Source organism: Folsomia candida, unplaced genomic scaffold, assembly GCF_002217175.1.
Source record: "Folsomia candida strain VU population unplaced genomic scaffold, ASM221717v1 Fcan01_Sc005, whole genome shotgun sequence".
NCBI classification, from domain to species: Eukaryota; Metazoa; Arthropoda; class Collembola; order Entomobryomorpha; family Isotomidae; genus Folsomia; species Folsomia candida.
The window spans coordinates 796,326-935,307 of NW_019091197.1; the positions used below are offsets into that span (position 1 = coordinate 796,326).

General features: G+C 36.8%; 21 protein-coding genes and 2 long non-coding RNA genes across 27 annotated transcripts; 11 read left to right on the top strand and 12 right to left on the bottom strand.

Moving 5' to 3' along the window:
* Positions 1-561: 561 nt before the first annotated feature.
* Positions 562-10,678, top strand: LOC118435815. Its single transcript, XM_035852252.1, has 9 exons — positions 562-757; positions 847-981; positions 5,238-5,323; positions 6,346-6,528; positions 6,589-6,886; positions 6,952-7,109; positions 8,285-8,435; positions 8,510-9,136; positions 9,209-10,678. Exons 1-9 carry the CDS (start codon positions 661-663, stop codon positions 9,577-9,579), a joined length of 2,106 nt encoding a protein of 701 aa, XP_035708145.1. The 5' UTR covers positions 562-660; the 3' UTR covers positions 9,580-10,678.
* Positions 10,679-11,788: 1,110 nt separating this feature from the next.
* On the bottom strand, positions 11,789-13,327 carry LOC110850003. The gene is made up of 2 exons (XM_022097491.2): positions 12,841-13,327; positions 11,789-12,569 (listed from the first exon to the last, which is right to left on the bottom strand). Exons 1-2 carry the CDS (start codon positions 12,926-12,928, stop codon positions 11,899-11,901), a joined length of 759 nt encoding a protein of 252 aa, XP_021953183.1. The 5' UTR covers positions 12,929-13,327; the 3' UTR covers positions 11,789-11,898.
* A 6,613-nt stretch (positions 13,328-19,940) lies between these two features.
* LOC118435517 lies at positions 19,941-22,544 on the top strand. Its single transcript, XM_035851686.1, has 2 exons — positions 19,941-20,107; positions 20,662-22,544. Exons 1-2 carry the CDS (start codon positions 20,091-20,093, stop codon positions 22,019-22,021), a joined length of 1,377 nt encoding a protein of 458 aa, XP_035707579.1. The 5' UTR covers positions 19,941-20,090; the 3' UTR covers positions 22,022-22,544.
* A 135-nt stretch (positions 22,545-22,679) lies between these two features.
* Positions 22,680-23,891, bottom strand: LOC118435824. The gene is made up of 2 exons (XM_035852269.1): positions 23,799-23,891; positions 22,680-23,168 (listed from the first exon to the last, which is right to left on the bottom strand). Exons 1-2 carry the CDS (start codon positions 23,838-23,840, stop codon positions 22,725-22,727), a joined length of 486 nt encoding a protein of 161 aa, XP_035708162.1. The 5' UTR covers positions 23,841-23,891; the 3' UTR covers positions 22,680-22,724.
* A 9,927-nt stretch (positions 23,892-33,818) lies between these two features.
* On the top strand, positions 33,819-38,481 carry LOC118435884. The gene is made up of 7 exons (XM_035852388.1): positions 33,819-34,300; positions 34,508-34,652; positions 34,719-34,889; positions 34,973-35,188; positions 35,257-35,416; positions 37,535-37,803; positions 37,898-38,481. The coding sequence occupies exons 1-7, from the start codon at positions 34,260-34,262 to the stop codon at positions 38,078-38,080; spliced, it is 1,185 nt and encodes a 394-aa protein (XP_035708281.1). The 5' UTR covers positions 33,819-34,259; the 3' UTR covers positions 38,081-38,481.
* A 2,680-nt stretch (positions 38,482-41,161) lies between these two features.
* Positions 41,162-47,413, bottom strand: LOC118435662. The gene is made up of 6 exons (XM_035852031.1): positions 47,374-47,413; positions 47,189-47,279; positions 44,882-45,370; positions 42,565-43,069; positions 42,258-42,352; positions 41,162-42,161 (listed from the first exon to the last, which is right to left on the bottom strand). The coding sequence occupies exons 2-6, from the start codon at positions 47,261-47,263 to the stop codon at positions 41,829-41,831; spliced, it is 1,497 nt and encodes a 498-aa protein (XP_035707924.1). The 5' UTR covers positions 47,264-47,279; positions 47,374-47,413; the 3' UTR covers positions 41,162-41,828.
* Positions 47,414-51,953: 4,540 nt separating this feature from the next.
* On the bottom strand, positions 51,954-53,275 carry LOC118435814. Its single transcript, XM_035852251.1, has 2 exons — positions 53,100-53,275; positions 51,954-52,457 (listed from the first exon to the last, which is right to left on the bottom strand). The coding sequence occupies exons 1-2, from the start codon at positions 53,139-53,141 to the stop codon at positions 52,014-52,016; spliced, it is 486 nt and encodes a 161-aa protein (XP_035708144.1). The 5' UTR covers positions 53,142-53,275; the 3' UTR covers positions 51,954-52,013.
* A 13,885-nt stretch (positions 53,276-67,160) lies between these two features.
* On the top strand, positions 67,161-68,234 carry LOC118435886. The gene is made up of 2 exons (XM_035852392.1): positions 67,161-67,369; positions 67,425-68,234. Exon 2 carries the CDS (start codon positions 67,504-67,506, stop codon positions 68,065-68,067), a length of 564 nt encoding a protein of 187 aa, XP_035708285.1. The 5' UTR covers positions 67,161-67,369; positions 67,425-67,503; the 3' UTR covers positions 68,068-68,234.
* Positions 68,235-68,505: 271 nt separating this feature from the next.
* On the bottom strand, positions 68,506-69,966 carry LOC118435887. The gene is made up of 3 exons (XR_004835051.1): positions 69,487-69,966; positions 69,066-69,199; positions 68,506-68,972 (listed from the first exon to the last, which is right to left on the bottom strand). It is a non-coding gene; the product is annotated as an uncharacterized LOC118435887 (long non-coding RNA).
* A 2,552-nt stretch (positions 69,967-72,518) lies between these two features.
* On the top strand, positions 72,519-74,857 carry LOC118435785. 2 transcript variants are annotated; one of them, XM_035852202.1, is made up of 5 exons: positions 72,519-72,667; positions 72,804-72,884; positions 72,985-74,230; positions 74,396-74,524; positions 74,620-74,857. In XM_035852202.1, exons 3-5 carry the CDS (start codon positions 73,255-73,257, stop codon positions 74,637-74,639), a joined length of 1,125 nt encoding a protein of 374 aa, XP_035708095.1. In that variant the 5' UTR covers positions 72,519-72,667; positions 72,804-72,884; positions 72,985-73,254; the 3' UTR covers positions 74,640-74,857. The 2 variants fall into 2 exon arrangements, with proteins under 2 accessions (XP_035708095.1, XP_035708096.1); XM_035852203.1 differs by having other exon boundaries at positions 72,519-72,884.
* A 9,604-nt stretch (positions 74,858-84,461) lies between these two features.
* LOC110850061 lies at positions 84,462-86,013 on the bottom strand. Its single transcript, XM_022097544.2, has 3 exons — positions 85,878-86,013; positions 85,261-85,551; positions 84,462-84,770 (listed from the first exon to the last, which is right to left on the bottom strand). Exons 1-3 carry the CDS (start codon positions 85,927-85,929, stop codon positions 84,607-84,609), a joined length of 507 nt encoding a protein of 168 aa, XP_021953236.1. The 5' UTR covers positions 85,930-86,013; the 3' UTR covers positions 84,462-84,606.
* A 3,996-nt stretch (positions 86,014-90,009) lies between these two features.
* On the bottom strand, positions 90,010-92,042 carry LOC110849889. 2 transcript variants are annotated; one of them, XM_022097360.2, is made up of 4 exons: positions 91,814-92,042; positions 91,407-91,737; positions 90,476-90,677; positions 90,010-90,405 (listed from the first exon to the last, which is right to left on the bottom strand). In XM_022097360.2, the coding sequence occupies exons 2-4, from the start codon at positions 91,719-91,721 to the stop codon at positions 90,122-90,124; spliced, it is 801 nt and encodes a 266-aa protein (XP_021953052.1). In that variant the 5' UTR covers positions 91,722-91,737; positions 91,814-92,042; the 3' UTR covers positions 90,010-90,121. The 2 variants fall into 2 exon arrangements, with proteins under 2 accessions (XP_021953052.1, XP_021953051.1); XM_022097359.2 differs by having other exon boundaries at positions 91,821-92,037.
* Positions 92,043-94,014: 1,972 nt separating this feature from the next.
* Positions 94,015-99,031, top strand: LOC118435775. 2 transcript variants are annotated; one of them, XM_035852192.1, is made up of 8 exons: positions 94,015-94,257; positions 94,340-94,471; positions 94,556-94,753; positions 94,836-94,931; positions 95,042-96,733; positions 96,811-97,020; positions 97,095-97,606; positions 97,678-99,031. In XM_035852192.1, exons 5-8 carry the CDS (start codon positions 96,553-96,555, stop codon positions 98,359-98,361), a joined length of 1,587 nt encoding a protein of 528 aa, XP_035708085.1. In that variant the 5' UTR covers positions 94,015-94,257; positions 94,340-94,471; positions 94,556-94,753; positions 94,836-94,931; positions 95,042-96,552; the 3' UTR covers positions 98,362-99,031. The 2 variants fall into 2 exon arrangements, with proteins under 2 accessions (XP_035708085.1, XP_035708086.1); XM_035852193.1 differs by having other exon boundaries at positions 95,042-99,031.
* A 91-nt stretch (positions 99,032-99,122) lies between these two features.
* On the bottom strand, positions 99,123-100,094 carry LOC118435776. Its single transcript, XR_004835006.1, has 2 exons — positions 99,822-100,094; positions 99,123-99,291 (listed from the first exon to the last, which is right to left on the bottom strand). It is a non-coding gene; the product is annotated as an uncharacterized LOC118435776 (long non-coding RNA).
* A 1,126-nt stretch (positions 100,095-101,220) lies between these two features.
* LOC118435690 lies at positions 101,221-102,905 on the top strand. The gene is made up of 4 exons (XM_035852079.1): positions 101,221-101,577; positions 101,663-101,794; positions 101,884-102,197; positions 102,265-102,905. The coding sequence occupies exons 1-3, from the start codon at positions 101,416-101,418 to the stop codon at positions 102,043-102,045; spliced, it is 456 nt and encodes a 151-aa protein (XP_035707972.1). The 5' UTR covers positions 101,221-101,415; the 3' UTR covers positions 102,046-102,197; positions 102,265-102,905.
* A 103-nt stretch (positions 102,906-103,008) lies between these two features.
* Positions 103,009-104,941, bottom strand: LOC110849676 (techylectin-5A). The gene is made up of 4 exons (XM_022097109.2): positions 104,349-104,941; positions 103,751-103,915; positions 103,536-103,681; positions 103,009-103,204 (listed from the first exon to the last, which is right to left on the bottom strand). The coding sequence occupies exons 1-4, from the start codon at positions 104,887-104,889 to the stop codon at positions 103,085-103,087; spliced, it is 972 nt and encodes a 323-aa protein (XP_021952801.1). The 5' UTR covers positions 104,890-104,941; the 3' UTR covers positions 103,009-103,084.
* Positions 104,942-106,025: 1,084 nt separating this feature from the next.
* On the top strand, positions 106,026-110,157 carry LOC110849893 (solute carrier family 2, facilitated glucose transporter member 1). Its single transcript, XM_022097365.2, has 12 exons — positions 106,026-106,250; positions 106,344-106,442; positions 106,526-106,686; positions 106,789-106,914; positions 107,216-107,297; positions 107,436-107,552; positions 108,274-108,352; positions 108,619-108,835; positions 108,931-109,114; positions 109,509-109,709; positions 109,781-109,939; positions 110,011-110,157. Exons 1-11 carry the CDS (start codon positions 106,245-106,247, stop codon positions 109,925-109,927), a joined length of 1,419 nt encoding a protein of 472 aa, XP_021953057.1. The 5' UTR covers positions 106,026-106,244; the 3' UTR covers positions 109,928-109,939; positions 110,011-110,157.
* Positions 110,158-111,197: 1,040 nt separating this feature from the next.
* LOC118435804 lies at positions 111,198-112,712 on the top strand. The gene is made up of 4 exons (XM_035852232.1): positions 111,198-111,735; positions 111,797-112,232; positions 112,312-112,436; positions 112,512-112,712. Exons 1-4 carry the CDS (start codon positions 111,217-111,219, stop codon positions 112,584-112,586), a joined length of 1,155 nt encoding a protein of 384 aa, XP_035708125.1. The 5' UTR covers positions 111,198-111,216; the 3' UTR covers positions 112,587-112,712.
* A 290-nt stretch (positions 112,713-113,002) lies between these two features.
* Positions 113,003-115,376, top strand: LOC110850282. Of its 2 annotated transcripts, XM_035852350.1 has the most exons (6): positions 113,003-113,114; positions 113,257-113,340; positions 113,409-114,311; positions 114,376-114,826; positions 114,913-115,037; positions 115,103-115,376. In XM_035852350.1, exons 2-6 carry the CDS (start codon positions 113,278-113,280, stop codon positions 115,184-115,186), a joined length of 1,626 nt encoding a protein of 541 aa, XP_035708243.1. In that variant the 5' UTR covers positions 113,003-113,114; positions 113,257-113,277; the 3' UTR covers positions 115,187-115,376. The 2 variants fall into 2 exon arrangements, with proteins under 2 accessions (XP_035708243.1, XP_035708244.1); XM_035852351.1 differs by lacking the exon at positions 113,003-113,114 and having other exon boundaries at positions 113,140-113,340.
* LOC110850101 lies at positions 115,253-116,189 on the bottom strand. The gene is made up of 4 exons (XM_022097584.2): positions 116,028-116,189; positions 115,865-115,952; positions 115,698-115,786; positions 115,253-115,618 (listed from the first exon to the last, which is right to left on the bottom strand). Exons 1-4 carry the CDS (start codon positions 116,091-116,093, stop codon positions 115,394-115,396), a joined length of 468 nt encoding a protein of 155 aa, XP_021953276.1. The 5' UTR covers positions 116,094-116,189; the 3' UTR covers positions 115,253-115,393.
* A 7,379-nt stretch (positions 116,190-123,568) lies between these two features.
* On the bottom strand, positions 123,569-124,786 carry LOC110849880 (calmodulin). The gene is made up of 2 exons (XM_022097346.2): positions 124,326-124,786; positions 123,569-124,246 (listed from the first exon to the last, which is right to left on the bottom strand). Exon 2 carries the CDS (start codon positions 124,244-124,246, stop codon positions 123,782-123,784), a length of 465 nt encoding a protein of 154 aa, XP_021953038.1. The 5' UTR covers positions 124,326-124,786; the 3' UTR covers positions 123,569-123,781.
* A 444-nt stretch (positions 124,787-125,230) lies between these two features.
* Positions 125,231-126,557, bottom strand: LOC110849895 (abscisic acid and environmental stress-inducible protein). The gene is made up of 3 exons (XM_022097367.2): positions 126,067-126,557; positions 125,567-125,805; positions 125,231-125,482 (listed from the first exon to the last, which is right to left on the bottom strand). Exons 1-3 carry the CDS (start codon positions 126,278-126,280, stop codon positions 125,231-125,233), a joined length of 705 nt encoding a protein of 234 aa, XP_021953059.1. The 5' UTR covers positions 126,281-126,557.
* A 1,427-nt stretch (positions 126,558-127,984) lies between these two features.
* Positions 127,985-134,294, top strand: LOC110849627 (zinc finger protein 28). The gene is made up of 8 exons (XM_035851811.1): positions 127,985-128,276; positions 128,369-128,468; positions 128,583-128,966; positions 129,037-129,295; positions 129,576-130,097; positions 130,532-130,834; positions 130,907-130,985; positions 131,061-134,294. The coding sequence occupies exons 3-8, from the start codon at positions 128,600-128,602 to the stop codon at positions 131,343-131,345; spliced, it is 1,815 nt and encodes a 604-aa protein (XP_035707704.1). The 5' UTR covers positions 127,985-128,276; positions 128,369-128,468; positions 128,583-128,599; the 3' UTR covers positions 131,346-134,294.
* The last annotated feature ends 4,688 nt before the right edge of the window (positions 134,295-138,982 follow it).

Here is a 138,982-nt window from a genome sequence, read left to right on the forward strand (position 1 = left end):
TCGATGCTGAACTTGCATCATCATCAGGACATTTGGACTTTTAACAATTTTTTGGAAATCAAAAACAGTACATTTCTCAAATTAAAAATGATATTTGTTGCACTATAATGTAATTATGGAGTTTAAATAAAATTGTTTTGCTTAGAGCCCGCATTGCGGGCTTAAGAGACTAGTATGTAAATAAATACATCCTATGCAGACACACAATGGTTTAGTGAATCATGAAAAATATATTTTTAGATAATTACCATGCATCATAACCATATGTGGGTATGATGCATAGTAATAATTATCAGTTTTGCCACGCATCTGTTTGCGACTCCGATAATACATACGTTGATAAGTCATATATGTTTGTATGTAGGTATACATTAGGTAAGCTTTATTATGATTTGGGTTCTAATCAGGAAAGTGGCATACAATATTTATAGCAGAACTCATTCCACTGATAATCTCCCCAGTCGGTGCAAACGTTAATGGAATTGATGTTTTCTGACGGACGATGTTTTTACAAGTATGTATGTATGGTAATCTGAAATCTCGCATTACCTGTGAAGTACTGATACATTCCACAATTTCACATCTACCTTGATCCAAATATGTTCATATAAAAGTTCGTCCAACCCAACGGAATGGGTGAGGACGTTTGAAAGTTACAAGATGTCCATACATTATCGAGTTAAGAAATTTCAAGAGAGTGAGATCGAGTTAACCGGTCAGTTTTTGGGCCAAGGGAGATACGCTGTTGTTTCCAAAGGTGTGGTAAATTTTTTGAAATTGTCTGATTCCATAATTCCTGAGGTTAGGATCTGTTTGTACAATATTGTTTTGAACACATATTTTTAGTAACAATAGGGGGAAGGTACGCCGCGTTGAAAGTGTACAAAGAAGAAGGATTTTTAGAAGCTGTAGATGAAGTTAATACATTTACCAAATTGAGGCATGTAAACATTATCAGACTCATGGGGATTTTACATAAAGGTAAAGTGTTGCAACTTATCAGTATTTTTATTTCGACCGTCTATATCTTTATATCTTTATTTCGGGTAGATATGCATGTATGTACCAACTATTCAATTTTACATGCATGCATGTATGTATGTAAGTGTATGTATGTATAATACTTGAGACCAACAAATTGCTTGCACTAACAATGCAAGTCTTTTACGTATAAAAGTCCGATCTCAATGGGACCAATTTTATTTCGTTCACTACAAAAAATAAGCATACCCGTATATTTCCTAATGCGCTAATTTGAGCGCGAGGCGCGAATTTTAACCTGTTTTCCATCCAAAACCTCGTTTTTTTAAAATTTGGCAAATTTTCGAATTTCAGCGCGAATCAAAAAATTCGAAAACATAACAGAATGGTCTACCTGAATTAGATGAAAAATCCAATTGTCTTGAAATTTGAATTTCAGAATTTTTTGCTAGTTTTTGAAAATCATTAAAATTACAAACTCTTTCAAATTTTTAAATTTAAAAAAAATCTTGCATGTGGATTTTTATAAGTCAGGTAGATCATTCTGAAGAGAAATGTTTTCGAATTTTTTGATTCTCGCTAAAATTCGAAAATTTAGAGAATTTTTAAAAACCGAGGTTTTGGCTGGAAAACAGTTTAAAATTCAAGTCTCCCGCTCAAATTAGCGCATTAGGAAAAATGCAAATACACGGGTATGCTTATTTTTCGTGGTGAACAAAATAAAATTTGTCCCATTGAGATCGGAGTTTTACACGTAAAAGACTTGCATTGTAAGTACACTTACAGAGTCACATATGTGCATATGTACTTCTTACTGGTATTGATTTGGTAATAACTTTCTACCGGATTGCACCTAGTTTTTTTAGAGTGGTAAATTCTTCATTACCACAACATTACTGAACCGTAACTACCGTGCCGGTATAGTCATGTACATACATGCATACCGTAAAAACTCAAATAGTAGCCGTTGCTCTAATAGTAGCCGTGCTCAAATAGTAGCCGTGTCTATTTTCAAAATTTTGTAAATAGTAGCCCTGCTCAAATAGTAGTCTTATTCGAAGATACGCGTCTCTATTTCCATACAACCACACTTCTTGCCAATTCATTGAGATAATTAAATTATAGTTCAATATAACCGCAGTTGCGCACTATCGAAGCGATCAGTCGATGACAAAACACGAATTTAGCTCATCGAAGGAATTGTTGAAGAGCAGGTGGAGCAGAATAATATTCTAATGGACTACGACTCTAAGGGCAAAATTAGTGTTGTTATTAAAATTTAATTTGAGCTTGATTCAGGAAATAAAAATCAAAGTCGTACGCAAATAGTAGCCGTGTCAATCTTCATAATTTAGAAATAGTGACCTTGCCCAAATAGTAGCCTTGCTCAAATAATAGCCGGGTCCCAGCCACCAATTTTATAAATAGTAGCCCCCGGCTACTATTTGAGTTTTTACGGTATGCACTCCGGCCAATCATAATTTCATACCAGTTTGGGAAGAATATATTTATTAAGTAGCTTCAGCTACTTTATGCGAAGACTTTGTCCGTCTGTCTGTCTGTCTGTAAGCAGGATAACGTGAGAACGGATCGAGATAATCAAAATCGGTTTACGACATTATACATAGAACCCTAGGGGGAGGATCCAATCAACTTTTGGGGTCAATCGGACCACACTCCCTGGCGCCAGGGGATGTGGTCGGGGCAAAATGAGATTTTTAGTGCAATTGAATCAATGGATGAAATAGAGTGAAATTTTGTGTTCCCGAGTTGTGCCAGACCCTCTCGTCGCAAGGGGGTGTGATGGGGCAAAATGATATGTTTTCAAAAATTGAATTTATAGATAAAATTAAGTGAAATTGAGTTTTTCCGCGATGTCGTGGGACTGGTTGGGGTGAAGTAGTCTGAAGCTACTTCCTTATGTGCGTTTACGACGGTTTATTCTTCGTATGTATAGGATAAGAATTATAGTGAAAATTAACGCATTGTCACAAGATGATGCATACAATATGCATTGTAAGGCGAGACATGCGACATTGCAAGCTTTTGTAGAAGATTCTTATCAGTCAAATTTAATCAATGTTCTGCAATAATATTAATTCTGAATGGCAATATCGTTTACGTTTGCCATCAACTAAAGGGTGCGCGAAAAGGTTAATGCAAAACAAATCTTCCTCAAAACTCTGATTAGCAACTAATTCAACTTTTTTATGTTAACTTCTGCTTAATTATCTTCAATTAAATAAAAAGTAGCATTTCCATGCATATTAGCAATTTTTTTCGTTTCAAGTAATTCAAGTATGCCACCCCAAATTTACCCCGCACTATCTCTAAGCTCGTGCGGTTGGGGTAAAAATGTTATCGTGGCTTACCATTATTCCATTATTTACATGATACCCGAGATAAGATACACTGTTAAAAATGTGGTGAAGTTACATCTATGTACACTACGGGATGGTATTGATTCGGTGATAACTTCTCCCCGGGTTGGTAATAAGTAATTTGATTCTGAGTGGTGAGTTTTCAACACCACAACGGTGTACATTTTTCACTATACGGTTATCACCCGGTTAAGTCATATATGCACTCCGCTTGGTGATGATTCAATACCATTTTTCTAAGAGTGTATGTATATACTTAAATTTTTACACATATATACCCAGTACTCCCTTAGTTACTGTTATTGTAGCGAACCCAGTTTATCGAATTTCGAAAAAATAAGTACAGAACTGAAAAAGCGAATGAAATTTCGTGTAGGAAACACTATTCACCTATCAAAATGTCAATCTCGGAGTACGCACGCGTTCCAGCGGATATTGACCTCATTTCTATACCGTTGATTTTTTATGGATTCCAAACTTGTGCGGGGTTTAGCACAAACACCTAGCTCCAGTTTGGATAATATGTCATACTCCAGCAAGTTTAGGTTCGGCGACAGTGAATTTTTTTCTTGATACGAAATGGAGTCAGAAATTTAGGATATTTACCACCCAATTAATATTTTGACCTCATGAGCAGGACCTGAGCCTTGTTTGAATGTCATGGCGCTATTTTTGAGTAGGTAGTGGTTCAGTGGTTCTACAATTCGCTCGAGAACTTGCAAAAATAATTTTTGCTACAAAATTTTACCCCTAGAGGAAGAAACCCCACTTTTTCTGCTCAATCCAACTGATCTCCAATAAAAAAATCGTAAAACCATGATGGCGGGCACGATCAGCAATTTTGACGAATAGTCCAGACTATTTAGTAGTGTGTTGAAACGGTATTTTGGATATTTTATTTGGCCTCACCCATAAAGGTAGGCTCATGTGTTAAAAATATCCGTTCCCAATTGTCAAGCGCGTACCGCATAATCAGCGTCCGGGTTCTGATGGGTCTGTTTTTACTTTGCGTGTAGCTAGGAAGTAGTTCTCCTCAAATCTTGAAGACATAAGTCTACGGTTTAGTTTAAGGGCTCGGGACTTACTTTTACTTCATCCGTTAATTTGTCAGGGAGATTTTCTTAGCGCTCGGTATGAATTCGGAGGAATTCATTTTTTCGTGACTTGGTTAATTTTGGTGACCTTTTTGACCGTCTCCTTCCACTTCTTTTTTGATCATTGACACTATTACTGTCAGTGCACCATTTGATGGTACGGTCGGCCACCTTGCAATCAATTCCGATTTTTATAGAGCAATTTAAAAATATCGGATTTTTTTGTTTCTCAAAATGTTCTTGAAAAATTGCAACACGCCATGTTTCCTGACCTATGAATTTGGTACCTTGGGTCACAAAAGTTTTTGAAACATGGTTTCTGACGGACAATTGCATGAGGATTTCAATAAAAAATAGTACAACTTTCTAAAAAATTGTCTTGCATGCTTAATTTACCCGGGAAATCTTGTAACAGCAATTGAGGGAGTACTAGGTACATACACTCTTAGTCAACTGGTATTGATTCGTTACAAATCATTACTGGACGGAACATATATATATGACTCTACGGGCATCTGTAATATCGATCGTTACGATGTAGTAATGTGGTGCTAATAATATCTTTACGACTCAGAATCAAACTATAAATAAGTACTATAACCAATCCGGTAGGGAATTATTACCAAACCAATACAAGTACGGAATACATATGTGACTTTACCGGATGCTTTACAGTGTAACAAATTTCTCCCTACATGACACAACTCGATCGTTTCACTAAAATTTACCTTCGCAATACATATCTAAATATGTATCTAAATACATGTCTTTACTTTTACAGATTTCTCTAAGGAACCCAGAGTTCTTCTAGAATACATGCCCGGGGGATCATTAAAGATTTACCTTCAAATGGAAAATTTATCTGAGGTATTTACATATTTATTAATAAATACACCGATGTACATCTAATCAAGACAGCCGAAGTCTTGTTTGATAAAATTTGATATAAAAATTTGATATAAAAATACTTCAAAATTTTGCACATTGAGTGAGTCAATTTTATAAAATGGGCTCAGTCATCGGCATTCCACGAATCCTTCAAATATGAACATTTAGAAGATATGAGTGAATGTTTTGTAAATAGTTTTCAAAGCAAAATTATGTAGCCCAATTATTAAGGGGTGAAAACCCTTTAAAAGATAGATCGTTATGGCCGTCTGTCTGTCTGTTTCTTCAATTCGTGAAAGCAGCGACATCTAAATAGACCAAAATTCTGCCTCGCAGTTAAATTTGTGCATTTTGTAAAATATAAAAATATGGATACGCTTATCTTTGTCCTTGATCAAAAATTGTCGATTCAAAGGATAAATTTGCTTCGTAACGACAGCATGCACTTATGTACATATGTATTTCCTCTGATCTATGCCAATAATTCGAATTTAGTTTACTTATTTGCAGCTAAAATTGCTACAGATTTCCCATAACGTAGTTTGTGGGATGTTGTATCTTCACGACATGAAAGTGATTCACCGTGATTTGGCCGCCAGAAATATTCTCATCGCCGTCAACGGGGTTGCCAAATTGTGTGATTTTGGTTTGTTGTTTTATACCCGAAGCCAATTGGGGTCATACTTACGATTATTTGGCAAGTATATTTCTGCAACTAATTATTCTGTTATAGAGATCAATAAAATGATGGTTATTTGCATATTTCTCGCAATATCAGGGTTTACTAAGTAAAAAAACTAGGCCAAATTTACGAAATGTTTTAAGACCGATAGTTTTATGAAATTAATGTACGAGTTTTTACAAATTAAGGGGCGTCCAAAATTTGCATAATTTAGTAGAGCTTTTGGGGCTAATCGCCTTTCGTAATTTACTTAGAACTTTCTTACGGAATTTACAGGATATATGAACTCGTAATATGTGCTAATAAATTACATACACAGGGTTCAGAATTGGAGCACATTCCAATAAAATGGTCACCAAAAGAAAGCATTGAGTGGAAAGTGTTACACAATCGAAGCGGGAAATACTCTACTGCATCGGACGTGTGGGCCTTTGGTGTCACCATGTTTGAAATATTCACGGGAGGAAATGACCCATATACCGCAACAGACTTTGGGGGAACGGTAGGCCTAAAAAATTCATAGATTCTCATAATTTGAAGTATAAATATGACTACTTTATAGCAAGGACAAGAAGATGTGGCCAACGCAATTTACATGGATGCCAGCCCAATTACATATTTAACGCCCCCTGTGTCCGAACAAGTTGTGAGCATAATGAGAGCCATTTTCAAATCAAATCCAAGCGATAGGCCATCGTTTGTCGAAATTAGGAGAATGTTGGAAGTCCAAATTAGTGCTATTGGGAGCGTGGATGCTCCGATGGTAGGACTAGGAAGCGTTTTCATAGATGATCCCATTACCCACGAGGCCAAAGTGAATCAACTTTTACAGTCGGGGGCAGATGAGAGCATATTTACAGGTTAGTGTCCCATAAAAATTCAGTTTAGGTACAAGTGAATTATGAACCAAAAATAAATCATACAGATTCTCCTAACCATCGGCTTGAAGAGACCATGCTTATCCGTGAAATTTTTAGCTTGGCAAATTCGAAGGAAATAATTCTAAAGTTCAAAGACGGAGATGAGTTTATTAATAGTCTTAATTCCGAAGGAATTCTTGGAGCTTCCCATTATGACTACTTGGTAACTACTTAATGATGCTAATTTTTCGCGGGTGGAAGAGACAATTTATTGACAAGCTATCGGTATCGGTACTGTGTACAAAATGTTCACAATTAGTGGGGTATTCATACAAAATAAAACCGCCCAGGGAAACAATTGTGAGTGGTAGCTGAAAAACGAACTTCTTATCCTTACAAGGGAAGGTCCCCGACTGCTCCCCGAGTTCAGGGAACTCACTATGTTTTTCAGAATCTACTAGGACCCCAAATGAAGGATTCATTCATATTTCCGTGTAAAACTCATATTTGGCGCCATGGCGTGGCGCCAAACTTAAAAGTTTGCATTTTCGACAAATTTCAAACCCTCATAATGTGAGAGAGATTGTTTCATAAGGTGGGATATATCGGCAGGCTAAAAGGCAATAGCAATCACCCAGTGTGATCGTGGACCAAAGGTAGGTCGCTCTGCGCGATTCAGATGAGATTCCGGTTTCGAGCCCGGACGGTTGCACTACATTTTTGCTAATTTGCCTATGCCAGCCAATATATTTAGCCCACAATAACTTTTGCAGTTTATGTCAGATTTTCAAAATTTTATGCTTAAAATGATCACAAAAGTCGATATTTTTGAGAAAAAAATAAAAATACAAAATTTCTAATTTTTGAGATATTTTTAGCATTTTTTCGACGAACCCCCATTTGTAAGAAAATTACGAAATTTTGCGAGAAGTTAAAAGCAATAATTTTGGGAAAAATTTCATGGAATACGAAAGTTGAACTCCTTGTCATCATTTTTGCCAAAAATTTTTAAAATCCGTCCAGGATTTCAAAAGTTATGGGGGTTTCAAAAATAAAAACATTCAAATTTGACAAATTTGGCGCCACGCCACGGCGCCAAATATGACTTTTGCACGTAAATATGAATGAATCCTTCATTTGGGGTTCTAGTAGATTCTAAAAAACATAGTGGGTACCCTGAACTCGGGGAGCAGTCGGGGACCTTCCCTTGTTAGTGAAAAACTGTTACCTTAGACATTTTTGACATTTTTCAAAAATAAAATCCATCCAACCACAATTGTTGTGGGCCTTACCTAGGTAAAAATTTAGATCCAGATTACAAGCGCTCTTGAGATAAACCGGTCGGATAATTGTGACTCCAATTGTACATTGCCGTTTCGTTATATGTACTTATTTCAGTGCAAAATCGTCCACAATTCTTCCAAATTAGCTGTACTCTGCCAACATATAAGAAACAGATGGACGGATAAAGACATTCCGATACTGAAGAAAGCTCTAACTGCTAGTAAAAATTTTCTTGTTCTACAAATTGTAGATAAAGTTATTACAGGTTCGCCAATTAAAAACGCCTATCGAATAAAAGGACAAATCATTGTTCATATTTGACTGTATAATTTTCTGTAGATGCACTTGCCAACACGTTCAGCAAAATAATAAAGCGTACCCGACTCACAAGTCACGACTCAACGCAGGATAAAGAAGTCGACGCGGATTACGAAATGCGGTCCCGATTAAGTGATCTTATTTCCAGTTCAGTTTCATTTTTTGACAACCAGGATTTTCTAAATAGTACACCCCGTCCGATCGATGAGGATACTATGATTGTAGATAATATTGACCCAAGGGTTTTAAATAAACCTTTCGAAGAAGACTTTAACATAGCGGAAGAAATAGTTAAGAAATACGGCAAAAATAATTTGCGAGTTTCAAACGTAGAACGAATATCTAAAGGACATAAAGCTGGCTTGAAGGATTCCTTAAAGATCAGAATGAAATTAAGAAGGAAACCCATTGGCAGAGTGGCAAAAGCTGAATTGAAGAGCACAAAGTCTAAAATGATTGAAGAAATGATAAAAAGCGGAAGTTACAAGGGTGCCCAGGAAGATTCCACTGTTACATTTGTGGGAATACAAACTCTTGAGGAGTGGGAAATTGAAGCTCCAAAACCATATTTGCGAAATCTGGGCAAGTCAAAGAAATTATTAAGGCTATTCCGAAACCTGCGAGTAAAGAACTCCAAATATAAGCATGGTATGGTTGGCGATTTTAGTCATTCTGAATTTTAAAAGCATAATTAATTCTACTTGGAAATTGCTTATAAAGATGCGGGACAGACGGGGACTAATTTGGAAGGAGATCAAACAAAGATATATCAAGGACCAACGTTTCCAGACACAAACATTCATCCCCATCCGATCGAAAACGTGGATGCATCATTAATACCTGGTGATAAGCCTAGTTTGTCATATTTGTCACAAATGGAAGCTGAAAGTTTGTCGCCAAACATGGAAGATGAAACTGTAGCAGATTCATTTTTTTCATCGCCACTGGCTCCTCATCAATCTTCTGACTTCTTTATTTCAAAGAATTTGGCATCAATTCCCAGCCAAGAAACTAATATTATGGGATTTAATGATTGCCATAGTGCGGAATTAAAACCGAACAGTGATAATCATGATAGCGGATTTTTTTAATTTCTTGAGAAATTTGTAAGTCGTTCCACGCATTTACACACATATGACGCAATATTGCAAGTGGATATTTGATAACCCAAGTATCCACTTGGTTTGGAAGCAAGTGTAGTTAGAGTTTAATAAGTATGAGACGTTAAAGGGGGGAATTTCTTTTACCATGAACACTTCACCGACGAGTAAAATTTAAAATGTACATCGAGTGGAAGACTGATAGAACGATGAGATATCCACGTAGTATTGTAAGTGCAATATTAGTTACACCTGAAGATTTTTAAGGACAATAAATTATAATTCGACATTGTTTATTAATAAATATGAATCATTTCAGACGCTCTAAAATACTTTGGGAAAACGAAGTATAATTGTGTTATATAACAATGTTTATGTAATGATGTATCGTAAAAACAATAGTGGTATTCACAGTAACCGATTATTGCGATTATAATCATTATCGATTATAATCACCCAAAAATTCTCTATGGGAAAAAATAAACCAATGTGATTATAATCGGCAAAAAAATAATCCTCTCCGAGGACGATTATTTGGATTATAATCCTTGATCCAAATGCAATTTTTTTTAAAGCGTCCGAAAAAGTAGCCGTGGCTATGATACTATTTAATGAGCCATTAATCCGCGAATTTAATTAAAGTGGAAGTTAAGCAGAGTTACAAGTATTTCCTCAAAATCCTATTGCTGTTCAAATTCTCTTTGAAGCGTTTGAAATAAACGCACAAATTTCAGAATATTAATACTTACATACACTGTAAAGCATCAGGTAGAGTCACATACTGAGGGTAGTCCTCATCCGTGAAAACGATTTTGACCTTTAATATCTTTGGCGCTAGTAGAAATTTTGAATTGAAATTTTTACAATTTGTTCACCTTATAGTCAGCATTATGGGTGCAAAATTTCAATTCGCTAGTCTAAATGGCGCCAGAGATATATGCATACGAAAAAATAGATCTGTTCTAAAACTTTCCAAAACTGCATAAATTTTAAGTTTAAGAATATTTTTTAAACCTTCTAGAATTGTGAATTGTTTATGGAATTTTATGTGGGTGGTATGCAAATTTTTGGCATCTATGTGGCTTTCATAAATAACTCAAAATTTCCCAATTTTTTTAAAAATTCATTCCATACCAGGTGGATTTGTACAAAAAAAAGCGTGAATAAAGTTTGTTTTTGTGTTAAATGGAATTTTATAAATCACAATAGCTGAAATGTTTTCATGTTTATTATTTTAGCAGTTAGAGGAGACATTACTGATGGTAATGCAAGCAGATTTTGTACTAAAAATGTTTAATTTCGGAGGTACTTGGGAAAAACTAGCGAAATTTTGACAAATTGGGGGCTGTTATAGCTTTTACTCTGAAACTATACCCAGTTATTTTTTTATCAAAATTTAAACTGCATTGTGTACTACAGACATGGGCTCACACAATTTGCTATTTCCTGACATTTCTAGCCTATCAGCCACTGCTCCATGTCCTTTATCTGGTAATTTATGTCTGGAACAAAAAAAGTCATCATTGTTTTACTTTGGAGTTAGTTGAAGTTTTTACACTAGAAAATGGAAATTTTGCCCCTACAATACCAACGCTAGTGCCTATTAATTCAAAAAAAATTACAAGTTGAAATTACTACCAGTGCAAAAGATATTAAAGGTCAAAATCGTTTTCACGGATGTGGACTACCCTTAGTATGTGCTCCGGGTTAGTATTGATTTGGTAATAATTCATTACTGGATTGGTTATAGTTTGATTCTGAGCGGTACAGATTTCATTACTAACTCATTACTACGCCGTAACGATCGATATTACTGATGCCGGTAGAGTCACATATGTACTCCGTCCGGTAATTATTCATAAAAATTCAATACCAGTTGCCTAAGAGTGTATGTATGTATGTGCAAGGAGAGTTGGTAAGAGTTAAATTACGGAAACCAAAGTTACTAAATTATTATCGGTTTTTATTGATATTTTCCATATGTATGTATGACAAGCCCTAAATTTTGATGTATTTAATAAATCCTGTATATTTATATTTATATAACTCTGACAATGAGTAAGGCAGATCAATCAGATTAAGAAACACCATAAATGAAGTCACGCACAAATTTCAATTTTTTAGACCCCTAGTAACGATTTGAACCCCCATGTCATATGTGGCGCAAATCGCCCAAAACTTTTACCCAGCCCCCTTAGCCGTGACATAATTTATGCACATCTCCTTATAGGAAAGGTGACAAAGTTGTCTATGCTTAAATTTGAAATTATAAATATGTTAATTTGTCTCTGCTTGTCGATATATAAATTATTAACCCCGCCCCCTTCTTCCACTTCCTGATCCCCTTGAAGAGGAGAAAATTGACCCCACCGACGTCGCCCGGCCTCGTCCACCAGTTCCACTCGACGACGACGCCCCCGGTGACAACGACCTGCTCCTCGGTGGACTCTCAACCGGATTATCGACCCAGGGAGATTGATAGAATTTCGTACCTCCAGGACTCTCAGCCTTTATTCTGGTACGAGTTGGTCGCTCATTCTCCGAATCTGAGCCATACTGACGTTTATGCGTCAAAGTAAACCTGCGCTGATTTTCATCCATTTGGGAGACTTGTCGGTGCAGGGTGTTTTCTTGTCTTTTCCAATCGCCGTTATTTACTCGGCCGTTTTGTGCGAAAGTGTTTACCGGATCGGTTCCAGAACCGCCGAATCGAGCCGGGGTTGCGTGACCGATCACGTCTCCACCCCTTCTGCCGGGTAGGTCACCCCGATAACCGCTAGTCCCTGTGCCACTGCCTTGATACAGACCGACGTAAGATACGTCTGAACGGGAAGAGATGATGCGACCGTTTGCGTCTCGTCGTGGGGAAAGGGGAATTGCGTGGTACTCGTTTTTCGGGGGTCGAGCCGCATTTCGGGGAGGGTAAGGGTCACCCCCAGAATCGGAGGGACTGCTAGGTGACCAATATGGGGAAGATCCATCTAAAAGGGATGAATTAAAATAAAAAAGACCATAAATTCTGTTAATGCACTCTTAAAAATAATGTTACCCTTTTGAAAAGTAAATCTATTTAGTCTAAATTTTAATTTTACGTAAACTCAGGTCAAATCCAGAGTACCGTAAACTTGATAAAGAGTAAAGTTTAGATTTGGCACATTTAGTTTACTTGAAATATTGAATTCATTTTGCATTTACTTTTCAAGAAGGGTAACACCCAATATTTTTAGGAGTGTGTAACAAAAAATTAATTACCGTCCGATGTGTAAGCAGAATTTACATCGCGGAGGGCCAAGGACAGGAGTAGTCCTAGGAGGGACAGAAATTTGAGAAAATTTGCCATGGCTGTTGCTGCCGTGGAAACGATGCGGGGTCCAGTTTGGAGTCGCTATTTAAGCAATTGGAGAAATAGAGAGAGATGCGAGACGTATGTACTTTTAGTCGGAAGATGAGATTTGGTGGGGGGTCATCGTATCGGGTCAAAAATTAGTCTCCTTATGATACAGTTTCCACGAAAGTTTAATTTTAAGTGCTTATTCATCCGTACACATCCAATCCATAAACATAAAATCCATTGAGTGATTAAGACGATTAATCACACACAATACTTGGAAATGAGAGATTCGAAGATTTTTACTGGACATTATATTAAGAATGGTTGAGAATGTGCAGGATGAATTGGGATGATTTACATACATATGTGTCTGGTTTCTACGGCCTACATACAGGGTGGTCAAAATGTCACGCCACAATGGAAAATTTTTCAATGGGAAAAGTCCCTAAATCTCCATTAGTTACAAGATTTTGGATTGAGATTTTTATAAATTATTATCAAAACTGATGACAAAATTCTTAAAATGTTGCATTTTAGAGACAAAATTTCGGTAACTAATGGAAATTTATGGATTTTTCCCATCGAAAAATTTTCCATTGTAGCGTGACATTTTAACCACCCTGTACATGTTTCTAACTGTTGCAATAGCATCAATGAAGTATTTAAGATACATAATCAAAAAAAAGTGGTTGGGTTAGTGTGTAATCTTTTATGCTTGGAAATAGATAACTGAAAGTGACACGTTTAGCTTAAATTATTACTCCACAGATGAACTCTGCAACATACTAATATTTAGTCTGATAAATATTCGTATATGTGCGTATTTAGATACATAAGTATGTATGTACACACATTATTGCATATGTAACAATCATTGCATGAGAAACATTTATCTATTTAATTATGTATAATGCAAGTCCTCCTGACGTATATGTGTATGTACAAAAATGTGTTGGTGGTTGTTGTGGGACAAATTTTATTTTGTCTAAAAGAAAAACAATTGTTCTATATTTCAACATTTTTGATATAAGTAATTTGATTTTCTTAGAAGTAGAACTTTGAAAAGCTTACTCATAAAAATTTATTGACATTCGTATTTAAACTGCATATATACATATGTTTGTGATGGTTCTAATTTATCGTTGAACCTGAAACTTTTCCTAAGTGACAAAAAGTATGGGTAAAATTTGTATCTAAAATTTAGACATCTATGTAATACAATGCTATATTTATGTAAGTATGAATAAATGTTGATTTTTTAACAAAAAAGCACTATTACTATCATAACCGGGGCCACTGAACGCCCCTTCTGTGTCCACATAGACGTACATATGTATGTATTGCCGACATGTCCCGGTTGCGCAAGGCTGCTAATAAATTCATCAATTCTATTCAGTACCGGTACTAATGGATTCTTTTAAAAATGTTAATCCAATTTACAAATGGAATACTTTGGGACCAAATTTCGTCGTGCAGAACATGCATATTTCTTCTTCCAACCTTGCGAATTCCTTACGAATTCCTTCCAACCTTGCGAAGATATTAGTATTTAAAACATTGATATGAATTATGTATATTCAGGTTGAACAAAACCTGCTTAAAGCTATGATCAAATCTGAAAATAAATTATTTCCTTCGGAGAAAATGCAAAACAAGGCAATTTGCAACTTAAACTTTAAATTCTTGCTGAATATTTCATTCCTACTTTGCGTTACGCCTTACAAGACGGATCAAATTGATGGAAAGGTCACACTAACATCGTACCCCATGCAAAAGGTAAATTCATAAGTACAGCATTATTTTTAGTTCATCTGTTGAATAGATAATTACACCAAATTTTGGGCTAATTTCTATATATCGCATTCAGAGTTCCAATTGAAACTAAAATTTAAAAAATATTGAGGGTATTAATATTTATGATTCCTACTTATCGTTAGTATTCTCCTTATCGTAAAATACATAAGTTCGGTGATTACGCGATTTTCTGAGCGTCGTAAGATTTTGTCGTAAAAAATCGCGTTACTAAGGTTAGGATTTTTATGAAGTTTGATCCTTCTTTTTATTTGAAAACTATTTTGGTTATACGAAGCAAGACAATTGTGCATATCTCAATATTAAAAAATAGGGTCTCATTTAATGGGCCAGACTTTTAATTGAAATCACATAACTAAATATATTGAAATTCCATTACTTGAATTTCCAGTACTTTATATGCCTTAAAACAACCTCTATAACTGAATCCATCAGACACGGAATTTCATAACTTATTCATTTATTTATATGCAAAACCCCATTAATATAGTGCCTTTTCAGGTAAATAACACAATCTCTTGCCTGATAAATATTATGAAAAATAAATTAAATTTAAAAGGAACTGAGCTGCATACATAACCACATGCAAATACGTATTTATGCATGTCTTACTTGGATCATTTTAATGAAAACGGTTAATCTCTAATCTTTTAGATAATCTCAGCCATGCTGACAATTATTTCCATGACCTTTTCACTGGTCCATCTTATGGTTGGCCTAATTAGTTCCAATCTTAAGTCAGCGCCAATTGGAATCTTCTATATTACGTCGTACGTTAGCGACGTTTTGGCCGGGGCAATTTCCGTGGGCACAATTTGGTTGAAAAAACAATCCGTGTGTGACATCCTCTCCATCGGAGTGAATCAGAAGCCTCATTTTGTTAAAGTAATATTAATGGGTGTACTCACGTCAACCGTGAGTCGTAACTCATTTATCTAATATTTTTGAAACCAAAAATCTCATACTCACGCCAACCTTCGCATATTTTTCAAATGGAGCATGGCAACATGTCTTGAGAACTTTGAGAAATTTGCGAGACCTGGTTAAACTTTTGTCGGAAATCCATAGGATTTTTTTCGAAAATTTACCCAGCATGTTTTAATTTCGGCACATTATTTCGTAAACTCACATCCTATATTAAATGCTTTAGAAACTTCCATGGAGACCAAAGTTAAAATAGGAAAATACTTAGAAATGCTGTTACAAATTTGGGAAATCATATCTTTCATACGATACAATTTTTTTGAGCTCTACAGCTCGCAATTTAAATTAATTGCGATGCGAAACATGAGCGTGTCGTGGGTACGCTGTTAACTAAAAATTATCAAATCTTGACAAATTGTGCGCAATTTGCTAAAGTTGTCGTGAGTAAATAAATTTGTGTCGCCTAGTTTACAGAAATTTTACATTTCCATACACAATTTCAGAAAATACTTGTAATGACGACAACGATTTTGGTCATGTGGTTTGTCGCCTTGTTTGAGGCTTGTCAATGCACATTGTCTCCAAGCAGCAGACCAATTTTGACAAGCTGGTTAATCGGAATGAAACGAGTCTTGACTGGGTTAGGATATCCGGATTTTGCACCAAACGCGACTAAATCGAGTATGGAAGATGTTTCTTCGTTCGAAATTACACTTTCCGTCCTCTGTATGGGGATTCTCCTTAAATTTATGGGATTTCTGAGCGGATTTGGGAGTGCCCTCGTGTTAACGAGTAGCATTGCGATGCACGCGGAAGTCGCCAAAATTTGGACAGAATTTGATAAGGTGTGCATAATGGAACAATTTACGCAGGGCTTGGTACATAACTTTGAAAAATCTGTAAGTTCGCAAACTTATACAAAACTTTCCAAATATGTTTAAAGAAATTTAGGTTGAAAATTATATTAAGTAAGGTTGCTCAGATAAAGGGCGTTTCTTAATTTTTTAAAAATTGGTAAAATTGTTTTTTAAAATATGTACACAGATTTTATAAGTTACCAATCACTGCGTGAAGTATTTAAAAAAAATTTAAAGAATTTTAGTGAATTGCCAAGATTACTCTTAGGCCAAGGGGACCGTAATCCTAGAGAAATATTTGCTAGTGAAAAAATCGATTGGGAAAATCAATCGTGTCTGTGGTCCGATGATCTTGTCGCTCCTGTTGTACACAATTTTGGACGTAGTTTGCATTCCGGGTCAACCGACACGGCATTTTGTTTGCGTTTTTATCTTCTACACAGAATCAATCGTGAATATAACATCCTTCCTGATAGCTGCGGAGGGCCATAGAAAGGTAATTATGTATGTATACACTCTTAGAAATCTGGTACATATGTATAGTCAGGCAGATATTGATTTCTCGGTACTAAAGTTGCTACCGCTTGGTATAAAATTTACTAAATACCCATACGGTAAAACTTTAATTCCAAGCTGTTACTACGCGTCTTTATCATGAATCCTTCGTAGAGTCATACATATATTGAATTGATATTATGTTAATACTGGATTTCTAAGAGTATCGAACTTAATTATTGCAACGTCAGATTATCTGAAATCTGTTTTATGCAAAGATATTTCTGTTTCTGAATTATATTGTTGAAAATTGTTGATCCTCACGTTTCGAGAATTTTGAGTTGAAACTGGTTATAATTTCAAAACTTTATGAACTTTTGATCCTCACGTTATTAGTGTCAATCCATCGAGAAAAGGCTAATCGGCGAAATTGGAGGAAATTCAATGGGCTATCCCCCATTTTCTGGGTATGCCGAAATTTCTACGAAGATAAGATCCTCTCCGGGCGAAAATGGTCTGCAAGGGTGGCAATGTTTCACGTTGTCGTATTCTTTTCTTGGAACGGTAATGAAAAAAAAACAGTTTTTTAAATTGTAACCTGACGACTTGCTTATTTCCAGGTGGCCAGCGTAGGGGTAACGTATGCACTTGTCTTGCTGCAGTTTGTGTCAGCAAGTTAAGCTACATATGTACGTAACTGAAGAGAATGGTAAAACTTAAAGTAAAAATTATTCAATCAGGCAATTCACGCAGACATTAAGAATATGAAAAATGTGTAAATTTTGTAAAATAATTTTTCAAACTTTTACAGAATAAAAATACGCCTCTGATCTGTGAAAGTTTACAAAAATTGTTGCGCTAATTTTCCTCAGAAATACATTTGTAAAATATTGTAAAATTTTCTAAATTTATAGATTTTAGGGATTTTATTTAAAATGGTAAAGTAAAATCATCAAATGTTATGGACGTGTCCAGAAAATTACTTTTTGTGAAAATTTTGATTTTTTGGATACGTTGGTAGGCTACCAAATAGCATGTATTACATACATACATATATAGTTATGAACGAATCATACTGCATTGATTATTTATGTGTATAAATTTTGTAAATAATCTTAAAATAAAGTTTGAAATTTTACTTGAGCATGATAATTGTTTTTATTATTTTTAAGGTGAACTTCAACACCCGTAAAGTATTAACCAAAAATATGTAGATTAATATGCTCACCTCTAATAACACGTGACGAATGGGTAATTAATTATTTTGGGTTTAGAGTAAAAAAAGAACAGCAATTTCTCTTCCTAGCAATATGCATGATCAACATCTTTGACTGGGTTACCCACATATGTAATTAATAGGTATGTATGCAAACGGAAATGGAAACGTGGCATTAGTTCAACCAAATGGTGATCTAAGCTTGTTGCTTACTTAATTAAAATGCATAGCTATGGGAAAGATGTTGGTACGGAGAAAGTAGCTGATATATGTATGCATATGTAAGTGCACATACATACGTAAGTATGTATGCATGTCTTATTACGTAAATGGCCATTAGCCCTTGCAAATCGCTAGCGCAACTGTATATTTATATAGATACATAAATTTGTAAATAATTGCACATTAATTATGAATTTCAACGTGAAACCACTGATGGTGGACACAAATTACGGCAGAGATGCATTGTGCACTCGCCGCAAAAAAGTTTTAAGACTTTTCACTTATGTATATTGGTCAATACCTAACAAGTAAACTCCAAAGTTTTGCAGCATATGTACAAATTAATTTCCATCCCGTGACTAATGCTTAACTTTAACTGCTTTACGTATTTGTGGTGATTTTCTTATATTTGTGTATTGCATATAACTCACAGTAATTACTTATCCACACATTTACATACAAATCCAGCTTAAAAATAAAACCCAGTCTTGTCGTCATTAGAAAGATTGCATCAATTTGAGAAAATCCAGGAGGGGAGTGTTTCCACAAAGTTGACAATGTAATTATTTTCACGCACGCAATGGCCTTTACGTCATTCACGGGTTTACACACACACGTTGATACGTACATACATACATGCATTCACAAATATGCAAATATGTATAAGTCAGGGGCCGGAAGTAAATCATGTCGTCGATTTACGGGTGTTGCGTTTTCTGTGTCCTACGTACACTCTTAGAAATCTGTCATATTCACATAGGTATTGATTTCTCGGTATTAAAGCTGCTACAATTTGGTATTAAAATTATACAGGTCTGGGAAAATTTTAATACCGATATGGTAAAACTTTAGTACCGAGCTATTACTACACTGTATTACTTATCATTACCACACTCTTAGAAATGGGGTTACAATTATAACCAAAAAGCAAACGTATGTGACTCTACCGCTGTGGTTATAATTTTGTCATCGAGTGGTTACAATTGTCACCAGCTAATTATAAAGCTTCACCGATTTGGTATTAAATTGTCACCAGAGCTAATAAATGCATAACCAGTTGGTGACAAATTCATAACCACGGCGGTAGAGTCACATACGTTTACTTTTTGGTTATAATCGTAACCCCATTTCTAAGAGTGCACTTTGGTAAAGTCATGTATGAATACCGCTTGGTGTTATTTTAATACTTGATTTCTAAGGGTGCACAATATGTGTTGCATACGTATACAATTTTCTAAAACTCCGTCACATCCTTTCTGCACGTCCCTTTGAGGTTTTTCATGCATACGTATATGCAAATACCTCCGCAACGTGAAATCCGACCAGTAGTGATGTATGTATGCAATTCCACCGCCCTTGGTCCAAATCCGGACTCAATTTTCGGATTTGTACGTGTTACTTAATACCCGGAGAAAAATATTGATTGCGAAAATTAGTCCCGCTTTTGTTTTACATACATGCTCCTTCTTTTTAGTCAACCTTGTAGCAGCGAGCTGAAAGCATCATGTAATAATGCAGTAAAGTAAGGTTCAGAGTGCAGCTAACTAAATTTATTTAACTGGAGAAGGGTTAAGTTTGAGAGAGAAGATTAATTTTTTACTGCAAATTGTTTGTAAATTAGCCGAAGGTAAATAAATGTATTCAGATGGCGCCACAAAGCAGGTTTGTGAAGAATATATATTTTAAACTTTAAATTTTGGTAAGGGCTTGGTGGGAAAAAATATATTTATTTCAAAGTGTAATATAAACTAAATATATTGTGCATAATGCATGCATAAGCAAAAAGTGTGTACAAAAGTTAAAATTTGTCAAACGTAACTAGTTTCATTTACATATTACGATTACGTATCAAATGCAGTTTAAATTTTAATTTCACAAATCCGCGGTCACAGAATTTTATTACCAATTTCGAGACAACATTCAAATGCACAATCTGATAAATATCCAGTGAAACACTGGGAAAATAAAAGTACTAAAATTTTGGGGGTACTCACTTCAATCGTGAATTTGATAATTTTGGTATACTTGTTAAATTCAATGGCATCGTTTTAGTTTGCAAAAAGTTCGCAAAATTATTTAACAAAACTTAAAAGTTTTACAAGTTGCCAATGACTGCATGATTTGCTTCAGTTTCAGTTGACTCTTTAAGCGAAAAAAAGCAAAATAAGAATTTCTTGACTTTTTCTTCATTAATCACTTTCCCTTCTTCTCCACAGGGTTCAAATGAAGAAAACTAAAAGACCTGACCCCGTCCCTGTAAAAGTTGCTCCGATCAAAGTTGCCCCCGCCCCAGTCAAAACCACCCCCATTGTCAAAGTGGTCGAGGAATTCGACCCATCCGACACCCTCCTCCAGCACCTATCCACGCTGCACACACGTGGCAAGGAATTCAGCCAGAGCGGTGCTCACCTCGAGCTCGTCGACCTCCACGACGCCATCGGCACCCTCAACGAGTCAAAACCCTTAACCAGGCTAGATTCCAGTGAGATCAAATCCTTCATAAATCACGGGATGGGACAAGTCCTCCAATTCATGGGGATGGGAATCCTCCTCTCCCCCAGTAGAAAACGCCCCCTCGACGAGGACAACCTGCTCAGCCAAACGGTCCATCAAATTCTGCTCTTCATACAAAAATTCGTGCTACGATGGAACATTGATGTTACCGAAGTATTAAACCGTTTCCACGATTTTATCAGGGTGCTCCAAACCGCTGAGGGACTAAATTTCGATCCCGGGTTGAACCTAACTTTTTGGCGGGATCGAGAAAAAACTGAGTGCATAAGGGACAACGATGACCCCTCCGTGGTAACCCTGGGTTACGAAACCTTTTCTAAACTGAGATATTCAACGACTCCACAAAACCTGGCGGAAATCTTGGTAAACTCTACCCCAGAGGGAATCATACTTCGCGGAAAGGCGGGAACTGAAGCAGTCTCAGCGCAAGGTTTAGTCTACTGTGAGGTGGAGTTAGATGAAAACCAAGCCTCACGGGGAGGATCTACCCTAGTGCGATTCAATTTGCCCGACATTACCAAAAAAGTTGAGGGTATTACGAACTATTTCGAACTGGCGGGAAGGGACAAATTTTCACAAATGGTGTTAATCTCGCATCGGGTGGAGAACGAGTGGTGGCTTTTGGAAGGGGGCAATACCACCACAAATCCTTCCCCGGGGGGAGATCCTTCACCCCCGAAAAGAAGTAAAACCATAGAAACCCCGCGAATTCGAAGGGTACCGCCAATCCAAGATATTCGCGAATTCGAGTGGGATCTGGACCACTGCGGGTGTGAAAAGTGTGACCCGGTCCGGCCAGAATTTGTGATCGAGGGCGAGCTTAAGTTGGAGATGGTTAATTTTAAAGTGATATTCGACTATGATCATAATTGCGGGAGTTGTGCGGAGTGCGAGATGCGGCGGGAGTGTCAATACGGGGATTATGATGAACCTGTAGTTATCTTTGCGGAAAGTGTGCCGCCACAAGAACGCGGAAAAGTGATACGTTTGCAGGAAGAGTTTAAAATATTTGATGTGGAACAGTTCGATATAATGAGACATTACTGGGAAGAAGTGGTGTGAAGGTTTTAAATTCGGAGAGAATATTTAAAGTAATACTTTCAATAATATGGAAAGCACAAAATTACATCTGTAAATAAATATATTAATTTTTTACTGTGTATTTAACAGAGGTAATTTACCTTAATAAACAAATTTACTACTCGGGTTATTTGTTACTCAAATACATAAATTATCTATGAGCTACTTACTTTATAACTAATTATTTAATGTTTTTTTTGTATATGTAAATAAATATGGAGTGAAAAATACTTTCAATATTTTATTCAGAGTGACTTGAGGCGTCTAATACACATATATACACATGCATATAAATGTTGTTTCAATATGTGTAATATTCAGAATTTCGGAGTACGAGTATTAATGTAAGTATGAAAAATCCCTGAAATATGTATGTACATAAATACGATATTTAATATTTAAGAGCATTTTGAACGAGCCCATTTCACGTCTTAGAATCCTTAAAAAATTGGAACTAATTATTATTAATTTAAACTCATTGGAACTTGTTGATTTTAATTTTAAAAACTCACCTCAATTCTATTCATCAGAATTTTTCAAAAACTCTATAAACCTGTAGTTCATAATTTTAAAATAAATTCCCAAAGAGGAGAAGTAATTAAAAATGTTCTGATTTTTATGAATTTAGCGATGAGTCATCGAGTCCTACTATTGGAATTTTATAAAGCTGGATACAAAAATGTTCTCAAAAGAAAAAGCTTACTTTGGCCAAACTGTCAAAATCTTTTGAGCTTTTGAGCATGAAAAAGAAGTACAATTGTTTAACTTTAAGGATAACTAATGGCCTCGCAGCACAAATAAACTCATATTCTGCTCTTTTGGACTCATCCCAGTCCACGATTACGTCCTGATAGTGCACAATTCCGTGGGGGCTATACGACGCCAGACGCGCTGTTTTCTTGACAGCCTCAATTTCCAAAAACATATTGCTTCCTTTATAATAATGAATCGGGATCGGATTATCGGTGGTGGTTTTGTACGCGAGTTCGACTTTGTAGAATGACCAATACGTTCCGTTCTCATTTTTGAGGACAGCCTGCTGCGTTGTAAGTTTGTGAAGGGGTTTTCTGGGTACCCTTGCCCCCTTTTTGGGGACGACCTCGTCCAAGTTGTTGTCATCCCCAGTAGCCTGTGGATGAACCCGGAAATAGAAAAATTAGATATATATTAGTCCCAAAAGGATTTGGCTGATGGAAACATGAACTTTTAATGGAACCGAACTTCAATTTGCCCGAGTCACTGATTTAGTGAAACTATTCTATATAAAATAAATAAATAATGTACATATACTCTTAAAAGCCATGTGTTAATCGTAACTGCTCTATGTGCATATGTGACTTGAAGACAAGTGTTTCTCACCACATGGTGATAAAACTTGCCTGCATGATAACACATTGTCACTGGCTGGTGCTAACTTGTCACAATTAGTCGATAAACGTTATTACCGGGTTTTTAAGAGGGTAACATCGGATGATTATTATTTCTAATATTAGCCTACATACAACCATTTTGAATATTCTTTAAAGACGACCTTATGCGACTAATGTACTGAACCAGAACAATGTGTGGTGGCATTTCCATACAGATGGATCGACACGACGGGTAGATTAAGTAGGTCGTGCCTCGGAATAAAAAACAGTTGGGACTAGTACAAATTGTACTACATATTATGTAGGACCTTACTGTTTTATGTACTTCGAAATTGTATGAATTTAATTAATTAAATTGGAGTTGAATTGTGTAAAATAAAAAAAAATACCTCTTGTTCCAACTTTGGGATAATATCAATTTCATTGATCATGGTATTTGATAGTATTGTTTTTCCTTTCGCTTTAGAACAATGTAAAATTGTATCAAGTTTAAAAATTAATATTATTTTGAGAAATTTAAAGGAAGTGCATTTTCCTATTTTAAGTTGGACTGAAAATAAAGGAAAAATAGGATCAACTTTTTCCTCGGGCTAAAGCTGCAACTTGTAGAAACTGTTCAACCCTTTCGTTCTAATAATAAAATTTAATCCTTTGTTCGACGTAAGAACATTCCGGTTTACATGCAAGTGATTGAACCACGCTTGAAATTGAGCCAATGGCAGGGTTGTAAGATGATTGCAGCATTTAAATCCAAAATGATACAGAAAAATATTTGCATATCTTCGCAAACTGATGTTTTTTCAACTCCATTCATTATTTCGAAATAACCCGTCCTGGTGTTTTATTTGAAATTGTTTAATGGCGCATGTAAATTAAGTGAAAGTATGTAAGTACATTAAATTTTTTAATGCGTGAAGAGAAATTTAAATTTTATTACAAATTTCGAGATAATTTTTATGTAATATAAACATGTAAGAACACACAATGAAACCATGAAATCACTATGGCTCGCAAATCGTTGGGTTTTCCGGTCGGACACATGGGTTCACACCTGGCTGGACAAGATTAGGACAGTAGCAGTGACCGTAATAGTTTTCAGCAGCGTAGACAAGTACCACGACACCGTTCTGGAAATTGAATTCTACTCCAGGAGGGAGAAAAATGCTCATCGTGTCGATAAATAGTTGAGAATCGTGACACACAATTTGCGACGGGGTGCAGTCCTGAAATAATTAGTAAATGATGTCCATTTAGCACTAAATTTGTATGGGGACGACTATTCCCAGGAAGGTTAAATACAAGGAAATTGCTAATTCTACACGCTTAAAAAACAATGTTAAAATAATACCAAGCGGTATTCATGTATGACTACCAAAGTGGGATTGATAAGTAATACCGCTTGGTATTATTTTATGAATACTATTCATACATATGCCACTCTTCCAAAATGATATATATTTATAGTAACAACTCGGTATTAAAGTTTTACCATATCCGTACCAAGTTTAAGTGTACCGACCAGTGCAATTTTAATACCAGGCGGTAACAACCTTATTACCGACAAATCAATACCTGCGTGACGATATCAGATTTCCATGTAATAGTGTAAAAAAGATTGCCAAATTTCTAGAAAAACTGCAATTTAATTTTTGCCAAGATTATGGACTTCAGAAATTTCTAAGCAATGTAAAAATTCGTAAAACTGATTTACATACTTGTCGACACCAGCAATTTCCCAACTGTTCCGACAAACTGGCCTGAATTCCCCACATGGTGTTGCCAAAAATACCTGCCGCGTCCGTAATAGGGTTGTTGGTGTCGCTGAAGAGGCAAATTTTTATCCCTTGCTAAAAACCAGACCAAATGTTCCATAAAACCATTTTCCATATTTGGCAGGAGAAGTTGAGACAGAGTGAGAAAAGGGGATGGCGGTGGGTATCCACCACCAGCACGCGTTAGGGTCGTATGCGCGATCCATTTTCTCACTCTGTTTCTCTCTCTCTGCACTCATTAGTGGCCAGAGTTTGTTATGGCTCTGGCTGTATAAGCCCCTCCCTCAGAAACTTTGACCCCAAAAAAGTCATGGTAGCGGTCATTTTGCAGCGGGCCACAAAATCTGAAAATGTAGCACTTCTGAAGGAGAAAAATCTGGCATCAGGTTGTCAGCCGCAAAATGACCGCTAAGGTCACTTTTTAACGATTTATATGTAGGTCGAAAAACCGCCAATTTTCGAATTTTGAAAGTCTTGATGCATCAAATTGTTCATACTCATGAGGGAAGTCAAATGTCAAATGCAAGTTGGTATCTATTTCTTTTTGTACCGAGTGTACATTGACCTTCTCATTTTTGACAATTTCTTTTCCCGATTTTTGAAGGGGGGGGGTGGTTGCATAAAATTCAAAAACAGCTATACTATATTGATCCCCCCACCCAAAACTGAACTTGTAATTTTTTATGCGCAATTCGGTGAAATCGATGCGAAAAAGACTTGAACTTTTGGCTCATTTTGTACCCCGTCCTTAACATTCGTACCAAGCAGGACGGAAAGGAGCGGGCGTGGTCGACATGTTTCTAGAAATTAAATATTTAAATGCAATTTTTTAATTTTGTAAAGGCAATAATTTTATACGTTTTGCTTACGCGTGCTGGTTTGTCGCTTGACTAAAATCTCGCTGGTAAAACAAGATAGTGAGAGGATAAGAAGGACATAAATTAAACGCATGTCGCGTGATGACTTCATTTTAAGAAATACTTTCAAACTGAGGTCAAAATTAGGGTGTGACGTAAATAGTGAACTTGTTGAATTGTGCTGAGATGGCTAAGTAAATTGGAATTGTGCTTTAGTTGGGTCAAAAAATGACGACATGCATGCCTAGAGATAGGTTTGTATGAAGTTATTTGGGGACATGCATGACAGGGATACGACGTCAAAAGGAAGGGTTTAGACAATGTTTATATTAAATGGTACACTCAAAATAATTTATAGGAAAAATTATTACCATGCGGAATCACTATGTGTCTCTACCGCACGATAGAGAATCAATACAACTGGGGTAATAAGTTTATGTCGATACCGCTTGGTAAGGATGTATTACTTTACCCCAATGGTAATGACTTGTCGCGTTTGTGTAATATTGGTATGGAATTTGGTAATAATATTGAAAACCAACGGGGTAACATAATATTACCTGATTTAGACGAGGATGATATTTCCCTGGTATTGAACGTAACCGTACGTGAAATAAAATTGTACGCATTTGGTTATAGTTACAACATTTTTTATTTTCATAATAAAATGCAAATACTTAGTACAAAAAATGTTAACGCTACTACACATGTATGTACATACTATGTACGCACGTAATAAGTTACACATTCTTGTAATTAGTAAAAAGTTTTAGATATAATGTCGTTATACTAAAAATAAACCAATCTTAACATTGCTACATATCGTCACAACTTATGAATCAGATATTCTTGTGCATATAATTAATACAAAGTTTTACATATAATGTCTTGGCACTAAAAATAAGACATCGGTCTTACAATTTCTTTGAATTTCCATACACTCTTGAATTACTTCTAATAAATGTTAATTCTCAACATTTATTAAGTTTATTTTTTCTATTAAAATTACCTTAAACGCAAAATAATGTCGATCAAAGTGCTCGACATCAATTTCTTTCAAAACAAGAAAACACTTGTACTCACTTATTTGCTATTATTACAACTCACTAGGAAATCGCAGTTCAAAAATTTCTTGTAAAACTTGAGAATGAGCGTGGAATCCAGCTGACTATTTCGTATATATGTCCGGTTTGTAAGTGTCTCCAGAAACAATGGCTTTATTTCTTTTGAAGAGTTTTTGGGGCAAGGTCCATTAGGTTTATTAATGGCGTCAGTGGGAGGAATTGTTGTTTCCGGCTCACCATCTGGTTTTCGCAGTGAGATTATTTTCGCGGATGGTCCACCAGTAAATGGCGAGATTCTTTTCTGTGCAGGTTTAGCCTTGCCCTTATTTAGATTTGTGTGACGGAATCTCAGTCGAGTTTGAATTAGTCCCGATCTTGCAACTTCGTTATACAAAATATCCTAAAAAATTGTTCCATGATTATTAAGAAAATCAAGTCAAGATAATAAAACCGGCCAATAATAAAAATAATCTGCCTAGGTAATTTAACATAATTCATTTTTTATTACTAACCGTGCCATTCGTGCTTCCAGGTCCCTGATAGCGCCAGAAAGGAACAACAAGAATAATTGCTTTTGCGAATAGTTGTTGATCCTTGGAGCTTGGCGATTCCCTGCAAAATATTTAATCAATTTTACAGGTTCTAGTTAATAATTTACAAAATTACGATTAAGTCGTACCCCTTCAGTTTAACAAATAAAGAGACACAATCCTTAATCAAGATTGACGATGCTTCAGAATCGACGCAGCCCTTTTCGTTCGTTTCCTCAACTAATTGATTTAGGTGACTGTTCTTCTCGAGGTGCGACAATAGAATCTGCAATAATATTAATTTTAAATATTTATGTGTGAACTTGATGTCAAAGAAATTAATATTTAAGTTGGATAAATGTAAAGACTTGCGCTACTTACCTGCTTATAATTATCTATTTCTTCATCCACCCTGTTGGTGAACAAGAGCGGTGGATTTGTAGAGCTTACCAATGGGGATGGGGAGTTACCAACTAGTGATTAAAATAATTTGTGTTAATGTAAATTTTTTATGAATTTTAAGTTAAATATATACTTACGTTACTTACAAAATACAATCGGATTTTCTTCTCCTGCTATAATCAAAATCAAATTTGGGATTTGATCTTGGGAGATTAAAATTAGGAAAATGTCATCGTCTACTTCTGCTCCTTGGTCATCTTCAAACCCGATATTTATCTCAGCATTAATTCCGAGCTTCACCTTTACTGAAAAATAAATTTAAAATATGAAACAATTCAATTTTATTGTTGGTGTAGATATTAAATTGGTACAATGTCAAAATAGATTACGACTACTTACCAGATTCTGCAAGTCTTCATAGAAGATTATTAATTTCTTTCCTCTTGCGAGGTTAGAAAAACGAACTAATTTTGCCATTTTGAAAATAACACTTACTGTGTGGAAATAAAATGGCGAATAAAATGAAAAGATTTAAACAAACCGCCACTTGGTCAGGTTTAGATTTGTTTACCGGAGGGTGAGGAAATATTAGATCCTGGAGAGATTTTATTACACACAGGTAACGATGCTCATGTTTCCCAGTTTAACATTAAATTGCTCCAAATGGTATAAATCTTGGTAACATTTTTGATACTATGCATTTGATATTTTATTACGGTCGGTTAACAGTACTCTTAACCAACTCTGGTAAAGATTTTGGTAACGATTTTATTACCTCATGTGGTATTAGTTGTAATTACCATCACGTGGTAGTAAATATTTTCATCATTTTATTACCAGTTTATTTTGAGTGTAGGAAAATCCGTACTAATATATTTTTAAAAAAGGTGTCAACTCTTTTCAGCCGACTTTGGAGAGAGTTCCAGAAATACATTTCATGAGAACCTACATATACATACCCTGAACTGTTTAGTTTCTAAACATAATAATGTTTAAATAATACATAATGCTTAAATACTCCTATGTGAAACATGGTAGGGTCAAAAAAATTCGGTGTAACCAATAAACTCTTGCTTACATATGTACGTGTTTAATTTTGGTGCAAGTTTAATACACAAGTACAGAAATAAATACACTAAATAACCTTAAAATGCCTAAGGAATAACCTTAAAATGCCTAAGATCTTATCCTAAGATAAGAATACCTAAAGTAAATACGTACCGTACAGGAATGTATATACGTATGAACTATCTACATATATGTATACATATTACATTCATACATACATATTTACATTACATAAGTTTGAATGTGCATTAAACATTAGTAAAAACACTTAATCCCACACTTATCCAAATGCACTAGCGATTATACTTAAGCCACATATCGATCTGGTCACGTTTCTGTTTTGATAAAAGATAGCCGTATTGAATTACACATTTTATATTACGTCCATGCACCAATGTAATTTTTGCATAAAAATAAAACAAAACTCCTTTAGGTTTATGAGGCACGGGCAATATTTTAAAGTGCTGAGCAAACAGCTCCACCCCAGACTTGTTGGGTTAAAGATTTGTTCACAAATGGAATCGGTTAAACTCTGTGGGAACGTGACATTTAAATTTCAATTACTTACAAAATACTTATTGAGCCTTGTTAAACAAAGGTTCTCATTCATGTTCCAACCGAGTGCTGATCAGGACTGAATCATCTTGCCCTCATAAATAATTTAAGAATGTCTCAAAACTTAATAAACTTTTTAATTGGAATCATAATTTTAATCCATAAGCTTCTTCTCCTCACTTCTATTCGACCTTCCCCCGAAATGGCAAACTTTATCAACCTCTTCAATTCCTGCCTCGTCATACTGTTCGACTTTTCTGAAACGAATTGGTTAATCGATTCATTTCCCGCGGTCAGAGTCAAGCTTAAAGTGCGACACTTCAATCTAGACTCGCCCGTAGAAGAGGCCAAATATTATGATGCTAGGATAGACCGCATCTGGACCGAGGTGGTAACAGCGCCAACTTATTTCCCCATACCGCGAACGTTGTGCGCCGCCGAGTTCCATTTATACCCTCCGATTCACATATCCCACTCCGAATCGGTCATCTTGTTCGGACAGGTAGAGATGAGTCGGGTCAAGCATATTGAAAACCCGCCCGACCCTACTAATTTTCGAACCCAATCTAAAAATAATTTCTGAGCCCTATCCTAACAAGTGCTAAACCCGACTCGATAAATTTCCGAACCCGATCTGGTTACGGGCGGATCGGGTTTTACCGGGTTTTACCTGGTTAACCCGAAACCCAACTCTCCTCGGGTACGGTGAAACATTTTGAAATTCGGACCCGCTAATTTCTGAACCCGATAGGGTTAAGATTTGGCGGGTTGAATCAGATTAACCCGACTCACCTCTACCAAAAGGCTCCGCACGCACCGCATTAGCGTTGGCAACTCCTTTGCCGGAAGACTGGACGAATTATCGAGACCCTTCAAAATTTCTGAACGTGATTATTTCCGCATTCTTGTGACGAATGTGACAAATCCGAATCGTTGGGGAAAATGGGCAAATCCGCTTATTAAAGGAAAACGGGTCTACTACGTGGCGCCAAGTTTGTTCGGAATTTTGCTGACAACGGAGAATTTACAATTTTATTTCATGTGCGAAACATGTCTCCATTGTTGCGCCAAATTTATCCCGACATTAGACAAGAAATTTCTCTCCAGGCAGGCGATTAGCGCGCAAATTTCAAAAATTCTTCGCGGCGTGTTACACCGAACATGGAAGATTAATCACCTCTCCCTAGACAATCAGATTTTGGAGCCAGATCTTGAAAACGGCGTCAAATACGTTAAGATGTTTATAAGCATTTATAACCCTCGGATAATGACCGGCCAGTCGAACGGACCTTTCTTCATGATGGATTTATTTTTCGCGCAACCTTTAAGCTATAAGGAGGAAGGGTTTGAATTTACGTCGTGTCATGAAAAAGACGTTTCATCGCTGGGGAGGATTTTCGATTTGACAAGTCCTCTAGATGGAGCCACGTGGGTACTAATTTTATTGGCGGGATTAACAATATCTTCCGTTTTATCGGCAGGCTCGTCAAGTTTCTGGGAAAACGTGCTCTTCGCCGGGTATGCTACTCTACTTGAGCAGAGTAACGACCTATCAAAAAATGCTGGGAGGTTAACACATAATTTGAACCCGGAACGGTTTAGGTATATAATTTGTGCAGCATGGATTTTGTGTGCCCTTGTCCTAAGTAACTCGTACAAGGGAGAATACGTCAAACGTTGCACGGTGCCCCCAAAGGCGCCAATATATTCTAAATTTGAAGAGTTGGTTGACAATAAATTCACCGTCTTTACCCCGCCCACCGACGTCTCATCGTACATGACTGTCTTAAACCATTCCCAGTCGGACATGGGGTTCGCGTATTTTTCGGTGTTGTCAGTATTTCAGGAATTTTTACAGAACAAGGACTCGAACGGGGTAAAAATCAAGACAAACTCATCCGCATACAGGACGGTCATCGAGTTGGGCAAGATTACCCGGATTCCACCAAATTACAGAAATATTTCCGCGGGAAATTACACTTTTACGGACGTGATTTCCGATTGCGAGAAGCCAATTGCAATGGCGGGATGGACGGATCACGTGGAGCGGGTGTATGCCCATTTGAAGGCGAAGTATCCACGGAGGTCGGTTAGCAAGAGTGGGCACCCACTGGGAAACAGGTTGGCGAAAGGGTGGGCAATCTTCAACTGGGGAGATGACATCGTGCTAGATCGAGTTTCGCGGTTAATGTCGTCAGGTCTAGGGCAAAAGTGGTATCGCGTCTCGAAAGAGAGGGAAATTCGGAATTATACCAAAATTGCGGAAATGGAGAGACAGACGTGGAAAAGTTTTGGGATGGGGGATAACTTAAGTGGGATTTTTACCGTGTTTGGAATTCTTTGTGGGATTGTGATAGTTTCGTTTTTTGTCGAGATTTTGGTCTCATTACGGTGAGATTTCTGAGTAAAGGTGGAGATGAATTTATCTAATACCTAATAAAAATATGTATGTTAGACCGCAGTTCTTCATACCTCGTCGTATCATGCATACATATTTATTTATTTACTTAGCAGCCAAGATTGGACGGGAAATTTTTATGCGTAACACAATAAAAATCTTAGCGCAATACAAATAGTAACATATTATCGCAAATTAGGCCTTCTCAATCAATCAGTGTACATATACTAATTATTAATACTTTATATATTCCTACTTTTATTCTAATATCTAAAACATTTGCTGTATTAACGTTTCCAGAACGACCTCATGGAGCTCCGCGGTTCCTTCCCATCGCTTTATACGCTCAGCATCCTGTTTTCTTGTAAAGAATTTAATGTGCGTATAACTTATTTCCGGCATTAAAAATTACCTGTATTTTTATATTCTCAATCGAACTGTTCCCTAATCCTACCAACCACGGTTACATTAAAATTGATACAATCCAATACGCCAATGTGGTTCGCCGTCATTCTGCTTAATTCACATTTTCCCAAGCCGGTTGTCAGCCTTTGTAACTGGTATGCAAAGAGGAAGCGAAGGGCAAGTTGTATGCTGCATTTTTTTATAATTATGTACATGAATATTCTGTCTTCCTTGTGAATGATGATGTTCGGCTCATTCAAGAAAAGATAAGAAACGGATTATTTTATGAACATGGTAAAACGATGCACTAATCTTGCGAACTGCTTAAGAATTAAGTATGTTGCAAATACATAAAGCAAAGAATTGCATACATTGGAAGAAACAAATTAGTCAAGCACATTGCGGGATATGAGAGAGAGGGGTTTATATAATGGGTGGATGATGGTGCATGAAATAAGCCTGAAGATATTGTCCGTCTGTCCCCACGATTGCTCGGTCACTGGTCATGTATAAAATTACAATTGCCAGAGATGAAAGCCACGCTGCAGTAAGTAAGTAACAAAATAATTAAATAATTTAATGACTTTTATTTTATAGGTTAAATACATTATGGTGTATGTACATATATGTATAATATTTAAGATAAAAATCCATTATTTAATAAATGCATACTTAAGTCAATAAATTTAATGTTTCCATTTGCACAAATGTCAGGAATGCAAACTACGTAGATAATTCGACTCGTTGGACAATACAGTCTTCGGAATAATTTTACTTATCTCATGTATGTATGGATAATTGATAGATTTGATTTAAAATCCTGTACTGAACGACTTAGATAATTCTTTACGTGTTTGAGTGCCTAGATAGTTCCAGGTGAGAACATGTATGCAAAATATGGGTAATTTCGGTAGCTATGAAATGGACGTTGCGTTTCCTATGAACAAAATCTAGACATCTTGTGCACAGAAAACTGACCGACAATACTCCGTACAATTATCCGTACGATAGATGGACGCAGAGTTCCAGGATACCTTTCACAGCAAATTCCAGTCCGGAAATCAGCACAGCAGAAAAGAAGCTGATATCTTAACACATTACCTGGTCTTAAACTTTGCTCATCTCAAATGCTATTTAGTGACCACCACCGTTGTGTTACAATCTATCTGGATTATTATGTTTCTGTATTGAACTGCACCAATATGCAATTTTCTTCAAATGTACAATACCCACGCTGGCTTGCAAAGTTGTAATATGTATGTATGTATGTATGGCCGGATGCAAGTACATACATACGTCTATATTAAGCGAGAAATATTGATGACTGATGCCAACTTTATATAAAGATGATCTTGCCTTTCTCATCGTATGTATGTATGCATCAACCTCTTGTCAATTAAGTACATATAATAAATTTTTGCGATAGGTAGATTAATTACTGATTAATTAATCGAGACATAATAAAACTGATAAAACTGAGAAAATAAAACTGATTAAAGCATTTGGTCAAAACATAGTGCTGATATAGTTACTTAATTGGCTAGACCAGCTTTAATTAATAAAAATTTGTGAAAAACTCAAAATACAGAAATCTGAACAAATAAATATTTACAAATTTCATTGACTAAAATTGTTTAACTTCAGTGCAAGTAGTCGTCTCAAATCGAAATACGCTTGTTCCTGGACACTATTTCTCCAGTGAGAAAAAACATAAAAAACTGGACAGAATTTGTTATTTTGCTGGTTTATAAAATATTGTTTGCATTTTAACAATTAAAACACTTTAAATTCGAAGAAATATGAGTGAACCAGGAACTTCAAGCAAAAAAAAAACTCAGAGGTAAAAATACATGATTTTTCCAGCTCATAATTCACATGTTGATGCTGCTCGCAATAATAAAATCGGAAACAATTACATACCTTAGAAATATTTTAAGCAAGTGCTATCCTTTCAGTTGTACATATTTATAAATGCGTACGTTTTAAAACTGGGTGAATTTAAAAATGTATATATTAGATAATTATGGTATTTGTCGTTTGTGTTTAGAGATAAAGTCACTTTCCCACGAATTGGTGCTTCTTACCGTATTTGTGAAATTGGATCCGCTGAAGATATTTTGGGAATTTCACGCGATAAGCTGGCTCATCGAGTCATGATAACTGGAACGCATGGAATTACAATGCAATTTAATGTATGATTTTAATTAACCAAATTTTTATATATAAATCTTTCTGAATTTTACTAAATATATTTTAAGATTTTCTCATTACGCTCGGAAAAAACCTGGAAAATTAGTCCAAAGGAATTTTCTAGCGCAGTGTTATATAATCAGCAAATAGACTCGTATGTGGGAATCGTCAATCATGTAACGCTTCTACACTGGTCGATAGATAAGTCGCCATTTGAGGAGAATGATAAATCAATTCAGGTCTGTAACATAATATTCGCTATGATTCTGTCCATATGTCATATAAATTTAAATATCACAAACATGTTTATTACATATTTTAGCTCCCAAAAAGAGCTGACCGTATAATAAATAATCAAAATGGACAAATTTTTATAATTTTCGAAACTGGCCAAATTACGTCGTTGGATACAATTCTACAAGGAGAATATGTGGAGCGCCAGGGAGTTAATGTTCCTCCAAGTAAAATTAGAGACGCATTGGCAATATCAGATAGTGCTGGTCGAGATTGTGTACTATTTGCAACATCGTTTGAGAAGGTATCCTTTTTTCTCATTTTCCTAATATTTGTTCATGCTTGATTTTAATAGCGGTTATGTATCCGCAGCCTGAACGAGGTACCTCGTCCTCGTCGAATGAGATACGATTTTATTTAACGGATGTCAAGGACAATGAAACTATCTCCCGAGGCAGCATGAACCCTGTCAATCTTAAGCACTCGGCAATTGGATTCTGTCTGCAAAATAACTGCCTGCCAATATATTTAGGCGAGTCATATGAATAATTTTTATAGATCCTATTAACCTCACTGTGACCAAAATTCATAAAAAATCCCGTAAGTACGGTATTGAATTCATAACTACATCTGGTAGCAACCAATTAAATTTTCATTAGTTCCTATAAAATACCAATATTCATATTTCAACCAGAGTGTGAAAGGGCAAAAAGGCATGCCGTGCCTAAAATGCCTTTTTGCCTATTAGGCACGTGAATTGTGGCCGTGCCCGATTGCCCGAAATGCCTTTTTGCCTTTTTGGTAAAATTGGGGCAATATGATAATACGATCTCATGATTTGTTAGTTGTAATCTTTCACAATTCACAGGATTTGTCATAACTTAATTATTCAATGAAAAATTAATTTATGTTTATTAATCCCATTTGGATGATCGCCGACACCACTAAAAAATTTATGCACATCATGAGGTGTACAAATCTTCACAAATACTCTTAATTATCATGACTGCGTAAGGAAGTAATGTTGTAGATTGGTTATGCAGAAGTGTAAGGTTGGTAACGTTTTAGAAAAACCAAAATGTAAAGCTTATTACTGTTGTCACATTTTCTTGTCTATAGAAAAATTAGTATAAACAAGGCCCCAAAAAATGGGAAATCTTAGTGAGTCAGCGCAATCACAGTTAATAAATAAAATTAGATTGAATAACTTTTGCATCACCGCTCTCGGGATAATTTTTCCTGGAAGCATTAGTTAATCATTTAGAATAATTGCCCCCCCCCCGCCAAGGGTCTGGAGATTTCATCAGAATAGGAATTAATTGGATATCCAAATTTATATATCGAAATTGTAGACTTTCGACTCTTTCTAAATTTAAAATTCGCAGTTCACAATTATATTTCATATCAATTAATTTAGCCAACTTCTCGTTCAATAGTAAAAACGTCGTCTTGTAATCTCAATTAATTTAATGAATGCAACAGTTCATGCTTATGCAAAACTAAATTTACAGTGGACCCAGTAAAAATTATCCCGAGTGCGGTGATGCAAAAGTTATTCAATCTAATTTTATTTATTAACTGTGATTGCGCTGGCTCACTAAGATTTCCCATTTTTTGGGGCCTTGTTTATTTAAAACTTGTAATTGGTTGTCAAAGACATTATTTTTACTGCACAACCGCCGTTATTATCGGCACCCTGAATATTTTTATTAAATTTTTGATTTTCAAATTTTTGAATAACGCCGTTATTTCTCAACCGATTTAGGTCATTTTGCGCTTAAAATGTCCGGAATGACTTTAACTAAAATATTTTCAATAAGCGAGCATGCTGAGATACACCACTTATGAATCATAAAAATAAATATGCTTTCAGGGGAAAATTTTTGCACATTTTGGCACATAACTTGGGTAAAAATCAAAAATTCGCCAAGTCGACTAGCACATCTTTTCTAAATTACCTAACAATGATCTGTGCAAAATTTCATCAAAATCCGTTGAGAAATGGCCGAGAAATCGACTTATGTCACTTTTTTTGGGTGGGGTAAATGCATACTAAGCAAATTTTTTTCGTTGTCAGGTATTTGCCTCACTAAGAAAAATGGTTCAGGCATTACCCAATGGAAACATACGCAAAACGGCAAAAAGGCATCAAATGGGCAAAAAGGCACGCAAAAAGGCAATTGGGCATTGAAACGGGCAAAACGGCAAAAAGGCATAAATTTTTTCTCAAAAAGGCGCCTTTTTGCACATTCTGATTTCAACCAGTTTCCAAACCTGGAGTTTTTTGACGGAACCCATAAAAAATCCACTTTTTAATATTACTCGGTATAGGGAAAATTTCACAATTTGTGCAGAAAAATATCAAAAAAATGCAACTATGTAGCATCCAAAAAGTACCAAAGAAACTTTCGTATATATTTTAAGAAATCTGCTTTATTTAAACTCGATATGACGTATTCGGTCCTCAAGGGGGGTCGTCATGGTACGATGAATTTAGCGTGCATCACGTAACGTGCATGACTTGGTGTGCATAACGGATTTTTTTGACACATGTTGTGACATATTTGGTCTCATAGGGACGTATTTTGAAATACGCCATATGACGAATTTGGTCTAAATGAGGTTAAATTAATTATTCAACATTGTGTAGGTAGCGATTTGAAAATATACCAGCATCAAATGAAACCGGAGATTCTCCCGAAAATGCTGACTCATCTCAAAGACCGTCCTACATTGATCAGGTCAACAGGCGATCATGTTCTGATTTGCCAACAAATTTCAGACAAAATTAGTTTAAAGGTTTATCAGACTTGTGATCTGGACTGCGCAATTTATGAGCGTGAGCACAAGGCTAGTTTCCCACACGATATCCAAATTATAGATGACAATATATTTTTCATCATGAGAACAGAGATTATGGTAATTAAAAAAACTTGTCCTAGTCTAAACTTGTACATGCATACATACATATTCAATTACTTTCTAAATTTATCATTTCATTATATTTATGTAGCTGTTTCGTCTTATTCGAAAATTTTCCGTGGGAAAGGATATCGGATTGACTTCTAGTGGACCATTTTGCTCACCTTGTAACGTACAATTCTTAGCCAAGGAAAGCTTGAAGGACCATCAAAATTCATCAGAATGTAAGGAATATAAACCAAAATGTCGATCTCTACAGAAATTAGTTTTGTAACAGACATATCCAAAAGACAATTAGAGACGAGATGAAGATTTAAAAGTAATTCGTCCTCAACAGTAATTTATTTTTATGGTAGATTTGTCAACAATATTGATACTAATTTATATTAGTTGTTTTGTAACCAGTTCCACATTATTACTCTCTGTTTATTTATATACTTGTATGAATGGAGTCCAATACTAACAGTTAGAATTTTGGATTTTTTGCATGCCTCTAATTAAGCCTGTAATTATGCCTCTAATTAATTTATTCGAATCAAATCAAAATCAAATTTTATAATCTTTTTCAAATCAAAATCAAATCAAATATTCTCCTCTACGAATTAATTCTAAATATATCACTATTATACATAATTCGCAACAAGTTCGAATAATATAAATTAAAAATATTACTTAGATATATTAATGCAGCAAATTGGCCACTCATTCAATGAACTACCAGTAAACGAACGAACGAATGATTAAAATAAGTAATACAATTCCCTGTGGAAAGAAACTATGCACCCTAAAAGCGTTATAATTTTAATAAGCTTATATGTATGTACATACATACTTACAATTCGGTGGTGTGAAGTGTAACCCTCCGATTTGGTTGAAATTTTGAAATTACGAGGTCCATGTCAATACAACCAACGTTTCTTCAGGAAATTTGTGCGATGGTTAGAATTTGCCAAAATATTTAAGGTCAAAGTCGAAAAATATGCGATTTTTGGGAAGGGAAGAGGATTGAAGTTGAGTTTGCTTCCTCGGGCTGGTAAATCAAATCGGAGGGTTACACTTCACATCATCGCATTGTTAGAGTCTAAAAAGTTAAAATGTTTGTTAGGTATATGTATGCCTACGTAGATATGTATATGTAATTAGTTATGAATCTGTACATCACTCCAGCTTTAACTCTCTACTAATAAATACTCTCCTCTGTCTCTTCTCACTGTGTACCACTTATTTATGTATAATCATATATACATAACATTGGTGGACCGTCGAGTACTTTCTTTCGCTCCTCCCACTCATAATGGATTTTAAAATTTTCAAAATTCTTCGCAAGACATATCACCTACCAAATTTGCTACGACTGCGACGACTAAGCAGCTTGACCACCGCCCCTTAGAGCTTGTCATTTTGCTTCCGATAGGGAAACTTCCCAAATCTCTCTTCTCAAAACCTTGCGTAAACTGTGTGATTTTCCTGTGAAACTTTTTTTGTGAATTTTCGTCATCTGGTCTGTAAATTGGATTATCCTCCCGGATGCTATCAGGTCTGTAAATTGGTTCTAAACCACCCTGCAAATCTTCCCCCATTCTTAAAATTTCCAAATCTCCAGTCCAACATTTACATTTCATAATTCGAGCAAATATGCAAAATTCAAAATTCCGTTATTTGTTTTAAACACGTCAAAAAATATATGCAAAATTGTCCTTCCAAATTGTTAAAAAATCGTAAAAATATTGCTAAAAAATTCCATTTAATTTCTGAAAAATTTTCATCAAAATTCGTTCAAAATTTGCAAAACTTCTGCAAAATATATGCAAAAAACTCATTTTTATTCATTTCGTCTGGAAAATTGTCCCAATTCTTTATCAAATTTTGTTGCAAAAATGTAATCTGATTCACCTTGTCTCAAAATTCTGCTGAACTTTTATGCTCGATCTGCGTTGTCACCACTTTCCCAGGCTGAGAATGAAATATAACGCCTTGAGATTAATATTTGTAATGAGCAACGTCTACATATTATTTGCGTGTTCAAGTATGGAAATCCACATTGTACATAGTTCCTCTTTTTTAACGAGTCACGGTTATGGGTCACCCACACAAAACCCTGCGTCTTCGAGTTGTCCGGTTATGGGTCACCCCCACAAAACCCTCACAAGTCTGCGTATTCCTCCGATGTCCCGATGGACCACATACCAAGACCACAACAATTTATTTCTCTTTGTTCATCGTTTTGTCCTAATCTGCAAGTTTTATTTGAGTCAACCACCACCACGCCTGAGATGACACAATTCCACCACCGATTGCGAGCCATACCATCTTCTCAAGTTCCAGCCCTGCAAAATTACTGCGTCATTCGATATGTGTATTAAATTGTTCAGTGTTATTCATGTAAAATCTTTGTTAATGTTTATTTTTCGGAGTCATTTCGTATTTCATTTTCCATTTTTCCATGAATCCTAAATATGTATGTATGTAAGTCCAACAAAAATTCGAATTTCTCACTAAAATTGTTGCTCTTTAAATTTTTAGTTTGCAAACCTACACACTCTTTCAGACTATTTTTCAGGAGAAAAATTTTTTCGTGAGAGGGTAGTGTTAGGTATATGTATGCCTACGTAGATATGTATATGTAATTAGTTATGAATCTGTACATCACTCCAGCTTTAACTCTCTACTAATAAATACTCTCCTCTGTCTCTTCTCACTGTGTACCACTTATTTATGTATAATCATATATACATAACATTAAGTACCATGATATGATGTTTCTTAACAATACGCTTCACGTCAAATGGTTAAGCGCACTCCTTGTTATTATCGCATCAGAATTAGACGCCGCCTATCGTACCATTTAATGCGCGCCCCTGCCAAAAAATTTGATCTCCTATTTTTTTAACATTGGAATTTGGGCGCCGTGCGGAGTTAAAATCCGAGCAAAATTGGAATTTTGCTAACAGTTGAAGCACACGAAAACAGGGCATTTTCTGTGGCTTTCACACCTTTGAGGAGATGTGGCGGGCGCAAATGTGGCAATTGCATCAAGACTCAGTTTTTTTGAAGGCCTATTTCCAATTGCGGCATAGGTCTCAGATTTTGTCCCCGATTTTATAAATAATAGCCAGTAGTCTGTATGTAAAAGAACTTAACGTCAAAAAAATTATAATTTAATTTCAAATATTAGCCAAGTTATTATTATTTTTCGAAATTTTAAAAATGCGTTGCAATTGAAATATAAAGTGCAACAGATTTTTGACACAGTTTACTCCTAATTGCACTTTATTCTATTTGCCGTAATCTACTTGGTAAAATTTTCAACTTTTCAAAATTTTCACTTTTCAAAATTTTGAATGACAATTTTGAAGCGCTGTAACTTCTTGCCCCCACTCATGTTTTTCTCAAATTTTTGAAATTATGATCTAATATCGAAATAGTTTACAGCAAAAAATTTTTACGCCAAACATAAGTGGGGGCAGGAAGTTATTGTGATTTTAGTGGCACATGTTATCTTATGGGTGGGAATATTCCCAAAATGATGGAAAAACAAGGGGCGTAATCAAAACTTTGAGTGGCGATTTCAAGTGTCACATGAATCAAGACTTATTTGCAACACTGATTTCAAAACATATAAGTTAAAAAAACTAGCCCAGACCGTGTCGACATACAAAATGACAGCCCTTGCTACGCCCACTGCTTGCGAGCCCCACCGTCAGTTGTGTCGCTCGGAGTGGATAGACCACATCTCCGCTCTCATGACTCTCCTCCGATCGAAGGTTTTGACTTGGAGTGACTCTCAAATATCCAAAGCGCATCGAGATCTGAGAGGGGCATGCAGAGGGTCTCTCCTCCTTAGTCAGGGTTGGCGGCGTGCGTCGCCGCGCGAATTTTCTCCAGCAGGGGCTCCAAATTTTAGATAGTTTTTTAAAAACTTATACCTCTTAAATTTTCTACTTTTTCGCTCAAAAAAACAACGCAGTCCAGTAAAAAAATTATATACTTGTAGCTTGTAAGTATGATTGCAGCCCATTAATCTATGTATGTGTAGTCGCAGTATGTAGGCCTATGTCGATGTGCTCTGATATTTTTTGCTTATATAAATGTCTAGCAGAATTGAAGTGAATATTATGAACATTTGGAAAAAGTTTAGCTAACTTTGAAGTAATCAAGCTATAATCAACTTCATTCGATGGATAGGTAATATCCAATCTTACAATTTGGGGAAGTGGTGTGTCACAATTCGGAAATATGCAATTAAACAATTCCACGCAGTAGGCGTCCTCATATGGCTGGGAGCATAATCTCGACTTCATGGTATATTCAAAGTGACGAAGCTGAGGAAGACAAAAATTTGATTCCTGGTGTTTCTAAGAAGAACCGGTAAGTGATGTGAATATTTTAAAATAAAAAATACTTTCAACTGATATAATCGGAACTGCATAAATAAATACGGGTAAATTTACCTTAAACATTTCGTCAATGTTAAATAGGTTCATACTTTTCTTTGATTTTTCCTGTTTAATCCTTTGTATTTCATGGCGATGTTCCTCTCCGAAGTCTATGTTTATATGAATACATATAAATAATTCAAAACTATGTATAATACCTATTTATAGCATCCACTTTATAAAATTTGAAAACCACTAAATACTACCCGTGGATATTGCTCATATTTATTTGCTACCCAAAAAAACTCGTCAAAACCCGCATAAAACCAACACCCCGGGGTAGCATATAATGGTTGCATCGAATATTCGAAGTTGAACTTACTTGTGACTTCATCTCGGACAACAAGTTCTATAACTCGAGATAGTGGAGGAAGGCTAAAATCTGGACCGTAAGCGCCTATCCAAACGAATTCCAATGTTTCCTTGAATTTCTCCAAAATGTGTAGCTCAATATCACCAGCGAGACGAAGATAGACTTTTTTCAGTCTCATATTTAATTTCAGGATAGCCCAGTGGTGCTCCTTCGTAGTTTTAGAGAAATCCAAAGCAATCTCTGGACTTCCTAGTGTTTCCAATTTGCATAAAGTTTTTTCTGCAGAATCACTCGTTACCAGTTGGATACCCTTCGTAAGATAATTAGGTTTACCAAAGTACGTAAAGGTTTTTAGATTCGTCGCTTTTCTAAAAATGGTCGGAAGCACGATGAGGAACTTGGATCTTGCGTTTTTATCATAGTCCAACCCAGCGAGGTGGACGTGGAGTTCCTTGAGGCACGACCAATTTGCTAGACCCTCCGTTGGGAACGAGTTTATGTCAATAATGTCATCCTGCAAATTGTCAAGGGGATAATGTATATAACGTAAAATCTGACCAAACATGCAGGACTTACAAACAATGGAACCTTTTATCAAGCTATACGAAGATTTTCTCGCGAGTTATATATAAAAAAATGATTGCATGTCAAATTGACCCAGTCACATTGACCCACGACAAATTGACCCGCTCATATTGACCCAACGACAGATTGACCCAATACCATATTGACCCAACGACAAATTGACCCAATACCATATTGACCCAAGTCATATTGACCCATGACCTCGACATACTGCATTTTTTATACAAAAAAACTTAATTTTATTTCATATTTCTGGTCACATATTCCAATCAAAAATTGAATTGTTCTAATAATTATTGGTCGTATTTTTCTTATGAGACTAATTTGAAGTATTGATGAAAGCCAGAACCCTCCGATACAATTTCAAAAACATAAAATATATTCTGTAATTTCTTTAATACGTTATAAACGACAAGAAACCGGGTGCCATCGTCAAAAATCGAGCAAAGAGGCATAAAAGAGACAAAACGGCATCAAAAAGCCAAAACGGCCCACATAAAGATAAAAGGGCATTGAAAAAGGCATGAAAGCAAAAAGGCTGCCTTCTTTGCACACATGCTTGGACGACTACACTGTGCTACACAGTGCATCTTCAAAATCTGAACAAAATAAAATTTTTGTAAACCGTTTGATGATATTTTCTTTATATTTGCCCACCTTGAGTGGGTGTGGCGGGCGCAAATGTGGTCATACCATCAAAACACTTATGGCTTATGTTCATTCCATGTGCACTCACTCTTCTTAAATTAAGAATCGTAATAGAAATACCTATTATAATAGGTATTACAGACTACTACCGTACTAGTATACTAGTACGGTTGGTTAAATGACTTCATTACTAATAAATTAAGGAATTTTACAGAAGGAGGACCAATAATTATTAGAACAATTCAATTTTTGATTGGATATGTGACCAGAAATATGAAATAAAATTAAGTTTTTTTGTATAAAAAATGCAGTATGTCTAGGTCATGTGTCAATATGACGTGGTTCAATATGACTTGGGTCAATATGGTATTGGGTCAATTTGTCGTTGGGTCAATATGGTGCTGGGTCAATCTGTCGCTGGGTCAATATGGTGCCGGGTCAATCTGTCGCTGGGTCAATATGTGCGGGTCAATTTGTCGTGGGTCAATTTGACGCGTCACCAAAAAAAATTATGAAACACATGACATTTATCTTTATCTTTGCGTTGAAGGCGTTTGAAGGAAAATATTGACGGTAAAGTTCAATTTTCGGGTTATTTTACTGGGCAAAAACCTGAGGCGCGTTTGAACTTGGCCCACAATATTGTTTCTTTAAATAGGTCATTCAACGGAAAGATAAGTTACACGTGATTCCTAATTTTCGGCTTCATTTTGTGACATAATTTGCAAGAAAGTCCCGGTGTAGCTTGAAACAAGGTACCATTGGTCTTCTTACATACATACTTTCTGCTGTCTGCACTTGGATTTGTTGCCCCATACTTGAAACTAGGTTTTATCGGAAAATTCGACATTTTCAAGCAGTTAAAACTCCATAAAGTATTGACAATAATGCTGAATAGAGGAATAAGGGTTTATGATCCAAACAAGTTTTTACAGTGTTTGACTTAACTATTTAGAAGCATGGAGCACCAAATCCGGTTGCAGACAGCCCAAAAATAGTGATGCAAAAGAAGGAGGCTAAATCCTGCGTGTTTGGCCACGATAGTGGCTGTCCTACGTCTTCTATGTATATACCGACTCTAGTATTCTGATACCTGCATAAACATATCGAAGGATATGGTGAGCGATGTCAAATTATTTGTTGTACGTAACAGCGTGCGAAAAAATGAAAATATTTGGGTTTGAGGAGTTTCCGTTTGGCCATTCCACATATATGCTTGCTGCAGAGTCAGTTTGTTAACGTGGGATCCATAATTAAGAAAGAAATTGACAATATGGTTCATAAAAGTGTGAACGGAGTCGCGTGGTGATTTCTCCTTACTAAGCAAAAGATCTAGCGTGGTTGTGGAAATCTTAAAGTTTTGGTGGAGGTATTGAGGATACAGTTCAACATATTTGGATAGTTCGGAGCCCAAACATTTCTGATATCGACTAGATGATGGATCAGCAAGAACTGATGAATAGAATGTGATAACAGACAAACTTCTAAAACGGCGAGAGGACCACATCAGCCAGTCAGAATTAACTTGACGAGTAATTTTTAGGAACGACAGATTTAGATAGGCCCATATTTTGTCGATGATCTGGAATTAAGGTAGAAGTAAGTATTAAAACACGAAAAAATATGCATACTACATATTCTAACTAGTCTTCAATTCCACTATTCCACTGGCAATTTGTCATTTGGTGCGAAATATGTATAAATATCTATGTATTCTATGCTTCTTTTCTATGTACTAATCCTAAAATGAAATAAGTCCAGTCAGTTCTTAATTTTATAAAGATCTATGTAAGTGCACAATAAAAACCAGTAAAAAGAGCTTACTGCAATTTTAAAATAATAAAAAGTTAATCATTTGCACATGTATTATATGAATACTACAAAAAGACACAGATCATACTGTATCTATCATATTGGGTCTGAATTACATATAACTTTCATTATACAATCTGTACGCTGGCACGGGTAATTTTTATCTTATGAAAAAATACATAATTCTTTATACAAAATCATACTCAATTATTACAGAGGGTGGTCCAAGAAGCTGTATAAATATTCCATAATTTTTCTAGCCCGCTGGCGGAACTTTATGGGTTTCAAACTTGCTGGATGTGATTGTCCTTGTTCTTATCTTTAAGAATATATCGCTTTTTACCCGATCAAAAAACATCCAGGGACTTTTCTAAGGTGTCTTTCTTCCACTAATTATTTTAAGCGTTCCAAAGTGCGTGAAAATTCATAAATTGTCAAATGTGATAATTGTCATTCCACGACGAAACATCAGAATTAATCCAATCTATCAATGTCTGATGACCACCCAGGGATGTCTTGATTTTTTATGACTGCAGAACCAAAATTATCGTAGTCCGTTTTTGCGCACTGGTGAGATTTCTCCGCAGTAAGCGGAAAAAAGTTTGATTTCTCTCAAAGCGTCGACCTACTTTAGGTCATTTTTGTTATGATATTTTCTAAATCAGTTTTAATGGTTCTCTGGAAAGTTGATTTATTGTAATCTAACCGTTGGACCGTGCTGCATTGGGACAAGGGATCTTGGTGGTTGGTTAAATCAGGTAAACCAAATTTTCAGCTATTTCGGGCATTTAGCATTGTGTAGTTTCTCAGTGGTGACAATGATATTAGACCCTTGGATTTACGTTGCATATCTCCACTAGGTACCACTCTATAAATTAATTGCAAATTCATTCCATGGGAACATACTTTAAGCTCTTTTTATAACGTTTCCCGTGAAAAATCGATTGGAACAGCCCGTCACTGGTACCTGTCCTTCACCTGATCACCGTGGGAGCACTTTTGAAATTAGGTTTACAAAAAAATTCACAAAACTATTTTCTGAGTTGGTCTACACGATTTTGGCTTCAAATTGGAATTTTATTATCTGGGCTTTGAATTGGGGTGGCTTAAACTTTTATACAGCTTCTTGGACCACCCTGTACTTACAATGGGGACGCAAACCATGTTCAACCAAGACAATTTTTCGACCATATTGGTTGGTTCGAAAGAGCAACTCGTTGAGAGCATCATTAACTGCGGTACTTGAACAGACGCAAAAAATTCAGCAAGTTTTGAGCGCTGCTAGGCGTAATTGCTGCCAAAAGTACAGATTCCGCTAAAAAATCGAGCGAACTTGCGGCGCCAAAGGTTTGCTGAATTTTGCGCAAGTGTCGCACTAAATATGGGGCTTCTTTTTCAAATTAACATGGTCGGAAAATAATCTTCAAAGAACATGTTTTGCTTCCCCATTGTTAATGGCAGAATTAAGGATGAAGTCCTTATGGATACATCGGAAATAAAAGATATTATTATTGAATTATGGCGAATGAATAAATAGTTGATGATAAATTGTCCGCTTAAAGTAAGGTTTGAAGGTTTAATTTCTCACCTCAATAGGAAGAAGGCTGAATGGGTTTTCTTGCTCAATTGGTTCAATTTCATTTCTAAGTGGAATATTTTCCATTTTTACTTCTGCTTAACTAAAGTTAAAATATTTCGTATCTCGTGTAAGTAATACGCATTCACAGGATGATTAAACTAAAGGATATACATACAACGGGTTAATTTTCTAACCTGTAAAATGGAATGTTACTGCAAGAATTTACCAACACATTTTTACTCACACTGACAAATATTCTCCTCACTGAGAGAAAGTTGTAGGACTAAGGAGGACTAACAAGGGAACCACAACTACTGTCCCATCACGATTTCCTTCTGAATAGCCTTAATCGACAGATAATTTAATGAAACTAAAACTTTGTCATAGAACATGCGGTGCAAAATCACGTTTTCGCGAAATATTTGGCGAGAGCTGCAACAAAACCTGCAATTTTCCCAATGCTTTTAACATAGCCACCAGTCTTTCGAACGATGAAATGAACATTATAGAATATTGATAAATTATATATGTAGATTTCTGCGTAATTTCATCCCGATTACGAATATGCAAAAAGTGATGCAAGCTTTTGCCAATTTTTTGCACATTGTGAAAATGGGAAAAATTTCGCAAATTTGAATTCTTCGCTCCTTTAAATTCAACAAAATTACGCATTTTTAGAAATTATTTGCGATATTTATTTTTGCAAGTTGCAAAAAAATTGCAATGTATGTCGGGATTTGTTAGTTATTCTACAAGTTAGATTTTCCTTAATTCGTAGATATGTATGTAAATGATACTTTTTTAGTTTCTATAAAATGATAATGAAAAATTGAAAAATTGCGAACTTCAATTTTTGCAAATTTTTGAAAATTTTTTGCAATAAGAAAATTGTATTTTACATTAGTTAAACTTCTAAATTTTGTTGAATATAAAGGAACGAAGAATTCAAATTGGCGAAATTTTTCCGATTTTTGCAATTTGCAAAAAATGGCAAATGTTTGCATCACTTTTTTGCACATTCGTGATCGGGCTGAAATTACGCGGACATGTACTTATATAATTTTTGAATATTCCATAAAGTTCATTTCATCGTTCGAAAGGCTGGTGTCTATGTTAAAAGCATTCTGAAAATGGCAGGTTTTGGTGCAGTTCTCGCCAAATATTTCGCGAAAACGTGATTTTGCACCACATGTTCTATGACAAAGTTTTAGTTTCACTAAATTATCTGTCGATTAAGGCTATTCCGAAGGAAATCGAGATGGGACAGTAGTTGTGGTTCCCTTGTAACTTAGTGAAAAGGTGAAACTGAAGGGGATATACAGTCAGTAATGGAATTTATCACTCAACGGACAAAACTGTCCTTACATATATATAAATCAGAAAATATATGTGTGTATACCTTTTTGTATGTTCACATCGAGTAATCTATGAAACTGGATCAGCCTTGGGTTGTAAATATATAGTTGAATGAGTACATATGTATATAGAAGGATGAAGGACCGCATTTACTTGTGTAAATATATTTTAAATTTAAGGAATTGGTAAACAATCAATTCTGCCGTTTTTAACGCGCCCATCAGAATTTCTCTCCAATTCCGGTATTTCTTAGTGTTGGCAGTATTTCAGGAATTTTTACAGAACAAGGACGCCAACGGAGTAAAAATCAAGAAAAACTCATCCGCATACAAATTGGTTATCGAGTTTAGCAAGATTACCCGGATTCCACCAAATTACAGAAATATTTCCGGGTCACTTTTACTTATACTTTTAAACTTTTACGGAGGTGGTTTCAGATTGTGACAAACCTATTGCAATGGACAGATCACGTGGGCGGGTGCATGCCCACTTGAAAGCGAAGTATCGACGGAGGGTTAATTGGAGTGGGCACGCCCTGGGCAACAGGTTGGCGAAAGGGTGGGCAATCTTCAACTGGGGGTGACATAATATAATCTGGCCCTGGACAAAAGTATTATTGCGGGTCGAACCAAAATTACGGAAATAGAGAAGCAGACGTGGAAAAGTTTTGGGATGGAGGATAAGTTATCCTGGATAACTTAAGTGGGATATTTTACCGTGTTTGGAATTCTTTGTGGAATTGGAATATCTAGTTTATTTTTTTTCGAGGTATTGATGGCATTACGGCGAGATATCTGAATACAGGAGGAGATCAATTTAGTAAAATTTTTTTTTCAGGGATGTAATTCTGAACACAAATTGGGTGTAATTTTTGAAACTGGGTTAAAATTCGAAAAGTTACAGAATTTTTAAAAATCCTGATTTTGGCTGACTTTTTTTGAAAATTCCACCAAGGACGAAAACATGCCTATTCAGGAAAACGAAAAAATACGGATTTTTGATTATCTCAGAATAAGCATATTTCACTTCAAATTTGCTCCTCAGTCAGTAAAACTATGTTGAGGCTGTTTATGCAGACCTTGGTAACATTGTACATAACATTGGTAAATTATATGAACTTAAAAACTATTACCAAATTTTACAAATATTTCTAAGGAAAATTATCTTACAAATGTTGGTAAACTTACTCACCACAAAGGCGTCTTTTTATTTAGAAGAAGTTTGTAAAATTATTTAACAAAACTTACAAATTTTACGAAGTTACCAATGATTGCGTGAATTGCTTCAAAATAATAATTTATCCACATTTTCGTCATTAATCACTTTCCCTTCTTCTCCACAGGGTTCAAATGAAGAAAACTAAAAGACCTGACCCCGTCCCTGTAAAAGTTGCTCCGATCAAAGTTGCCCCCGCCCCAGTCAAAACCACCCCCATTGTCAAAGTGGTCGAGGAATTCGACCCATCCGACACCCTCCTCCAGCACCTATCCACGCTGCACACACGTGGCAAGGAATTCAGCCAGAGCGGTGCTCACCTCGAGCTCGTCGACCTCCACGACGCCATCGGCACCCTCAACGAGTCAAAACCCTTAACCAGGCTAGATTCCAGTGAGATCAAATCCTTCATAAATCACGGGATGGGACAAGTCCTCCAATTCATGGGGATGGGAATCCTCCTCTCCCCCAGTAGAAAACGCCCCTCGACGAGGACAACCTGCTCAGCCAAACGGTCCATCAAATTCTGCTCTTCATACAAAAATTCGTGCTACGATGGAACATTGATGTTACCGAAGTATTAAACCGTTTCCACGATTTTATCAGGGTGCTCCAAACCGCTGAGGGACTAAATTTCGATCCCGGGTTGAACCTAACTTTTTGGCGGGATCGAGAAAAAACTGAGTGCATAAGGGACAACGATGACCCCTCCGTGGTAACCCTGGGTTACGAAACCTTTTCTAAACTGAGATATTCAACGACTCCACAAAACCTGGCGGAAATCTTGGTAAACTCTACCCCAGAGGGAATCATACTTCGCGGAAAGGCGGGAACTGAAGCAGTCTCAGCGCAAGGTTTAGTCTACTGTGAGGTGGAGTTAGATGAAAACCAAGCCTCACGGGGAGGATCTACCCTAGTGCGATTCAATTTGCCCGACATTACCAAAAAAGTTGAGGGTATTACGAACTATTTCGAACTGGCGGGAAGGGACAAATTTTCACAAATGGTGTTAATCTCGCATCGGGTGGAGAACGAGTGGTGGCTTTTGGAAGGGGGCAATACCACCACAAATCCTTCCCCGGGGGGAGATCCCTCCCCCCCGAAAAGAAGTAAAACTATGGAAACCCCGCGAATTCGAAGGGTACCGCCAATCCAAGATATTCGCGAATTCGAGTGGGAACTGGACCAATGCGGGTGTGACAAGTGTGACCCAGTCCGGCCAGAATTTGTGATTGAGGGCGAGCTTAAGTTGGAGATGGTCAATTTTAAAGTGATTTTCGACTATGATCATAATTGCGGTAATTGTGCGGAATGCGAGATGCGACGGGAGTGTCAATACGGGGATTATGATGAACCCGTCGTCATTTTTGCGGAAAGTGTGCCGCCACAAGAGCGCGGAAAAGTGATACGTTTGCAGGAAGAGTTTAAAATATTCGATGTGGAACAGTTCGACATAATGAGACATTATTGGGAAGAAGGGGTGTGAGATGGTTTAAATTCGGGAGAATAAAGTAATGCCTTCAATAATGGAAAGCACAAAATTATATTATACAAAACTATATTAATTTTTTACTGTGTATTTAACAGAAGTAATTTACATTAATAAACAAATTTACTACTGGGGTTATTTGTTACTACTTCAATCTACGAGCTACTTACTTGTAATTAATTATTTAATGTTTTTTTTTTGTATATGTATGTAAATAAATATGAAGTGAAAAATACATACTTTCATTATTTTATTCAGAGTGACCTGAGGTGTCTAAAATACATACATATACATATGCATATACACGTTGTTTCAATATGTGTGTATAAATACACACATAATTTTGGATACACTCATCAAGATTTTAATATTACAGCCAATGCTATTAGAGAGATATATATATACAGTATCAGTATATGTAATATTCAGAGGACGAGTATTAATGTATGAAAAATCCCTGAAATATATATGTACATAAATACGATATTTAATATTTAACAACATTTTGAATGAGCCCATTTCACGTCTTAGAATCCTTAAAAAATTGGAACTAATTATTATTAATTTAAACTCATTGGAACTTGTTGATTTTAATTTTAAAAACTCACCGCAATTCTATTAATCAAAATTTTTCAAAAAACTCTATAAACCTGTAGTTCATAATTTTAAAATGAATTCCCAAAGAGGAGAAATAATTTAAAGTGTTCTCATTTTGACGAATTTAGTGATGAGTCCTACTATTGGAATTTCAAAAAGCTGGATACTCAAATGTTCTCAAAAGAAAAAGCTTACTTTGGCCACACTGTCAAAATCTTTTGAGCTTTTGAGCATGAAAAAGAAGTACAATTGTTTAACTTTAAGGATAATTGATGGCCTGTCAGTACAAATAAACTCATATTCTGCTCTTTTGGACTCATCCCAGTCCACGATTACGTCCTGATAGTGCACAATTCCGTGGGGGCTATACGACGCCAGACGCGCTGTTTTCTTGACAGCCTCAATTTCCAAAAACATATTGCTTCCTTTATAATAATGAATCGGGATCGGATTATCGGTGGTGGTTTTGTACGCGAGTTCGACTTTGTAGAATGACCAATACGTTCCGTTCTCATTTTTGAGGACAGCCTGCTGCGTTGTAAGTTTGTGAAGGGGTTTTCTGGGTACCCTTGCCCCCTTTTTGGGGACGACCTCGTCCAAGTTGTTGTCATCCCCAGTAGCCTGTGGATGAACCCGGAAATAGAAAAATTAGATATATATCAGTCCCAAAGGATTTGTTTGGCTGATGGAAATATAAACTTTTCCTGGAATCGAACTTCAATTTGCCCGAGTCACTGATTTAGTGAAACTATTCTCCATAAAATAAATAATTAATGTACATAAATATACTCTTAAAAGCCCTGTGTTAATCGTAACTGCTCTATGTGCATATGTGACTTGAAGACAAGTGTTTCTCACCACATGGTGATAAATCTTGCCTGCATGATAACACATTGTCACTGGCTGGTGCTAACTTGTCACAATTAGTCGATAAACGTTATTACCGGGTTTTTAAGAGGGTAACATCGGATGATTATTATTTCTAATATTAGCCTACATACAACCATTTTGAATATTCTTTAAAGACGACCTTATGCGACTAATGTACTGAACCAGAACAATGTGTGGTGGCATTTCCATACAGATGGATCGACACGACGGGTAGATTAATTAGGTCGTGACTCGGACTAAAAAACAGTTGGGACTAGTACAATAAGTACTACATATTATGTAAATAGGACTTTACTGTTTTATGTATTACTTCGAAATTGTATGAATTTAATTAATTAAATTGGGTTGAATTGTGTAAAATAAAAAAAATACCTCTTGTTCCAGCTTTGGGATGAGATCAATTTCGTTGATCATTGTTTCTGCAAGTATTGTTTTTCCTTTCGCTTTAAATCAATACAAAAGTTTGGGAAATTGTGTAAAGTTTAAAAATTAATGTTGTGAAGCTTATAGGAAGTGTATTTTCAGTTGGACTGAAAAATTAAGGAAAAAAGATCAACTCTTTCCTCAGGCTAAAGCTGTAACATGTAGAAAATGTTCAACCCTTTCGTTCTAATAATAAAATATAATCCTTTGTTCGATACCAGAACATTCCCATTTACATGCAAAAGCTTGAGATACATACATACACCTGAAATTTAGTCATCGCTATGGCAGGGTTGAAAGACAATTCCAGCATTTAAATCTAAACTAATACTAGGGTTGCCGCGGGTACCCGTTACCCGCATACCCGCACGATTCTTGCGGGTACCCGTTTTCTGCGGGTAGCGAGAACTACCCGCACGGGTAACGGGTAATTAAGTTGTTATTTAATTTTGGACATTAACCACTTCGCCCCTATAATGACTATGTGGCGTATTTGACCTTTACGCCGAGTACGACCATGTGGCGTAAGTTCCCTTGGCACCGGAATACGACGATGTGTCGTATTGACCCTTGACAACGGATACGACTATGTGGCGTATTTTCCGTTCACACCGGCCTACGACTATGTGTCGTATCCGGAAAAAATTAGGTCATTGCCTCTCCAAGCAAAGCAAAGCAAGCGTTATGAGTCAACAACCCGCCCTTTAGGCGGGAAGATAAATTTTCTGTTAGGAAATAACATTAGAAAGGGAAAATAAATTAATAGCCAAGTGGCTATATCTAGCCAACACGCCGAGTTGTGAAAACTGTTTTTTGCACGGAAATTTCGACACCGATTTATTTCAACAACGCTTTACGATAAGATTAGAGAAATTGTTTTGCTCGCATTTAGCACAAACGGGCGTTTTGGGCGAGAAAACTAAAAGTTGGTTGAATTCCATCATTGCATGGATTTAATTATAGGCCACAAATAATCTTGCCAGTAGGGTAAACTACGTCAAAATTAATGATTACGTATCGGGTGCCGCTGAAATATCTTTTGGGCGGGAAAATTAAAAATTAAGAGATTGCAGGAATTAGTAGAATTTAATTTTCCCGCTTTAAATTGATTTCTATTCACCAGATGCGCCATAGTCTATTTTCGAGCAATTTCCTCTCACGGGATAATTATTCATTGCCATTGCTGTCTATTTAAAGTCATTGTAAGGATTTTTGGTTTTCCCGCCCAAAATCGGCTCCTAAGGCGCTATAATCAATATTTGCGAGTTTACGTACTATTATGCAAGTATTACTCCATGCTTGTCTAACTTTTCATGCAATTACAATCATTTTTAAAATTCGGCGTGTTGGCTATTTTCGGCTATAAACATTGGTGGTTCGCCACAACTCAAAAATGCAAATTATAACTCTAAATCCCTTCTTGAAAGGTTATTCACATCAATTTTCATAAAAAAGTGTCCAGAATAATTCCGGTGGGAACACCATTCATGGCCCAGGAATTAACGTCATGCAGTAGATAAAAATTTCGGGCTCAAGGGAGGTAAAAATTCGCGGTTACTAGGGGTGAAAGGTATGAAAAAACTCGTCTCCTAGGGTTGAAGTGGTTAATCAATTCACAAGGAAACTTAGCAGCAAGTTAGCCCATTTACCAGCAAGAGCGTCAATTTATTATTTATCCATTTCAAAATTTGCCATTGGCCAGCAACTAGCGTTTTCACCGAGTGTCTTTCCGGAGGCCACAGAAGCCTACGGCAGCCTCAAATGCTTTTCTCGTCCCGAAAATCCGGAGAAATTATCGTAGCTCAAGTACAGTGGCATCAAGATAACCTTACCCCGCCGAATCTCAAGGCCATGCGCGCACAACGACAGGCTCGATCCCGCATAAATCGCCTAAAAATGAGGGTCTCGTTTTTACCACTCTAGTGACCGTAATATTTGACCGTTTGAGGTCATATTTGGCATACTCATTGCCCATCACATTCCCCAGGTTTTCAAGGGTTTTGACCTAGGTCACCTACGTGACCTTCCAGAAATCACCAAACTTTTTGCATAATATTTGGTTTTTACACTCTAATGACCGTACTTTTTGACCTTTTGAGCTCAAACTTGGCACACAGACTCGCAACCATATTCCCCAGGGTGGTTTTCAAGGATTTTAAGCTTGGTCACTTCAGTGACCCCACAGAGGTCATAAAACTCGAATGACCTGTGTGGGGTCAGTGAAGTGACCTAGCTCAAACTTCTTGAAAACAGCCCTAGGGAATATGGTTGCGAGTCCGTGTGCCAAATAAGACCCCAAGAGGTCAAAAAGTACGGTTACTAGAGTGTAAAAACCAAATATTATGCTAAAAGTTTGATGATTTCTGGAGGGTCACGCAGGTGACCTAGGTCAATATCCTTGAAAACCACCCTGGGGAATATGGTTGTGAGTGTGTGTGTGCCAAGTTTGACCTCCAAAGATCAAGCATTACGGTCACTAGAGTGTAAAAACAAAATATTATGCAAAACGTTTGGTAATTTCTGGAAGGTCATTCACGGGACCTAGGTCAAAATCCTTGAGAACCACCCTGGGGAATATGGTTGTGAGTGTGTGTGCCAAGTTTGACCTCATAAGGTCAACTATTACGGTCACTAGAGTGTAAAAACCAAATATCATGCAACAAGTTTGGTGATTTCTGGAAGGTCACTGAAGTGACCTAGGTCAAAATCCTTGAAAACCACCCTGGGGAATGTGATTGGCAATGTGTGTGCCAAATATGACCTCAAACGGTCAAATATTGCGGTCACCAGAGTGTAAAAACTAGACCCTCATTTTTAGGCGATTTGTGCGGGATCGAGCCTGTCGTTGTGCGCGCATGGCCTTGAGATTCGGCGGGGTAAGGTTATCTTGCTGCCACTGTATAATATTCCTATTCTCAAATATCAGTAATACTTTAACTTGTATTTGTGTGTATTTATGTAAGACTCGCGAGATGTTAATTTGTGCTTTGAAGGTGAAAAACCTGAATCCGATTGAAAGCAAAAATTTTATTTGTATATAATTTTTTTCAATCAAAATTTAAAAAAGCCACACCTTAACATTTTTGGACCTAACCAAAAACATAACCTAACCTAACCAAAAACTTAACCTTTTTTCAAGTACACCACGATGGTCTGGAAAATATTTATATCAAAAAGTCAAACCAAAAATTAGGAAAAACATATTTTTTTCAATAAGCAATACAAATTACAAACTCAAGGTATGGTGGACAATTAGTACGCGAAGAAAAGTGTGTGTAAAATGTGTTTCAGACTTATGTAGGTATTAAGTTTCATGCTAAATATGTATGAAATCTCATTTAAACTTAAATTTTGAAAAAATGCGTGCAGAGAAATTTAAATTTTATTACAAATTTCGACACAATTTTCATGCAAGATAAACATGTACGAACACAGAATGAAACCATGAAATCACTATGGCTCGCAAATTGTTGGGTTTTCCGGTCGGACGCATGGGTTTACACCTGGCTGGACAAGATTAGGACAGTAGCAGTGACCGTAATAGTTTTCAGCAGCGTAGACAAGTACCACGACACCGTTCTGGAAATTGAATTGTACTCCAGGAGGGAGCAAAAAGCTCATCGTGTCGATAAATAGTTGAGAATCGTGACACACAATTTGCGACGGGGTACAGTCCTGAAAGAATTCATAAATAAGATGCATTTAACACTAAATTTGTATCGAAACTAAATATTCCCAGGAAGGTTGAATTGCTAATTCTACACTCTTAGAAACCAATGGTAAAATAATACCAAGCGGTATTCATATATGTGACTCCCAAAGCGGGATTGATAAGTAATACCGCTTGGTATTATTTTATGAATATACCACTCTTCCAAAATGATATACCTATCTATATTATAAGCTGGAAATGTTTGTCTGCAACGGAAGTGAAAGTAATTTTCCGTGACGGAAGTGAAAGTGGAGAAAGTGATTTGCATATCAACTGTTTTGGAAAGTTGATAAGTCAGTTATCCAGGATTTGCTGACTAGCTTATCAGGAAGGGAAGTTAACGGAAATAATTAAGTGCGGTTGTCGCTCTGCTGGGGGGAATAATTGGTTGTATCCATTTTGGCTATGGTTATCGCTCTGGAGGGGGGAAGTGGAGGGTGTGCCCCCTTGGGATAGGGTTACCGTTCTGCTGGGGGAGTAGGACGGTGTGTCCCCTGGGATAGGGTTACCGTTCTCCTGGGGGAGTGGGAGGGTGTGCCCCCCTGGGATGTGGTTATCCCTCTGCTGGGGGAAAGTGGAGGGTGTGCCCCCTGGGATGTGGTTACCGCTCTGCTGGGGGGAGTGGGAGGGTGTGCCCCCTGGGATATGGTTACCGCTCTGCTGGGGGAGTTGGATGGAGTGCCCCCGTTATATTTGGTTACCGACGTTCCGTTCAGGTCCATTCATTCATGCCCGTTCCCAAACCTGAGATATATACTGTAGCTGGGCTCGGATCTGCTTCCTCTAAAAAGTCCTGTTTTGATGGGAATCGAGCGTGCACACGCTCTTCCCTACTTTTGCAATGATTCATGTGAAATTTTAAACTTTGTCGTAGAGATGCGAAATTTGGCATGCACATACACCAAGATATGCTGCTTCATAATCTAACATCAATTCCCGTTCCGTTCGCTATAAATTTTTCAGGAAAAATCAAAAACCAAATGTCACTCCTATTCCGTTTGGTTTTTGATTTTTCCTGAAAAATTTATAGCGAACGGAACGGGAATTGATGTTATATTATGATGCAGCATATGTTGGTGCATGTGCATGCCAAATTTCGCATCTCTAGGACAAAGTTTAAAATTTCACATGAATCATTGCAAAAGTAGGGAAGAGCGCGTGCACGCTCGATTCCCATCAAAACAGGACTTTTTAGAGGAAGCAGATCCGAGCCCAGCTTCAGTATTTCACTATGCCTGAATGATGGGAGGGAGAACGGATTCCGTTCCCTTCATGGGTACCCCATATTTACATTGGATTGTTTAAATTACAAGATACATTTACTTAGCTTACACACAAGGGAATGGGATTCCCTTCCTCTTCCATTCCCTATGGATATACTTCAGGCGAAGTAGTGAAATCTTCACAAGGGAAGGGAATGGATTTCCCTTCCCTCTGGATATACTTCAGATGAAGTAGCGGAATCTTCGCATCAAGGGAAGGGAAAAGGAATGGGTTTCCCTTCCCTTTGGATATACATCAGATGAAGTAGTGAAATCTTCACTTCAAGGGAAGGGAAGGGGAGTGGATTCCGTTCCCTTCATGTGTGGAATAAAGTTACCGCTATGCGCTATGCTGGAAGTAATAGAGGGGTGCCCGATATTAGCTGGGGTTTATCTATCGAAGGATGTTACACCCCCAGTGTTGCGTGATCTGTTGGTGGGGTCACTCACCAATAAATGACCTCAGCTATTTAATATTTTTTCAAGACTCCTTTGCAGGCCTCACCGCAGTTTCACATAAAGAGCATGTCCGCTCCCAACACCAGAAAAAATATACAGTAACCGCGAAAGGGTGGGTGGGGACAGAGGGACAATGTCCTCATGGTTATTCGATGTTCCTATCGGCTGCCCATGTTATACACATTCCATTCCCTTCATGTGCAAACAACGTAGATTAAAGAAATGGAATCGATTCCCTTGATGCAGACCTCCGATGAATTAGTCAAATCTCCTATTGACAGATTTTGAACGCTGAGCATGAATATGTATGATATCATGTGCATTTTCACATGACACACACCAGTGACGGTGTGGACCAAGTCAAAGGTCACATGTGAACACACGTCAAACATATCTATGTCAGATTTTGAACCGGATATAACAATATGATACTCATTTTGCTTTAATTCACAGGATCAATTCGCTGTGACCCTATATTTACGACCACATAGTATGGCGTGAGAATTGTTTAGATTTCTTAAATATTTTAGTTTTCCTACTATTGAGTTTCAGCGAGGTCAACCGAATGGATTTGATTTGAATTTCAGCCTGCCTCCAATGTTAATGAAGTGGGCACGTGATTTTGTCGCGTAGAAATTCTGTGCGGTTGACCTCGATGCACTGTAACATTAACCTCTATCAACTAATATCATCACTTTCACGTTCATCACAAATTCCTTTGACTTACGTGGGCGACAGATAATTTCAGCTTATAATATACATATATTAAAATATTTAATTGGTTAGTGTTTTGCAAAATTCCACTCAATTTTCATGAAAATCAAATAAGCTCTCGCCCGGCGGGAGACGGGCTTATATGCTAGTATTTATATAGTAACAACTCGGTATTAAAGTTTTACCATATCTGTACCAAGTTTAAGTGTACCCACCATTGCAATTTTAATACCAGGCGGTAGCAACCTTATTACCGAGAAATCAATACCTGCCTGACGATACCAGATTTCTATGTAATAGTGTAAAAAAGATTGCCTAATTTCTAGAAAAACTGCAATTTAATTTTTGCCTAGATTATGTACATAGATTTTAGAAATTTTTAAGCAATGTACAAATTCGTAAAACTGATTTTACATACTTGTCGACACCAGCAATTCCCCAACTGCTCCGACAAACTGGCCTGAATTCCCCACATGGTGTTGCCAAAAATACCGGCGGCGTCCGTAACAGGGTTGTTGGTGTCGCTGAAAAGGCAAATCTTTAACCCGTCGTTAACATTCGTACTAAGCAGGATGGAAAGGAGGGGGCGTGGTCGACATATTTCTACAAATTCAATATTTAAATAGATGACATTTTTGGTGAAGGTAATAATTTCATATGCGTTTTGCTTACGCGTGCTGGTTTGTCGCTTGACTAAAATTTCGCTGGTAAAACAGGAGAGCGAGAGGATAAGAAGAATACAAATTAAACGCATGTCGCGTGATGACTTCATTTTAAGAAATATTTTCAAACTGAGGTCAAAATTGGGGTAAGACGAAAATAGTGAACTTGTTGAATTGTGCCGGGATGGCTATGTTGTAGTGCTTTAGTTGGGTCAAAAAAATTCGACATGCATGCTTAGAGATATGTATTTAGTTATTTGGGGACATGCATGACTGAACAGTATTCAGGGATACGACGTCAAAAGGAAGGGTTTAGCTAATGTTTTTATTAAAAGGTAGGAAAATCCGTACTAATATATTTTTAAAAAAGGTGTCAACTCTTTTAACCCGACTTTGAAGAGAGTTCCAGAAATACATTGTGTAAGAACCTATACACTGAACTGTTTAGTTTCTAAAGATAATATTCATGCTTAAATACTCCTATATGAAACTTGGAGAGTATCCGTATGGTAAAAAAAAGTCGGGGTGGTCAATAAATTTCTGCTTATGTACATACATATGTACATATGTGTATAATTTTGGTGGAATATTAATACACAACTACAGAAATAAATCGACCGAATAACCTTAAAATGCTACAAATAAGAGTAGATACGTACCGTACAGGAATGTATCTATAAACTACATGCATAATACGAGTGTACTACATGTATCTACATATATCATATGAGTGCATATGTAACTTTGTATATACAAAACACTTAATACTATTCATGCTTATCTAAATCTACACATTAACGATTATACTTAAGCAGCAAATCGATCTGGTCACGTTTCTGTTTTGAAAAAGACAGTCGTATTGAATTACAAATTTTATATTATGTCCATGCACCAATGTAATTTTTGCATAAAAATAAAACAAAACTCCTTTAGGTTTATGAAGCACGGGCAATATTTTAAAGTGCTGAGCAAACAGCTCCACCCCAGACTTGTTGGGTTAAAGATTTGTTCACAAATGGAATCGGTTAAACTCTGTGGGAACGTGACATTTAAATTTCAATTACTTACAACAGACTTATTGGGCGTTGTTAAACACATTTTATCATTCATGTTCCAACCGAGTGCTGATCAGGACTGAATCATCTTGCCCCATAAATAATTTAAGAATGTCTCAAAACTTAATTAACTTTTTAATTGGAATCATAATTTTAATCTGTAAACCTCTTCTCCTTACTTCTACTCCTCCTTCCCCCGAAATTGCAAACTTTATCAACCTCTTCAATTCCTGCCTCGTCATACTGTTCGACTTTTCTGAAACGAATTGGTTCATCGATTCATTTCCCACGGTCCGAGTCAAGCTCAAGGTGCAACACTTCAATCTCGACTCGCCCGTAGAAGAGGCAAGATATTATGACGCCAGGATAGACCGGATCTGGACCACGGTGGTAGCAGCGCCAACTTATTTCCCCATACCGCGAACTTTATGCGCCGCCGAGTTCCATTTATACCCGCCGATTCACATCTCCCACTCCGAATCGGTCATCTTGTTCGGACAGGTAGAGATGAGTCGGGTCAAGCATATCGAAAACCCGCCCGACCCAACTAATTTCTGAAACCGATCCGAAAATAATTTCTGAACATGTTTAAAATCTGAAATTAATAAATCTGTTTAATAAATCTCTAAAATAATTTCAGATCTCGATCCTGTATAATAAGTACAGGGTGGTTTAATTGTCAGGTTACAATGGAAAATTTTTCAATAGGAAAAATTCGCAAATCTCAATTAGTTACCGAAATTTTGCCTCTGAAATTCAATATTTTAAGAATTTTGTCATCAGTGTTCCATGTTTTGATAAAAGTTTTGACAAAAATTAATAAAAATCTCAACCCCAAATCCGGAACTAGTGGAAATTTACGAATTTTTCTCATTGAAAAATTTTTCATTGTAACCTGACATTTAAACCACCATGTACTGAAACCCATCGATAAATTTCTGAACCCCATCGGGTTACGGGCGAATCGGATTTTAGCCGGGTTGACCTGAAACCCGACTCACCTCCAATAGGCGAGTCGGGTGAAACATTCTGAAACTCGGGCCCGCTAATTTCTGAACCCGATCGGGTTAAGGGTCTTCGGGTTTAATCAGATTGACCCGACTCACCTCTACCAAAAGGCTCCGCACGCACCGGATTAGCGTCGGTAACTCGTTTGCCGGAAGACTGGATGAATTGTCGAGACCGTTCAAAATTTCGGAACATCATTATTTTCGGATTCTTGTGACGAATGTGACAAATCCGAATCGTTGGGGAAAATGGGCAAATCCGCTAATTAAAGGAAAACGGGTCTACTACGTGGCACCAAGTTTGTTCGGAATTTTGGTGACATCCGCGAATTTTAAATTTTATTTCATGTGCGAAACTTGTCTCCATTGTTACGCCAAATTTATTCTGATATTGGAAAATAAAATTCCCTCCAAGGAAGCGATTGGCCGGGAAGTTTCGAAAATTCTGCGCGTCGTGTTGCACCGAGCATGGAAAATTAATCACCTTTCCCTAGACGCGGATACTGTAGAGAAGAAAAATCAGCAAATTATTAACGTCGTTAAGAATCAAGCGGGAAATTTGAAGAATTTATATTTTAGGGAATACAATTCCCAGCAGGACATGAATTTGGACCTTATCTTGTTTAAAGCGGCGTTCACTAACGCCACCATAACAGGATTTGAGAAACCCTGCAATGGCGAGTCGGATAATCAGATTTTGGAGCCAGATCTTGAAAATGGCGTCAAATACGTCAAGATGTTTATAAGCATTTATAACCCTCGGATAATGACTGGACAGTCAAATGGACCTTTCGTCGTGATGGATCTATTTTTCGCGCAAACTTTAAGCTATAAGGAGGAAGGGTTTGAATTTACGACGTGTCATGAAAAAGGGGTTTCATCCATGGGGAGGATTTCAGATTTGACAAGTCCGCTAGATGGAGCCACGTGGGTATTAATTTTATTGGCGGGATTAACAATATCTTCCGTTTTATCGGTTGGTTCGTCTAGTTTTTGGGAAAACTTGCTCCTTGTCGGGTATGCTACTCTACTCGAGCAGAGTAACGACCTATCAAAAAATTCTGGCGGGTCAAAAAATAATTTGAACCCTAGCCTGTTTAGCTATATCATTTGCGGAGTGTGGATTCTGTGCGTGCTTGTGCTAAGTAACTCGTACAAAGGAGAATACATCAAACGTTGCACGGTGCCCCCAAAGTCGCCAATATATTCTAAATTTGAAGAGTTGGTCGACAACCAATTCACCGTTTTTACCCCGCCCACCGACGTCTCGTCGTACATGACTGTCCTAAACCATTCCCAGTCTGACATGGGGTTCGCGTATTTTTCGGTGTTGTCCGTATTTCAGGAATTTTTACAGAACAAGGACGCCAACGGGGTAAAAATCAAGACAAACTCATCCGCATTCAAGACGGTCATCGAATTGGGCAAGATTACCCGAATTCCACCAAATTACGGAAATATTTCCTCGGGAATGTATACTTTCACAGATGTGATTTCCGATTGCGACAAGCCTATTGCAATGGCGGGATGGACGGATCACGTGGAGCGGGTGTATGCCCACTTGAAGGCGAAGTATCCACGGAGGGCAGTGAGCAAGAGTGAGCACCCATTAGGAAACAGGTTGGCGAAGGGCTGGGCAATCTTCAACTGGGGGGATGACATCGTGCTAGATCGAGTTTCGCGGTTAATGACGTCCGGTCTGGGTCAAAAGTGGTATCGCGTCTCGAAAAAAAAGAGATTCAGAATTTTACCAGAATTTCTGAAATGGAGAAGCAGACGTGGAAAAGTTTTGGGATGGGGGATAACTTAAGCGGGATTTTTACCGTGTTTGGAATTCTTTGTGGAATTGTGATGATTTCATTTTTTGTAGAGATTTTGGCTTTGTTACGGCAAGATTTCTGAATAAAGGGGGGATGAATTTAATAAAAATAGGTAATAATATTGAAAGATTAATAATATTGAATAATAATATTGAAATGATATTATTATTGAGATGATATTATTGATATGATTGATATTATTGAAATGATATTATGATAATATTATTTAATAATATTGAAATTATAATACGGATACAAATTGTTTCGCTGCCGAAAAAAAAATGCATTAGAATTAAATAGATGCAAATCAGAACTCAAACGCGCGTTTTGTGCCTTTGGGAATCATTGACTTACATACACACCCAAGTATTTAAATACAAGTCATGCTTCACCACATACATATAACTATTTAAAGTTATTAATATCAACATATTTAACAAATTTCGCGTGTATTATCACTTTTCCAGAATCAAAAAGGATAGCTAAGTACGCATTCAAACCATGTATGAAACAAGTCCTCGTCAATCGGCACTCATTAACGTAACACAACACTTTAAGCACCTCATAAACAATATAATAGCATGAATACATCATTAAAAATTCGAAGGTTAGCATAATAGGAGTCCATATTCAATTCATCCCAATTATTTCCAAAGATAGAAATTATGGTCCATTATAGTTTATGTGTGTTTGTACTGTTTCAAAATTATTTGCATAAAATTAGTGCACATGCCCTACTTTTCCTTCTGGTAGGGAACCAATTTTCAAATCGGAAAGAAGTTAGAAAATATTATGCAGCTTGGCACATCTATAATTTTCTTCGCTCTGATTTCAAATTCGGTAAAAATGAAATTAATTTTAAGGATTACCGTAAAACCTCTATTTATAGCCCTATTCTAATTATAGCCGGTCTCCAAATATAGCCGGGTCTGGAGACCAAGATTTCAAAATTTTAGCCGGGTCTCTATTTATAGCCGGGTCCCTAATTATGACCGGGTCTCTAATTATGGCCTGTATTTTTGGCTGTGTCCCCGTTCATACCCGATCCTAGAAAAATACTGAACATCCGGTTAATCAACGAATAAGGTCAAAATTTACAGAATAATGTGTTAAGATCTTAATAAGAATGCATATAATCACGACAGCAAGTTTTTAAAAACTACAAAACCTCGTTTAAAGAAGTAGATTTAAAGCGAATATTTAACTGATTTCATATTTTGCTGAACAAAATAACTCAAATCGAGTTAACATTAATTATTCGCTAATTTTATAATGACTTAAATTAGGGCGGACCAAATTTTAGCCGGGTCTCTAATTATAGCCGGTCTCTAATTGTAGCCGGGTCCGTGACACCCAGTTTTGGATTTTAGCCCCGGCTATAAATAGAGTATTTACGGTACCTACATATATAAATTGTATCCGGTTAAAATCGATACAATGAAAATCAATTTCAGAACAGCAAGAAGAAATTAGCGACCGATGTCGTCCAAGAAATAAGCAAACATTCCTCCTGTAACGGGGAGGACATCGCCATTCCACCGGAATGGATTACCGGCGTTGTTTTAGCAACCACGAAATGTTTCGAAATCCAGAATGATGAGGTATTTTTAAAACTTATTCAATATTTCTTCGTGTTCAATGGGTACAGATTCGTAAAAATCGTTACCTTAATAACGCGATTTTTGCTGACAAAATGTTATAATCTCGTAACCATTTTACGATTTGAAGAATACTAAGGATACGAAGAAATAATGAATATCCTTAACAAATCATAAATTTGAAATTTTTTGCACTAATTATTTGATTTTTAAAGTGTCGCCTACTCTGCATCGCGATGAGTTACGAGGGTCTCATTCAGAATGGGAGATTAGATAAGAAATTTATGCGGAAAGAGGCCCACAAAATTTTGTTGAGTAAAAGGAACGAAAATTGGATGGATTATTTGCTCGATGAAGCCGAGAAATGTGGAGATGCTTGTATTTTTATTTATTTATTACTGATTGATTTCTTACGTTATGAATAAATTTGAATCGTGCTTATGTATGTATGTAGTGCCACAGGTGCAAATGCCGACACCTGAAACAGAATCGTGTCCAGAAGTAACAGAATTCAGGGACTGTATAGAAGACAAGTTTGAAATCGCGTGTAAAGGGAAGAAACAAAGGGTGGATGCATTTTTAGACGGGATGGATGAAATGTAAATGAATACGTACTTATAATACACCCGTTTATATGCGACCGGTTAATTTGTTCCCCTTGATAATCTAACACTAATTAAGTACACCTTATATCCTCAAATCATACGAGTTATATATATGGGTAAATCAGCTATAATCTCATATGTGCATGGTGCTTCAAAAATGCGAGAAATGTTTTATATTTAAATAAGATGGGATTGTGTTGTGAAACATTTTAAAAATTATACTTACATGTGACAGCACGGATCAAATTAAACTAATCCTAAGATGAGATTTATTCAACGATTAAAAGTAAATACTTAAATACTTTAGTAATTATAAGAATATGAATGTTGTGTAACGGGAAAGGTGAAGAAAGTTCATAAATTTTCTCCGTTGTTTTATGTAGTTATGTTACATTAAGCCAAGCTCAATAATATTTTCCGGTATGAGTAAGGATCCGAATTACAATTTAAATCAGGTCAACATTCATTCATCATTTACGGTATATAACAATTGATAAGTTGTATTTACATGTATCAATGCATGTCCATTGAACATTTATTTCTTACGATTTTTGTTAAACAAAGGATGTGATTTAAATTTGACTTACAATTTATTTATTTAAGTCAGGTCGTCGGCCCAGCTTAATTTTCCAACCATCACTTAAAGCCACGACAATCTATAACTTGATATCTAAGGTATTGGGGGCATTCACAGCGAGTTAGCAAAAAAACAAAGTTCGCAAATTCGTCGACAATTTTGACTTTAAAATTTATTTGCGAACTCCGAGGCTAGTATTTGCATAATACATACATACGTATGTACATACTAGCTAACTAAATATGCACTACATATTTACTTCGCATTTTTAAAATTATGTTGCGACGCGAAAATACAAACTCTTAATGAATATCCCTATTAGATTTGTGCCAACATAGGTACGTATCTATGTCTGAACTTTTATTGTTTAGCTATTTATGATGCAAAGAACGTGACTAAATTTGAATTGCAATGATAATGTATTAAAGTTAGGTCGTTGTCCCAACATTCACCCATCACTTTAAGTCATGACAATTGATACATACTTATTTGTGCCAATACGTATCCATTTTTCAAGAAGTTTTCTTCTCGGATTCTCTTGGAGGTTTCATTTTGTTCCGGAAGACTACAATTTGCACTCTGGAGTAGTAAATTTTTCGTGAAATATTGAGTTGTTGCTAAAATCAGATAAAATTCAGTAATGTCATTCGATTACCAGTTTATGTATGGTATATTAAATTAATATATTATTAATTGCGAATCACACCCTGACAACCTGGCCGATTACTTAATAAAAATAGTCAAAAATGTAAGTACATTGATAAAGATAGTATGTAGATATTCATTTTTTACTCTGATTGTAGATCAAAAAACGTGGCGGGAGCTCAAATTCAACCGTGTCGTAACCGCGCTTAAATTTATGCGAGCTTCTGAAAAAAAACCATGAAGCAATCCACCTACACAATTAAATTTACTACGGTTTTCTTCATCTGCTTCTCCTTGTACCTCATCCTTTATCAATTCCACTTCAAAAACGAAACTTCCACCCTGACCGACTTACCGCCCCCTCTAGCAGACACTGGCATTAAAGTCTTAACCAGCATGTTGAACCTTCCCGCGTGGTACCGACTTAAGGACTGGGGCTTAAAAAAGGACCCTGCCTACGACAACGTCACCATAACCACGCGGGGCTACGACCAAGAAGAATTGACCGCCTGGAATGAATTCTTTTTCGGCACCGGGGCCGGCCTAATGCTCGAATTGGGCGCGATGAACGGCCTGAATTCCAGCGTGAGTCTCTTTTTTGAACAGACCGCGCATTGGCGGTCAATCCTGATTGAAGCTAATCCCACCCTGTCGTCTCAAATACATAAAAATCGGCCCGATGCGATCAGTTTTAATGCCGCGATTTGTGACCAAGTTCGCACCGTGCATTACAAAGATGAAGATATTACGAGGATCCTAAAATTATTACGATTCAGTGCGTCCCTCTTTCGCATCTTTTAGTTCCGCTGGGAATTCGGCACATCAATTTTTTTCTGCTGGATGTAGAAGGCGGAGAATTAAGGGTTTTGGAGGGGGTTGATTTTGACCAAATTTCCTTTGATGTCATTGCCGTGGAGACGGATCGGGGTAACGTGGGGCCGGAGGAGGCTGCTATGTATGTGGATGAAGTTATTGATTTTTTGACGGATAAAGGGTACACCCTTTGGGAGAGGAAATTGGGGAGAAATTCGTGGTTTGTTTCACCAAATTTTACACGATTTAATTCGTCTTACTTAAAATAATACATTTGCGAGTGGTGAACTTGTTGGAGAGTAAACACAGATTCAATAAAATTAAAATGCATATTGTAAAAAAATATCGTGTTGAACGATATATTATTATGTATGTACTTGTAAGCGTGGGTTTGATTTGTGGTGCAGACGTGCAAACACATTTGCCCGGAAAGAGGGGAAAGTTTCCAGGAAGTCTCGAGTATTATTATGAAATTTTCGAACAATTTTCAGAAATTTTTAATGTTTCCAGGAATTCTCATATTTAGTAAATTTTTACGGAACATATACATAAAAATAAGCAGCATTTAACTATCTACAAATAATTACCCTTGATTTTTTTCTGGAATATTAAACGCATAATTTAACTATGCACACGTATGTATTAAGAAACAAAACTGTTAATTCATAGCTAGAAACTTTTCGTAAACCTAAGAACTTTGTCAACATATTTGCATTTTTAAGTTGTGATCCCTTATTGATGTCGCCGATTCGTCGAATCTTAGCATAAAATCCAAATTGTAATTAATCGCTCCCAAGACGGGCCGGTTTCCCATAAAAAATCCTAAACTTCGAGACATCCAAGTTGTTTGACACCATTATATTGAATATATTCCTCTCAGATTCTTCTCTAACCTGGAAACAATCAAGAAAAATATACGTTATAAAATCGTATGAGTCAAGTTGATTCATGCTTGGTTATCGCGAAATTGAATAATTATAGCTTACGCGAAGACATGAAATGATAACGTCGTCCATGACATTCATCGCGAGTAGCAATTACTTCATCAGATCCAACTGGTCCTGTTTCAAATTGTGTTCATAATAGCCTTTGTATCCCAAAATTTCCAGAGTTTTCAGCCCTGAAATTGACAGAAATGAAATTGACATATTTATTATGGAAAAAATACTGCTCTCCAAATTTTTATATATTCCGGATACATGTATATACATATTTAATACACGTATATGATATATGTAATACATATGTATATACAAAAGTGTAAGTCCAATAGTATTTTACTGTTCAATCTGCTCTGATTTTTTAGTAAAAAATTTTTACTCCCTCGAACCGGAAATAATCTTCGAGTATGAAGAAATTAACGGAATCAAATCATGGTCTGAGAATTTTCGCAATTTAAAAAATTACCTTTGTACAATTCCCGTCCTTCCAACAGACCCTGAATGACATCCATAATTTCTTGTGGATAAATCGCCAACGACAACTCCATACATTTCAACCCTCCCCAACCCCCACACGCCTTAAGCACCACGCCCAACTTCATCCCACTCTCCTCCCCGCGGTCGTCCGTCATGCTACATGTATCCACACGTAACCTCATCAAATTCGGAAACGCAGTCTTCAAAGCATGTCAGCCTACAGACGAACGGGTCTATGCGTGTGGCGTAGTATTTACACGTGGCGCTGATCCGTTTCGCAAGCAGGCTATCTAATGAGAACGATAATTGGATAAGTGAAAAGTGGTCCTCGTTTAGGCCATACAGTTTGTACAGGTTCAACTGAAGTCTTGTGTTTGGAAGGGAGAGGGCGATTTCGTTCCAAAATTGGCAAACTAGTCGACAAGATTTCAAAGGGGTGGAGGTCTGTCTGAATATTTCCATCAAAATCTGAAAGGTTGCGAAATACTTAAACTGTTTAAATTAATATTGCAACGTTGTATTTATTCTTAAAAGATGTGGCTTATTTACAATTGGATTGTTTAGTGCCATTTCCTGTGCGCTTCTTTCCTCTGGCTGATAGAGTGAGATGTGAGATCTCATCTCCCGGTTTAGTCAGCTAGATTACCCGTATCGTTGTAAGTATTCTGAGATTCCATTTCGGCCACCCACCGGACAGAAATCTAAGTAAGTATTCCCACTTCTAGGAAATTGACCAACAAATCCATTCGAAAAAGCTGGCACTCACCTTTGTACAATTCACGTCCTTCCAACAGAGCTGGAATGGCGTCGTTAATGTCTTCTGGATAAATCGGCAGCGACAAGTCCATAAATTTCAACTCTCTCCAACCCCCACAAGCCTTGAGTACCACGCCCAACTTCATCCCACTTTCCTCCCCGCGGTCGTCTGTCCTGACATATGTGTCCACCTCCAGCCTCGCCAAGTTGGGAAACGCCACTTTTAATCCATCCAAAAGTCTGGGATCATGCAGCCCAAAAATCCTCAAGTTCTTCACACTTCCCAAAATCATCCCCGTGTCGGAAACAGTTTGCAAATATTCATGCAAACTTCCTGATTTTGTTTTATTTGTCTTCCCAATCACCAGAGTTTTCAGGACGGGCATTTTCTCGAAGTCGTGCAAGACGTCGTCGCACTGAAAAACGTCGAGCAGCAAGTTTCGATATTTTTCCAACTTCGGCATCTTCCTCGGGAACCGGAATTCTAGCCTATTCCAATTTCCAGAACCGTGGATGCCTTCTACTTGATCGGATTCCCCAAAGCAGAAGCTGACCAGGTTATCCGCTACTTGGTTAAGCATCCGTGAGAGCCGTCCAGGTTTAAAGCGAGCAATGTCTCGTGTTTCAAGGGCATCGGTTGAGATCGTCAAGAATTCAAGAGACTTAGAATTCTTAAAATTAGGATAGATTCCCCATGGAATTGTGACCTCTCTTAAATTTGGCGAGGCGATGATGACGACCTCAATAAAATTGGTACCCGTACGAACCAGTTTTTCCACTGGGGAACTGACTACAAACGATGTCAACATTGGTTTTGTTGGTAGCGCCTCCAGTAAAATTTCTTTCTCATACGGAAATCCGCAAACAATTCGCAACTGTTGCAAATTCGGACAGCAATTTCAAGACTTGATGGATATATTTGAAGCAGTCTTCGTCATCAATGGAAAGCTCCAAAATTTGCACGGTATCGCTGAATTTATCACAAAAGTGTGTCAGCCTGGAGGCGAAGACGTACATGCAGGTTTTCGGGTCGGGATCCTCTTCGTGCGATACCTCGGTGTCACATGTGGCGCTGATCCGTTTTGGGAGTCGTTCATCCAATGAAAAGAGTAGGGCGAAAAAGGAAAATGGATCCTCGTTGCGGTCATATCCGGGGTTCAGCTCTATTCCAAGTCTTGAATTTGGAAGGGAGAGGACGACGTCATTCCAAAAGTGACAAACTAGTCGACAAGTCCTCAACGGGGTGAAGGACATTTTAAATATTTCCGACAAAATCTGGAAGTTTGCAAAACAGTTTTTTAAACTATTTAAATTAAGATTACTTTTATTAATAAAAATACTAGGGTTACAAATTGTTTTTCAAGTTGTAAGTTGCAAGTTGCAACTTGTAACTTACAATCGGATTGTTTAGTGCAACTTCCTGTGGGGTTCTTTCCTCAGGTTGAGATTCCATTTCGGCCACCCACCGGACAGAAATCTATGGGTAGATGTGACCAAATTTACTGTTTTATAATGTTAATAATAAAGTTAATGTTAATAAATATTAAATAAGTAATATTTACAAATAGTGAATAGTTTGCAGTTCAATTTACAAGATAATTTCAATAGCAAGTATTATTTATGTATGTCTGCAATGTCTTACCAATTTTTGAGGTTGAATAATATACAAATTGATAGAGTGAATTTATTTTAATTTATTTTAAATAACTGGAAGAAATGTATAAAATATTTCTAATTTTTTTTATTCCTGGCGAGAACATGGTGCGCGCGGTTTAGATTCTCTGGGACCGTGCATGATGGAATTAAGCATGAAATTCTGATATTTATGGGATTTGATTTCAAAGAGCAACTTACTTTCAAAAAACAGTTGTGGTCCGGAACATATTTTTGGTGGTCACACTGTAGTGGTTCAAAAATTTATGACATGCCTTGTGCACGCTCCCTCTGCATGATTTTCAAGTCATAATATAATCCCCAGCATGCTTGCATTTTTTGGGGGGTGAAGCGACACGGTCATCGTATAGCAAAACCATATTGGTTTTTGAAATCTTCGCCCCAAACTACGGTCAAAACAAAGAATTCGGCACGTTTGTCTCTCCTCGTGGCTCCGTGACCTTATGACCTACAACGCCCATCTTCGAACTCATCCGTACCTCAAAAATTAGAAATACGTTGGCGAAAATTTCATGTCGAAATTCGAATCCGTTCTAAAAATATGGTGGATGGATACAGCAGACGGCCGGGCGGACAAGACATTTCCATAAAGGGATTTCGCTTCGCTTCACCCCTTTATAAAACTGAACCCCGCGGACCAGACCGTGTGTTCTCGAAAGGAATAAAAAAAAGTAGCATCTCTTAATTTCCGGTTGATTTACAAAATCATAAGTCTGAATAATATTCAACTTCAATTATTGGTAAGACCTTACAGATAAATATCTATTCTATTCAAATTCTATTATAAATTGTGCTGTAAAATCAGTGATTTTAAATCACATATTTATCTAAATATTCATAAATGCGTACATTCTAAAACAGTAAAATTTTGTTCAGACGACAAATTCACTCCGGTGGGTGGCCGAAATGGAATATGAAGAAAGAACCCCACAGGAAGTCGCACTAAATAATCCGATTGTAAATACAGATAACCCAAATATTCTTATTAAATATTTATGTATAACCTTACGAATAATTATGATTTAAAGGGTTATATTTTACAAATACTTTTTAACAGATTTTGATGGAAATATTCAAACAGAACTCCACCCCGTTGAAAACTTGTCGACTAGTTTGCCCTTTTTGGAATGAAATCGTCCTCTCCCTTCCAAATACGAGACTTTCGTTAAACCTGAACGAAAAATAGGACCGAGACGACGACCCCTTTTCCTTTTTCGCATTATGTTTCTCGTTAGATGACCGACTCGTGAAACGGATCAGCGCCAGTTGTATCAAGGAAAAGGATAACCCCAACTCCACCACTGACATATACACCTTCGCCTCCAGGATGACACACTTTTGCGATAAATTCAGCGATAACGTGCAAATTCTGGAGCTTTGCATCAATGCTGTAGACTGCTTACGATACATCCACCAAGTCTTAACTAATTGCTGTCCAAATTTGACACGATTGCGAATTGCTTGCTCATTTACGAAGACCAAGCAAATGTTAATGGACCCGCTGCCACCAAAGGCAAAGTTGACCTCGTTTCTATTTTATTCGTCACGGAAGCCACCGGTGAGTTTTATTCAGGCCGTTGTCAACGCCTCGCCAAATTTAAGGGAGCTTTCGATTCCGTGGGGAATCCACCCAAATTTTGAGAATTCTAAATCCATTGATTCTTTAACCATCGGAGCACGTGCACTTCAAGCACGTCGCATAGATCGCTTTAAACCTGTAGAGATGTCACGTATGCTGAATCAGATTGGCGATCAACTGGTCACTCTAGGTTTTGGGGAATACGATGAAGTAGTATGTATCACAGGTTCCGGAAACTGGGATAGACAGGAATTCCGATTGCCGAGGAAGATGCCGAAATTGCAAAAGTATCGGAACATGCTGCTCGATGTTTTTCAGTGCGACGACGTCTTGCACGACTTCGAAAAAATGCCAGTCCTGAAAAGGCTGGTGCTTGGGAAGACATACAGAACAAAGTCGGCAAGTTTGCATGAATATTTGCAAACTATTTTCAATGCGGGGAAGATTTTGGGGGGTGTGGAGAGTTTGAAGATTTTTGAGATGCATGATCCCACGCTTTTGGAGGGATTGAAGACTGCATTTCCGAACTTGGTGAGGTTGGAGTTGGATACGGGGGACATGACGGACCACCGTGGGGAGGAGAGTAGGATGAAGTGGGGTCCCGTGCTGAAGGCGTGTGCGGGCTGGGTGGGGCTGAAACACTTGTATTTATCGCTGCCCACGGAGTCAGACCTAGTTTTGGATGTCATTCAAGGGCTGTTGGATGGCTCGGAATTGTATAAAAGTAAGTAACAAAATTGTAATTATGCCAGACGAGATGTTATCCTCGTGATAACATCTTAACATAAATATTATTATTTATTATATAAATTTATATAATACTATGTAGTTAATGTGTAGCTTATTGATATGCTAATTTGTTTTATTTCTATGTTGATTTAAACTTAAGCGCTGAAAACGTTCGAAATGGGCCAATGCTGTGGAGATGACGTGACACACGACTTCACAGAGATCGAGTTAAACCTGTTTAAGCAAGTTCTCGTGGCGACGGATGAAATGGACGAGGTCGAAATTCACGGTATTTATGGAAGTTTTTTCATTCTGAGTTGGATTTAATAACTAAAAATTTAGTAATGTGATAATAAAATATATTTTTATCCATTTCGCATCTAGTTCAGCTACAAATCTGCTAGAGACATATTTGAATTCATGGAGTCAAACAACATGTCGGTGTCAAAGTTCAAAATATTTGTGGGCAAGGCGTATCCTGACCCTGACTATTAATTTTGTGCTAAAATATTTAAAGTGGATATGTATTAACACTCCTTAATACGTACAAAATAACTTTTAAAATTACAAGTTTCGCCATGCACCACGAATTGAATTATTAGAATCTTTTAAAAAGATTCTTTTTCACTCCATAATAATCAAATAATTACTTATCCTAAATGAAATGTTTTGTAGTTTAATTGTTGAATAAACTACGTCCTATCCTATTTATTTAGTCATGTGTTTAATTAATTGTATTAAATAAATTATGGACCTGGCGCAACGACCAGTATTAAATTATGCTCGATGCTACACTTGTCATTAGATCAAATCCCATAAATGTCAGTACATATTTCCTGACCAAAACCATCATGCACATTTATATGTTTACAACATTAATAAATATAATATGTACTTATTAGAGAGTTGGAGAAAACTTGGATTTCGACTGTAGACTGTACTCTGGACTCTAGATGATGACGTCATCAGATTTTTGTACTAATTCTACAGTCTACAGTACCCAAATTGAAACACGGGCTCAGTTTGTATTTTACTCTGGAAATCAGGTGTTGGTGAGTAAAATTCTCTCCTTCCCCTGGCGCCAGGATTAAATTTATTTACTCGCTCATCCCACTCAAATTGTTCTTTGCAATTTAGTAGTTTGAAATTAAACTATAAAATGTCTACTGTTACAAAGGTAATTACAAATTTTAAATTTGAAGTTTTGTATTATTCATATATACATATGTGGAGCATGTAAACACATTTGCATATGTATATATGTTTTCATGCATATATTTAGCTCGAACTTGTTGTAACTTACTTAACCAACCTAATATTTATTTTGTAAATTTGCAGTGTTCCAAAAAAATAGAGCGCAAACCCAACTCAAAAGAGGATGGGGATGAGTCTGAGACCATTCCCGTATCTGGACGGAAGCGGCAGTTTCGGTGGAACTCCGAAAGGGATCTAACAATGGTGACGGAAATCGAAAAAGTGCAGCCTTTCTCAGATTCGCCTAAAGAAAGTGTCAAGTTGTGGTCAGCAGTAGCAGAAACACTAAATACCACGGCGCCGTTGACTACATAGCAGTTAAAAGAAGATTTGAACGGATCTTAAAGGAATTCGAGAAACAAGATAAAATTCATCGTGATGAGTAAAAATACTTACGTTGATTTGAAATGCTTACTATTCATTGCAAATTTACCAATTGTTATTTACTTTTAGAACCGGCAAGGAAGAAGAACTCTCGGAACTTGACACAAAGTTGAGCAGTCTGAGTCCGTTAGTTCGAGATTTAGAGGACATCATTATAAATTCAAAGGAAAAGAAAAAGCAAAAGCTGGAAGTCAACAAAGAAAAGGCGGAAGAAATACGCGGCGCCGCGATGTCGACTGTAAAAAAGAATGGTTGGATTTAACTTTTAAATATGTCCAAACGGGTTATATTTGATACGAGGACATTAATTTTAGATGATCTCGGTACGCCTCCGTCAGCTCAACAATTCACCCGTAAATTAAAAAGAACTGGTGATGGTGATCTTGTTGAATTGTGGAAAGAAAAACAAGAACAGGACAACCAGAAATTCAAAGCAGAGCAGGATATTAAGGTAGAAGAATTACAGTTGAAGAATGCGACTTTACAATTTGAAAAAGAAAAATTCGAACACCAACGGCAACTTGACTTGGAACGGTTGCAAATTGAGAAGGCTAAACATGATTCTGACCAAGAAGAAAGGCGCCTTCAGCTTGAGACTCAGAAACTTATGCTCGAACTTCTCATGAAAAAATAACAAATGAATATGGAAAATAAATTACTGGCGCCAGTTTATGTAACATTTATTATAAATTTGGATCATTATTGACATAGCTCGATAATGAAGGAGGATTTAAACCGAAATACATTGATGTTTGAGACCCGTTTAAGCATGTTTTACAGTTTTTTAAAATAGTTGCAACAGCCATATATTTACCTAAAGGCTGCAAATATATTTTTTGATTTTTTTTTAAATCCAGGAAGGCAAATTGCTCGAAAAGTTCCCCAAACTCCCATTCAACGCATATTCTCATCCGGCTTATCACAAGATTGAATTGTCGATGTTGTGGGGGTAGGTCATTTCCTTGGTATGGTGTGATAAGATGTTGCTGCAGTGCATAACCTTTGTCTCCGTATAAATGAAGATTCTCGGCGCCGAGGTGGTTCTGAAGATTCCACATCAAATTGCTCTCTGCCAGCATGTAAGAATCGTGGCGTCGTCCAGATACAGGTCCATACAAATTAGCAATTAAGCCGTTAGGTAATACCACTGATTGATATTTGAGACCGTGTTGGCGCTTGTGACCACTGTAAACCTCTTGTTGATGTCGAGTTGGACGGCAGGTTGCATGTAACGTTCCTACATACATAGAACTACAATTGTACATACAATTATAACTTATAACAAACCTAAATATACCAGTCATTTTACCATCTATGAATCCGAAACAGGTTTGAAGTGCTGATCCTTTTGCTGTAATTGCATCGCTGTACGCTTTAAGGTGATCTACTTGAAGCCACCATTGTTTCCACGATTCTGTTAGCCATCTAAAGTTGTCGTAAATGTAGTCCAGGACGGTATTAAAAATATGAGATAGTTCTTCTTCACGCCTTCCAAATATAGGTTGCAAATCAAGAAGTCGGTTTGGATAAGCCAGGCGCCGGAGAAGTATGCAGAATCCTGGAATATCACAATTATATGTATTACAAGAGGTCATAAGATTTATCTTGCTCCTAATTACCTTCGGCGCCAAGAAACTTTAATCCTTGTGGGGTACGCATTTCTTTTGGAATTCGTAACACGTTGATGAGATTTAAAATCTCTTCCTTGATAAACCGGAAATCAGTATAGAAGCGGAAATCATAGCGGATGCGCCTCAAACTCGAATAATGGTGGAAATAACTTTTTTCGGCGCCGAATAGATTCTGCCCCCAAAAGTAGGGCGAAATCATCTTCAGATAATAGTGCAAGTTTTAAAAAAGTTCCCATGTCTAATTTTCTCAATTGTTGATTCACATGGTTCGCGGACTTCTACAATCAAATTTCCTACAGTATAAAATATTGGAAATTCTCCAGGTCTTTTGAATTTTGTACTAATTTTTGTACTGTACTGTAACCACAGTAAAGTACAAGTAAAAATCCAAAATATCTCCAACTCTCTATTATAATACATAAATTTTTTATGATCATTTACATAAACCGAGTATCCTTTATCTGTTGCATAGCCTTTCAATGTTAAACTGATATTAAAACCTTCATTTTAAAGTATATTTATAGAATTTAGGAATTAAATTCAGTACACTGCATACTCAAGAGTAAATTTTCATGTTAAAATTCTTGTGGAAAAATTACATAAAAACAAGCATAATTTACATATTTACTGATAATAATCTTTTCATTTTTAACTGGAATACTAATAACTTTATTTTAAGATACATATTCCTTCTATATAAACAATTAATCTCCGAATACATATGTATAGAAACTTGTCGTAAACCTTAAAGATATTTACAGATTTGAAGTTGTGATCTTCAACTGAACTAATGAGGTTGCTTGGTCGGCCTAAACATGAAATCAAATTTGTAACTAATCGCTACCAAGACGGGTCGATTTCCCTTCAAAAATCCTAAACTTCGAGGCATCCAAGTTGTTTGACACCATTATATTGAATATATTCCTCTCAGATTGTTCGTAAAACTGGAAACAAAACCAATAGAAATATGTATTTAAACGATACAAGTTATGGACCAAGTGAATAAGAAATTGATGTGGATAGTGGATAAGAAACTTACACGAAGATATGAAATGATGACGTCGTCCACCCCTTTCATCGCGAGGAGCAGTTCCTTAAACAGATCCAACTCTTTCCCTTTCAAATCTTGTTTCACATTTGTCTTGTAGGCATTGTTTCCCATAATGTTCAAAGTTTTCAACCCTGTAGTGGGCAGAAATTTAAGAAATTGGCATATTACATATAGAAATTAGGGAACATTCATAAAACACGTAACGCAAAATTGTCCCTCATCTCAGAAAATTTTTAATTTGAAACCCTCACACTCGCCTTTGTACAATTCCCGTCCTTCCAACAGAGCTGGAATGGCGTCCTTTATTTTTTCTGGATAAATCGGTAGCCATAGATCCATCCGTTTCAGCCCTTCCCAACCCCCACACGCCTTAAGCACCACGCCCAACTTCATCTCACTTTCCTTCCCATGGAAGCCCTTAGTGATACACGCAACCTCCAATTTTACCAAGTTGGGAAAAGTAGTCTTCAATCCCTCCAAAAGTCTGGGATCATGCAGCTCAAGAATCGTCAAATTCTTCAAACTTCCAAAAATCTTCCCAGAGTCGAAAATGGGTTGCAAAAATTCTTGAAAACCTGCCGATTTTTTATTATTTGTTTTCCCAATCACCAGGGTTGTGAGGACGGGCATATTTTCCAAGTCTTGCAAGACATCGCCGAACTGAAAAACATCGACCAGCACGTTTCGATACTTTTGCAATTTCGGCATCTTTCTCGGTAACAGGAATCCTATTCTAGTCCAGTGTTTGGAATCGTAGATGCACTCTACCGCATCGGATTCCCCAATGCATAAGCTGACCAGGTGATCCGCAACTTGATTAAGCATACGTGAGAACCCTGAAGTTTTAAATACAGCGAAGTCACGTGCATTAAGGTTATCCAATGCAATCGTTAAGGAGTCGAGAGATTTAGAATTTTCAAAATTGGGACAGATTCCCCATGGAATTTTGACCTCCCTTAAATTTGGCGAGGCGTTGACAACGATCTGAATAAAATTCGTCAGAGTAGGAATCGGCGCCCTCAGCGTGGAGTTGAGTAGAAAAGATTTTAGCTTTGGTTGTGGTGGCAGCGGCCCCAAAGTTTTCTTCGAGCTCGGAATCCGAATTTCGCAAAGAATTCGCAACTGCTTCAAATTCAGGCAGCAATTTGTTAAGACTTGATGGATGTATTGAAAGGTTTCTTCGTATTCGATGGAAAGCTCCATGATTTGCACGTTATCGCTAAACTTGTCACAAAAGTGGGTCAGTCTGGAGGTAAAGTGGTATATAAACGTGAAGGCGGTGGGACGCCACCTAGGTGCTTCCAACGTCATTTTTTGATGCCAGGATATGTGGGGATTGGTGGTGGCGATGATGCACGGTGGTGCACCACCGTCGTGGAGTGAAGCATGCACTGCTTGGCCGGGCATCAGCCACCACGCGCTGCGTGAATACTCCCGATTAAGGGGGAAAAATGAACCCTCTATCGATGCGTTTTTCCTTATGCACTTTCCCCGAACCCTTTCTGGCACCTCCAAATCTCAAATGACAGTTGGGTTCGCCGCGTGAACTATGCAGCTTTATTGAATCAAAATCTATTTTACTTTAAATGACAGTACAGAAATATGAAATATGTAAAATTGACTCTTTTATTGGCTGTTGACTGGACTATTGGTTCGGGCGTTTAGTTTTTGTCGACTCATTCTTTGGATGAAATGTGTTAAGGTTCCATTGCATGCGGGTGTTTGGATTTTTGTGTCTCAAGTTTACCTTCTTCTATTTATCTAAATGATTTTGAAACTTCTCGCGTTTTTGTACGAAATGAAAATTTTATTTCCCTTCTGGGAAACAAGCCAAACGGATTTGTGAACTTTTCCCTTTGCAAAATTTTCCATGGTAGCTAGACATTTACTTAAAACGCCATGTACACAAAAAGTTTGAATGCAGAAACATATTTAACATATTTTACGCTCAAAGTTAAAATGAGGTGACACCCACAAATAACTTCACAGTGTATACATGATACATGCATGCATGTGTCATTAATATCGTTGGATTAACAATTCATATTATTGTCATTGCGTGCTTATACATAATTTCTACATTTAATATTAACTTCAGTAAATATTAATAGTCCACTTTACAATACCAATAATGCTTCCACCTTCCAATTCAATTGGTTTCGGACATACAGAAATATGTATTTAGGCGTTAGTCACTTAACAAATTAGTTTTTCATATCAATTGCATTTATCATAAGCAACGAAAATGGTTCTTTCCTCACATTCCTTGGAGCCTAAAGTGGTGTTTATGCTTCACGTCATCGTCACGTACTCCTTCAAATCCGATTTTTTGATTGGCTGGACGAAATGATCACTACGACAATTAACAATTTTAACCAATCAAAAAATCGGATTTGGAGGAGGACATGACGATTACGTGAAGCATAAACGCACCTTAAGAAATCATAATGGTCCAAATTTGTGTAACCCCCAAAATACCCGGATTGACCAAACAGGTCCTTCCCTTTTTCAAATTCACGCGATCCCTTGCCCTGTGTCCCTTGTCATTTAAAGCCATAGTGAAAAAGGAACAAGTGAATTTTAATTTCAAACCGGGCGGAGCCACGTTTTCCGTAGCTTTAATTTGTGCGTTCTTGTTGAATATCTTGTTACTCTTTGGAGTCCTTAAGTATGGTGAATTACTTGAGTACGACGTGTTCCCTTGGTCTGGCATGTGAGCGAATTTTATCAATATTTCAGAATCAAAACTATGCAGGAGGCACTAAAAGCATCCTTTTCTTGAATTGATCACGATTTGTTGCAATGAAATCCAACTTTCGGAAAAACTAGAATCCATAGGCGTCATATTTATGTTAATACATATACTCACGACAACGTCTTATTGCGAATTATGTACGTAAAAGACACGGGGCTCAAAAAATTATTCTTGCATAGAAATTCGCAAAGTATTTCGCCAATTTCTCAAAACTATATATACATACATCAAAGCCGTCTTGTTATCATATCCAATTTTAATTTAGTTTGTATGGGTTTATGAAATCTCGATCGCTTAGTGATGGAGAAGATGAATTTGTGAAATAATTTTAATTTCCGAATAAAATCATATCGTCATCCAGCAAAAGCTCAGTGAAATCTGGCAAATTTTCACGACTTATTGGCTAATATCTGTAGGCATAGGTCATATAGGTTGTCGTTGTCGTTAGAACGCTCAGTACATACTTACGTATGATTGCTCGAAAGTTAATCAAACATCAATTTATATTTCAGTTGGCCAGCACAAAATAGCAGGGAGGAAGCGAAAGAGGAAGTTTACAATGTAATGGATCACGTGACTGGGTTCACGGCCGGTTTGATAGCTTCGATCAGTTTGGTTTACATCGCAATCGCTCCGATCGATTACTTGATCGCGTTTCTGAAAGCATCCACGTTGACGAAATGGTTAAATAATTGGAATGAAATTGAAGACGATATGCAACAAATGGGTTTTACCAGGGACAAGATAGAGATTCAGAAATTTATGAAATACGTCATCCCATTTTTTGAATTTGCGCCAATACTGGTTTTCGGAAGTATTGAGACCTTCTTAACCTTTGACGTGAAGTACCCGATTCATTGCGTTTTGGTCATAATTTATAATTATCTTCCTCACATGTGCTACGCTTCGGGAGAATCGCAGGCTCTCATAATGCTGAAATGTTTGCAAGTCGAATTTGGCGAGGTAATACTTTAAAATATGATAAAGTGACATATGAGCGCCTCAGATTTCGAACGGACTAATCTAGGCTTGCAAAAAATTTAAAGTCTATTTTCCGTGAAATATTTGTGCTTCAATATATTTTGTATTAGAATTTTGATTTGCAAATTTTGTAAAAATTTGGACTACAAACTTGATAGGTTTACGGGATTTACGGATTTGACAATGATATGAAGGACCATAAGTGAATTGCTTTTCTATTAAATACATTTATTTCCAGAGTTTACAAAATACTTGATTTTTCAGCCAAAACATACCTGTGTTTCACTGCTCAAATCCGGAAAATTCCTGCTAAATTTCGACGCTTGATAATACATATGTAAAAGCACTATTTTGTATATTTTTACAATAAATAACCCGAAATTTGTACCTCAAAATCTGGGAATGCTTACTGGTCACTTAATTTCGTATTCTTCTTTGGGTGAAACAAATTTTACTATTGCGTACAAATTTTTAAATGCAATTCTCCATACAAGGTACGAACCCACATTGAGAACACGTTTGATGCCGAACTTATGCAACTAGAAGTTCGAAAGATCCATCTTCTTTTAATCAAGTTACGTTCGCAGGCTGCAATTTGTGGGGAATATTTGGCCCCACAACAAATGCTTTCCATCTTTATGACGATGTATTTCACGGGAGGGTCGATCTTCATCTTTGTCTCCGTCCTGAGTGACCAACCAGTTGGGGACACTACAGGCGTCTGGATCACAAACGGTTTCACAGGAATGTGGGTATTGTTTGGGTTGAGTCGACTCTACGTAAAAATTTGGATGGCTGTCTCCATAACAAATGAGGTTAGATATTCATAAATAAATACATTCTTAGAAATCTAGCATGTATAGATTTCTAGGTGTTAAAGTTGTTACCGTTTGGTATTAAAGTTATACCGGTCCACAAAAATGTGCTACATGTTAGGTAGAATTTTAATACCAAGCTATCACTCACGATAATCTTTATCAATACCACTTTTTGTTGAAGAGTCATACACATATGAATACCGTTCGGTAATATTTTTACACCGGATTTCTAAGAGTGTAGTAACGTTTTAGTGTCAAAGCTATTTACAAGAATTATATATTACTAACAGGAATGTAAAGTAGCATCCCTACTGAAATTGGAGGATTTAAGGATGAAATTTGGTCCATGTGAAACTGATGACTATTCTTATGAGGTAGTTTACATCCAAAACTTGAAATTATATAGCTTATTTACTAAAAGTTTTTTCATATTTTCAGCTACGGGAAATTTACAATTTGCTTACAAGTCATCCTACAGAAATGTCTTTTAATAATTACGTGAAATTGAACAACACTTTAATTTTAGGGGTAAGGCATTTCTCATGGAACTAACTAGTAAATAGATAAAAATTAAGGTATTGTTAAGTAATACTGAATTTGATTGAATTTAGGTTTTTCAGCAAATCTTCACGTATTTCATTATCTTAATGCAGTTTCGGCGATAAATTTAATTTACATGTGTGTGTATTTTCGTCATGACATCAGTAATCATTTGGACTGATTATTTATGTAGAATGGGCATACTCACGACAATGTTTAGTTTATGTAGCTTAGCACCGAAACTCATTTAGAAAATTTACAAGTCTCCAAAAATGTATGACATTCGCAAAATAGACAGGTTGAGCAAGAGTACATGATTGTATTTTGCGATTGTAAACACAGCGGGAAAATCAAAATTAGTCAAACTTTTAGTCAAACTCAGGATTACAAATCTCCGTCTCCAGGTAGCATTGTATTGTACTCATATACCCAACTTGCAGGAATTTCAAATCTGCCGCCGGAAATTAATGAGAATTACAATCCTCCCATCAAATATTCTTGCTCAACCTCAAGAACATACAATCATAGATTGTGATTGTGATTCTAGCTACAATCATTTTTTTTACAATATTGTACTCTTGCTCAACCTGTCTAATATGTATGACTTCGCATACCTCAAATCTGTTGATGAGAACAACAATTTTCACCTTGTTTCCATGGATTTCTGTAATTTCCCTAGATATTTATGGTGACATGGTGAGGACGAGTTTGCGATAAAACCGGAAAATTGGGGTAAAAAAATGGTCCCCCAACGACAAAGGTTCCTCACAGTATGCAATTTTCTTATTCATATGCGTTTACTAAATACAGCATTATTTGTAACATTTAATACTTCTTTATTTTGTAAGTTAAGCACCATTGCGCGTAACCATATCGTTCATGTTTAACATTAAAAATATAAAGAATAACAACAAAAACAATTACAAACTAATTTATCGTCGCCGTTTATCCAAGTATTTAATTAATTCTTGTCCACACTCTAATTTCTTCTGGTTTGTATCTGAATTCGACGGCTTCGTAGTGACGATCTTTTTCCTTGACTTCCTTCCACGTCATTCCGCTGTACAGTTGAGATGGCTCCTTCTGGTTAGGCAGCTGCATGTACACGAATCCAATGGGCACTAAAATTTAAAACGGTTTTAGGTATTATAATTCGGTCACAAATGCCATTGCCAGTGCAAAATTAGTTTGACAACATTATAATCTATCACTGAGCAGTAACAAATTTGAATTTAGCGGTAAACAAGTATTGACATCTTAGATCAAATTACGAACAACTGCGTATTGATCTACCCTGTTTGAAATCTTGTATCAGGCTGGTATTTATTTCTCGTTGTGAAAGTTGCTACCGCTTGGTATCGAAATCATTTGACACTGGTACGGTAAAACTTTAATACCGAGGAATTACTACAGGGTATTACTTATCAACACCACTTTGTTAAATTCATATATGAATACCGCGTGGTATTATTTTAATACTGGATTTCTAAGAGTGTAATGTTGGCATATTGTTTTGAATTTTTGCAAAATTAAGAAACTTGATTTTTGGCAAAATTTTGCAAACTTATTGGAAATATAGTTTTTACTCATATTGAGAAATTTAAAAAGTACCTGATGGTATCTTTGCTATCGCGAAATTTCGCGACAACTCTTGCATATTCCATCGCACCGCGTCCAACTGCATGTTCACGGTGGTAATGTTAGACGACATCTTAAGAACAGTTATCATCTCGTCTTTCAAATCGTTGAGCTCATTGATCAAGTAGGATTCCAGGGTTGCGACGCGTTTAACCAGCCAGTCCGTGTTTGAGGTGGCCACATTGTTTACGATGGCCTTACGCGGGGGTTGGATGTTGTTATCGCCGTAAAATTTGGCACCTTTATCGCCGGAAATTGTGCAGACTGGTGAAAAAGAGACATATTAGGGTAACAATTTGAAAATGTATACAGAAAAATGTGCAGATCTTTCGTGTGAGTCAATTCATGCTGTGCCTGGCAACCATATAAAATCCGCAAAATTTTTTAAACTTGTAAACTTTTTCAAAATTTTCCGAAAATTTCTAAGGAAAATTGGTTTAGTAATTTTTGTTAACTTGCTCAGATCAAGGGCGTCTTCTATTTTGTAAAAGTTTGTAAAATTATTTTACAAAAAGCACGGATTTCAACAGTCTACATATATGCACGCACTGTATTGCAAATATTAGAGCGTTGTGAATATGAAGACTTACCAAAAATTCCCAAAAGTAGTAGGAAAATTGTGCTTGTGGATTGTGATCGCATTTTGTAATGATAAAAGTTCCTGGAAATTCAGGATATATGTATTGAGCTGGCGAAGAACTGTGTCTTTTGGGAATGATGAAACTGTATGATTTCCAACTACTGATACGAATGAGTTTTATAGCAGAATATCTGCCCAGATTTCTATTGACTTAGGCACTATGATACTGATTGATTCAGATGAATTAGTCATACACGAAAAGGGATTCCCCATTGGAAACAATAAGCTCACAATCAGTTCATTAATACAAGTATTAAGAAGTGTGTCAGATTAGAAATTTTACACAAATTTGATGGAACATGAGGCATATTTTTGGAAGTAAAACTTCCTGGGTTTTTGGGAACCACTTTCATTTTCCAGTACACTATTGCGTAATACGACAAACGCTACATACATACATACATACATACATACATATGTAAATGTGAATTAATCTTGCTGTGAGTTGAGGAATATTTAAGCCAACGTTGCATACAAATAAAAATACACCTGTAGCATACATACTTCCTGGAATAAATTAATAAATTATGTGTTATTTAATAATCCATATCATGTTGAGGATTCATGTATATGTACGTATGTATAGCACATTTGTTTCGCTGTCTAAATTCATTTTAAAATGAAATTGCGGCCAGGTAATCTACGTTTACAAATATTTTATGTGCTCCAAATTTTAGCGAGTTAAGAAGACAGTAGTTTCGTGTGAGGTATGACAGGTACAAGTTTATAGTTAAAACCTGGTCCTCCCAGGTACATATGTACTTATGTAGGTTTAAGTTTAAGACTACTGCAACTCTTTAAAAGCGATAAGCAGATTATTTAAAAATTTATTGATATTTATTTTCTCCTAATTTTAAGAAATTTGTAATTGACATTATTTTCGTAAGCTGTTGTCCATGAAAAATGCTTGGCTACACTCTTAGCAAAATGGTATTGAATCACCACCAAACGGAGTGCATAGTGCATATATGACTTCACCGGAGCGGTGATAACGGGCAACACCGCATAGTGAAAAATATACACCGTTGTGGTGATGAAAACTCACCAATCAAACTATTACCAACCCGGGGAGAAATTATCACCAAATTGATACCATCACGGATTGTATATGTGTGACTTCACCACTTTGCTCAGAGTGTATGACAAAAAATATACTCGTCAACCATGTAAATACTCAAGCAATTGATGACTCATTATGAGAGCATATTAAATATGTACATACGGTACATACAAATACACCATATCATTGTACATACAAATACATATGCACTTCTAAAGTATATGTAGATTCTATACAAACCAGTAACCAGTATTTATAAAAATGGCAAGCATTTATGTATGTACATTTTAAGAAACGTCACTTCGGAAATTTTGAATTTTATAACCTACTTATATTCATCACGAAAAAAATCCCTTTCCCTTACTTCACTCTCTCCTCAATACACTCGTCCTCTCCACGGACAACAATGCGGATACCGTTTAACTCAAAATGACCCCGTAATACCACAACTTTGTCCACCTCTTACACATGCAAATATTGTACCCATTAATCCCCCCGTAAAACTGGAGCATCCTCATCGCCTTCAACCTCCTCCTCAAATACTTCTTGTCCACACTCCTCCCCACCAAATATTTCCACCGGGCATACATTTCCCCACAATTTTCGTACACGTCCACCAACATGGGAAGCATGACCCCGATCAGAACCACGACTAGGACTGACGCTATCGGAAAGAAGGCGAAGAACGGGAGCGGAACGATCCCATGCATTTTCAGCGTCACAAAATTCATCAAGACGGATAGTATGATTCCGAGGAACATAAAAATCGCAGTTCTCGGCGCCGTGAACTCGGCTGTTGCTGTCATGATGACCTGAAGAGTTTGATATCTGGCGAGATAAGTGTCAATGGCAGATCGGGAAATTCTGGTCATATAAAGTTTTTCTGTGGCTTTGGATAAGTTGGAGATAAGCGTCAGGATTAGATGAGTTGCAAGCGTGGTCGTTACAGCATAGAAGGACAAGATACGGTTCCTTTTGACGAGTGGGGCCACGACGGAGAAACGGAGGGCGGAAAGGGCATAGGTCACTGGGGGTGGGGCCAGGTTGGAGGGGATGAGGAGATTGTGTAAGGTTTGGGTGAAGGGGTCCAGCCCAAAGTAGGCGATGAAGGGGTACATGAAATATGGGAAGATGGCAAACATAGCAACCGTGAGGTTCAAGATTATCCAGAGGGGGTCGAGTTGAAATTCGGTAAAAATTTGACCAAACTCTGGAATAGGAAAATATGCAAAAAAATCAGACTTGCGGTTAGGAGGAAAATTCGTATCGCCCTTGTTGATATTGTTTATTCGTAAAAAAACTCGCCAAACCAACTTATTCTTGGCAAGTTTCTTAACGGCTGGTTTTAAACAAGGTTTATGCACACTACTGTCAGTCAGCCAATATTAATAGTCTCAATTCCTTGGAAAATTGCTGAGAGATTATTTTGCTTTTGAAATAATATAAAATAATCTACCAGGAAACCTTTCAGATTTTTTTAGACTGTTAATATTGGCTGAACAAAAATAGATAAAAAATTATATTTAACGGGTAGTTTCGATTTTAACATTTTCGACGTTATATAGATATATTTTGGGGAATTTGATATTCCGAATTGTCGAAAATATTTACCCCCAGTTTCAAAATTTACTAAAAAATTCTCATGTCCTAAAAATCCTAAAAATACACTCACCTATTTTCTTCACTTGAGCTACACAATCATGGGACGAATGTGAACAGTCTTCCGCATAAAAGAGGTACAAAATTTCCAACGAAATTGCATACGTGACTAAACAAAGGAATACCATGGTCAGGACAATGTTCGAAAATTCAAGTCGTGCCACTCCAAACAGTTGACAACCAAGTAGCACAACGCAGAAAATAAAGACGCTCCCCATTCCCCCAAAGACGGATAGAATCCATGGAATCAATTTCTTTGAGACTTTGTTACACACCAATTTCCCAGATTTCTTATCCCATTCAAGTGGACAGGGGTACAGGTAGGAAAACGAGGTATCAAAATTTTCTAACGACTTCAACATGAGGCAAGTTACGACCATTTTTTTAAGAAATTAAAAAAATCCAGATATTTATTTCCAGGGAGAAGTTTGTTCTAAATCTCAGGCTTTAACGTTGCACAATAAATCTTAGAGGTATTCATTACGAGTTCATATGTTCGCATCGCAACAAAATTTTGAAAAAAAACGCGAACCAAACTGTGTAGCCTTGGGGATGCGCAAGTTTCAAATGAATTTTCAGGAAGAAATTTTTTTTGTGAACTTTGTTTTTTTTAACCTTTAACCATATACGACCTCGTATTATGAAAATGCCCAAAATTTCTTACAAGCACTTGATCCTTTTTTAAATTTTTTTTCGCAAGTTTTAAGGAAAACTGGGAATGGCTTGGTGGAACGATGTGGTATGGAAAAGTTTTCTGAGGAGAGCATGTAAATACATAAATTACTTAATCGAATTCCAATACCGATACCTCGCAGTGGTAAAATGTTCGAGATATATCATCCCCTATTTCTGAGTATTTAGTTCGAAATGTATTATAAGTCAGTATGTACATAAATTGCAGGAATCCACTTTTCTCTAATTACCTATTTTGAAAAGTATTTATTGTGGTATGATATAATCATGCCAATGTAAATTGGCATCGCAATTTGTTTTCCGAAGCATAGAACTTAGCTTGCACATATGTACGTATGTATGTATGAGTACATATTTACCAATAATTTTTTAATTACCATGAAGAGTTAAAAATTAATATAATGTCTACATATTCCAAAATGTTTGGTTTAAAATTTGGCATTTTTTTATTTCAAAACTTTACAAGTTTACATTTGGCGATTTCGATAATTAGCAACGAGGTAAATAAGTATTTAGGGTGACCATGAAAAATTTCGCCCCGAAATATTTATGTAAATAGTTTACGATACCAGAAATAAATTAGAGAAAAACGATGCCTTCTGACCAACAAACTTTGCCAAAATCAGTAACACATAAACGGTAGTCAGTAATACATAAACATGTAACCGAATTGGTTTTCTGGCACATAAACAATTTCAAATTTATTAAATAACAAATCAAAAAAGATGACTTAACACATTACTAACAAATCAGACAAGATATTTATATTTTTAATAAATTTCTCATTTCCTAGCACTTGATGGAGGATCGGTAAATACGTCCTGCATTTGTGCCTGTATCTGGACTCGGAACGTTCCCACTGCGCGACTCATCCTCGTCATATTTTCCCGCTGCTGCGCCAAATCGTACGGAACGGCGTTGGATGACGACAGCGCCATGTCGCGAGCCCATTGGTCAGGGTTTTCCCCGATGTAGGCAAACGTCCAATTTCCGAGGGCTTCCTTCTCCGCCATTTTTGTTTTTATCTGGGATGAAGAGAAATTTTTGGATGCGTTCTCTTGTCCATCTGCATAATTTAGTGTGCAATTTCATAATTGCAAGATTATTTTGCAAACTTTTTTTTCGCAAAATCTTACCCGTCATGATGAGTACTAGGACACGTTCGCCCTCATTAAGGGCGGCTTCCCCTATCCTAATTCCCTCTCCAACGGCATCGTACAACGCCGTGTTTCCGCCAGGTTTGTAATTATCGGTGCTTAACTCGGGCACGTTTTCGAGACTGCGGGCATCATGCACTTTAGTAACGATGTGGTTGAATTTTATTAAAATAAGGCGAGCCTGAAAATGAGAGAAAGATATGTCATTTTCGAAGTTATGAAAATTATTGTTAAATTGATAGTAAATACTGAACAAAATCATGCCAAGTTGGGGAGATATTATCAAATTATTCACATATCTCGCAAATTGAGCAAAACTTTAAAAGTTTTGATCAATTTGCGATTTCGTTTTCGCGATTTCAGTTAAGAGTCACATTGAGTTCTCATAGTTTGACACTTTTCAAAATTTACAAACATTCTGATCACTAAAATTTTTAGGTGACTTTGGCCCATTGTCTCATAATAAATTTTTTCCAAAGGTTGATGGTTTCTAACGTCGTGTTAGATATTTTAGTATTCACTAACTCATAGCATAGGCATTTGTACATATTTAGCAAGGAAAAGATATGTAAGGAGTACAATTTCCTGCTAAATTATGACTGTCACCCAATCAGCAGTATTACACAGTGGCTGCGGAAGTGTAGGACACAGGGACAATGTCCCCACGGTTATTTGATCCCCCTATCATTTGCCCATGTTATACACATATCAATAAACCTCTCCCTCCCCTATTCTACAATGTCCCCAGATGTCCCCACGGCTTCCACTGGCCACTTTTATTACATATTTATATGTATATGCAAAAGAATTGAGCGTAACCAAATTATTTAGAGAGAGGTGTATACATACATATGTAATTATACCTGGGATTTTGAAAATTGTATATTTTCCTCTGAATAAAATTTCATACCTCATCATTTTCACAGGCTTTCTTCTGTTCCTCAAGAAATGAATTGTACCCCCCGATCACGTCCCCTTTTTGCGCCTGCATGGACCCACTCTCATCCAAGATAACAATTATTAACGTTTTCGTCTTTATCTGAGACACAACTTCCGGCGAGGAAGTCAAATTCTCTTCAATTCCAGTTTTTACTCCTGCATGGTCTCCTTTTTCGGTTTCCTCCTCGACAAAGACGAATGACTCGTCATCCGTGGTTTTAGTTTTCTTGGCGATTTGAGATGGTGAGAGATCAGTAGAATCACGCTTATCATCCTTACCGGACATTTTGGTAGAATTTTATCTAAATAAAAATTTTCGAAATTTTATTATGTATGTATTTGCAGAGAACGTTTAGTCTCTAAACGTTTAAAACTTACAATTTACCTGATTCTATGAAACTATCGTATCAAAATTCTATTACTGGACGGGAATTAAATAAATCGAGAATGTATGTATCAAATTTTTAGCAAGCTGCGACTCGGTCGGTATGATAAAGCAGAATGAATTTGCAAGCAGGACGTTTACGAGATAAATATGTATGTGTGTTGGCCCGATGAGTGAGTGATGCTGATGAGAATCTGACCCGTGTTACAGTATTGTCGTTTTTTGCGAAAATGAATCTCATGTGTGATAAAAGTTTGTTTCATGAGTTTAGTGATACATACACAAGTAAGCGTTACGTGGAACATAAAACGTTCACCTCGTTCTGCTTAAGTTGAGTCATGAAGAACGGATTCATACAGATACTTATGTGCATATTCAGCTCTTGGCAATTGTGATAGTGTGTCATATGCAAACTTCGGTCGGTGTGTTTCTAAAGTACAATGGATTTTCTGTATACACGTATGTACATACATAGGTTCGATTGTGAAATTACTACAACATTACATACAACGATCAATATTAATCTTGTATTAAGTATTACTGTAACAGAATAGTGATAAAATTTTAAATTAAGACGTTTGGAAAATAATTACTTGCAATGTTTAGAAGTGATGTTTCAACGAGTAGAATTACACTAAGGACATATGTACATACGTATATGTACCCATGTGCTTGGGTGGAGTTTTTATAATTATATTTTAACCCAAATCCCAAATGGATTCTTACGGAATAGATTAGATGAGAATGATGGTGTATAGTTGAGAGAATTATGCATTGTAAATATTAAATATTTACATTATTCGGGTCTAACAAATGTATTTATAGGATACATAATCTCATGTTGCATAGTATGTGCTTATGTGCTTACATATGTACAGGTACAGATAATACATACACATGTAGCGAAAAAAAGATCCGTTCGAGCCTCCAACTTGGAGAAGAAACTTATTCTGGACAGCGAATTTACATGTGGACACATGTATGTATGTGATGTGTGTATGTATTTTCCAGAGGTGGGCAAGATCAAAGTTTTCGAAGATCAAGATAAAAGATCAAGATCAATTTTTGCGCCCCACAAGATAAAGATAAATCTGCCGAATACTAAAGATAAAAGATCAAGATCAAGATCAAATCCCAGATCAAGATCAAGATCACAAGATCAAATAAATTCCAGATATGTTGTAAATATTTTTTATACATAAAGATAAACCGATAAATACAACTAGGTGTAATGTACGTAGTGTGCACTGTGCACATTACAAATACTAGATAAGTAACGAAAATTGGTTGTCTGACCAATTTTAGTTATTCAAAGCTGACAGCGTCAACGTTATAATTTCGTATAGTTATATAATACATAACGAAACATTTTCTCTGATGTTTTAAGTTGGCCTTATACTTCATTTCTTGGTAAATTAAGTAATAGTTGAAGTATCCGGTCGACGGGCTAATAATATTCGCATTTAGGAAATAGATCGCCGTTTGAAGAACTGGTTCCATTAATTAGTAAAAAAAATTAAATCCCGCACGAGTGTTTTTCGTTTCCTTGAATGTACTTTGAGTACCAAGGTGCTATTTTTAAAAAATATCAATGTTTCAAAATGCTACTTTTCATATTTGGGATTTGATCTTGAACGAAGATCAAGATCAAGATAGAAGATCTTACCGAGCTAGATCAAGATCAAGATCAAGATCAAAAGCTCCAGCCGAAGATCAAGGATCAAGATATTATCTTGATCTTTGATCTTGATCTGCTATCTGAGATAATGATCTTGCCCACCTCTGCTATTTTCATACATATTTTGAGTATTTTTCGAAATATAAATATTTTAGTAGATATTTCGAAGTTTTTTATGTAAAAATATTTGTCTTCATTCATAATTAAGGTTTCCTCAAAATTATATTTCATAAATATAGTAGAAAATTTAAATTGAAGAACATTTTTTATGTGTATGCATATTTTCAGGTTTGTACGTATGTACATATTATGTACATACGTATTTTGCGGAATTTACGTACATACATATCCGCCCTCTGGTCATTATGAATTGAAAATGTATAATGAATCATTCATTAATATTAATGATTGAAAATGTATAATGAATCATTAATATTAATGATTCATTATACAATCAATTCATAATGACTCGAAACTCTCGCATTGAATTTTGTCCGGCGGGATGTTCAAAACCAGGAGTCGAACAAGAGTCAATAAATTCTTACTCAACAGTAAACAAACAATTACAATTTTATTTAATTGTGAGGAGCCAATAAAATGGAAGTGGCAGACGCAATTATTCTTGAACCAGAATGTCGATTCTGCTATCCGTGTCGGAAGCATGTCTGGGGGTCAAGTTGTGGATGTGTTGACGCTGAACTTTATCCCTACTTAGGATTTAAAGAGTACACCGTCTTGCCGTATATCGAAAATCAAAAGGTAAGCGTCAAGCGACTAATTAATTCTTATCTGAATAAATTTATGTAAAATTACGTCACATTTTTACCGCATTTCTTACCAGTACACGTTCGGAAGCAAGTACACCTCGAGGGAGGACCAAGGTGAATTTATCTTTGTCCAGACTACAAAAAATCCCGGAAATCTGGCCGAAATTACCTGTTCAGGTGGAAATTACTGGATCACACCGGCCGACGTAAGATAATTGAGTGTAGTTTATTGCAAAGTAATGGATTAATAACTCATTTGATCCAAATTCTTTTATTTTTAAAATATACAGAAGCGTGTAGTTTTTGTCAATGATCACCAATTGGAGAAAAAGTGTCGCACGAAACTCAACTATGGCGACTAGATAGCTTTACTCGGCAAAGTTCGACCAAGACGTGGAGTTTATCCAGGGATTAAACACCAATTTATTAATCGGCCGGGTCGAGAGATTAAACCACCTGAACGTTTTAATGGATTATTTCTATTTAAAGTAAGATTTCAACCTATGGATTAAGTTGTGGTGAGATGAGTGGACTAATTCATTTTTCATTGTTCATCGTTGTAATTATCAGGAAGGTCATCGTCCCCCCGAACGAGCAGAAGAAGAGCATCCGAACAACCCAGATGATAAGAACAATGTGAACTTCACGCCAGGACAAAATCACCTCGTGAGTTATAAAAAAATGGATTCTTGATACATAGCTAAATTGGTTGTCATTATATCGAGAGTCCGTCTCTTAATACACGCATTGACTAACTGTCCATTATTTTCTGGCAGATCTTATCCCATATTTTTTCTTATTTGCCCTTCAACACTCTCAAAATGGCACGATTAGTATGCAGCAAATGGGACGACGAAGCTGCTCGGATTCTAAAGAAAAAATCCACCGTTTCCTTCAAATTCCGAGACTGGGACGGGGATGACGGCCCAATCGAGTCGACGAAGGTGCTTCGATACGTTAAAGAAATGAAAAACCTGCAACCGCCCAGTTTGAACTTGAACCTCCCGTCTTCCATGATAGAAATTGATCAACAACAAGAATTACTCGTAAAACTCGTCGACGATCTGAATTGGTTACTGTTGGATCGAGGTAATCACATCACCCGGTTGAATTTGGGTGGACCAATCTTTTTAGCATCCGATTACAAGAACAATCTCGGCATTCTTATCAAACTCCAAGGAACCCTTCGTGACTTGGAGTTATCTTGGTTTCTCTGCTCAGAGGATGAATCCAGTGATGGCTATGAATTTCCAACGGAGAACCTCCATCTTAACAAGCTCGAAGGATTTACCTTGTCGGTAAAGTACGATCTCGAACCTCCTATCGCCATCATATCCTCCTGGGCGGCGGCAGTTCAAGGCGTTAAAACCCTCCAACTTAATGGCGAAGATTTTGAATTCGCCAACTGTTTGCTACAATATGAACGACCCTTCCCAAACTTGGAAGCTTTTATTGGCCGATCGATAGGACAAATCGTTCTTGACTTGCTCTTGAAGTTAACTAACCCATTGAAGACGTTGAAACTGAGTAGTTTGCAATCTTTGAAACGCCGAGAGAATTTCGTCAGGTTGGAAAACTTAATCCAAAAGCACGCCGACACATTGGAAGAAATGCACTTCATTTATGACGACCTCCCGCGAGACGAGGCTATGCACCTCCCCATTCTTCCCCGGCTGAGAATTCTTTCCGTCGGATGGAGGCAATTGAGCGACTTGAAGATTACTTTCCCTTCTGGGCATGATAACGACGATGTCCTCGACTATGAGAGGCACCTTCCCAGACTTGAAGCCCTTTCACTATCAATGTTCGCACATCCCCTTATGTCAACTCATTCATGGGAAGGTGAACGCGGCACACTTGAGATTTTTTTCCCAACACGTGACAGCGATGGGGTGCCGATTGTGACGAGATGTGTCACGTTGAGGAAACTTGATCCACGTATCTACGTCATGCATACCACTAGATTACTAACAATGCGATGCCGTGAAGTGTTTATCGCAAATCTTGATGAGACTAACTTTATTTTGTAGTTAAACTAATATTATTAAACAGTTGTTTTGTCATTTTCGATAATGCTCAACATATTTCTCACAATTTGACCTCAAAGTTGAAAAAAATGCTCATTTTCACTGGGCGAGGTCAATCACTTTCATGCCCAACTCGCTCAACTCTTCCAGCCTTCCACTCAACTCACTCCAGTCTGAACTTTTAGGATTTTTTTTGTAATTCGTCTCATTATTTTCATTAAAGGATTATTATTACTCGTTAACAATAATTTATTATTAGAATGGATAGTATTAACTTACTCTGTGTATCAAAAATATTAGTTGTAAAAATCGAAGAATACTTTAGTTATGAGTATAGGGAACCAACGGATGAAGAAATTGTAATTGGCAACCTACTACTTGATAAATTGTGCGAATTAGTACATGACTATGTATTCGTAAAAGATGAGGAATTTACCAACGGTATGCTATTTCGAATTGTTTGATGACCAATTTTTTTTAAACATTATCACGGGTACACTATATTTATTACTTTATAGATGCTGATGAAGTACTTTGTAGTTTGGAACCATACATAGATGAAAATGGTTTAAAGATTGTGGATGACGATGTGAGTATGGAATACAAGAAGAAAGCAGTAGAAATATTCAACAACAACAAGGCCTGGAAATTTCGCACATTTCGGCAACAATTCAAAAATGTTAAACACCATAATTATATAAAGAGATGGAGAGATCAAATCGATATGGGTAAATCGGTTTTATAACTTTATTCATAAATGAGATATGACAAAATGAACTTATTATGAATACAATGATATTAGGTGGTACCAAGTTCACAATAATGCGTGAGATTGAAAACTTTGTTCTTGAACGGTTTCGAGAAGCTAGGACTGGATTTCTTCCTATACACACAATCGACATTAGACGATGGGCTTTAATAAAGGCAAAGGAGTATCCTGGCTTTAATTTTAAAGCTTGCGATACATGGATCAGCACGTTCAAACGACGAAATAGAATTTCATCTAGAAAAGTTCAAAAACTTGTCAAGAGATCAACAGTGAAGGAGATGGACCAAATTCTTCAACAAACAGAAAATTTTCGACACCATATCCAACCACTATTGAATATTTATGAAAAAGAAAATATCTGGAACACGGACCAAACTGGATTTAAGTACGAAATTTTGTCTAATCGAACTTTAACATGGAAAGGAGAAAGAACAACCATCGGGACTGCATTCTCACCGAAGAATAAGGTCACGCATTCGTACACCGTCCAATATATTATTGCCTATAATGGCTCAATTCTTCCTCAGGTGTATGTTTGTTTACAAGTATGTGGACTTTAAATTAATTTCGACTCTGTACTGATAACTAGATTTTTATCTAACATAATTTTAAATAGGAAATAGGTGGAACATTTGGCCCCGTAGTACAAAGAAGTATATTTACTGCCCCAAATTTAGTCATTGCTTCAAGCAAATCAGGAAAATTAAGCAACACTTTAGTAGCGGATTTTTTGGACAGAATGGTCGTGCCACATGCTGAATATAATCAAATTCTTTATATATTGGACAATTGGACTGGACAAACTAATATGCAGTTGTACGACGAAAGGTTTGAAGATAAAGAGACCTTAGACTTCAATCTAAAATTTGTTCCGGAAGGCTGCACGGACCTTTGCCAACCATTGGATACGTATTTTCATCGACAGTTGAAATTTATTGTAAAACAGTTTTACTACTTTGACTCCTTGCATTGTCCTCATGAACAAGAATTGTCAGAATTGTGCACACGTAATGGAATTTTAAAACTCCAGTCATTGGTTCACTTTCTCTTAAGTGCACCAGTGTTTTTACCAATGATTCGTTATTGTTGGTACTCGAGTGGGTTGTGGGCTGATGGTGAAAAACCTAACTTTAAAAATGTCAGTGAAGTTTGTTTTCAATCCAAAGGGACTGATTGTAGCGTATTTGACTGTAATGTTGTTCCATTCATTAGTTGCAGTTGGTGCAAATTTTCTTTTTGTTTTAATCATTTTTATATTAATTATCACATGAGTAGTTGTACTAAAAGTCCATATAATTAATAATCGTTGGCATTTATTGAATTAAAATGTATTGTATTAAAATGTAATAAAGTTTTAAAGAAAGCAAAAGCGAAAAATGCGAGTTGAGTGAGAAAGCGGGCTGAGCGAGAGTGAGCGAGTTGAGCGTGAAAGTGATTGACCTCGCCTTGTGAAAATGAGCATTTTTTTCAACTTTGAGGTCAAATTGTGAGAAATATGTTGAGCATTATCGAAAATGACAAAACAACTGTTTAATAATATTAGCTTAACTACAAAATAAAGTTAGTCTCATCAAGATTGGCGATGAACACTTCACGGCATCGCATTGTAAGTGTTTCGTCGCAAAGCCCGAAGCTCCCTGCCGACTTCCCGCTCACCGACATGTTTCCGAACGTGTGGAATGATTGGATGACGACGCGAAGGAAGGAGGAGGCATCCGACCCATCAGTCAAGGATCCACTATCTGCGACCAGTGCTTGCAGTGGGGACGGAAAAGCGAACTCCGAGACGGTAAAAGGATAACGCGAGTGCCACCAAGTTAAATATGATGAACTTCAATTTGCATAGAAAAAAAACATTCATGTCTTACGACTTTCTGTGTTACCATGCTTTTTATATTATTCATTCGATATGTAGTTTTGATTTGACTTTTTGTTATATGAAATTAATAAAAATGTGTACTCAATGAACAGTTTGGCCTGCAGTATGTGTATCAATTCGTTCATCAGTTTTCCATGCAAGTATGAATTAAAAATTTTGAAATTTAAAAAAAAAACAGCAAAGTGTTCGACTATTGACACATTTATTTAAATTCAACCTGGTTCTAGTAATTGTTAGTAGGATAAAATTATATCATGGCTTCCATCATCGCGTCACTGGACGATGCAGAATTTATGTAGGTGCAAGCCACAGAATATAGATTATAGATTATAGAATATAGACTTGAATGTGCTAGAAGGGAATAGAAATAATTACATTCTTAATTATACCTTTTACATACATATCTACCTGGTAGGTGTGTATGACAAACTATTCTGCAATTTGTACTCATCTTGACGAATGAAACAAAATCGTGGGCAATTTTATTTGAAATTTCATATGAATCTCCCCAAGGAGCCAAATATGCAGTAAATTAGTTAGGTGAAAATATAATTTTTAGCCCAAATTACATAGAAAGTAGATATTACTTTTAAATTGCCAATTGCAGGGTTGGCCAAGATAATTTGACAAGATACAAGATATCAGATACAAGATAAAGATATATCTTGTATCTTGTGTAACGGAGTTTATCTTATCTTTTATCTTGTATCTGAACGTTTCTCAAACAGTATTTTGTATCTTGTATCTTGTATCTGGAGAATTTATTTCGATCAAATTTTATTTGAAATACTAGTCAAGATACAAGATAAATTTTTAGTGAAAAACCGGGAAACTTGCATATTTGGTAGTATTAAAACTTGGAATTATGAAGATTTAAGAACCTCAGTGTAGAGCTTTGCCGAGCCGGACGCAAGGTTCTGTTGTATAACGTCGTAATATTTATTTATCCACAGTAATAAACCCTCGCACGTTGGCAAATGTTGTAATTTGCATTATATTCCTAATTTGTACCACCATTAGACCAACTATTCCAAATTTCAACTGAATATAAGCACTGGTAATTTCAGCTCCATAGAATAATTTCAAAAAATCAGTATGGGTCACCGGCAAGCGCACCAGGTCTATTATGTTATAAGTTAGCCCACACGGATAGACCTGCAGCTCAAAATGCTTAAAAAGTTCCAGTCACCCTCCAGTCACTGTATGTAGACTACGTTCGCCAAGTAATACAGCGACTGGAGGGTGACTGGAAATTTTTAAGCATTTTGAGTATTGCAATCTTAATAACTATGAACATGACAGCTTCCACATTTGTACATGCAGGCCTATCCGTCTGTGTATCTAAGTAAGTATACTCCAAATCTGTGGTCACCGGCACCAGAGATGAAATCCTCATATTTGTTTATAAATTGTAAACAGAGGGTGAGGACTTGCATTATAAATTATAATGCAAGTTATGAGTCTATACCATCATTATTAACAAGTTACTCGGCTACAATACAAAAAATCAGTGGTGCTTCGTTATTTCATGTTTTTTTGCAAGCTCCGAATAATTTATCTTGTATAGGGTGACCATCCGTCCCGGTTTAGCCGGGACATGTCCCGCTTTTCAAAACCTGTCCCGGCGTCCCGAAAATGTCCCGGTTTTTAAAATCTCCGCAAAAAATTAAATTATCTCGCTTTTTCGACAAAATATTGATAAAAAAGTAGATTTTAGCACATAAATACCAGTAACTTGCATGCAATATTTCCTTTATCCTAGTTCTTTCCCTTTCGGTGATGTCTGAATCGCCAAGAACTAGATATTATGGAAAATTTTTTCGCCAAGCACTAGATATTATGGCAAATTTTTTCGCCAAGCACTAGATATTATGGCAAATTTTTTCGCCAAGCACTAGATATTATGGCAAATTTTTTCGCCAAGCACTAGATATTATGGCAAATTTTTTCGCCAAGCACTAGATATTATGGCAAATTTTTTCGCCAAGCACTAGATATTATGGCAAATTTTTTCGCCAAGCACTAGATATTATGGCAAATTTTTTCGCCAAAAAATGTCCCGGTTTTAGTCGGGACAAATATGGTCACCCTAATCTTGTATATCTTGAAAAAATTATTTCAAATAAATATCTTGTATCTTGTATCTGGGATCACAGCAGATAAAATCTATCTTGTATCTTGTATCTTGTGTAACTCTAATTATTTGTATTTAGTATCTTGTATCTTAAGGTTTCGTTCAAATATTTTGTATCTTGTATCTTATATCTTTGAAACAAAGTATCTTGGCCAACCCTGGCCAATTGACACTTTCATTTAAATTTTGAATGAAAACTTGCATGACTCAAAACTCTCGCATTGAATTTTGTCCGGCGGGACGACTAAAACGAGTCAACAAATTCCGCTCAATAGTCAACAAACAGTCGGATATAATACAAATTTTAAACATTATTATTGTGAGAACCCAATAAAAATAAAATGGAAGGGGAAGACGCAATTCTTTTCCAACCACAACGTCGATTCTGCGGTTCATGTCAGAACCAAGTATGGGGGACAAGTTGTGGGTGTGTCACTCCGGAAAATAGTCCGTACATTGGATTTCAAGAATCTGCCGTCTTGCCGTATATCGAAAATCAAAAGGTAAGCGACTAATTCTTACCTTAGTTACTTATTTGAGTGAAGTTATCCAAAACTAGTCATCTTTTTACCGTATTTATTTTACCAGTACACGTTCGGAAGTAAGTACACCTCGAGGGAGGAACAAGGCGAGTTCATCTTTGTGCGGACCAACAAAAATCCCGGAAATCTGGCCGAAATTACATGTTCAAGTGGAAATTGGTGGATCACACCGGCCGGGGTAAGTCTTATGCAATAATTGATTAGTTTAATTGCAAAGTGACTCATTTTAGAATTATTTTATTGATTTTTTTATTTTGAAATATATAGAAACGTGTTGTTTTAGTCAATGATTACCAGTTGGAGAAAAAGTGTCGCACGAAGCTCAATTATGGCGACAAGATATTTTTACTTGGAAAAGATCGACCAAGACGTGGACATGATCCAGAGATTAAACACGAATCTCTTGATGGATTTATTTTTTTCATTTAGTTGATTGGTGGTTGATGATAAGTGGCTAATTTATTTAATTTATTTTCAATTATTAGGAAGTTTACCGTGCCACTGAACATCAAGACCATGGAGAGGATTTTAATATATCAGACGGGAACAAGGTCGACTTGACGCCAGGACAAAATTACCTTGTGAGTTATAAAAATTGATCATCATTTTTATTTTTAATACATGCCTAACTAACCAACTGTTTGGCAGATCTTGTCCCACATTTTTTCCTACCTGCCCTTCAACACTCTCAAAATGGCACGACTAGTATGCACCCAATGGGATGACGAAGCTGCTCGGATTTTAAAGAAAAAATCCATCGTTTCATTCAAATTCCGAGACTGGTATGACCCCCCATTCGAGTCGACGAAGTTGCTTCGATACGTTAAAGAAATGAAAAACCTGCAACCACCCAGTTTGGCTTTGGATCTCCCACCTTGCACGACAGCAAACACAAAACTTGACAATTATCCGAGGACGGCGCGAAGCGCCGGACGACGGATAATTGTAATTATCCGAAGTAATACGGAATCTTGAGGTATTAGCGCCTCACCCACCCACCCGATTTGTTCATTCGAAAATGTGTTTTGGACTGTGAGGTGATATACTAGCCCGGGCATGCATGGCACACTTTTCTTTTTATGTGTTTTATATAGATGGGAGCTGGGCCTTGTCAGGAGACAACTACCAATTGACTAATACCTCAAGATTCCGTATTACTTCGGATAATTACAATTATCCGTCGTCCGGCGCTTCGCGCCGTCCTCGGATAATTATCAATTATAATTTGTGACACAAATTGTGATACAAATAAATAATTGCAATAAGTTTCAATCCATAATGACTCAAAACTAGCCGCGCTGTAGCTCTGCCAACTGACTTTCAGTAGTAGAAGAAGACGTCACCGAAGCTATTTATATATTTTGGATGATTAGTTTAAAACTCTGGCGAATATTTTCCCCGTAAAAGTTTTATTCACAAATTAATTTAGTCTCCCAAATAATTTAGTCGTAAAGGGATTAATTGTTTATTAGTGAACGGCGGGTTTCTTGGCTCGGATCTTGATCGAAACGCCGTCACGGTCTTGGACGATGCTGAATTTGTGTAGGTGCAAGACTCCGTCGGCATATGGCATGTTCAAATCGGGTTGCTAAGAGTACAAATAATTAGATTTGTAATTGTTCCGTTAGTGTTTCAGGTTCAAATAACAATTTGCAAGAAATTGCTAAGAAATTGATTTCTTGCAGCTGCATATTTTGTCCTGCAAGAAATGCAAGGCGCAAGAAACTATTTCTCGCCGCTATAGTGCATAAGGGGCGTCGGTTGATGGCGCAGATTGATATTTCTTGCATTTTATTGCAGTTTCTTGCACCTTACAGTTTTTGCATTTCTTGCCTTACAGTGCAAGAGATGCAGCAAACACTTAAGAAACGAAACAATGCTACATTAAAAATTTGCAAATATTGTGAAATATTCCTCACCCTGTGACAAATTGTGGACTGCAACCACCACCCGGAATGGTGTCGACAATTTCTATTATTCGTTCCAGCATTGTCCTTATCTCTGGTCGAGAACAGCATGCCGTCCTGCCTCTCCAAATAATACTTCAGTCCGGTGCTGTATTGTTCTGAAGAAAATTACAATAATTTCTTACTATGTAGAAGCTCAGTAATTTTGATGAAATAATTTTTCTTACGATTGTATCCGGCTAAATGAAGGCGGTAAAAATTGTCGGCATTTTCCACCTGGAATTTCTCATAGTTCAAGTAAGTCACCGTCCTTCGGCTTCCGTCAGCTTGTAAAAATTCGTAGAGGACTTCTTGGTCGTCATATTTCGTCAGGGCGGCCAAGTTGTCGAGGCCTGTCGAATAAAAAATAAATAAAAATTATGAAAAATCTCGAAAAATTATTGTGGCAAATAAGTATTAACATGGCGTCAATCACAAAAAATTTGATAAACCCCAAACCCAGCAATTTTATCGTATATATTATTCACGCTGGTCCCGTGTAACATTGCGAAATCCATAAATTCTGTAAACTTTCAAATTTTTACAAAATCTTGCAAATATTCCTGAGGATATTAGCTTCTAAATTTTTGCAAATTTGCTCAGCTCAAGGCGTCTCTTTAGTTTGCAAAAGTTTGTAAACTTATTTTACAAATCGCACGAATTTTACAAGGTACTAAGGCCTGCGTGAATTGCCTCATTGTTTTATGACATTATACAATTTTATGGTCAAAATTTATGTCAAAATTCCATTTAAAAATACCCAAATTTTCAAAAACCTCCCCTCACCTAACCAATAATCTCCATTCAAATTTCCAAACCCTTTCGCATACTCTTTCCACGTTCGGTTAAAATCTTCCCGTTCCAGACCGTCGAATCCTCTCCGTTGCACGATCGTCCACCCGCCCCCGTAGGTCGACATGTCGCAGTACACCTCTAGCGGACGGTTCCTGGAAATCGGGTAGATCGTGTAAAAAGTCGAATGGCGTTGGGTTGAGTGCAATTCCTCCATAATTTCGGAGCAATCTTTCGGCCTGAAGTCGCCCCCGACATCGCTGACACCCGCGGGGTTGATTATGGTGGGTGGCGTCTTCTGGGGAACCTGGGCTTCGATGGGCTCGTGCTGAGTCTGGTGAACGATTTTGATGGAATTTTGCGGTTTTTGGGTGGAAAATTCCTTAAAAGCGTATTCCAGCGATAGGATTCGGGAGGAAAGATGAGACACCTTGTTCTCCAGGATGGCCACACGGTTATCGATGGAGTCGGGGTGTTGAGCTAGGAGTGGGGCGATCAGAGACAGGAGACCCACGAGGAAATAATGGGTTGCCATGGTAACGAACTAATTTAATTGGAGGTTGAGTTGAGACTGAAGCTCGAGAATGGGGTGAATACTTGCTTTATTTTGGGGGTCATTTTGTATGTATGTATATATTGGATTTGCATACAATGCACAATACCCGTATGGACAATGGGTGATGAATAATGGACATGGTAAATCTGTACGTGTGGCGTTAATTAATTTCTTGCAGGTATGGAATCCATATTTTCATGAAGCGAATGTCCGTTCACTTTCAATTTGACGTGAATAAAAAATGAGAAAGTTTTTTTTTGGATCTGTATGAAAAAGCCGAATTGTTATGTATTTCTTTTTGGAAAGCAGAGCTATATATTTGTACATACTGGTCGAAAGAATTGGATAATATTGATGTATGTATTTCGTTTCATTGTCATTCTGGATCTATTGTATTCCAAATTTGTTGTTATTTAGTATGAAATAATTCAATTTGTATGCATGTGTGTGTGTAACAGAGATTTGCTCGACTGCATCTGGAATGGAATCGTGTAATCGAATAAACAAGCTTGTTGACATATAGGTAATATGTGCATAAAGGACCGTCAACCGTGCATAAAATAATCGGATGTATGTATTTTTTAGAGAGAATTACAGCATGATGGCACATTTTAAAAGTACTTAATGTTTCGTCAAATGTTCTGAATGATGCATCACATCAAAGTGTCAAGTTCATAGAAATTTACATACATATGTATCGGCCACTCTGGGAAGCTGGATTTATTGAAGCGATTTTTTTTCACAATTTGCATATATGTATTTTCAGAGTTTTGATCGGATTCTATTAAATAGTTCTGCCCGTTCTGTTTTAATGCTTGGATTATATTCAGGTAGTGAATGGTGGAAAGTTTCAAGAAAATCGTATGTACATATGTACGGGTGAACTATTTTTAAACTTCGCAAAAACCCAGACTTTTCGTGACTTATATGGAATTCCGGACTTCGTATACGGGTCACAAATAAGTATATATTGCATACCTCGTCCTACGTCATATTTCTCCCGAATCCCTCCAGCAACTTGGTCCACTACTGCCCGAATTTTACATGCAAATTGTATGTGTATATTTATGTGTATAAAAATTCTCGCCCACATTCGTGCTTTCGGAACACTCTGATGGAACAAGAAGTCCATCTGAGACAAGGTAGAGTAAAGACTGTAAAAAACGGCTGTACAGCCTTTTGACTTTATCATGTAAAATATTCGCATATTCGGTAGACCTGTGTTTACATCTTAAGAAATTGAAACGTCAAGTTACATTAAAGGTTTGACGTATTTAATGAGAATGTAGATCAGAAAATTTCATGGGCAGAAATTTCTCTACAAATATTTCAAAATGTCGGTATGTATTCACTTTCCTGTCTTGATTATACATGCATAAGTAAACTATTTAAATTGTGATTATTAAATTTTAACCCAGATTTTTTAATGCTAGAGAATAACCGGAAACCTGATCCTTGCCATTGCATCGGCCGTTATTGGATCCTCCTTTCAGTGTGGGTACAACATAGGCGTGATCAACGCACCTCACGATGTAAGTCTTCTATACACATGTACATACATTTATGCATATATCATATATGATATATGTACACTATTTTTTATTTTTTATTCCAGCTCATTTCTCAATTCATAAATGGAACCAATTTTGAACGAAGTGGACAGCACATGAAATACCATCAAATTACATTGATTTGGTCGTGGATTACTTCGATTTTTTCACTCGGGGTATTTTTTGGGATTTTATTCACTTGCTTAGTGGCTGACAAACTTGGAAGGTAATTAGCTTAATAAAATGAATAAGCAATATTCTTTGATACGACAAATTGTGAAATTACTTATTGTACAACTTATCGTAAAAGATGTTTATGTAAAAATAGGAAACAAGGATTATTATGGAATAACGTTCTGGTTATAATTGCCGTAATTTTGGAGGGATTTTCCGAAACGTGTGGATCTTATGAGATGCTGATTATAGGTCGTTTCTTATTAGGTGTCAACGCTGGGTAATATTTCATTGTGTAATATTAGGGTATTCGTTACGATAAGCAACGTTCGCAAAGGACAAAGCTTGTAAAATTTGGTAATATGAAATTTCAAAAAAATTCAGAAGACAAAACTGCGGTAAATACTGGAGATTTATTTTACATTTTGTGGAAACATATTTTGCGAACTAAATACAAGCCCTGCAGATGCGCCAATTCGCAAATCGAGTTTGAAGCCAATTTTTTTTGCGGACGTTGCAAACGATGTGAACTCGAAATGAATACCCTGAATATGTATAATAGAAATAGAATTATTAATTAGATTGAATACTGCCCTGGTTCCAATGTACTTGGTTGAAATTTCTCCCGTCCATATTCGAGGTGCAGTTGCCACAATGCATCAGGTAAATATATGTATATGTACATTTTTATGCATGACGGTGGCTTTAATGTGTGAAATGCCACTTATGAAAGTTCTGAAAAAAATTATATCCATGTATTGCACTTTCATTTAAAAAACTGGTGTTTCCTATGGTTTCAAGTTGGTCGTGATCATTTCCATTCTCATCTCTCAAATTCTGGGACTGGAAAGCCTTCTTGGAACTGGGGACAAGTGGTCATTCCTCCTGGCTGCCAGCATTATCCCAGCTTTCTTCCAAGTATTTGCTCTTCACGTTTTAGAAATTTTTAGCCCGAGTCAGGGCTTATGGAACCGTCATGTCCGTCCGTCCGTCCGTCCGTCCGTCTGTCCGGCACGATAGAGCTAAAACGGCTGAACCGATTGACTTGAAATTTTTACCATATGCATATTGGACAAAGTTAGGAAACGAGTTCGAAGATGGGCGAAATCGGTCAAGTGGTTGACCAGTGGGGGTCATCTAGGTGGGTGGGGTATTGTGCACCAAAAGTTCAAAATTGTCGTAGAAGGCTGAAATTTGGTACAGAGGTTGCTAATGGCTCCTAATAGATGAAAATGACTAAAAGTTGGAAAAATTTTCATCTTGAGGGACCCTATGGAATGACCCATACCGATTTTTCAAAATCGTTATAACAAGCTGAAATTTGGTAGATAGGTTGCTAATGGGTATTAATAGAAGAATATGACATGAAATTGGTAAAATTCTTATCTGGAGCGACCCTATGGGGTAACCCATACCGATTTTTAGAAATTACTTTAAAAACATGAAATCCGGCACGGTGATACCTAATGGCTTCTCACGAAAGGATATGAAGCTAAAACTGAGCAAATTTTAATCAGAGTGACCCTGGAGGAGTCAGGGACTCTGTCCCTGACTCGGGCTATATGGAGTCTGCACTGTAGGTTTTTAGAAAACGACGCATTAAATATCTCAGTTTAAATAATTAATACCGTTTAAATAGATCTGTACGTTTCCGCTATGCCCAGAGTCGCCCAAATTTACCATGTTGAATCAAGGAAAAGAGGTCGAAGCGCAACGTGGTGAGCATGCAAAAACGTAGAATTTTTGTTGGGTGACCTTATTTGCATATTTTGACGCACTAGAAAGATAAATATGTATATGGAGTTTATCCAAGATGGGACGTCGGTTTCGCTGAAACTGGATACATCGAGATATATGCAAATGATGTAACCCGCAATAATTATTCTGCTATTTAGATAAATTTGCATGCATAGATTTTCAAGTCATTTACCAAACTGCAAAGGATACAAGTTGTAAACTTTACCTCGTATATTTACACATACAGACCTGACCTGGCTCCGAGGAACAATTGAAGTCCACGGAGAACTTGACGAGATGCGTACTGAATATGAACAAATGAGATCTATGCCCACGCTTACCTTAAAAGAAATGCTGTCCAGCCATGCTCTCAGGACGCCACTTATCATCACCTGCATGATGACGTTGGCACAGCAACTTTGTGGGATTAACGCAGTATTATTCTTCTCAACCAAGATCTTCACGTATGAACTACATAAATATGTGCATGGGTCAAAAATGTAAAATTGCCTCGCCATGTGCAAAAAAACTAATTTATGGTTGCCATTTTAAAAAACAGAGCGGCTGGATTAGATGAGAATTCGGCTCGAGGTGCAACACTAGGAATGGGAATATGCAACATAGTAGTAACTCTGGTTTCGGCCGGTATGGTGGAGAAAGTTGGAAGAAGAGGTCTCATGCTGTTCGGACTTTCGGGAATGTTTATGGATATTAGTTTGCTATTTTTCTGCACTTGGTTCAAGGTTTGCTAAAAGTACTTTTTGATGCCGAAATAAAAACATGTGGCATTCAGAGGTCCCGACGATCGTATGCCGCCGACAAATCTGATTTGCTATTCCTTCACCATTGGAACGCCGCGCCGCCGACGCGAAAAATTACCAAAATTGGCGCTGTGGCTGCCGATAAATTGGTCGGGTTTGAATTTTGACAGACATAGACCGGGGCTGAGCGGGGGTAAACTTTCATGATTTTTCGGTGGCACCTGGCACGGCGTCCTCATGTCGAAGGAGTGGAAAGTCATAATTGTTGGCGGCATCGCGCGTCGGCGCGTAAAATGCTACCTACGGCGTCGACCTCTTGTGACCTACGTTATTAATTACAAATGAAATGTAATTCTGCAAAATTCTGGATTAACAGGAAATCAGATGGGTCTCATATGCCAGTGTCTTTCTGGTCATATTTTTTGTCGTAATGTTCGCCTCCGGTCCTGCATCAATTCCGGGCTTCTTGTCTGCTGAGCTATTTGGCCAACGTGCTCGTCCAATGGGAATTAGTATTATTTTGGCGGTCAACTGGATTGCCAATTTAATCGTTGGATCCACCTTCCTGCCGATATTGGTATTGAAAAAGTATAGTTTTTTTTAGATAACTAACAAAATACATATATTTAATTGTGTGCAAATTTTTAGGGGTTGATGGATTCATATGTGTTTTCCCTCTTTGCTGGTCTGTTGGGAATCTTCATTGCGTTCACATATTTCAAAGTTCCCGAAACAAGGGGAAAAACTGTAGAAGAGATCGGTGCCCTCTTCAGACGGCGGGATTCCATGCAATGATGGATATTTGTTGTGAGCTAAATTAGTCCAAAAGTACATTAACAGTTTTGAAAGCCTTCTGATTTATGCTAATAAATTTGCAGCTAAATCATAACTGAAATTAATTTGACTTTGAGAAGAGTGACCGTTCAAATTAGGAACAAGTGCTTTACTAATATTTGTACATACATTATTTGGGATGTAAATAAATATCCGGCTTTGTGCAAATAAAAAATAAATACTGCACCTTATGTTGTATGTGAAAAAATTTAGTCGGCTTTATGTAAAAAAATGTAGACGTGCCATCCTCTTACTTATGCGTGTCACATCGTTTGCATAAATCTCACCATGCCCATTTTCAGCTATACGGGCTTTCCCACAGAATATAGATTCTATCAGAAGAATCGATCTTATGTATTCGAGTGCCGCTTATGGAGGAACGGGGAGAGCCAACCAAATAACTCGGTGTACATTTCGCCCACCTCGGGGAGGCGCCTACGCATCATCATCATCGCCACATTTCCTGGCATCAAAAATGGCATTAAAAAATTAGACGCTTTATAAAATTTAGTCTCACCATTCCCCACGATAAACCGGGCTATTTCAATATCCACAAAATGTACAGTCAAATAAACATGACGCCATAGCTGACTTCTTCTGACAAGCTGACGAACAACTATTTCAAACTGCCCTTTTTTGTCTATCTTTTAAAGTAACGACAAAATAGTTGAGAGAAGGAAAAAAATCGGCTATTAACCCCTGATCACATCTTATTGCAAGGTAATTAATTAATAATTTCAATTAGTTAATCAATTCAGTCATCGGCCCGGCACCATAAATAATCCATCACGGATTTACTAATTGTAAGAATTAGGGGGGCATTAAATTCTGGACCAAGATGGATAACTCGGACATGCACGCGTCTACCAAGGCGATGATGAATCCTTTGGTACGAATTATCAATTTAATATATTGTCTAATAAAAGTAACCACGCTTTTCCACACAGCTGCTGAATCTGATCTTCTCTTATATGGACGCCCCCACTTTAAAATCCGCCCGATCCGTGTGCACCTTGTGGGCCGACTTGGCCGCCTCATTCCTCGGGGAACAGGTCTCCGTGACCTTCACAAAGGGATGTCACTGCCGAAGAAAGACTTCCAAGTCGTCCAAGGAACTGGCCTCCCTTCACCCGAAACTGGCCAAAAGTGTCGTACTGAAGATGACCACGCCTTGTTCTGGTTCCCTACCAAGAAACTTGACCACCAATTTGCCACACGTTTCCCACTACGTTGTGGAATTGAATGTTACAATGAACTCGAAATTTGTACCGGCGTTGGAACACATGTGGAAGATGCATCACTTCCCGAACCTTCTAAAGCTTACTATTACCTTCATTATGATTAAAGTTGATAATGACGATGAGAATGACCAAGATGATGAAGAAGCCGATGTTGTCGTGGTGACCCCGAAAATCCCACAATTTCTGACCTTGCCAAACCTGAAGTCTCTCAAGATCGTGGTCAAAGATCAAACTGAAATCGGTCAGGACGACGAGATCTCCTCGATTTGTCGAAGACTACTCAATTCTGCGTCTAACGTTCAACAAGTCGAAATCGATGCCAGTTTCAATCCAGATTTCACGTCTTGTGCAAAACTGAAGGTTCTTAGCTACACATTTGTCCAATTCTTTGACGGCTGGGTGACTCTTCGACCGGACGAAGATTACGTCAGCATGCGCAAATTGGCCGGGATGTTAGACACATGTCGAAATTCGTTGACCAGCTTGACGCTATCAAGTTTTTATGATGCTAGGAATTTGATCCCTGGGGTAAGAAATTACAGACAGATATTGATCTTACTCTTGACTGAATATTGGTTCCTTTTTTCAGACTTTCATGCTCCCCTCAATCCCAAACTTGAAGGTCCTCCATATCGATGAACTGTACCGCTTGGGAAATTTTCTGCATCCCGTCAACCTTCCAAATCTGACCCACGTCACTTTCTCTAATTACTATTGTCTGGATTACATTGTTCGAAATTTCGAGACTCCCCATGAACAAATTACTTCGCTTGACGTGGGAGTCCTCTACAGCAATTTCGACGTGGACGTCACAGCTGCGGCGAAAATCGTCCGCCTTTTCCCATCAGTAAAAAACTTTCGGTTGAAGTTGGACATTTCGCGTGATGGGAATGACCTGCCCAACATAACGGAAATGTTGCAATCCTTCGCCACGTGGGATTTTACGTCTGCGTCGGTGGAGGTTGACAATGATGAGGTGTCACCTGACGTTCTTGGCGTGTTGCGAGGGGTGGCAGTCTGGGAAGGTACATATATTTATGTAAAATTAATATTAATTGTGACAAGATATTTAAATGTATTAATTGTTTTTTAATTTGTAAATAGATTTGTCACGGACAGGAGTTAGCTTTAAAGTCACGGCGAGTCCCACGTTTGTGCTGGACGACTCGATGGAGGATATTCTGTTAGCGTGCCGAACGCTGAAATGGATTAAAATGTCTGGATTTCGGGTGAGTTTCAGGCTAAATAAAATAATTTTATGCAAATTGGGGATATACATAATAATTTGCATGCAATAAATTTAGATGGAGGAGGAGGAGAAGGAACTGTTTCAAGAATTTATGGAGCTACACGCGCTCCCGATAAGCTGGGTGGATTAATCCCCGGATTCATCAATTATTCATTGCAAATTACTCGTCTATATGTAAACAAAATTTGTAGTCTGCAAAAATTGACGTTATTATTCAAGCAGTTTCATTTATTAATAAAACATTGATTTACATAAATATGCAATTATTTACTACAATATTACACAATTCGTAGCATGCAAACAATCAGAGCTCCGTCTGAATTTAAAAAAATTGCAAAATCCGTCTGAATTTTCAAACATGCAGAGTTTTTTTTTATAACCCACCCACTTTTCTACTTCCAACTCGGCATGCAAATAAATAAATATACTCGGCTTTATGTAAATTAATTATAGGTATGGCTTACATAAATTGAAATTTATGGAGCAGACTTTTAAAAAATAAGACTTTGCATTGCATCAATCACATTTCGTCTCACCATTCCCCACTAGAGAAACCGCGTTTCTATAAATGAGAGTTGTCAGCTGCCTTTATAATTCTAAGGACGAATTAATTAAAAGTGTATTGTCTTATATACTTCTCAAATTGGCGACAAAATAGGTAAGAGCAGCATAAACATTCTGCTATTAACCGCCGGTAATTATCTTCTTACGTCTCGCATCTCATCTTGATTGCAATAGTGAAAGAAGAAATTAATTAATAATTCAAAGCCCGTTAGTAATCGTGATGATTTACTAATTAGGGTGTGGATATTTAATTCTGGATGACGACCGAGATGGATAACATGGACATGCACGCGTCAACCAAGGCGCTAATGAATCCTCTGGTACAAAATTGTACGAATTACCGATTTAAAATCCTGTCTAACAAATTTAACCCCATTTTTCAACACAGGTGCTCAACCTGGTCTTCTCTTATATGGACGCCCCCACTCTAAAATCTGCCCGATCCGTGTGCACCTTGTGGGCCGACTTGGGCGCCGCATTCCTCGGGGAACAGGTCACCGTGACCTTCAGAACGGAGCATTGCTGCCGAAAAAAGACTTCGAAGTCGTCCAAGGAACTGGCTTCCCTTCACCCGAAACTGGCCAGAAGTATCTTACTGATCATGTTTCCGTCACCTTGTGGTTGGGTTTCCCTACCAAAAAACTTGACCACAAATTTGCCGCAAATTTCCAATCACATTGTTATCCTGGATGTTATGATGATTTCCAAGTTTATACCGACATTGGAACAAATGTGGAGAACGCACCATTTCCCGAATCTTGGCCTTCTCACACTTACCGTCATTTTGATTAAAGTTGATCATCGCGATACTTCTGAAGATGAGGACGATAATTCTGGCCACTTTATTGTGGATGAAGATAATCATGGCCATTTTGCCCATAGTATTGACCAAGATGATGAAGAATCCGATGACGCTGTCGAGATTGTCGTGGTGGCCCCGAAAATTCCGCAATTTCTGACCCTGCCTAACCTCAGGTCTCTCAAGATCGTGGTCAGAGAACAAAATGAAAACGGTCAGGACGACGGGATATCCTCGATTTGTCAAAGACTACTCAATTCTGCACCTAACATTCTACATGTCGATATTGACGCCAGTTTCTACCCAGATTTCACCCCTTGTGAAAAACTGAAGGTTCTTAGCTATACCTTCGTCCAATACTTTGACGACTGGGCGGAAGCGGACGAGTTCGTCGACACCTCTGAATTGGCCGGGATGCTGGACACATGTCGAAATTCGTTAAGCGGTTTGTCCCTGTCGTGCCCGCATGATTGGGAGAACTTTGCCCCGGGGGTAAGAAATTGCACGCGTCTGTTAATTATTTCGCAAATTTAAATATTGTTACAATTTTTTGCAGACTTTCGTGCTCCCCTCAAGCCCAACTTTGATGGTCATGCACATCGAAGAAATGTACCCCTTGGGAAATTTTCTGCACCGCGTAAACCTTCCAAATCTGACCCATGTCACTTTCTCCGGTTACAACAGGAACTGTATGGGCTTGACCCATATTTTTAAAAATTTTGATCTTCCCCACGAACGGATTACCTCGCTTACCGTGGAAGTTTTCTACACTTATGTCGAGGCGGATGTTGAAACTGCGGCGAAAATCGTGCGCCTTTTCCCATCAGTGAAAAAGTTTCGATTGAAGTTGACCATTTGTGTCGATAACGATGAGGATGAGCCTAACGTAACGGAAATGTTGCAATCTTTCGCCACGTGGGATTTGACGTCTGGATCGGTGGAGATTGAAAGTGATAAGGACACAACGGACGTTATGGCCGTGTTGCGAGGGCTGGTTGTGTGGAAGGGTATTAAAAAATATGTAAAATGCAATTTAATTGTTGCGTGATATTTAAATGAGGATAATTGTTAATTGGCTTTGATTTTTAAATAGCTTTGTCACGGACAGCAGTTAACTTTGAAGCCACGGGGAGCCCCACGTTTGTCCTGGACGATGAGATGGAAGAGATTCTGTTATACTGTCGATCGCTGAGATGGATTAAAATGTCAGGATTTCAGGTGAGCTAACTTCATGCAAACTGGGAACATGTAAATATTAAATAATTTGCATGCAATAAATTTAGATGGAGGAGGAAGATAGAGACCGATTTGAAGAATTTATTGATGAACACGCTCTGCAGATCAGCTTGTTAAACTGGGTGAATTAAGTAGAAATATCCATTGATAAATTATTCATTGCAAATTAATTAATTAAGATGTAAACTAAATTGTACTAAAGTTTGCAGAAATTGATTTATTAATTCAAATAATTCCGTGTAATAGTAAAACATTGATTTACATATGTATGTATGTATATACATATTAATTCTAATAAATAGCTACTTTTTCATGAAAAAATGCTGAAGTAGATTGATTTAACTTTGATTTGGAGGATATCTCGGTGCGCTGTTGGGATCGTCCACAATTTCGTTCCTGAACGCAATAACGACCCAAATGAAGTACGCCGTGAGGACCAACGAGATCCCAGACGAGGCCCCCACACCCGGCGATTTTGCCACAACGACGATAAAGCTGATGATATGGATGGCAAACAAAATTCCAGTAATTATCAACCAAGTTCGAGCTTTCCGTTCATTTAGCTGGAAAAAATAAGTTACATAATAATTTCTGCATTAATCCAATATTGGCAATATGTAAATAACTGCGAATATTTCATACATCTCTCGCCGCTTGCCAGAGCACTGCAGCCAAGGCAATTCGTAGGATGCAAACTATCAATAGGATGATTCCAATCGCAATAACAGCCCCTTGTTTAAAATAAGATACAAAATTAAGTCAAAAATCCGTCCGATTTTTAAAAGAATGTCCAGTTTTTCAGAACCTACCACCCGCTTCTGCGTCATCCCCGCCGAGCGACCCTGCCCCCGCAATTAATACGATCAAAGACAGGATGGTGAGTAATACACCAATTACCTATTTATTATATATTTATTTTTGTATGATTTTATAAAATAGTAAATCATGCAAGTTTTGCTAAATTTTAAGTACAAGTTCAAAAATGGCGATCGCTTTCGTCCCAGCTTGGAGGCTGCAGCAACATGGCGAAAATCCCATGGCTAATTTTTTATATGCGTCTCGTTAAATATGTAAATGGAGGCAAACTTTCCTTGTGTAGGGGACGCCGTCACGGTCAGTCAACTAATGCCAAATTTCCTGCCTGATAATCGAGGTAAGATGATATGTACATATCATTCGTAAGTATCTACGTACATAGATAATGTTGGATTGTTATCGTGCATAGCTTATCTTTTTTGTCATGGACGAATCCCCCACAACAAGATACAATATCTGTAATTGAATTGTCATGCTAGGTGCTTATACATAAATAAATTTAACACTCCTGTACTACAGAATTTTTACCACAAATTATTGTTAAGTATTTATACTTTTGAAACCATTAATGAGCCGAATTAGATAGTTAATGCAAAATAAATGTGAGCGAACTATTAATATAAATATATTTATATGAGTATGTACATGCATACATCTTCATGTTCTTAATGGATTAATGATGCAGAATATGTGCATGCTTTGCCTTTCAGAACATATATGTATTATCTTTTTGCAAGGAGTCTGTACATATGTTGTCTGCACATTTTAACTAATAAATTGCTTAACCCTTCACATTTCCACACTGTATTTACCTAAGTAATTTTACGAACACAAAATTCACAATTTTATTGAGAAAAGTTGCATGTAGGGTTGGTTATTGACTTGAATCTGGTTAAATCCTCCACATCAAAGTTATCTAGGCTTACTAAGGGGCCGCTCATAAATTATGCAGCGCAAGAGGGGGGGGTCTCTGAGGCTCCAATAATATCGTGCCTATGTGAAGCCGCAGGGGGGGGGGAGGGTCTAGAAAACTGCTTTTGCGTTACACAATTTAGCAATGGTCCCCAAACTGTGCAATTATTTGTAATTATCAGGCCAAAATTCGTTGATTTTCACCCGGAATTTGTTATCTTGTATTGAAATTAACTATTCTGCAACCAACATTAAACGATTAATCACGCCAGTTGCGTGACGCCGAACTAAATCAGATTTCGAAGAATTGTTTTTCCTCTGAAATAATTCAGGTGACATCAGTTTATTAATCACCTGCGTTAATGTCATAGTCAGTTATCAAGCAAGGCATTTATGGTCCAGCCCTAGTAAAGCCAAGACTTAAAATGTGCAAAACAAGAGCTTAAAATCAAGCTGTATCCTTTCAAGAAATTCCACGTTTCTTTCTTGTTAATTTCATCGTTTTTGCAGGGTATTCAATTGCACAAATATTGTTGCTGGAACATACACATGTCATACATACATATGTCATGGATGATATCATTGATTAATATTATAAATTCCTAGGAATTTATGCCCTTGAACATACTTTCGACTAGAAACTGTAATTTATTTACCGGATTGATTTTACCAAATCAATATCTCATTCTCACCATGATCCAATTATAGATAACAGCTCAACTAATTTCCATATACTGATACATGGGTATCAAATTGTTTGAAACTGAATAAGTTTCTGAGGTACAATGTTATTTCTCGTAATTTTTCTTAAATTGAGTTAATCATTATTAGGGAAGATGATAATGGAGGATATAATAATTATAGATATGTACCCTGGCTAATGGCTACATACTTATCATGGCTACAGTTGCCACAATTTTACTTAGCTTATGGAACGTCCATATATTACGTCGTCAAAAAGGTGGTTAAGTGATTTTGACTCAAAATTTGTGAGTTGCCTATATTAATCCTTCCTGTTAAGCTTAACATGAGTAAGAAGAGGTGGGTGTGTCTAAAAATCGGCGTATTTTTGACGACATTCTATGTGGACGTTCCCTTATTCCATGATTGTGCACATTTATCCACATTTTCATGAAAGATAAGGTAACGTTATTTGAACATCATTGACCTATCCAATTCCTGTTTGAATTACACTCTTAGAAAACTGGTATTAAATTATTACTGGGCGGAGCACATATGTATTTATGTATAAGTATAACTCTGCCAGCACGGTATTAACGGGCATTACCGTTTAGTGTTCTGGTGGTAAGAAATTTACCTCAGAAACAAATTACTACCAATAATGATCTAGGAAATTATTACCAAATAAACACAAGAACGAAGTATATAAGATTTTTAACAGTGCAAATAACCCCACTTTACTAGCAATTATGACAAATAAACATTGTCTTGTTCAAATGTTTACCAATTTCGGTACAATTTGATGTAAATAATTTAGAAGTTATGAAGTTATTTAGAAGTGATTTAGTTTTTATTGATATTAAATAGCACAATTAAATAGATCGATTCCGGTGTTTTGGTCTGTTTCGTACCCAAAAGCGTTATGCTGTGCCCTGTATTCCGAGTAAATACACGGGTGGGACAGAAGAAGGAGCCACTTGAATTTTAGGGGTGGCGTGTGATGCACAGTCGCAGCATTTTCAAAATTTGCATATGTCATACCCAGATAGTTACCGAAAATTTAGCACTATTCAGATTTTCCCTACGGTTAAAAATGCCCCTGCAGCACCCCCCAGAGTGCGAGGCACGCATAAAAGTGTTTTCCAAAGACATACTGAGGAGGGGAGCTTGCGAGGTTGATAATAACAGATCTTGATGCCCTTTGGATATGTGGTAGGGTCCTATGAGTGTACTAAAACCCTGAAGTGGTTTGACTCCATGGCCACATTTTCGCCCGCCACACCCACTCAAAAATGCTCAAAAAACGCTTTCACTCCAGTTTTCACTCACTCAAATCCACGCCAAAAATCCAATTTTACTCGGATTTTGAAATTTCTTTCGCCATTATACTCCCAGATAGTTGCTTTCTTCAATCCAATGTCAAACTCAATTTTGCTGATGATTATTTCGCAGACATAATTTGCGTTGTTGATTACTACAACAATGCTCATTCAGAATTTTAAATTTTAAAAATACTAAAAATTTCGAAAAAATTGAGTTTGATACTGGATGGAAGAAAGCAACTATCTGGGAGTATAATGGCGAAAGAAATTTCAAAATCCGAGTAAAATTGGATTTTTTGGCGTGGATTTGAGTGAGTGAAAACTGGAGTGAAAGCGTTTTTTGGGCATTTTTGAGTGGGTGTGGCGGGCGCAAATGTGGCCATGGAGTCAAACCACTTCAGGGTTTTAGTACACTCATGGGACCCTACCACATATCCAAAGGGCATCAAGATCTGTTATTATCAACCTCGCAAGCTCCCCTCCTGAGCCAGAGAGCGATTGTTAGAAAATTTGCTGCAAATGGATTTATCGTCGATCGAAAGTACGTTTCTAATGTACTTAAAAACGTTGGAATCAAGCGGAGGGAAAAAGCGGTTAGAGCTCCACCCCCACGGAAAGGATACCCAAGATCCGCTTGAACCAAAAAGGTTATCCGGAAAATCAATTTTTCGCCAAAACGGTAAATCCACCAACTAAAAGTTGCATGGCGAAAATGTTAAACGTTAGTAGGAGAACATTTCTAGAGTCATTCACAATGACCTACAGCAAGTGACTCGTAGGAAATCCCGAGATCATGCTCTCATCCCAACTTATTTCTCACAAAATATCAGCCTACACGAAGGATTTTTAAAAAAGTTTGGGTATAACAATTATTCCTACTATAGAAACTCTCGTTAGTTCCTCTGATATCAATCCGATGTTTTTTTTTTTGGATTCGAGTACTTAAAACAGAGCCTTCTTGAAAGGAAAACGCGTGCGTTTTGATGCACTTTGGAAAAGTGTTCAGGACGAGTGGTGCAGAATCACTCTGAAAATTGTGTCAAAGGTCATGACTGGTTGGAAAAAGCGACTGAGGCTCGTTAGATAAACTAAAGGGCTTCACACTGAACCAATTACCAAGCTTCACAAACGAATAATAAGGCCGGAATAAATTTAGGCAAAGTGGTTCCTTCTTCTGTCCCACCCCTCTGTAATTCATAACTTTTTGATCCACAACGAAGTCTTTGGGTTTCGAGACCAATACATATTCACGACATTAAACTACGCAAACAACTTTTTTACCATAAAATCTGTGGAAAATATATTTTTCAACTAATTCGCCTGTAGTTCTATTTATATGTAAATATATCAACTTAAAACTCGTTTCCTTGGAAATAGGCGATATTTCAGATAAGGTTCCCTCTCTATACATATGCATATTTATCTCATGCAGGCCTATTCCACTTTAACATAACCAATAACATATATACATAAACCGTTAAATGTAGTCTTCTAAAAAATGATAATTTTCGCCTCCGAGAAATATTTAAGGCTCCAACTTTCACTTTGTGCACGTTTTTCCTGCCTCACCTTCAAATGGAACGAAGCAACCAAAAAAGTGGTCAATATTCCAAAAAACTCCTCCATGAAGTTAAAAGTGGACTTAAGCAAAGCAATCAACTTGGTCTATGCCATATTTCAATTTGCCATAATTCTCGGAAACAAATACTCCACACCGGAGAAGATCGAGGCGTTCCTTTTCTTTTCCATTTATGCGATCGGAGTCGCTTTACGATTCGGCTATGTTGGCCTCACGCCAGGACAAATGCTCAACTCGCTGGACATTTTGGAACAGAAATATCGCAAAATTTATGGTAAATTTCTTTTGGGTATCCCACATTAGCAGGTTTCATTTTGCGCGTTCAAAACAAATTTTGGGCGTCCAAAATGTACAATTGAATCCAACATTGGAAAATGGGGCGAAATGTTACAAGTTCTTTACTAACAAGTTACTTTTATGCAAATCTATTCACAAATATATGTATAATATATATATGTAGTCTCTCATTAATTTTGAGCATTTTGGTGTGTAATAGCACGAAATTTTGAAAAACTTTTGTTTTAATGTTTTGTTATGAGCAATTGAGAAATTTTCTATTTAAAGTATGCCGCACATGAATCACACATCAATTATATTGACACCAATACACAGTTAGAAAAGACGTTTACTCTTCGACAAGTAAAATTTTTATTAACTGCATATTTCGTAAATCACCCTACCCGATCATAAAGTAATAGGGAAAAGTTACCCTAGATGAAGAAAGTGACGCAAAGTGACCCAATATTGCACACGTTTAATTTCACATGAGGGAGCGATGTCATACATAGGGTAAATGCCAGATCGCAATACCCTACATTAAACAAGGCTACCCCGTATAGGTTTAACTCGGCATGGTCTATCACCTACATTGAGTTAAACGCCCGCTTTTACTTTCAGTCAGTTTTGTGCCCATTTGATCTTCTAAGATTTCAGTTAATAAATTGCAACAATTTATTAATTTAAAATGGACTCTGCGGAGGTCAAGCGACTTCTAACGCAACTGGATTTTAAGGAGTACATTCAAACTTTTGAAGGTATTCATTTCTTACTTATTTTTCGGTTTGTATCCTTTTTAAACAGTTTTGCAAATTATCAAATATCTAATAAAACTTATGAAACTTATTTTATGTAGAAAACAATTCGCACGTTCGTGAATTTCTTCCTGCGATAGGAGACAAGAATTGCTTACAACGTATATAATAGTATTAGATAAATAGCTAAATAATATTATTAATACGAATTGTAATTTTAATGATGCAAGTACAATAAATACAAAAGATAACCGATACTCTATATATGAAATTTATTAACTTCATATAGTTACTCTGTGCCGTGATATGAGATAAAAAATATTATACTATATAAACTATCTAGATGCTTTTGGTTCAGGTGGGGTACGAAATGTGGCTTATAACGGGTAATGCAACTAACACTATATAATGCACTCCGAGTGCAAGGTAGAGTAAAATCGATTACCCCATGAAATTTTTCCCTACATATACTCTATGTAGCATCACTGCACTTTTTACTCCGTTTGAAGTTATTTTTTACCTCATATCAATGCAAAATTTTTAACTGTGTATGCTCTACATAAAAAAGAGCTTAATATGCGTAGGTAGATCAAAGGATTATCAAAAAATTCATTAGTCAAGAACTTATAACGTTTTGCCCCATTTTCTATTTTGGACACTTTAAGACATTTGAGAAGATGTCCTAAATTCGGTGCCAAAAACTGATTAAACCCGATTTTGGACGGTGGTTAAAACCATGACGAAACCCCGTATCCTGCGAAACGATATACTTAGGTACTCATCTTTATTTTCAGGATCAAAAATGCATCCAAATTTTCCGAAAGACTTTCTCATAATGTGGCTCCAACCAGCCTGCTACCTCAACTGTCTCGCAATACCGGTAGTAATCGCCTTGTTGCTGTATAACCGACCCTGGCAACCCCCCTTTTTCGGGTCATTTCTCTTTTCATTGTATCCAAACCAGGAAAATCGCACTCTTTACGCATGCAGTTTATACAACGTGTCCCGATTCCTGATACTACTCCTCGAATACGTTATCTTTTCCCAGACCGTATTATCCGCCTCTTTCCACATCATCTACGTCGTTGTCGCGGGAATTTGTAGTATTTCAAAGTACACTGGGGCACTCTCGTACCGCCCCGGACCACGTGAAAACGGCATTTCGGAGTATCGCATCCTCCACGTGGCCACAAATTATGTCAACGATTGTATAAAGCATACCCTGTTTCCAGCATGCATCGTGGAACCACCACTTTTGCAAATGTTGGGCACATTTGCATGCATAAAATTGCGAAATGAAATCGATTGGCCATTATTCGGCTTGTTTCCGCTAATTGTGTGTATCTCCTTTATCCTGACAGTTATGCCGTTGTTGGCCGCGGGAAACGTGTTTGTGACCACGTGCCAAGTCCTAGAGAGGTGGAGGTCACATGTTGGGGAGGAAAATGGGTACTGGCGAAGAATTGTAAAATCCATGAGACCCTTAAGGATTTATTTCGGGGGTAATTTCGTCGATGCGAGTACTCCGCTAGTTGTGCAGGATTTTTGCATGAGACAGATTGCATCTTTACTGATGTATTCTAACTCGCATAGAATGTAGGTTATTTTGATCCATTGCATGGAATGGATTGCACTTAAAATATAAATAAGTGTAAATTTACACTTTTAAGTGTAAATTTAAATCATCAGCAATGTTTTACTATGCATTTGTAACACATTTATCAGAAAAATATATGGTTAGAGGAACAATTTTAAGGGTGAAAGTTTAAGTTTTTAAGTAAGGAGAAACTTATACCTACTTATACAATGGCGAACACGGGGTTTGATTATGTTGACTCGTTCTGGAGATATCGTGCTTACGGACGGACGGACAAAACAATCACAATAAGTAGCTGACGCTACTTAATAAATAAGAAATCTTACTGGGGGTATTCATTACGCGTTTGCATGCTAATTCGAATGCAACATAAATTTTAAAAAACTGCTAACTGTTTACATAAATACTATGTACCTATGTACTTTTGGAGATGAGCAAGTTCGTACATGAATTTCCCAGGCAAAATGTTTTGCAAACTTGCGAACTTTGATTTTAGCTAGCGTTTCTAACGATTCGAACTCGTAATGAATACTCGCATTGAAACTTTGCAAACAAAGAATAAATAAATTTTCCGCTACAGTATTTCCATCTCCTCTCTTCAAATTATTTATTCCAAAATCGGTCAATTCAAATTTAAGTAATTTTTTAAATCATTTGCTTTACAATTTGTTCAATTTTCAAAATTTCTGAATTTCAAGTACAAATACCCAATTTTTTAAATTCTTCCTTCTCATAGAACAATGTATTCAATTTTCAACGTTTCCGAATTTCAAGTGCACCCAATTCTTTCACTTCTTCCCTTTTCCCCTCTTAACAAACCACTCCACGGCTTCGTCGATACTAATCTTGCCATCTTGATTGGTGTCAGCTTCCTTCACAAATTGTGCATAGTCCACATTCGGATAATCGTGGCCCATATGCGTTCGTAAAGTGACGAGAATAGTTTTGAACTCGTTTTCATCGATGAAACCATCCTTGTCCTTGTCCATCGCGGTGATATGGATTTTCAAGAGTTCCTCCGCGTCATCCACGGAGCCCAACGATTTTATGCAGAGATCCAGCGGAAATCTGCCATCGAGCAGTTTATTCGAATAATTTTCGTACCCCTGGAACTGCTCGGGCGTGCAAGTGAATCCAATCGCTTTGAAGAAAGGGTCCAAATCGGAGACACTGATCGATGCATCTTTAAAAGACGGCATTTTGCGGAAAGGTTCTTCCACCTCGCGACTCGAGTAGCGACGGTTTTGCGACATCTGAAAGAACAAAAAGTACAAAATTAAGTAATAATAAAATCATTTATTCTGTGATTTGGAATATAAAACTAGGTATTACATTTACTGTTGGCTAATAATTGATGATTGAGTTAGTAAGTAAATATTTTTATGTTTATATTTTTATGAAAATCTGGGACTTTGTACTGATATAAAATTTCGACGAATTTGAGCAGGTATTGACTTTGTTATTGGGAAATCAGTGATAATTATGCGTTTTAAAAGGCAGCATGAAATTTTGGGAATTTGGAGCAAAAGGAGCTTGTCGAATGAAAGAATACAACTGAATAATTGAAAAGGTGTCGCTTTTATACATTCGAGTGACGGAGGATACCCAACATTTTTATAAATTCGAGGAAAGTCCCTAAATAATAAAATCTTGATCAAGTACCAAAGTTGGTACGATTGGAAATAGTTTCGTGAAAACGAGAGTAGAAAACTGTAAAGTCACATTTTATCAGGGATTCTAATGGATGACTTTATTGGACTGCTTCTCAGGAATGAGGAAAACCTGTGACAAAATTAGCCTCGTTTCAAGGAGGACGAGACATGCTTATGACATGTATAAGTACATACATACATAAATACATATGTAAATGAAGCATAAGTAAAAGAATTAGGGCATAATAAAATTTATTTCACAGTATAGCAACACTCTTAACCTAGCACAATGGTGGAATTTTACATACCTATTTATGTATGTATACATATGTTGCTCATGAGCTTAAAAATCTTAAATTATCACATCCCTTTCTGGAAAATTCAAGAGGGTTATCATGAATTCCGAAAAAATCATGAACCATGTGCTGCTGACTAGCCATTATGTGAGAACTTATGTGAGATAATAAAATGATTATATATACATACATAAATATTACATTAATTAGCACATAAATATTTATTGCAGTACAACTCTGTAGAGTGCAGATAAATATGTAACTCATATTTTCCTTAAATTTATACGATTCATCTTCCGCGATGACCACCGCGATGACCTCCACCGTGATGACCCCCGTGATGACCCCCGTGATGACCACCCCCGTGATGACCACCCCTGTGATGACCTCCCCCGTGGTGACCTCCTCCCCCATGGTGACCTCCACCCCCGTGGTGACCTCCTCCCCCGTGGTGACCTCCTCCCCCATGGTGACCTCCTCCCCCGTGGTGACCTCCTCCCCCATGGTGACCTCCTCCCCCGTGGTGACCTCCTCCCCCATGCTATTAAGATTGAATTTGTAGCCATTATTTGAAACTTTTTAGCAAAGATATATACATAATTTGTTGGCTTATTTATGTTCGTACGTGATTATTATGATGATGATGCCAATTGTTGTTATTGTTGCAATTTCCACGCCTGTACTCCCAGCGGCCTTGGTGCCAATATCCATGCGACCAGTATCCCTCTCTCCAGTGCCAGCGTCCATTGCAGGAATTTTGATAATAATACGGATAATGGTTGTGATAATTGTTGGGATGATATTCTAGCCCGAACATGTTCAAGACATCGATAACCCTCTTTTCCCTCGTGCCATTGGTGGATTCTGCGTAGTGAAAATTATAACTTGACAAAATTCTCTTAGAAATTCACGCGATAACCATTGGATATCTCGCAGATTGCGTATAACACCTGATGACCCGAACTTGTTAAGTTTTCCGAAGATTTCGCAAAACCTTTACTGGAGAATGATGGGATTTTTGTTCGGAAATTTCTACATACGTGTTCTTATTTCGCAAAGTTGTTTTGCAACTTCATATTCTTCATTAGACGCGATAGAAATTGTATGCCCAATATGTTTTTTTACCTTTAACAACGTTACCATCTTCTTCGAGAATTGATAGCCGCTGCTCAGAAATCGTGTTGTTGACGGTATCCGCAACACTGGAGTTTCGTCCACCACTGTTGGCGACATGATGGGCGTGGTTATCCTTAAGTTGTTGTATCTCGCTTGGTGAATGAGGAAATGCGGTCAAAATTTGAAATGGAAAAAATACTAATGCAACAAGAATGGGTCGCATTTTGCAAAAAAGTAAGATAATCTATATATACCTAAAAATCCGAATTTCTAAATGACATTCTCCCTACTGAAAGAAGAGGTTTTTATACACTGCGTACGAATGGCACTGACCTCACACGAATTTCGGTATCCTGGTGGTCGATATGGATATGCAAATCTTTTAGAGGGACGAGACACGACTAAAAATAACTAGAGAGAGATGAGGGACATGATTTTTGAAGTATGCATGGTGGTCACTGGTCAGTATATCGATTCACATACATATGCACACTGTTAGAAATCTTGTATGTATAGTCACACAGGTAAAATTGTTATCTTTTGGCATTATACCGGTCCTTAAAAATTTGCCACCGATATGATAAAACTTTAATGCCGAGCTATTACTCAAGGATATCATTTATAAGATCCATTAACTTTGGAGAGTCATACTTATATGAATACCGCTTGGTATTATTTTAATGCTAGATTTCTAAGTGTGTATCCGAATTAGAGAATTCTTGCTACACAAACGCCTAGGTCAAATCCCTCTAAAGCTTGTTATGAAATGAATTATAGAAGTCAACAATCTGAAAAAATTGCTGAATAATTCATCGCATGAGTTACAGTAAAGAATGAGTAATAGTGTAAACAAAAAAGTATTCTGAGGATCACTTAGGTATGCATGAATTCGTCGAAATGTTAAAAGTAGCAGAGCTTGAGTGGCACATTTGTTTAATATGCAGGGCAATTCTGTAATAGAAATTTTTTATATGATGTATGAACACACACATTTGTATGTAAGTATATACGTACGTATTAAAATAGTACGGGCTTTACCGTTTTTTAACTGATAACATTGAACTAGTAACAGTTATTAATTAGCGCAAATTGTCATAATGACGATAATCTATATTGTATAAGTAAAACTAGTCTCAGGAACGATACATAATAATGAAATGATTGCGTTTAGAACTGTATTTATTTATTTTGCTATGGTCAATTGAAAAACACGCTATCACCGTTTGCCCCCTCCCCCCTAGGAAATTTTGAATATTCTATGCCAACCGGGGAATGAGTCGAATTTTTTATTAAAATGTGATCAATTATAAATTTACATATTTTTTCTATGTAACATGTGAAATGATAATAATTCTTTCACTGCGTAATATTGCGTATATCTATTAAATAGATTCTATTTAGAGGATCGCTCGAAATTAAGGTCCAATTGTTTTGTTGTAGTTAATCCGCAAAATATAAATTTGAAAAAAATATACCAAGCTGCGGTTGTTAAACAATTTGTTTGCCATATGCACATTGACACCAATAATATTGTCACCACTTCGGTACGGAATGCATGAAAACTTTTTTCATATGTATAGGGAACGTCCATATATTACGGCATCATTTTAGTGGGTGTGTTTTAGGTCTTCCTATCTTTTCCATGGTACAGTTCCCCATCCCTTAATGTTTACGTTGGGTGGGTGGGTGGTAAAATTTTTGATGACGTAATATATGGATGGCCCCACATACATTCATAATTGCAAGCCTGCGTATGCAATTTTTGCATAGCTAATTTTGTATTTATATTTATACATACATAGAACAATATACGATAAGATATCGTCAAGGTAGTTTTGTTGCCGGATTAGTTGCATAAGCAACAAAGTTTCGAAAAGCCGAACCAAAGACATGCTGTGTCACAGAATTCGAGTGAGATTTTTATTACACAAAGCAAAGTCAGCTGCTCTTCATTCGCATTTGCACACATATTTTGTGTTTGTTTTTGTAATATTAAGTTTCTATGGTGTTTACAAACATTTGGTTAAATACTGGATTGCAATTTGCAAATAAACAATTATAATTTGTGCCGTAAGAAGAAGACAAAACCACTTTCCTGCAACGTGCCACTTAACTATTCAAATTTCTCGTAAAGAGGCTTAATTTTGAACGGATTTATAATTTATAATTCAAAATCATCAAACAAGTTTTATAAATTATCGTGAACGATAAAGTACAAAGTAAGAAATTATTGTACCCGTAAAGTTCTTGAATTTACTTTGTGCTTTGGATTTTACTTACATGGTTATTATATTACATTTTGAAATTTTAGATAAATCTGCATTTATCATTTCATTTTCATGAACAACGGAACTAAGGGGGGAAAGTTTTTGAGCTGACCATAAAGGTTGTTTTAACTGTTTAAGTAAAAGGTATGCATTTTAAATCATTTTACATTATTGAAATTTGTACCAATTTTTTTGTATTGTAAAGGTTGGCATGAAATATTTAGTAACTCAAGTTTGAAACAATTGTTTACCTTGCAGTGCAGTGCATCGATACGATGGAAAACTTTCACTGTCTCCTGTGCTTATCTAGTCTAGACAAAGATATCCCTTGTTCAACCAAGTCGTCGATAAAGGAACAAATTGTACGACTTTATGACCTCCTCGTTCCCGAGTACCACACTTCCACCCCCCATCAGACCATTATTGCACAATGCGACGGCCACGATATATTCAAACTGTGCAAAAACTGTTCCTTATCAGCGAAGGAAATCGAGAAAATCAAGCAACAGCTAACCCAATTGGAGAAAAAAATTGCGAGGAAAGTAGAAGAATTGAGAACAGTCGTGTCAAATTCTTTCTCAAAAGAGGAAAAAATTGAGGAGAGTTTACAAAGTATTCGAAAGTCATTACTACTTTCATCAGGTTGGTGTAAATAATTACCGATTTTTTAAGATTATTTATTTGTAAATTCTTAATTTTTATGTGTTTATAGGCTACGAAGATAGTAATCCCCACATTCTCACTGATTTAAAAGTCAAACCAGAACCAGACGAAGATGTCCCCAATTATGAAGAACAATTGCCCACGACGTCGTCCCCAACACCTACAAATCAATCAGATGATCAAGACGACCCACTTTTCAGTTTAAATGATGCTGAGGAAATTAGCGACTCCTCCTCTGACGATGGTTCGCCCAGCAGCGACGCATCTGATTTTTACATTACTCCAGATAACACTAATAAAGATAAAAAGTAAGAAATCATTCAAGTAATGAGCCGATTCACGCAGGCCTTGGTGACATTGCAAAATTCGTAAATTCTGTAAACTTAAAAATTTGTACACATACATATTTCTAAGAAAAATCAGGTTACAAATTTTTGTAAACTTGCTCAGATCAAGGACGTCTTTTTAGTTTGTACAAGTCCGTAAAATTATTTTACAAAACTTACGAATTTACAAAGTCATGAAGGACTGGGCGAATTGCCTCATTATAATTAAGGTCAATAAATCATAATTTTCAAATTTTTTCAGAAATAAACGCACTACGAAATCCGACTCGAAAAACGAATCCTCTTCGCCCCCTCCAAAAAGAAAACGTATCAGAAAATATGTCCCAAAACGTAAGAAATATGACGAATCCTGCTACACCCTTTCCTGTGCCGTATGCTCCTCCAAATTTCGAAAAGAACGCCACCTCCGCCTCCACTTGCGCCAAGAACACAAAGGATTTTGCCAATTCCAGTGTCAAATCTGTCAACACAGGCATGACACCCAAACACTTTTGGACTCTCACATGATCGTGCGACATGAAAGCGAGGAAAAATCTTTTTTCTGTACAAAACCAAAATGTGGGAAAGGTTTCACACTCGAGGTTAACTTTCTGAGTCACATGGAGCGACATAAACTCGATAAGACCAAACCCGTCGTGTGTACCGTGTGTGACGCCAGATTTGCAAATCAAGCCTATCTGGAGAAACATAACGTGATCCATGTTACGAGCTGGATGTGCGAAACTTGTGGGGCGCAACTTGCCACTAGAGACGCATTTCGAAGGTGAATACAAAAATTATAGTGGATGCTTCGTAACGTGGATGATAAAAATAAATTGAAAATACTTAAGTAATATTGAGACAATTCACGCTGCTCTTGGTAACTTTGTAAAGTTGTGTGAAACAGATAATTTTACAAACTTTTACAAAACAAAACAACGCCCTTAAAGATCGGAATAAGTTTACAAAAATCTGTAAGCTTATTTTCATTAAAATTTTGTAAAAGTTTGTAATTTTAAGGATTTTACAACTTTGTCAAGTACTGCGTGAATTGTCTCATTCAGTGATATTCCTAAAATTTGCAACGTTTCTACTGTATAATTTTATTGTATTTAAAAGTTAAAAAATTAAGTTTGTAAAGTTTACACAGTTGTAGAATTTTACACGAATTTAGTTTAGGAGTTTATGGTAAATTCCACAATTTTGTATTTTTTCCAGACACGTTCGCCTCCACTTGGGAGAGAAACCTTACAAATGTGACCAATGCGAGGAATCATTTGCATACCTAAATGCCAGAAAATTGCACATGCTCCGTGCCCACGCTCCTCAGCGTCACATTTGCCACATTTGTGGGAAGACATTCACCCTCAAGCAATACTTAAAAACACATATCGACAAAGTCCACGAAAAGGTGAAGAAACACGAATGTGTTGAATGTGGCGAAAAATTTTGTACTTTGGAACATCTTAGAGCACATAACGTCCGGGAGCACAATGCTGAGCCGATAGTTTGTGATGAGTGGTACATAATTACATACATGATTTGATGATTTATGAAAATTTTAATTTTTTATGGTAACTTTAAATTTTGCAGCGGTGCCACGTTTGCGTCAAGAACTTTGCTCAAATGCCACAAAATCAGGCACAGCGGGATCAAAAAGCACGAGTGCAGTGTACATAAGAAAAAAAGTTTTTCATTTTTGATGGGTTTTAAAAAGACGGGATTAATATTTTCATATTTTTTACAGGTTTGTGGGGCCCGATATTACACAAAGAAAGCATTAGAAGCACATCAGACTTCCCATTCGGACGTTAGAAATCATATTTGTCACGATTGTGGGGCCGCATTCAAAACCAGGATTAATTTAATGCGTCACTTGAAGAACGTGCATGGGATTTTTGGAGCAAAAAGGGGGGCGGGTGGGACAACTAAAAAATCGAAACTTGGTACACAAGGTCAAAAGGTTACACGCGGGGAAGTAAGGGATCCAGCTATGTCGCATGTTGGAGTCAATTTGGATGCGTTTTGTTAATAATTGAAAGTTTATTTCAAAAGTTTAATGCATTAATAAACCCGTGGGTTCGATTTCTGCGTCTGTCCCGGGAACCGGTGTACACCCCGTCCCGGAAAATGGCGGACCCTAAAAAAAAAAAAGGTCCGCCAGTCTGCAGTCTGTCGAAACTATCACTGACACCCCCCCCCCCCGAGTCACCTGCTATGGTTTGAGGCTTATTTTGATGGATACTTCAGGAGTCCCCTCTATCAAAACAAATTGCGCTCTTCAAGGTCTGGCGCAGTTATCTCGATTTTGCACCTGATTATTTTTAACTTACATACTTACAATGGAGGCGCAACCCATGTTCAGGGCAGATTGTTTTTTGACCTTATTAGTTTGAAAGATCAAGTCTTTAGGAACAACATTTGGTTCGGCACATGCACAAAATTCAGCACGTTATGAGCGTCGCAAGTTCGCAAAAACGCATGATTTTTCGTGCAGCGCGAGCTCAACTTTTTTCTGTCTCTCTCGCTCGCTCTCTCATTCCACGCAAGGACATTGACCCCGCAGCCCTTCATCATCAGAATTTTTCATCAATAATTCCGCATTGTTGTATTTTTAACTACAAATTTTGGAATTATTCGCATAATTTCGTAATTTTGTAAGATTTTTTTTTCCATAATGGAAACCATCAATATCGCTTGTTTTGTCTTTTTCTGTTGCCAAATAACCCAGTTTATCGAATTTCGAAAAACTAATTAAATCACTGAAAAGCCCATGAAATTCTCTGTATAAGGAACATGATTCACTTTTTAAAGTGTCAATCTTATAAGGCTAAGCGAGCCCGCAGTCTTGGTGTCCACCACTCGATCGAAGTACGCACGCGTTCCCGGGAAGATTGGCCCCACATCCTGACAACAGAATTTTTTATGGATTCCAAACTTGTGTGAAGTTGAGCACATACACCCAGCTAAAGTTTGAAAAATATGTCATAGTCCAGCAGGTTTAAGTTCGGCGACCTTGAATTTTTTTCTTGATCCGAAATGGAGTCAGGAATTGATTTTAACCACCGAATTGCTATCTTGGCCATATGAACAGGACCTGAGCGCTTGTTGAATGTTACGTCGCTATTTTTGAATAGGTAATAGTTCAGTGTTTCCACAATTCGCTCGAGAACTTGAAAAAACAATTTTGACACGCATTTTCACCCCCTGCTGAGAAAAATCACTTTTTCGACCCAATCCAAGTTAAGTCCAATAAAAAAATCATAAAAGCAGGATGGTGGGCCCCATCAAAATTTTTGAAATTTTAATGAATAGCCTAGACCGGTGGGGTGCAGATATGGTATTTTTGCTATTTTATTTACCCTCAGCCATAAAGGTGGGCTCATTTTTTAAAAATATCGGTTTCCATTTTTCAAGCGCGTACCGCGTGATCAGCACAGATTCTGATGGGTCTGTTTTCACTTGGCGTGTATCTAACAAGTAGTTCTCCTCAAACCTTGAAGACATATAAGTCTAAGGTTTACATTAAGGGCCCGAGACTTACTTTTACTTGATCCCTTCATTTGAGGCTCATTCCATTTGTAAGCAACACGTTTGATCGAGTACCAGAAAATAGAGGTGCTAAACCCTGCTCGCTGGTGGTGGCTGCCTGACCATGTATTTTCCTCTCTTTGATATGAGAACACCACACAACTTATGCTTTGTCAATGTTCCCGGCCACGTAGGAACACAGAATTATTTACTACTGTCTACACAAGCAGCCCATGTTAATTTTACCTTTTCGAAAAATCGCCAAAACTCCAAGACGGACAAAAATCGCGTGGGGTTTTAAACTTTTTTATTTCCTTAGGCCCAAAGGCATCGATTGGCTTATCTCTCTATGAGCGATTCTTGTCCGTCTTCTCGATAATCGAGTTTTTCAATACATTATAAATTTTTGATTTTTTTGAATATTTGAATTTTTGAAAATTTTTCCTATCAATGAATGATCAATGAATGAAATCTGTAAATGTAACCTACCCCTTGAACCAACACTTTGGCGACGAAAGCATTTTCAATGCATTTGCAAATTTTCTTTGAACTGCTATATCTTTGCGAAAAAAATTAATTTTCAAATTTTGATTTTTATGATATGTTTTATTTTATATTATGCATCTATGATAAGATTGTGGACAAGATATCAAATATGGGTGCGACGACGATCGTGTGGGTTCAGATGGAATGAGCCTTGAGAGGGAAATTTCCTTATGGCTCGGCATGGATTCGGGCGAATCCAGTTTTTTTGCGCCTTGAAACATGAACCTTAGAAATCGGGAGATCAAACCCAACCCGTTTGTAGGGCTTGGGTTTCTAAGTTCTTCGGGTACCTTAAAAATTGTAACCAGATTGTGAGGTTATGTATTGCGAGCCCTGCAAAATTTTGCCAAACACCAAGTCCTGCAAATGTTTTTGAAATGAAATTTTCAAAGACATTGAGGCGGAAATATTTTTATTTTATTTTAACAAGTATGTTCATAGTCATAATTTTCTAGTTCAGCCTTCCTAGATATTTGGAGCTTGTGAGCGAAGACCAGAAACGTTTACTTGTTTTTTGGTCACCACTATTAACTCATCATCTCGTTAGGGTTTGAAAAAGTTCAATAATATCTAGTCTAAAACTGCACAGAATTTCACGTTGGCACGGGTCCACTTGTGCCCACTACTAGCTCTGCCACTCGCCACAACCATGTCATTATGATAAAAATCCATGGCAAAATTTGGTAACTTTACTTTGATTTTATAATCGAAATTTTAGTGAAAGTGAAAATATGTATACCGACCATACAACAAGGCGAGGGCAAAAAATAAAAGATGCTTAATTTGATGCAATTTGTTTTGTCTCAACAAACTCCCAGGAGTTTTCCTGAAATTTAAATATTACTTTATAACATGAAATTGGTCATTTTGAGAAATACAAAAAGGTGCAGGTGTTTAAATTGTACAGATCGGGCAAGATTTGTACATACCGTAACAATTCAATTAGTAGCCGTGCTCAAATAGTAGCCGTATGTATTTTCATAATTTTGTAGATAGTGGCCCACGGCTATTATTTGAGTTTTTGCGGTATGTAAATATACACATACATAATTTTTGCACAAGCAGGGCTGCGTGTTTTAAAATTATTTTAATTTGAAATTTTGAAATTCCAAAAGTATCAAAGCTCTACTTTGGGAATTTTAAAATTTCAAGTTTAAACATACAAATCACCTGGTTCTACACTCAAATTCGTCTATTAGAAATTACTGTCCAACATATTGGAAACGAATTCTAAATACGTGTAGCTGATTTCAGATTCTCTAATTATGCCGAGAATAAGGTTCATTTGCTCCTTCAAAGGATAATCCGACATTTAAATTTGGGAATAAGAAAGTAGCAATAAAATTTTGCACCCGATTATAAAATTTACACATGTGACTTAGAAAACTTTGGCCACCAGTTTCGCTCAAAATTTTTATTTCAGAGTTTAATGGAAATTATCGGTAAAACTTTTCGTCGAAACTTTAACTGTCCAATGATCAGGGGTGGGCAAGATACTTTGGTCGTAAGATACAAGATACAAGATAAGATACTTTCTAGGATAAGATATAAGATACAAGATAAAAGATACATCTTGTTCAAGTACACAAGATACAAGATACAAGATACTTTCCTAAAGATTGAGTAGTCAAGATACAAGATACAAGATATGTATCTTAAGATACTTTTATACTAGATAAGATACTTTCTTTTTTTAGCTTGGTATTCATGCCCAATTGGTCATGTTTAATAATTTAAACGAAAAAATTTAGTGAGTACAAAATTTAAAATCATTCTATAATCATCTTACAAATTTTGTAGCCAGTGCTTATACTTCGAAAAATTTCGAAAAACTAGAACTCTACCTAACATACACATTTTTAAGAAGTTGGTATTATTTTTACAATATTCCCTGCTTATCTAAACCCTATAAGATATATACACTAGTTCAGCGTAGGTACATATCATGTAATGTGCATGTATGTGTACAAATGTACGAGTACAAATGAACATATATACATATACATATATATATATATATATGTACATATGTATGCATGTAGAAGTTTTTTACAAATTGGCAAAACATAAACTAAAAATTCACCAAATTCTGGTTCCGACAAATTCATGGTCAAATTGACTGTAGAACGAAATTGACTTTGACTTAAGAATTTGACGGAATTTTGAGAAAAAGTACCTTGTATCTTGACAAAACTATTTTAAGATACTTTTCTGCCAGGCATATCTAGATAAGGTACTTACACAAGATACTATTCGACTTTCTAAAAGATACAAGATACAAGATACAAGATACTTCTCTGATCAGGCGACCAAGATACAAGATAAAGATACTATCTTGTATCTTGTATCTTTTATCTTGTATCTTGACCAAGTATCTTGCCCACCCCTGCCAATGATATACCAGAAAACCCGGTAATAAGTACCAGTAATTTCAAATTGTGAACGAAAAATTGGAAAATTCTGAAATCTCGGGATTTCGGGATCCCATTTCCCGGGAATTACATTAATCCCGAAAAATCCCGGGAGCACAACCCCAACCAAGATTGTCGGCAATGTTCGTTTTGGTTTCAAAAAATCAAAAACACGTATTCCTAGAATTAAAATTCATGCATGTAAAACGACATTTTGTCCAATACCAAACTTTTGTGTTGGAATTTTTCAATACTTTAAAATCTACAAAAAAAGTCACAAAGTAAAACATGGCTATACAAATACAAAAGTGCAAATAACTCGTAAAAAGTTTTTTGTGGAGCATTAGGAATTAACTAAAATATGTAATGCAAACATATTTTAATATAAGCTAAGTTTATAAATCAGCTTTCTACTTTCCGTAGATACATACATATAGAATACATACAGAATATAGCAGAGGAAATATCTCTGGAACGGAAAAAGACTCAGTTTGGCCTCATTTACATCACGAAGTATACGAGAGCGGGAGATTTTCCATCCCAGAGAAATAATTTCTTTACAATAGTCACCACTAGGGGTTCCAGTCCCGGGATTTTTCGGGATATTATTCCCGGGAATTCCCGGGAAACGGGATCCCGAAATCCCGGGATTTGAAGAACTGAAATCCCCGGGATTTCGGGATTTTTCAATTTGTCATTCAGAATTGAAAATTACTTATAATTTACAATTTTAATACCAGTTTTACATAATTTTCGGTTATATGATTAGTAAGAAAAAGCTTCGATGAGCATAACCAGTCAAAATTGATCCGGAACTCGAAAATTTAAATTTTAAACAATATTAGTGGCCACATTTATTTAACTCGTACGTTTATCCAAATTACATAATTTGCAAGTAACATTTGTAATACAAGATGGAACTTAGAATTTTATAATCTCGATGTCAGATTATAAGTTGAAGGAACAAATAATCCTTATTTTCGGTATAATTATACATAGAATCTAAAATCAGTTATGATCAAAAATGCTAACATGCTAGAAGTGATTTCGAATTTTAGTGCATGAATTTAAGGCTGCATGAAAGGCATTTTGAACGTGCTAGCTCATATACTTATTTAAACTTGAAATTTTTGAATTACCAAGTTCCATGTTCAATTGAAGTTTTTCAACATTAATTTTAATGCAGTTTAGGCCAATTAATATTGATATTTGATAAACGTAAATTTATGCATTTCGAATTAACATGCTGGCAAATCCTTGATTAATTATTTAAGTTTTCTGGGATGAAATTATCAAACTCTTTCTTCACACCTCTCCAAACTAGTGGACGAAAATTGGGCTTCCGCATTACATCGAATTTTTTAATTTGCCATAGCAGGCAAAACAATATAATCACTAATTTGTATTTCTATAGTACATATGTATGTATTTTCAAAATACTATTTTGTGTAGGCCGGAATATAGCATACTTTATACAAGTACTTCTGCGGCACAGATCCCAAAAACACAGAAGTAGGTGTTATAAATATGCTTTTTAGAGTCATGTACCTGATGTACTTTTTGTATACCCAAATTTGACTTGACCCAAGTTATAAGGTAATATTTAAATTTCGGGAAAAATTCCCGGGATTTCCCGGGATTTTTCACGGCCAAAACCGGGATTCCCGATTCCCGGGATGTTAAAAATCGTCCGGGATTGGGATCCCTAGTCACCACATGGTTGCGTTTAAAAGCCAACTAATCTATTACTACTTTCCATGGAAATGCAATGTCCTCGTATTCTTGAACAAAAACTCATTACAAAATAACGAATTTATTTAACTTGGCCAAGTACCGGGGTTCGGAGAAACGAAAGGGTTTCAATAAAAATTGACAACCTAGGGCTTTAAACGGGCTTAATGATTCTTTCAGTTTCATTAAGTTTAATGGGTTTTAAAGTTTTCAGCACCAAACTCAACTTTTTGCAACTATTACAAATCCAATTCCACAAAATTCTATGTATAAATCCTACTTCTTCAACTCCATACTAGAAATTGATATTTATATGTTCTGAAATTAATTTTTGTGACACTGGATGGCAAGTAATGTTGCATATTGTGGCTGTTTTCTGGGTTTTCAAAAATTACGAGATGATAATGAAATAAACTGCTTGGCTTTAGTGATACAACTTCGTCTAATGCATGGTTGTAACGCAGAATCTAGTCAAAATCCAAATAAACCCCGTGAAAACCCACTAAAACCCAAAATACCCAAACCAGTATAGCTTGGGTCAGAATACGCCAGGTACAGGCCTCACAAGGGCAAGGTACGGCTAAGCACGCGTTCAGCACGCGTAAACAAGTATTATGCATACGGGTCGTCTGTACTGTTCTGTTTAAAGAAACGCCAAATCTGGTGACGTTTTAAGAAATTTTGAATTACGGTAAATATATTTCCCGGGGCACGGCGATAGCAGGAGGTACAAAATTTTCCGGGAATGAACTCTCTAGTTCCGCATTTGCCCGAATTTTTGGAGGATATTTTTTTTGCCGGGGGGGGGGGGGGTGTCGACGTTTCCCGGATTTTGTTGCGCTGTCCCGGCAACCACTGGTTGCACGGTTGCACAACAAATCGTACCCACGAATAAACCTTTGATTGTATCCGAATTTTCAATTGTCCGGTAATGTGTGCGTATTAAATGGTATTGTATACTTATGTATTGTATACTTAAGTAATTCTAGAAAATTCTTATCCAGTTGAAATTTAAAAAATATTAATTGTACGAAAAAATGTAATTAATTTTTGTTGCTTTAATTTTGAACAAGTTTTAAAAACTAGTTATGTAGTTTCGTGTACTCCGGAGACATATGTGATACAGTTGATTTTCATGTTTGCTAACTCAGATTAAACAAAATAAACGATATTAAATGTAAACATAAATATTATTCATTTCGTAGCAAAAGCAATTCCGACTATTTCGAAGTTTCACCCGCAAACTAATAAATTACGTGTAATATGAATTTTGAATAATTTAAATACTTAAATACGTATTCCAGCAAATAATTAATCCATATAATAATCTTGACATGTTTGTCTGCAACGGAAGTGAAAGTAAAGAAAGTCAAGCTTAGAATGGCGCAAAAATTCAAAATAGCTTAAATTAAAAAATATATAAATGTCTGCTGATAGATATCCTGGGATG

Excerpts from the sequence above, each read along its gene's own strand:
- LOC118435815 (XM_035852252.1), top strand. The coding sequence starts at position 661 with ATGTCCATACATTATCGAGTTAAGAAATTTCAAGAGAGTGAGATCGAG. Across the intron at positions 7,110-8,284 it reads CTTCCCATTATGACTACTTG|TGCAAAATCGTCCACAATTC; the intron begins GTAACTACTTAA and ends TACTTATTTCAG. Across the intron at positions 9,137-9,208 it reads GAACTCCAAATATAAGCATG|ATGCGGGACAGACGGGGACT; the intron begins GTATGGTTGGCG and ends TTGCTTATAAAG.
- LOC110850003 (XM_022097491.2), bottom strand. The coding sequence starts at position 12,928 with ATGGCAAATTTTCTCAAATTTCTGTCCCTCCTAGGACTACTCCTGTCC. Across the intron at positions 12,570-12,840 it reads TTCTGCTTACACATCGGACG|ATGGATCTTCCCCATATTGG; the intron begins GTAATTAATTTT and ends CATCCCTTTTAG.
- LOC118435824 (XM_035852269.1), bottom strand. The coding sequence starts at position 23,840 with ATGATCAATGAAATTGATATTATCCCAAAGTTGGAACAAGAG. Across the intron at positions 23,169-23,798 it reads TCCCAAAGTTGGAACAAGAG|GCTACTGGGGATGACAACAA; the intron begins GTATTTTTTTTT and ends GTTCATCCACAG.
- LOC118435884 (XM_035852388.1), top strand. The coding sequence starts at position 34,260 with ATGAGTGAACCAGGAACTTCAAGCAAAAAAAAAACTCAGAG. Across the intron at positions 34,653-34,718 it reads GAATTACAATGCAATTTAAT|ATTTTCTCATTACGCTCGGA; the intron begins GTATGATTTTAA and ends ATATATTTTAAG. Across the intron at positions 35,189-35,256 it reads TTGCAACATCGTTTGAGAAG|CCTGAACGAGGTACCTCGTC; the intron begins GTATCCTTTTTT and ends ATGTATCCGCAG.
- LOC118435662 (XM_035852031.1), bottom strand. The coding sequence starts at position 47,263 with ATGGAAAATATTCCACTTAGAAATGAAATTGAACCAATTGAGCAAGAA. Across the intron at positions 42,353-42,564 it reads TGTCCGAGATGAAGTCACAA|ACTTCGGAGAGGAACATCGC; the intron begins GTAAGTTCAACT and ends ATATAAACATAG. Across the intron at positions 42,162-42,257 it reads ACATTGACGAAATGTTTAAG|AAACACCAGGAATCAAATTT; the intron begins GTAAATTTACCC and ends GGTTCTTCTTAG.
- LOC118435814 (XM_035852251.1), bottom strand. The coding sequence starts at position 53,141 with ATGATCAACGAAATTGATCTCATCCCAAAGCTGGAACAAGAG. Across the intron at positions 52,458-53,099 it reads TCCCAAAGCTGGAACAAGAG|GCTACTGGGGATGACAACAA; the intron begins GTATTTTTTTTA and ends GTTCATCCACAG.
- LOC118435886 (XM_035852392.1), top strand. The coding sequence starts at position 67,504 with ATGAAGCAATCCACCTACACAATTAAATTTACTACGGTTTTCTTCATC.
- LOC118435785 (XM_035852203.1), top strand. The coding sequence starts at position 73,255 with ATGACACACTTTTGCGATAAATTCAGCGATAACGTGCAAATTCTGGAG. Across the intron at positions 74,231-74,395 it reads TGGCTCGGAATTGTATAAAA|CGCTGAAAACGTTCGAAATG; the intron begins GTAAGTAACAAA and ends TTTAAACTTAAG. Across the intron at positions 74,525-74,619 it reads GGACGAGGTCGAAATTCACG|TTCAGCTACAAATCTGCTAG; the intron begins GTATTTATGGAA and ends TTTCGCATCTAG.
- LOC110850061 (XM_022097544.2), bottom strand. The coding sequence starts at position 85,929 with ATGCGATCACAATCCACAAGCACAATTTTCCTACTACTTTTGGGAATT. Across the intron at positions 85,552-85,877 it reads ACTACTTTTGGGAATTTTTG|TCTGCACAATTTCCGGCGAT; the intron begins GTAAGTCTTCAT and ends CTTTTTCACCAG. Across the intron at positions 84,771-85,260 it reads GATAGCAAAGATACCATCAG|TGCCCATTGGATTCGTGTAC; the intron begins GTACTTTTTAAA and ends TTTAAATTTTAG.
- LOC110849889 (XM_022097360.2), bottom strand. The coding sequence starts at position 91,721 with ATGTCCGGTAAGGATGATAAGCGTGATTCTACTGATCTCTCACCATCT. Across the intron at positions 90,678-91,406 it reads AAGCCTGTGAAAATGATGAG|GCTCGCCTTATTTTAATAAA; the intron begins GTATGAAATTTT and ends TCTCATTTTCAG. Across the intron at positions 90,406-90,475 it reads CCTAGTACTCATCATGACGG|ATGGACAAGAGAACGCATCC; the intron begins GTAAGATTTTGC and ends TAAATTATGCAG.
- LOC118435775 (XM_035852192.1), top strand. The coding sequence starts at position 96,553 with ATGGATAGTATTAACTTACTCTGTGTATCAAAAATATTAGTTGTAAAA. Across the intron at positions 96,734-96,810 it reads AGATGAGGAATTTACCAACG|ATGCTGATGAAGTACTTTGT; the intron begins GTATGCTATTTC and ends ATTACTTTATAG. Across the intron at positions 97,607-97,677 it reads AGGTGTATGTTTGTTTACAA|GAAATAGGTGGAACATTTGG; the intron begins GTATGTGGACTT and ends AATTTTAAATAG.
- LOC118435690 (XM_035852079.1), top strand. The coding sequence starts at position 101,416 with ATGGAAGGGGAAGACGCAATTCTTTTCCAACCACAACGTCGATTCTGC. Across the intron at positions 101,578-101,662 it reads CGTATATCGAAAATCAAAAG|TACACGTTCGGAAGTAAGTA; the intron begins GTAAGCGACTAA and ends TTATTTTACCAG. Across the intron at positions 101,795-101,883 it reads GGTGGATCACACCGGCCGGG|AAACGTGTTGTTTTAGTCAA; the intron begins GTAAGTCTTATG and ends TGAAATATATAG.
- LOC110849676 (XM_022097109.2), bottom strand. The coding sequence starts at position 104,889 with ATGGCAACCCATTATTTCCTCGTGGGTCTCCTGTCTCTGATCGCCCCA. Across the intron at positions 103,916-104,348 it reads GAATGGAGATTATTGGTTAG|GCCTCGACAACTTGGCCGCC; the intron begins GTGAGGGGAGGT and ends TTTATTCGACAG. Across the intron at positions 103,205-103,535 it reads AGTCCACAATTTGTCACAGG|CAACCCGATTTGAACATGCC; the intron begins GTGAGGAATATT and ends TTGTACTCTTAG.
- LOC110849893 (XM_022097365.2), top strand. Across the intron at positions 106,915-107,215 it reads TTATTAGGTGTCAACGCTGG|ATTGAATACTGCCCTGGTTC; the intron begins GTAATATTTCAT and ends ATTATTAATTAG. Across the intron at positions 109,710-109,780 it reads CCACCTTCCTGCCGATATTG|GGGTTGATGGATTCATATGT; the intron begins GTATTGAAAAAG and ends GCAAATTTTTAG.
- LOC118435804 (XM_035852232.1), top strand. The coding sequence starts at position 111,217 with ATGAACTCGAAATTTGTACCGGCGTTGGAACACATGTGGAAGATGCAT. Across the intron at positions 112,233-112,311 it reads AGGGGTGGCAGTCTGGGAAG|ATTTGTCACGGACAGGAGTT; the intron begins GTACATATATTT and ends ATTTGTAAATAG. Across the intron at positions 112,437-112,511 it reads TTAAAATGTCTGGATTTCGG|ATGGAGGAGGAGGAGAAGGA; the intron begins GTGAGTTTCAGG and ends CAATAAATTTAG.
- LOC110850282 (XM_035852350.1), top strand. The coding sequence starts at position 113,278 with ATGACGACCGAGATGGATAACATGGACATGCACGCGTCAACCAAGGCG. Across the intron at positions 113,341-113,408 it reads AGGCGCTAATGAATCCTCTG|GTGCTCAACCTGGTCTTCTC; the intron begins GTACAAAATTGT and ends TTTTCAACACAG. Across the intron at positions 114,312-114,375 it reads GGGAGAACTTTGCCCCGGGG|ACTTTCGTGCTCCCCTCAAG; the intron begins GTAAGAAATTGC and ends AATTTTTTGCAG.
- LOC110850101 (XM_022097584.2), bottom strand. The coding sequence starts at position 116,093 with ATGGGATTTTCGCCATGTTGCTGCAGCCTCCAAGCTGGGACGAAAGCG. Across the intron at positions 115,953-116,027 it reads CGATCGCCATTTTTGAACTT|GTAATTGGTGTATTACTCAC; the intron begins GTACTTAAAATT and ends TATAATAAATAG. Across the intron at positions 115,787-115,864 it reads GGATGACGCAGAAGCGGGTG|GGGCTGTTATTGCGATTGGA; the intron begins GTAGGTTCTGAA and ends ATTTTAAACAAG.
- LOC110849880 (XM_022097346.2), bottom strand. The coding sequence starts at position 124,246 with ATGTCGCAAAACCGTCGCTACTCGAGTCGCGAGGTGGAAGAACCTTTC.
- LOC110849895 (XM_022097367.2), bottom strand. The coding sequence starts at position 126,280 with ATGCGACCCATTCTTGTTGCATTAGTATTTTTTCCATTTCAAATTTTG. Across the intron at positions 125,806-126,066 it reads AGATGGTAACGTTGTTAAAG|AATCCACCAATGGCACGAGG; the intron begins GTAAAAAAACAT and ends TTCACTACGCAG. Across the intron at positions 125,483-125,566 it reads ATCATCATCATAATAATCAC|CATGGGGGAGGAGGTCACCA; the intron begins GTACGAACATAA and ends CAATCTTAATAG.
- LOC110849627 (XM_035851811.1), top strand. The coding sequence starts at position 128,600 with ATGGAAAACTTTCACTGTCTCCTGTGCTTATCTAGTCTAGACAAAGAT. Across the intron at positions 130,098-130,531 it reads ACTAGAGACGCATTTCGAAG|ACACGTTCGCCTCCACTTGG; the intron begins GTGAATACAAAA and ends TATTTTTTCCAG. Across the intron at positions 130,835-130,906 it reads CCGATAGTTTGTGATGAGTG|CGGTGCCACGTTTGCGTCAA; the intron begins GTACATAATTAC and ends TAAATTTTGCAG.